The sequence below is a fragment of the Aythya ferina genome (assembly GCF_964211825.1).
Source record: "Aythya ferina genome assembly, chromosome: 2".
NCBI classification, from domain to species: domain Eukaryota; kingdom Metazoa; phylum Chordata; class Aves; order Anseriformes; family Anatidae; genus Aythya; species Aythya ferina.
In genome coordinates, this window is record NC_140297.1 from 119,762,743 (window position 1) to 119,887,124 (window position 124,382).

Consider the following 124,382-nt stretch of genomic DNA (forward strand, 5'->3'; position numbering starts at 1 on the left):
GAATATCACTCATTACTGGTCTCCGCCTGGACATTGTGCCATTGACTGCAATTCTTTGAGCGTGACCATCCAGCCAATTCCTTACCCACCAAGTGGTCCATCCATCAAACCCATGTCTTCCCAATTTAGAGACGAGGATATCATAGCAGATAGTGTCAAATGCTTTGCACAAGTCCAAGTAAATGATGTCAGTTGCTCCTCCCCTATTCATCAGTGCTATAACCCCACCATAGAAGGTTGACAGATTTAAAAAAGGAAAGGCCTGAATGGACTTATATCTACTATTGCTATGTGAGTAGGAAACAGTGAGTTGTGGAAGACACCATGTGTCTGGCTGCTTTCACACCTCTCTAACAGTACAGAACATACACAGCAGAAGCATCCAGCTATACCCTCAGTGATCTCCCAATTTCTTTGAGACCAGAGGACAGGTAGCAGATCTCTGGGGCAGGGGAAGAGGAGGAACCAACAAGATATTCCTCCTGTGGAAAGTGCAAGAGTTTTAAACTATCAAAGACATTTAATATGTAATTGCTTTGTTCTTCAATGTGTACGTGATGCTTTTTTTCTTCCTCCAGCATTTTCAAATGCTCACAGCAACTTATTCTGTAGGTATAACTCCATTGTTCCTCTCTCTTGGTTTTCCAAGCTTGAAATGGATCCTGCTGATCTAAATTATCATTTAAAAGAAACACCATTGCATATTTTTCCTTTAAAAAGGATTTGGTTTAGGCTTGTCATGTCACAGCCTGGTCCATAGTTTATCTTTACTGAAAAGCAGGCCTGAATAGGTGTCATCAATCTCTTTGGTAACAAAAACTGATATGAAGAAGTCTCACATGACAGAAAGCATTTATCCCGTGGTGGTACCATTTTCCAGCAGGCTTATTGCATACCAGTTACTGCAGAAGCACATTTGGTTATTTTTTGTTCACCTCTGGCTTCATGCTCTTCAATTTTTCCCTTCATTTTTCCTTGTGTTGTTCAGGGACTAGAGTGCTACAGTGCTGTAATCTCAAACTCAGGCTTACATTTCCCAAAAGGGCTCTTCTTTAACAACATAGTTGAGAATCAGTACGTTGGCTTTACTGTGACCCCTCCTGTAAAGTTGTTAAGTTTAACTGCATTTTTAAAATTAACATCTAATAGCTAGAGTGGAGTTTATGAGCTGCAGTAAGTACTTCAAAAGCCCCTGTATCTGCAGCTAGCAGAGTTTCTAGTTCATGATTTTTACAGCAATAACATCAAATGCACATAGTTTATGATGAGATCTTTTCCCTTGTAGTGATTTCTTTTGTATCATCAAAAGCAGAAAGATTACTCTTTAATACCTAAGATAAATCTCAGTTGTTGTACAGTAAAGCAGGACACAATAACTCCAGAGTTCCCAATTGCTATTCACTTTCAAGCCATCCCTCACCCACTCATCTCCACGCTTGGAACACCTATGGAGCAGTTTAAGACAATTTTAAACTCTGCTAGCAATTTTTTAAGAAATCTTTCTAAGGCTGGCTGAGACGTTTTCAAAAGAAAAACCGTTTACAAGCAAGCTTTCTAGACAGGCAGCCAACATAACAGCCAGACATCAAGCAGAATTGTCTCTTAAAAAGGGGATAAACAAGGAATAATGAGATCTGCTGGCTAGCTATCAGAGATCTGCAGAGCTTTCCAGTCATTTAATTTTGATTAACTAGCCCGGCAGCAGAATAGCAAAATTACTTTGTATTTCTAATTCCTCTCAGAATGCTAACAGAAAAAAACAATAAAAGCCTACTGAAATATTAGCTAATGGCAAGTTTCCTCAAAAGATGTCCATGTATATGTAAGAGATGGTCACAAGTATAACTCCCTGTGGCTATGACACTGCTGAACCCTGGACATTTCATTTAATGTCTGAAAAGATTTCTTCTGTTCAGTTTCAAAATAAAGATTGAGAAAGCCATTTAGCTGGGCTTCCTTTAACTCAGATTTATTTATTTTTTTTAGAATTACCTTTTAAATTATATTTCTTTATCTATAAAAATATTATCTTTCCAATGTAATATTTTATGAAAGTTGATCATAATCCAGAACATGAAGAGCTATTATTGGATTATTCAGATATGATATTGTTGCAATATTCATTATTCTCATTTCATTTGTAAAGCGATTAAAGGCACATATTTCATGTAAAGTGGCACCTTGTCTTTTCTAAATTACGGCTTCTCTCTCTGCATTGCCACGCAACATTTCCAGGATGAAAATGATCCTCTCTCTAAAGCCGTTTTGCAGAAGCAGTCACCTTGGAATTGGCAGGTTTACATTCACATCCTCTTTGCAGTGGGTGGTACAGTTCCAGAAGAAGAGACATAGAGACTAATCATGGAGTATTCACGAGTTTTGAAGCTGGCTCATTTCCCTAGGATGCAGATCTGATCTCAGTTCCTTGCTCAAAATCAAGCAGAGTGGAAAAAGATTTTCCTTCAGCCTAAGAAGCACCTTATCCACAGTTTTCAGGGATCTGATAGACACACACAAACAACCTTGTGATCCCAGAAAGTATGTGCTAGGATCACTTTTTATAAGGGGAAAAGAATATTTCCTCTTGCACCAGATAGGGCTCCACAAGCAAGGTCGCTCTGGTTTAACCATCATGTCAGCTTTCATTCAGCTGAGGTCTGCCCAACAGGCGTAATACAAATGCAATAGCGGTGTCCAAACGTTGGCATCAGCCCCAGCTATTAAAATTACATCCATCCTCCTCTTCGACTTCAACAAGGTTCACTAACAAGGTGTGTGAAGACAAATATATATATATATATGCATTAGTGCTGTAAAACAAAGTCCCAAACCTTTTCTCAGTTCCATAATGACTCCCTAAATAATTTAGACAGATAACAAAGTAACATAGCAAGTAGGGTCCAGTCCTGGCAAATTAACATTCTGAGCTTGTTAGAGAGGAGCTGTCATATAAACTGTGTTACTGATGCCTTTTGACTGCTCCTCCATTTGCAGGGAAGATCCCCTGTTGAGGAAAGGAGTCTCTCCCACATACTGTGTTGGGACATGCTAGAAGTGAAGTAGGGCCTGTGGGTGATACCATGGCAATAGTATCTACTACCTAAACTGGACGGTGCATTGCTTGAAATCTGCTGTTCCAAAACTTATCCTAGAAATATGTGAAGTTAAGTAGCATTTGTCATCAAGAAAGGTTTTATAGCTCTCAAGCAGCACATCCAGCTGCAGAACAGCAGCCTACTCACTTCCTGCAAAGAAGGCCCTCATGAAGAGAGCATTAGCCAGGGCTGTGAGAAATAGTCTTACATATCTGATCTAAAAGAAGTCTTTTAATCAGAAGACTTATGTCCCAGGTGATCTCTGGATTACTGGCTTCATCTTCTTCCTAAAGGGGAGGGTTCAGCCCTGAGAAGAATAAAAAAAAACTATTCAATTTTTTAAAAGTAGAGAAACTTTTCATGTAGCAAGAAAAACAGTGAGGTGGAATGGTGCATACTGGTGTGCGTGGTGGGGAATAGTTGTAACAGTAAACAGAACATAGCAAGTATTTTAAATTATGGACACTGGAAACAATCTATGATGTGTAATAAAATTTAATATTTATGTAAATAGATTAAGATGATCCCAGTTGTGATTATAAACAGATACCTAGCTTATGAGATTCAGGAGAACAAGATAGTCTTAAAATTAGCCTGAAACTCTACTTAATACACAATTAATTGTTTACCTCTAAACAAATTATCTTCTAAATCATTAAAGACTATTTTAAAAGCCTTTAAATAGTTTTAGAGTGTAATTACTGCCGATTTCCAAAAAAAGTCACATTTCCAATACCTGAGCTGTTACAAAAGTATGTCATCCCGATTCATAAAACACCCAAGCTTTTTTGAAAACAACCTGTTTATCATAGCTAAAGTGTGTGCAATTAAGCGGATTGTGCTATTTGACTTTTCTTGTTCCAGAGCTGTCGCAATGTGAAGGGAAAATAGTCATGTTTCTATACAATGCATAGGCATTGCTGCTTCTTCTGGTAACAAAATAATGTTTATTTTGACAGAAGCTGCTGGGAAACTCGTGAATACGCTGATCTCACTGCCTACCCATTTGTCTGCTAAAGGGCTCAGTAAGTCTGACAGCCCCCAGAACATCGAGATGTTCTTAAAGCTCAGCAAAACCCTTTCCCCTCTGTTTATCCTGCTGTGTATCTATTTCTCCTCCCCCTGAAGAAGAGACTGGAGGGGTGTGTGTGCATTTTAGGCAAAGGCTTCTTTGGGGATGGGATGTTAAGCAGGCAGCCAGCAAGCTACCTTAAGACAGACTGGTCCCTGCTTCTCTCCACCTAGGTCCTGGGGAACATGGCAGTAACCAAAGCAAGGTCCCCAACTCATACCAACACCCTGACAGCCTGCTGGGGCACAGACGCATGTGGAGCAGCACAAACACATGAGCAAAGCACAGCCAGACCCTGCAGTGCCAAGGTGCACCCCTCTTGGAGGGATAGATTGCAAAGTACAAAGGATTATAGTACATCTCCGGCCACAGAGCCTCAGCCCACCAGGGTGAGAGCCTTCATTCCTTTTTAAGACATGATGCCGAGGATGCAAAATATCATCAAGGGCTACATGAGGCTGTGGCACGTGTGTATGCATCTCCCAAGAATGAAGGGTGTACCGCAGCCTTCATAAAATTTCTAAGTTGCCTGCTGATAATTGTCCAGTCCCATTATTCTCAATTTTTCCACCAGCACTACCCTATCCAATCTCCCCTCCTCTGTGAGCTGGCGCTGCCTCATGAATAAACCACTACAATAAGCCCTTAATATCCTAAAACATCCTGAGCTTCTTGCCTAAATGAGCTGCTCCGGTTTCAGCCATAACAGCTGCGGTTTGCACTACTCAGCCCTTCAGGGTGGTTCAGCTCAGCAAAAGCTGCTCTGAAAATGTGGCAAAAGATGTCTTCCTCACAAAGGATGTGAGTAAATGAGCAGAGGGAGAGCTGGCTGCCCTGCCTTGGAGAAGACTCACATGCTCCCAGCACCTCTCTAATAACTCATACAAATCTTAAGCCAGCAGTAACTGGAACTGAAATATTTTGCCTTCTACATTACACCTCACCCCGCACATTTTTACAGATAGCTGATTTAAAACATCCACTCATTAGTCTGTGGCTGTGATATATGACTACTGAGCACACAAAGATTCAAGGCTCTGCTGCACAGTGCCAATGATTTCAGTTCCTTTACGGTACCCAGAGGAGAGCTGCTAATCCACAGCCAAGCACTGCAAGGTCTGATTTTCTGATGACCTCCCCTTTTTACTGCCAGGAGACAGCAACAGCACAAACTGTGCAGAACTGGGGCTGGGGAAGGCATCTCACATCGTTCATTTTGCTGCCACACCAAACACGAGAGGTGTCAGGAACAAGAGGCTCTGTAACTCCACTCATAACGTTTTGGTGTAGCATTGCACTATTTGAGGCATTCACATTGACTTTATGTAGCCTGAAATTATTGCGTAATGAATTTTGGGGGGTTTTGAGCTCCACTGGACACTCATATGGCCTGGAAGGTTTCACCCAGAAGAAGAAACAAATAAAAATGCAAGGAAAGAGGCAAAACACTGAGACTGTGTTGTTCCCAGGAGTTACATCACAGAAGTACTAATTACAATAACTTGATGTTGCCCAGACAGTGGCATTCTGTCAAGTTAATGAATATTAGCATAGTGACAAATCATTTTGTTTCTAATTAGGCACTACAGTATTCTCCTTTTCAGTTAAATGATTTTAAAGTATTTCACCACGTTTGGTTGCTCTTGTAGTTTTTTCTTCATTTGAAGCATATGAATACTTTGAGAGAACTTTCCCAGATTTTCAGCTATTTAAAAGCACACACAGTTAATTTTTGTTAACCAGTCCTGCTGTTCACAATCATGCCTAAAGCACACAAATTACATCACTTTGTATACGTTTATACATCATCCATAGCACCAGATTGTGCAAAATATTCTTTTAAGAGTCAAGGAGGTACTCAGGCTTGAATGCATCATTTCTGTACTTCCAGAGAGCAAAAGCATGCTGATGAATGAGCAACCTCACAGCTGTAGAAACAAATGGTATTTTTCCTCCCAGTTGCCTCCACTAGCATCCTCACAGATGACTTGGGCACCCTTTCTTCTGAATTACTGAAACACTCTGCCTGTAGAGCCATGTGCATATTGATGTTGTGCTGTTACCAGATGCTTACACTACAGAAATTCTAATTACAGGATTGGACTCTGCGTAGATGATGGTAGTCTGTCAAATTAATAACTATTATAACTCAGTCAGTGCTGGCACCACAAAGCCCTGACGTTTTCTTATTTAAATGTTTTTGATTCAGAGCACAAGGAAGCTAATGACTTCCTCACAGAAACAAAAAGGAATATTACATCAGAAAAAGACTTATGGACAAATTCATAATACATTCAAGGGCTAATAAAAATCATGCTGCTTCTTTTAGGCATCGTTCAAGCGTTTTCTCTTCCATGTTGTGCCTGCTTCAAGGAGAAGTAACCAAAATAAAATAATTCAAGACAGATGACTCTATGCCTCTCAGAACACAGATCCAAATCCTTAATTACAATCAGTTTGATCAAGGTCCATAAGGTGCCGAGTGCTCCCTGTAGCAGGAGTGGAGGACTACTGGAAGACACCCAGCACTTTGCAGGACTAAACTCTGCTGGATGGTTTCCACTCCAAGCAGTGACCATAGTAGAGTCATGAAATCCTGGTGGCAGGATTCAGGGCCTCCCACCAACCTGACCTACACCACGTCCCTTAGTGCCACATCTACACATCTCTCAAGTATCTCCAGGAATGGGGAGTCCACCACTTCCCTGGACAGCCTATTCCAATGCCTAACCACCTTTTCCATGAAGAAATTCTTTCTAATGTCCAATCTAATGTCTATCCACCGTGGAGGGAACTCAAGACCTTAACCTCTGCTGACAGTGAATGATCACAGACCTCTGCTGTCCTTATGAGAAATAAAACTAATACTGTTTAAATCCTAACCTACATGAAGTTCTTCACTTTTGTCTTTATTTTTTAAAGCAAACTTAAACAGTTTGTATGAATCCTACCCCCAACCCCAGGAGCAGGGAGAAGATTAGTGGTTTGTTTGTTTTTTAATTTCACCTGATTTTTCCACTGTAGCTGATGAGTGCTTTTCATTAAAGTTATGAATTAATTACCTTGAAGGAAATAGTTGTATCATCACCTGTGTTTAATATTCGCAATTAAGGAAAAGGAAGAAAAAATATCTAATAATGCACACAGGACGGAAGGACTGGTCTTGTATTTAATGACTGTTAGCTCCTAGCTCATTAATTTTTAAGTCCAAATAAACCCCCCTCAGTTTCTGATATGATGATGATGGATCCATGTACCAGAACTCTAAGGACATTTGAACCTGAGTAAGGAGAAGCAGCTCCAAGCCTGTAGGCATGGGCTAGAGATTGTGACTACCCCATGCTGACAGCCTGAACCGATGGAGCCTGCTCCTCTGAGACCTGAAACTGGTGCAAGCTTTTAAACTTTCTGCTCTGTGCCTGTTACTTGGAGAAACACTTAGGACAATTATCCCTCTGCTGCTACTGATGAATCATTTGGGTGCGTAATTCCTTATCATGAACATACAGCAGAAGAATACAGTATATCCAGAAGCTTCAGTATCAAAGTCCATGCAATTCTACTGGTCCACTATTTTATAAATAAATGAGTGATTAGAACTACTGTAAATATTATAAATATTTACATTTACATATTGTTGATAGCCAGAAGAGACAAATTAAGGTGGGATTTAACACATAACCAGGTGACCTGACACAACCGAAGAGATTATTCCCAATATAACAATATTGTATCTTTGCAGAGAATGCCTGCTTATCTGGCATATGTCTAATGTGCTTTATTGCTGCAGCAGCCAGAGCATTTATTTAGAGCCTCACTGAGCTGCAGTACCACAGCCAGAGAAGTCACTGCACCATTCAGCCCTGGTTGCAGAACTGTACTCCCAGACTTCGGCTTTTATTTAGGCCACTGATGCACCTACCCCAGAAACGCTCCTGGACATCACAGTGATGGAGAAAATAGTGCAAAGGTGGATTACTAAATGCCTTTAGTTTTTCCTAAAACAAGATCATCACTGTTCTTTTGTGGTTTTTGTTGTTGGTTGGTTGGTTGGTTTGTTCTTTTTTGTTAATCACCTATGAAAGGTAGGTGGAAGATGCCAGTCATCATGCTTTTTAATTCCTGTAATACAAAATTAGACTTCTCTCTACATATTTAAGTTGCAGCACTGTCTTATTCTTGAGGATTCCTTTTTTTTATATAAAAAAATAAGCAGTTCAAAAAGGTGTATGCAATATGTGTTTTCCTTCAATGACTATGACCTTTAAAAATATTCAAGCTGGTGTTTGATTTAACATTTCAACAGCAAATATATTTTAATGCACAGAGGACTGTTCTCAAAGTTCACAAAACTGTTTGCATAGATGAAAGGAACAGCTAAAAGACTATACTAGGAAATTATAAATATATATATATGTATGTAGATTCCTTCCAGGTATAGAAAAACCTGAAAACAGCAAGGTTGCTCATATACAGTCTGACACTGCACACTTCTGATCACCTTCAGCTCCAAACCAACATTTATAAGCAGCTCTGCTCAAAGTTCACATACATAACCAGGAAAAGTTTCACTATTTCAGCAGAATTGGATCACATCCTTCCCACTTGTTAGGCATTTTCCTGTAACCGTCTTGCAAAGCAGAAACAGATTTTAGAGGAAGGACAGACCTCTCACAAGGAGAGTGTGTGGAGACCCGAGAACATAGGAGAGGTTACACCATCACCATCTCTGGCTCCTGACCAGGGATCAAACCACAGTTCATTTGTTTAGTGACTGTACATTGCCAAAACGAAAGTGGGAAATGGCACAAGTTGAACAGAGATGGTGCCTGGTGATCTATGTACCCACAGCTGAACATCACGATATTAGACTTATTTTCAGTGCTCATGGATCTTTCATAAAACAATCAGTGCCCTACTTTCTTTGTAATTTAGATAACTTAAATGATCTTTAGAGGGGTTAACAAATTAATTTCAAACGTGGACCCAGTTACTTGTCCTTATGCAATCTAAATTGCGTGTTCTGGCTTTTCTCAAGTGTTTGGGCTCACATTTTTCAAAGTTTCAGGATTTGTAAAAATCCTGAAATCAGTAATTCCAGTAGCTACTGAAGTTTGTTTAGACATTACATGCCCCCAAAGGAGGGGGTGGGGGTGTGCGAAGGTCACTTATTTCAGCAGAAGCATCTGCTGCTCTTGTGCACATGCCTTACAGATATTTTAGCTTCTTTCACTGTTGCTTAGCAAGCATCTCCCATGTGCTGAACTCTGGCTTGACTCAGCCAGCCAAATCTCAGCACCTGGTGCCACCCAAGATGCCTTGGGGACTCCTACGCCCCAGCACTGGCTGACTTGTATGACTGGTACTCTCTATGGCATCTCAAATTGCTCTAGATACCCCTGTTCAGATAAATAACTAACATCTGTTGTGCTAGAGACCGTCCCCCTTACCTCCCCAGTGCATTTGTAACCATATGGTTCAGCCTTGCCTTGTTTCCTCAGCACCTGATCCTCAGCTTCTACTCTTACACCAGGGCATTTGGCAAGGCTCTCAGCCAAATGTGGCCATGGAGACAACATGGTGAAAGAGGGCAGCTCTTGGAGGCCAGATCTTCTCTCCCCTGGGGCTGAAGACACAAAGTCCATACCTATCCCTATGAGCTCAGCATCCCTCACCCGTAACAGGAAGCAATGACAGCACCAAGCTCTTGCTGGCAGTGCCAAGTCCAGCCACTGGGAAACTAGAGGGTGGGGAGGTGTGCCAGTTGAGGCATTTCTCCTCCCTCCCTGTGGGAGGCTCTGAATTTACACACTTGGTTTCTCTAAAATGGCATATTCCTCCTAGCCAGAGCTAGGCAGAATGGGCTTCCTTCCTTTTTTGAAAAGCAGCATTTTCAAGCCCGTAATGTTCAGCAGGCATATAAATAGTCATTGAATATGGATTATGATTTAGAGGATTTTTCTTGCCTTTTTTTTTTGTTGTTAATTTTTCAAGGGGGTGTTTGTATTTAAATTCCCAGATCATGATTATCTTTCTGTAGAATGCATAGGTGACTATTAATACAGACTACTTTAGAAATGCACCCAGTTCAAAGTGCTTTTTTCTGTTTCATTTTGTGTCTGTCCCATATTCCCCAACACACACACCCTAGCCACAACCCCCCACCAATCTGAGGGGCTCTTGCTGGTACAAGCACTCATTTACTGTGCTGGTGGGCAAAACTCACAGCTGAAGCCATCAACTTAATCTTTAGAAATAAAATCAGTGCTTGCAAGATGTTCATACAGTGCAAAATCTTCTTAATGTGGAATTTGTTGGGTTTGTTTGTTGGACTCTGCCAAGCCTGTGGACACTCATTCCCATCACTCCACATCTCGCAGTCAGTTCAAGCTCAGGCAGAGCCCGGGAGCTGCTTGCTAATCTACATGCTATATGCCAACACTGCCCACATCTGTACCTCGAATGTCAGAAGGCTGCTCCTGCATCTTTGGTGCTGCCAGAGCTGGGATCAGTTCAGAAAGCTTCCTGCAGACCCAGAGCTGATGATCTCCTTCTGGTCTGTCAGCAGCAGAAACCAAACGGAGGCTCCTTCAATTAGGAAAAAAAAAAAAAAAAAGAGTTATGAAGAGAACAGTCTCTACTAAATAGTCTGTTTGGGGATTTGTTTTTCCCTTTGCCTAGAATAATGCATATATATTATTGAAAGAGCATGAGACCCGTCCTGTTCAACTCTACTTCTGAGAGAAAAAGTTTGCCTTTTTCTCTAGGTCTAGTGTCATAACACTGCCTTAATCTCTCCAGCTGGGCAACTGCTGTTTTTTTATGGATGATGTTTATCTTTTTCTGCTGTTGCATTATTTAAACATTCTGTCACAGACAGTGGCACTCAGGCTAAATATTTTAAAAATCAGTGAAACAAAAGCCTTTCAAAATATTACTCATGGGGGGACATTTTATCAGGACTGTACCGGGTGTCAGTTTTATAGCGGTCAACCTTGCTAATACTCCGCTTGTGCTCAACCTTACTAATACTCCATTTGTGCTTACAGACATTCACAGATAAGAGTGAGCTTCAGGAAAAAATGCTAATGAAATATTGGCAGTTACAGCGCAAACTATTCACTGAAGCAGATTTCTAATCTGCTTTGAAAATATTGTCTGGAAAATTCAGAAGCAACAACACAGCATGCAAGGGAAACGAGACAGAATCCAGCTCATCCTTGGACTGATGCTCCTTGATCCTGCTCTTTAAGACAGCAGACAGCTCAAGACCAGTTTTCACTGAAGGATCCAAAAAATCTTTCCTTTACTTCTGTATATGAAACACTGTCTTTACTATTTGGGATTTCAACCACTGGTATCTCCCAAGACCTGAAAACCAAAGAACGTATGTGATTTTAAATGCATTTGTGGTTCTTCACAAGAACTGAGTCTACGATCCACTCAGCTGTGTTTCTACTCATTCCAGGAAGAAGATTTCACAGCTAGAAAGGAAAACACCTTTGAGTCTTTGCTTTCATCTTCACAAAAGGGCAGCAAGAGCAAGTGTGCAATTTCTTTCCAACTAAATGCTAACAGATCAAAGAGCAAAAATTGCTAGCTTGAATGCCTGTAGTGTTTTAAACTCCAGGAAATCATTTTGTCTCCCAGCCATACTCTGGGCTGTGTGGAGGCTCCATGTTGCTGTCTGTCCATACAGCATTGCTAACAGAAAGATGGCTCCAGGAGGGAAGCTAAAGGTCCGTGCTTACAGATCGCTGACAGTTCTGGAGAGAAACAAACCCAAACCCCCACACTGGCAATTTCTTCATGCAAGAGGTGGCTAGGCTGCAGGACTCGGTCACAGGACACCATAAATGTGAAGAGTTGAGCTCAAAAAGGGTGCTGGAAAATTTGTGCAAAACAAATTAAGCCTCAAGATTACTTGAGAAAGATTTTGGTGCAAACAAACAACCTCTCTCAGGTTCCAGAAGCTCCTGAACTTTACTGGATGCCAGCAAAACACTTCAGGGGATTACAAAGCCTATCCTGCCCTCCCACTGCATCTGCTATGCTGGGGCTGCCCACTCTCCTGTGCCAAACAAACTTCTGGCCTCAGCAAGTACAGACCTGCTCCCTGTGTCATATACAACCTCCCTGTGCTCCCTAGTACTGCACTGGGAAGGCTACCTGATACAGAAATAGCGTTATGGGAATAAAATGAGACACTAAGGGAGCCATAAAACCCTTTAAAACACTTTATGCCATACCTTCTCCAAGCAGGTGAGCCTTACAACGGATCAAACTTCACTGACAAAAAGCTTCGTTTCCCAGAGAACACAAAATGACATCTCTTGCAACATATTTTTCCAAGGTCTACTTCTGCCAGGAGCCCTTAGTTAAATAACACCCCGAATCATTCATAGCACACTCATCTTCCCACACCTACTTCTCCAAAGAAGGGGCTCAAAATATCCACAGAGCTATTCAGTGCTTTAGTAGTGAGTTACAAATATTTATTGATTTAGCTTTCCAAGAGGCTCAAGTGTTCAGCCTGTTATCTAGCTTGAAGGTATATATCCCCTTCTTAAGCCTTGCCAGAGAAGTAAAGGATTTCTGCCAAGCTAGTTTATTGTCCTTCTCTTTCCCCCATGGCTATCAATACCAGAGTCCTGTATGTCAGCCTTCTGCTCAGGAATTGATTTTAGCCTCTAGTCTGCCACAAACATGGTGAGATTGGCTGGTGCCTTTCTGATGGAGATGCTTTTCCTCTGGGTTAATGCTAAGGAAGAAGTGCCCTGTTCACCCTAATCCAACTAAATTTATATAACCAATATTCTTCCTGCAAACTGCATACTTACTGTTTAAGTGCCAGAAGCAAGCATTATATAGGGAAGTACAATCCAGCGATGCCACCAGATCATTTCCCATACTATTCACTTACAAGTTTCTGCTGAATTCCTCCTGTGTTTGGTGCCAGAAGGCCCAGTAAGAAGAGACCATGAGAGCAAGCTTCATGAACACCTGCTCTACATGGCAAAAGCCAGACCTGAAGAGATCTCAATGGCACTTTTTCTTTCCCTGTGTAAAAACAGGTCCAAGAAGAACAGATGAAACAGAAACAGGAAAACCTCTTTTGAAATGATTACAAACTCCCCAATATGATTTCAACATGCTTACAGTCCAATGCACTCCAGCAGACACTACACAGTGCGTACATATAAAGCTATTATCAGTCAGAAGGTTTACAACCCCTCAAGTTTTGCCCATATACATTTAACATAATGCTCATTGTCTGTGCCATAGGATTAGGGTTTTTAAATGATTCCAAAGAGCCCATAACTAAATCAGTCCAAGAAATTGCTATCGTTTTAGGTTTCATTCATCATACACGTGATTTTGGTGCTGTTATCCACAAAAAGACCCTGAAGATGCTTTGCTTGCTATTTAAGTAAAAGAACGGTGATCCGATCGTTACCGTATTTATTTCACCTTGCAGAGGTTTAACAACCACTGATGATGGATTATTGAACAGAGAAAGATAAAATCTCTTTAAATCTCCGTATTTTTTTAAATGTCAGTTTTATTAATATGCCTTTTCATCTTTTAAACAATTGGCAGCTGCTCGATCACAAACACACCTTTCATCATTTAAAAAGCCCACAAGTGCTTTTGTGCTACCTCTTTCCTACCACAGAGATGAAGAGCAGCCCAGCAGGCATTTGTTAAACCTCTCCTTTGAAGTACGGTTGTTCTGATGTCAGGGACGTTTCTTCTAGCCTGACCTTATGAAAGAGATGATTCACTTTTCACTCTCTCTATTGCACGTAATTTAGAGTCCATGTAAAGCAAGGAAATGAGAAATTATGCTTTTGTAAACTTTGAAAAACACAGGGTTGGATTGTTGTCCCGCCTGTGACACCAGCTCCCCGCAGCTGCTCCTTGATCACAGCCCTCTGGGATGCGGGAGCTCAGTCTCCGAGCAGAGAAAAGCCAGTGACTGCAGCTGCTCAGAGGGGATCTTACTTTATTGAAGCAGAGGCACTGATCCAGAGCCACAGGAAGGCATGGGCAGCACAAAGTCATCTCGTACGCCAGTGCCTGGCCCCAAGAATTTACTTTGCTTTAAATGAGAGAAAACCCCCATGCACGTTGTGTGTCTGAGGGCAGATGGGCACACACAGTGGTGCCAGGTGAACCTCCTGGAGAAGCCCCACAACCTCTTGTTCCCCTTTGGTGAGCTGTTGCTCAAACTGGTGAGGATGTGCTTGGCAAACGCTGTCACCACACCTTCCGTGCCAGTTCACAGTCAGCAAGGCTTTATCTGAGAGTTCCTGTCAGGCTCACTCTTGGCCATGGCTCAAGGTATAAAGCACCAACACACAACCAGACACTGTTTTCTGCTTACACCATATCCAGAGCTTCTCCTAGGCATTTCTACCACAACACCACAAATTGGTTACAGATTGTTAAAGTATCTTGCCTCTATTCTTAATATATATTTTTATTTTTTGCTATGTCTTCATTATTATAGCCTTTATTACAATGTCTCCTTTAACTAGTTTTATATCAACAAAATAATTCTGTTCAATCTACTTCAGCCTCCGTGTTTTTTGCTCAACTGTACGTATGAAGAACACGTGCCTTTTTTTACATAACAGTCCATAGCTAGTGAGTGCAAAATGTATTCTCTCAAGTATTAGGAGTGGAAAAATTATATTGAGGGAACATTAGAGAGCTATGCTTTGGGGAACTGTAGCTTGAAGGTGTGTTTGAAGACAGAAATTAAAATATAGCAAAGGAGTTGTAACCTGCGTTATTGCTTTATGTAAGATTTAAATCACATTGGCAAAGTATTGCACAAAGAGTGTAGAAAAATATTTTGCACAATAGTGTTTATGCAGATAACACAGTCCTTTCCATGAAGTTGAAGCTCATGGTGGTGTTCATATGCTAACCTACTTCATTCTAAATTCAGACTGCAAATCATTTTTCAAAGTTTGTATGGAGTATCTTTAATTTTTCCATTAAACATTTTTTTGTTTTCTTTTCTATTTAAAGGTAGAAAAAGAGGGGAACGGGAAAAATAGATGGAGAAATAACTTGTTTGGTTAAACCAATGCTTCAAAATTTCAGGTGGCTTATTCATCATTCTTAATTTAATCAAGACGGGGATAAGGGGAAAAAGTCCTATATTTTATTCTTTCATCCCACTAAACAAATGCTTGTGAGCTGACCAAGTAGGAGCATGTGACAGCACCCTTTTCTGTCTGTATTTGAAGATGAGTACCGAAGTAGGAGTGTTTCAAATCTCTACCACCTAGTATTTCCAGAGCATCTTTGAGATCTAAATGCTTTAGGCTGTTACTAGTTTTTACTTTAACTAATTCCATAGGAAAACCAGGCTTAAAAGGAAAAAAAGTTTCATGAAAGAAAATTATGAAGCCTATTGCATTGGAAGGGATTGACGTTCTTCCGTCAATTAATCAGCTCTTTTCTTCTTATTTCAGCCAACCTTTACAGAAAAAGAGCCATAAGCTTTAGGATAACTATAACAACAAATGATCTAAAAATATGAATACACATTTCAAAAGCGCTGGAAACCCAACAAATAATAAATCTCTTGAAATAAATATTGCCCTGTAATACAGATCATAGGGGAAAAAAACACTTCAGTGAAGAGCTATAGGGAGCTTGTATTTATTTTTTTTTTTAATAAAAACCTAGGTTTAAAAAAATAATAATAATGAAAAACAGTCCCTCAGTAACTAGCAGACTTACAGTTCATTATACATGGGGGGGAGATGCAAATGAAGCCATCGCTAAAGATACATGCATAGGATTCAGTTCTCCTTTTGACCCGGGCTCTTGCATGCAATTACCTGCCTTTTTTCAGATAGTTGTTTCTCAGCTGGTGAAAAACACCTGCTGTTTCCATAGTTGTTAATCTTTCTGTGGACTAACGGGAGCTCTGTTCCAACAGCTCTTGCAGAAAATCTGAGGATTTAAGATGCTGTAAGACACCCATTTTCTTGGGCAGCCAGAGCCTATTGCCTTTCCAAAGCCTAGTGCAGATATACCCCCAGAAGGATGGGATAAGCCAGGCATGGCAAAGCCTGCAGAACACTGACAAAATTTTTTTCCCCCTATCTATGCAACTCGGGTGATAAAATGATACAAATTCTTGAACCAAAAATGCAACTGAGAAGCTGAGATAACATAACCTGCAGAGTCAGTGTAAGGGCCCAAGGTGTCCCCCTTGATAGAGAAGCAGCATTTGGCAGCTGTGCCCTCTTCCATCTTCCCTGTTGGGTTTGCCAAGATTCCCAGCAAGACTCAGGAGTTAAGCACTCCGATCCTTCTGTTCAGGTCTGAATCACAGTCAGCCATAGATAGCACAGGGGAGAAGTTGCTGTTTCTCAGCCTGAAAGGTGAAAATATCTTGCAGAATTGCAATAACTTATATGAAAGATTTCTACTTACGGGTTATCATCAACTTGTAACCAGAAGGGCTGCAAAGCTGATGATTCTTCCCAAACGGGCCCAGCTGACAGCTATTCACAGGGAAAAGTATGCATCAACTAAAAGTTATCAGAACAGTAATTTTTCCCTGAGATCCCCTACCAATTCCACGTTTGTCACTGTCCATAACTTCTGGCAATTCTGTTTATGCTATAGTGTATGTACCTAAAAGAGGCTGTGTAACAAATTACTGTCTTGAATGTAATCACATTTCTTTTGTCTGCTTCCCAGAACAAGAAAACAATATTGCATATACACAAGATATAATTATAAGTCAAAATGCTCAGCATTTAAACTACCAAGGCTCTGCAGCTAGTACAGCACATATGGGATGATGGGCCCTATTTCAGGCAAACAAGCAAGATGCTGTTAGAGTACACACTGCAGAGCGAAAAGGGCAACAGCCCCCATTGGGGTTGGGAGAAACTACTGTAATATAAATAATTTGCAAAAGGAGATCTCATTTAACATCCAAACTCAGAAGAGAAATAAAGATAGGCCATTGTGTTTAGGGCTGACATTTCAGATACTGTTTAGGTCAAGAGAAGTTTCCTGATCCTCTCCATTTACGGCTGTTCCCCAAGAGTCAAATGCTTCACCCCATCCCCTCCAGTTCTTCTCCTAATTATAAAGCTGTTTTAGTCCAGTCAAGATATATAAGTGATAGACTGTGACTTACGTAATTACAGCAGCTCATCAAGCTCAAATTTAACATCAGTTAATTACATAACTGCTACTAACAATAACACAGAAAGTAGCAAAACATAGTTCTGAAGAGAAAGTTAAGTCAAATTAAAGAATAAAAAAAGCACTGATGGAATCACAGCCTGCTCATAGGCATTTCTATGTACAAACTTCATCTCAAATCCAATAACTTCTGTAGCAATCCACTCAATACCACTTCTATCCAAGTGAATGAAATTTTACAGCAAAGTTAAGAGAGAAACAATAAAGCACCACATTAAAAATCAAGACAATATTATATTAGCTCTTCTGTGTGCACAGGAGATATCTCCTATCCAGGTGTTAAGTGGATTAACTTCTATTGCCCTGTAAGACGAAATCAGGTTTGCCTGGCTGGATTTAATTTCTGTTCTACTTATTACACTTCAGAGTTCCCATTAACTCCAAAGCATTTAAGCTATTTAGGAACTTAGGTCAAAACAGAAAAATCAGCAAGCCTCAAAACAGCGGTTAGACTAATCACGTTGTGAATGCTACTGTTCAAATACCTCATCTGCCTAATTTCAGTTTGAAACCAGTTCTCTCTCCAGAAGGAAGCTGGGAGCACCAGCCTGGACTTCCTTAGACACTTCTCCATCTGCTTTGCTGCAACAGCTTCATTTCATATATCTGATTCACTGAGATAGGTACAAATCTCTGCCTTCTGTGCCCAAAGCAGGTGCTCAGACTCCTCTGTCCCAGTATTTCATGCTCTGTATAAAGTAAAGAGTAATGCATCAGTACACGTCCAGTTCCCAGCATCAGCTCCACTGTCCCCTTGGAGCTGGACACGGGCTAGAGGCCTCCAAAGATGGTGACTACAATTTCAGACTGGGAACACCAGGTGATTCTCTTGGGGAGTCTCATGTTAGCATCATTAGTTCAACAGTTACTAATTATCTGCTTTTAAGGTAAACCTACTGGAGAATTGGTATCATACTCAGAGTAGTTACCAATACCATAATACTTAAGCAATTTTGTTAAGATAAAATCACCAACAACTTGTGATCCAAACATGTTTTTCTAAAAAGACAATTTTATGCTACATTAACAATCAGCCCATTAAACTCTGGAAATATTTCAGTGCAGTTCAGCTCAGGAAAAGGACTGCAAAACCTCTTAATCAGATCTTGCTATGCAACCACATGCATGCAGTAAAAATCCTGCATTTCAGGACAACACATTAACATACTGTTAAGTCTTGTGAACAGAAGCAGGAGTTAACCTCTTCTTAGCTCCAGAACTAGGAGAAGAGTTCTTCATCTGCTCTGCTAGCAAAATTAGCAACACAAAAAAATAAATCCTACCCTTATATTCAATAACCTTGCGAAGCCTGACTATTTTTTGCAGGATTATACTAGTCTCTTTCACGAAGAGCACGGGTGGTTCTCATTGCAATAGCAAGTCAAAAACTGAGTTATAGAAGCCTGGGTTTTGTCCTATCAGCCCATGTAGACTGAACAGAATGGACAACTGAACTGGGGGAGGATGGACAGACAGGACCTAAAATACTGTTGCACAGCACTAATATTTACATGAAACGGGTCAGCACGGGAAGGGCACTGACATCAAGGACCGATGATTAATAAGTAAGGTAGCACCCAAATTATCTCAAATTTAAGGCTTATTTAATGCTACATATCTTCATCTTCCCTTCACATATTCAATTTCATATACATCAAATAAATTAAGAGACCACTGGGAAGACAATGATGAAACAAGCATAGCTGTGTGATGTTAACAGAATATAGTAGCAGTTACATCAGAAAAACAGAAACTATTCAAAGGAAAACAGCTTCCCGGGGAAAAAACAACTCAGAGACAACAGAATTGACTTTTCTCTTCAAGAAGAAAACATTAGCATAGAAATGGAGTAATGCATTTCTAAATTATTCCTATGTCACTTAGGTAAGAAGGAAGTGAAGACTGACATATTTGGCCACATAATTCTTTGGATGCAAGAGAAAAACAAATTCAGGTAACAAAATCAGGGAAGAGTATCGTTATACTGCAGGGTGGTTCATTCTGTGTGGAAAAACAAGTCCAAACAGCAGACTCAGTCACAAGATAATTGTGAAGTATCACATTTACAAGAGCTGTTTTGCTCCTCTACAGAACAATAACAATGAAAATAAATAAATAAAATAAAAGCCACATGTATAAACATCTTAATTAAAGCTTCTTTTTTTTTTTTTTTTTAATTTAGATACAATACCAGTCTTCCCCAGAAAGCCACAAATCTGACCCAATGACAACAAATAGCATATCAGTTCAGTAATTAAATCTCTAGTTATCCACCAGCTCATTAGTTATGTGCGTGTTACTCAAGCACAAGATTTTTTTGTGTGTGAGAAGGTATTAATGCCATTACAGATAACACCCGTACAGCCTATGTTTTACAAACGAGTTCCCTCTAGCACAGACTGAAGTTCACATCAGAACTTCCTAGCACCTCTAATACATCTGGTCTGCGGTGCACTTAATTGTGTGGGGTTTTGTTTGCTTTGCATTCTGACTCAAGGAAGAAAACAGACTTTGTGGTAAAATTAAGTCCCATTAGAGACAGAGGTTACCAGTGTTTCTCCCTAAATGGCTGTGGTTTCTCCCTAAATGACCTAGGGAGGTGCCTGGGGGAAGTTACTGCCACAGGAGTGTAAGTAGCTGTAGGAAAATATTTGCAAGAGTAAATGACAATATCCTTGCCATAGCTTCAGTGAACCTGGAAGAAAGGTTTAGGGCCAGAGGAGTGGGTTTCTGGTCCAATCTTCCAGCAGGAAGAATAAGAGCAAGAATCAGCTGATACGAGGATAAAGACACTTAATGCTGCAGCCTCTGAGAGCTGGCGACCAGAACCATGTCAGACCTTTGCTGATCTTTCCTGAACCTTTCCTCCAGTCACAAGACAACTCTGTTTCCACAAATTCAAAGTTTCAAGCCTTTCATGGAACCTGGTTAAGCCCCCGGAAAAAATACAGGGGGAAAACTGTTTTATTTCTTTTCCCTGTTGTAACATCTTCGTGGGCACAAACGGGCAGTAGTCTGACTCCTGCAGCTCAGGAGAGCTTGCTGCAAGGATCTGCCGTTGGAAACCAGATCATGGAATCAGCCTTTAAAAGGGATGAAATCAAGAGTAATTCTTATGGTGTGAGCAACCTAGAGGTACAGCACAGCAGCACCAGTCCCTCACGGGGCCCCTGTGCACGTTGGCCTAACGCTCTGGTGAGCCTGGGGTTACCAGGCCGTGCCACGCACTGCTCCTGGCACCTCTTCCAAAAGCTGGGCCCTTCCCATCAAAGCCTTGCTGTTCTGTATAAAACAGGGTCTCACGATGCTGCAGCCCAGAAGGGGGCTGTGCAGCCAGTTAACTGGGGAACCTGCTCTCTCCACATGGCATAACAACTATTTTCGTAACAAATTACATCAGAACACAAATTGGTTTTGGCCTCTTCGGCTTTTTATAAACCCTGTGCTGCTATTTAATCACCACTGTTGCATTTCCAAGCACTGGTTTAATTGTCTTGCTAGACAAGAGCTCCTGATAATACTGTAACCTTTATTTTTCCCTCCTTCACTGCAAAGTTGTGCTGAAAAAAGCAGCATCTGCCTTCTACTCTGATCACTCCCTTACTAGTTACCAGACGCTCATTTTCCATTTTGCCACCTCAAAGATGTTGGGAAAATGGCATGTGTTTTTGAAAAAAGTAATGTTTACAGCAAGCAAATTCCCAGACATTTAGAGAGGCTCTATGGTGACCCATCTGTAAAAGCCTAAAGCTTTCTGTGGCAGTTACTGCATCCAAAATACCGTAGCAAGGAGGTACCTCAAGTGAAGAGATGAGTTGCTACTGTCTGACAGTAGAGTTTCCAAAGGCTCAGAATGGTCAGCAAAAACATTTAGTGTTTGACTTTTGGTCACCAGTGAGGAACCCCTTTAAAAGTAAACGAGAAGTTGTTATACATAGTATTTTATGTATACAAGGAATCAGTTTAATTAAAGATGAATACCAGGGGCCCAGAAAGGATATTTTTACTAACACATCCCAACGAGCACATGCTGCCCCACATACAGGTAGTTGATGCCCTCTCTGATCTGACACATGCTTCAGCCTACAGGTAGAAAGCCAGGACACTATTATCAAGTCCTGAGCAAGTCTCAGAAGTACCACTTTATGATGTATGGCTCTATTTCACTCCTGCCCCAGGCGCTTCAGATTGGAAATAGCTTGCCTGCCACTCCATAAAATGAGAAGTTTTATCTGCAATTTCTAACAGCTTCATATAATAGGAAAAATATAATCAAGATAAAAACAGCTCTAAAGGAACAACAAACAACATTCACCCCTGGAAAAGCTGCATGGAGCTCCTTAGCCATAACTACAGCAGGAGGAAACATCACCTCTCCTGGCTTGCCTGCTGTTTATGCCTCAGGATGGGGAGCAGGTTTTCCTGTGGTCATACTGGAAGAAAGAAAAAATGAAGCTGTACATCCAAGTACAGATAGAAGCAAATTGACAGCAATGAGGTATATTCAGAACAGGCTATGCAACCCCCTCTGCTTCTTCGCCAGCCTCCCAGAAAGCCCAAAGGTTAAGTGAAAATAGCAAACAATTCTTCACCATCTTGGGAGTCTGCATTTGTATCAAGACATAGCATGGAAGTATGGTAAGGTGCATTTAGGAGAACAGCAAAACTACTACTACACAGATGCTATAGTAGTGCCTCAGCATATATTCTCAAGGGGTTTGGTTTGTTGTGTTTTTCCAAAGGTAAGCAAGATGCAATTTTGCCCATAGAAAGAAAAAAGCCATTGATATAAATTCTTTTTGCTTCTGTGAGACAGATCTAGAAGCTGCCTCATGTTTGGTAAGGGCCCCACTGCTGACCAGACCCGAGCCAATAAGCGATGTTGGTTTGTGCCTCTGTGAGAGCAGATTTAAGACAGGGAAAAAAACGCTGCGCCACACAGCAGCTGGGAGAGTGAGAGGAGTGAGGAACGGCCTTGCGGGTGCCAAGGTCAGTGTAGAAGGAGGGGGAGAGGTGCTCCAGGCGCTGGAGCAGAAGTCCCCTGCGGCCTGTGGTGAGGACCATGGTGAAGCAGGATGTCCCCCTGCAGCCCATGGAGTACCACGGTGGAGCAGGGCTCCACGCTGCAGCCCGTGGAGGAGACCACGGTGGAGCAGGTGGCCCTGCACCGACGGAGGCTGCCGCCTGTGGAAGACCCCTGCCGGAGCAGATTCCGGGCCGGACCTGTAGCCCGTGGAGAGGAGCCCACGCAGGAGCAGATGACCTGGCAGGAGCTGCTGCCTGTGGGGGAGCCAGGTTGGAGCAGTTTGCTCCTGAGGGATGGACCCCGTGGTATGGAGCCATATCTGAAGCAGTTCTGAAAGAGCTGCTGCCTGTGGGAAGCCTACACCAGATCAGTTCACCAAGGACTGCATCCCATGGGAGGGACCCCACAGCACAGGGGACGAGAGTGACCGAGAAGGAGCGGCAGAGAAGAAGCGTTGTAGACTGACCATAACCCCCATTCCCCCGTTCCCCTGCGCTGCTCAGGGGGAGGAGGTAGAAGAGGATGAATGAGGGGGAAGGTGCTTTTGGTTTCTTTCCTTTGTTTCTCACTTCTCTAGCTTGTTAGTAATAGTAAGATTTATTGTTTATCTCCTTACTCTGAGTCTGTTTTGCCCGTCACGATAATTACTGCACAATCTCCCTGTCCTTATCTCAACCCTTGAGCCCTTTCCATCGTATTTTCTCCCCATTCCTCTTTGAGGAGAAAGAATGAGAAAGCTGTTGTGGTAGAGCTTGGCCACCCACCTGAGTAAAACCACCACAAACACATACTTCAGAATCATTTTCTGACATCTATTTCTCAAGCCATCTTGAAGCAGGAGGCAGAGACAAATATATTTTAAAAAATCATTTCAAGTATCCTGTTTATTGTTTCTGATGATTTAGAACTACTCCATTAGTACAAGCTGGCTTTTTTTAACTCAGGTCATAATTTGTTATATCTGCATACAACACTTAAATAGAAGAGTTAAAATTTAAATTACACCCTCTTGACACTGCAGCCTCACAGCCAGCAAGAGACGTGTTCCCATTGCTGTAGAAAAAGCATCTCCGTCTTTTCAAAATGCACATTTAGAAACCCAACAAGCTTTACTAGATTCTATCAAGTAAACTGCCAATTTAAAACACTTTTTGTTTTCTTGTTAGGTTAACAGAGGTTTTAAAGAGAAAAAGTGCCTCATCCAAGGTGATAATTGAGCAGTCCTCACTCCTCAGAAATAAAGGAAGAGAGAACACTGATGGCAACTGATGAAGCACTGAAGATAGACCCAGTAAAGAGGACCATAAGTAGAAGTTCTAATTAATAATCTCAAACTCAACGGAGATGGTGGGGTGGGTTTTTATTGCATAAAGCATTGGGCAGATGGAAACTGAAGATGCATCTAGAAATGGAGTTCATATGCAATTTTAAGGAGACAGTTAACTGAGCATCTGCAGTTTAAATAAAAATAGCTGAGGACAAAATGGTCTTATAATTATATGACCAAAAAGGCATCAAATAAAGGAGAAAGTAACAGTCCTGTAACACTTCAGAACATGGAAGAAAGGAGCAGAAAGAAAAGACAGAATGGCTAATAGAAATAAGAGAACCCAACAAAGAGGATTATGTAAGCAAAAGGCAAGCCAGAGAAGACCAGAGGTTTGTCCCAGTACAAGAGACGCAGCTATATATGACTAAGGACTTTCTCATGCAATGAACCAGCTGATAGAAAAGTCAGATTGTGTTGAGAGCAGGAACACAGGATGGAAAACAGAGGATGAAAAGGATTCTCAACGGTTTGATGGAATAATCCACTATTTATCCTCCACACTGAGTTGCACCAAAAGTCTCATCCAAAATGGCAGCTACCATCCCTGATTAGGAAACAATAAAAAGGAAGATTCCAGCAAACTTCAGAGTTCCTTCCATCTCCAGAAATGGCACATAGACATAACAGGACTAACAAGTTGTAACAAAGAAGTTAAACCACTTGGTCCCTACAAGGTGAACAAAGCCTTGCCCCCAGCTCAGCTTTGACCCAAGCTACTTGATATCTACATTTAATGCCCATAAGTGGGAAAAGGGGGAATTGATCTTGACATAAACAGGCTCTTAACATGATCCTGAGTCTTTCTTTTGGGAACAGTATCTTATAGAATTTGAGCTGGAACGTGTAAGGAAAAATAAATAAGATCCAAGACAGAGGATCCAAAAATATTTCTGTCTTACCAGCAAGAGATAATTTTTTCTAAAACATTTCAATTTTTCTAGGTCTCATCCATCATCTGCTTGACACAATATCATGATGTAATTAAATTGGGAAATATCACCAATTCTAAGAAGAATTAGGATATAATACAGAAAAAAATGGATGGCGCTATGAACTAGAATACTAACAGAGAAGTGACATTCCACAATACTACAAGATGTACAATTTTTTGCACTTCATAATAAGAATCTTCTCTATAAAATAAATTCATCTATTTAAGACACCTAAGATGTACCTGTATTTCAGTATCTTAATTATTAACTGATGATGATTATGCAAAGCTTTGTGAACACACATCCTATCACTCCTCAAACTTAAATAGGCTTAAATAGCCTTACTCGAAACAACTACGACAATTTTTTTTTGTAGATTTAAAATATTGAAGAAAACTTTAGAAATGTAAATTACCAAATGTGTTAATCTGTTCTGTAATTCTCCATCAAGTGTTAAAACTACAGTTTTAAAAAAAAAAGTGGTCTCATACCTATGTATCTGGATAGGACAGAAGTAGCTCAATTCAACTGCACTTGGCTGGGGAAGCCAAATACAAAGTGATTCTTTCAGATTAATATTCCTTATGATCTCTTAACAAGAAAATAAAAAAAAAAAAAAAGTTGCAACACTGAAAAGGCTTAAAAGAAAAAAAAAAAAAACATTTCTAAGAACTATTTTTCTACATGGTATTTATGTCATTTTTTTTCACCTTTTTGATGACTGATGTATTTGTACGCATCTACAATCCAACTATTAGCTGTGATCCCCACAGTGGCAGGCTCATTATCTGAAGCTGTATTTTAGCCAACTGAACATGATAGAATAGGCTTGTTTTGCACCACTTTCTTTTCATTTAAATTATCTAAAGAACAATGACCTTCAAGTCTGCAACTTGATTACATTCTCCTACCACAAAAGGATCTGATACCATGGTAGTTCTGGAATTTCTGAATCAATAGGTTATAACTGTCATTGCCACAATCAGCTACCTGTTTTTTTGCCCATTTTATGGCTGGGCCAGATGTAAAGTAGCTTATGACTGCATTCAAAAAGATATTTAATTTTTAAGCTTTGTCTCTACATAGAATCCAGACAAGGCATACTAACTGAAGAGCCTTGAAAACAAAAAAAGTCATATCATGAATATGCACAGAAAGACACCGAGATGACTCATGAAAATGTAATTGTTCTTTGCTGCAGATTTAGTTTTCTTACAGACACAAATTGTACACTTCTGGGAAAATCTGTGATATTATCAGACTGAAAAAGAAAAAATATGTTCCTACTGCCAACATTTATATAAAGGGCTTTTAAAAAAGGAGTTGTTTCCTCCAATAAAAATTAGGTTCTTAAGGCACAGAAATTTTCTTGGGTAAAACCAAAGAACAGAAACAGAAAGAAGGCACAGCACAACAGTTAGACATTATTCCTTTTCTGTTATTATGCTCCTTACTGTACAGTAACCTAGCTTTAAAGTAGCAGTAAGGCCCAGGGGCAGGTCATGAAAAATATTCTTACATACGTTAACTGCTTTTAGCATGTTTTTCATGTTCAGCTGCTCCTTCAGCAGAAATTAAAGCTTTTGGATAGAGATGAGTCAAGAGAACAACTTCAGACCCTTTGTAATTTACTGGGCTAAAACTTGCATGGAAAATTCACTGAAAAAGAGTATTTTCCCAGCAGGTCCAAGTAGTACAAACTGAAAAACTTAATTTGTTCATGCACAAAGATATTTTTACCATTCTGATAAGCTATTAAAGAGGTTCAGTGCAGCAGGGTCCATCTAGGGCCCAGGCAGTCCACCTCCTGCTCAGCCCTTGTTTGGTTCAGTGTGGGAAAGCAGCGCACACTGGCCACAACCAAGACCTGGTTTCCTCTTCATCCAACTGCAGGCTTGTAAGAACCGTAAAAATGTACTAAGCATATCATTAAAGCATTTTCTTAGCTTACTTCCAGAAGGCAGTACTGTTCTTCCTCATGCTTCCTTTCTATCTCTTCTGCTTTGATTTATGACAGGTTTAAATTCCTTTTATGATTGCTGTGTACTGCAAATTCACTCATTTATTTCCACTTAAGATTTCAGACCCGGAGTCCAAAAGTTTAGAGAAAATCATTTAAGCAAATGTATCATGAAAAGCAAAAGAAACCTCAAATAAAGAAAATTTAAAGTCTGCTTATAAAGATTTCAGAGGTGCAGTTACTTTCATTATAGGAAAATTAAACTCCTGGAATCAAAGTGAGAGAGCAAACAAATTTAGGAAAAAAGAGTATTCATAAACAGATGTATTACCCTAATTTAGAGGAAGGTAATTTTAACTCTTTGCTTTATGAGCAAGGTAGTCACCTGGTCTGTGACAGATGACTTCCAGTAATCTCTAAGCCTTCAAGTCACCAGAGCAATAGAAGGAAGCTGCTGGCACACACTTCTCTTCCCAACACCAAGCTCTACCCATGCTGTCATCACAGGGCCCTGAAGTGTTCAATCTGCCACCATGGCATCTGCCCATATTCCACATGCCAGATTTTGGGAGAATGTGACTGAGCAACTTAAGTGAGCAAACAGGTGAGCAGTAAAAAGTATTAAGAGCTACAGCTAATCAGAACTTTTCAGACTAAAAACTGACATAGCAGAAAGTTTTATGAATTAATTGAGATTCAGTGAATGTTTTTGGTCAAGTCCCCCAATTTCCACATTTAAAAGCTACAGGACAGCTCCACCACAACCGCTCTCTCACTCCCACTCCTCAGAGGGAAAGAGGGAAAGGGGGAGAAAATACGATGGAAAGGGCTCAAGGGTTGAGATTAGGGCAGGGAGATCACTCAGCAATTATCATCACAGGCAAAATGATTTACCATAGGGAGATTAATGTAATTTATTGCCTATCATTAGCAGACTAGAGCAGTGAGGAAACTAAAAGCAAAGTAGAGCCCTCCTGCGTGGGCTCCTCTCCACGGGCTGCAGCTCCGGCCCAGGGCCTGCTCCTGCGGGGGCTCTCCATGGGCCGCAGCCTCCTCCAGGCCACATCCACCTGCTCCACCACCCATGGGGGGGCTGCAGCATGGAGATCTGCTCCGTGTGGGACCCATGGGCTGCAGGGGGACAGCCTGCTCCACCAGGGGCCTCTCCACAGGCCACAGGGGAACTGCTGCTGTGTGCCTGGAGCACCTCCTGTCCTCCTGCTGCACTGACCTTGGGGGCTGCAGGGCTGCTTCACACTCCTCTCTCTCCCAGCTGGCATGGCACAGCAGTCTTCCCTCCCCTTCCTTAAACCTGCTCTCCCCAAGGCCCAAACAGCATCTCTCCCTGGTTCAGCTCTGGCTAGCAGCAGATAACTTTTGGAGCTAGCTCTGCTCTGACACAGGGCAGCTGCTCTGCTTAGAGGTCACTCCTGCGGGCCCCTACTATCAAACCCTTGCTATGTATACTCAGTACAACAGTAGACAAGCATAACGTTTGGACGTTTGTGGACAATCCCACTGAAACCCAAGTTTCCTACCAAACAGTTCTTCTGTATTCTCTTTAGACAAGAAAACACCAAAGACTTCTGGTTTTGCAGACCTGGATATACCTCCCCCTTAGTGCTCCATCACCCTGGGCCCAACATTACAGCTGTAAGCATAGGACCAACCTTTTACAGCATCTTCAAAGTTTGTCTTGGGCTATACTTACACCAACAAGCAGGGTGACCCAAGAGTCTCATTTGTAAAGCAGTGCCAATTGCCTTAAGCCAGTCTTGACTCTGCATGCATTTCAAAGGGCTTTATTTCAAACAAATTCTTACCTGGTTCAGCGGACTGAACTCTTGCCAAGTAACCAAGGTACGTGATGTGCATCCTGCAGCTGAATCAAAGAATTTGTGTACCAACAGTAATGTGTGGTGCAAATCCAAGTGTGAAATCAGGGAGGACTGATTTACTTTGAGACCACTCAACTGACCCAAGACACAAATGGCTGTCTGTATGCATGTATCCAGACTCTGCCAACAGCTTCCCAGGTCACCAGCATCTCTCATGACTACAGGAACATTCACCATCAAGTTAAGATCCACCTAGATAACCCTCACTCTTACTCAAATCAATTCATATCCATTCAAGCCTTATTATTCTATTTTTATGATAACCACAATATCAATGCCTACTTCATACGTGCGTAAGCAAGCAGTCATGAATTTACATAATCCAATTTTAATCCATGAAATTGGAAATTGTCATCCATAAGCCCACTCTCTCTCCTTTGCAACAGTGGTCAAACTTTAGTTGCGTACAATGAAAACCCAAAAAGCCAAAGAAGTTCCCCCAGTTTGTTTTTTGCTTGACAAAATATCCTAAGCTTTCTCGGAGACTTGCACCACACATGAAATTAAGTCACATTCTCTCATCACTTTCCCTTCTAAAAAGTGAAGCACAAGAATATGCTTGGTGTTGCAAGCACCTGTAGCCATGCTCATGTGTGTGCAACAAAGCTTTTCATATGCAAAATCCTATATAATCCTTAATCCATTGATGTTTACAGGTGATATCAGGTGCTATAAAATACAGAAAAACGTGATAGCCAAGTAACTTGAGTTAATGTAAATGGAATACAATGGATTTTAGAATGACACCAAAACCACAGCATTTACAAGTATCTTTAATAATCAACAGAAACACTCCATCAAATTCTGAGTTCACCTATTACTGCACTTTTGTTATTAAAATGAAAAATCATTTAATCTTTGATCTGCAATTTTAACACTGCTATTATTCAGCTCCACTAATAACCTTAAGTATCACTTCTCATTAGAGGAGTCTTCTCCCTGCCCTCCCACCTTGTCCCCTTCTTGTGTACCAGTTTTAAAATATAGTCTCAAAAGAGAGAAGTCTACCCAAAACTGCTCCCATACATTTCTTTTATTTACAGTATTAACATTGTTTTGAGAGTTGGTATGTATTCCAGTACTGATAGTCAACAGTTCTCAGGCATTGCCTACAGAACACCAAGTCAAAGCTTTATTAATTTCTCTGGAGACACACAAGTGGATTTATCTTTGCTTTTCCTGTTAAGTGACAAGACTGATAACCCACTAAGAAAACAGAACATTTTTTCTAGGTTGTGACATGGAATGAAAATCCTTTAGTAGCATTCTTTATTATTAGAATAAATACATAAAACAAATCCAATATATTAGCCACATTTTTTTCAGATACATTCAGAATATAACAGGAAGAGATAATAGGCATATTTGTCAGAACTAGCTGAACAAATTTTTACTAAGCCAAAAAACACTGAAGGAAAGTTGGAAAGCTTATGCACTAGCAGCAGGCAAAGACAATGAGATTTGTTTCCTTGGACAATTAATTTAACAATTAAAAGACAAACATATTCTAGTTAGAAGCAGGAACTGCAATGCACTGATGGAAGTGTTTAGCTCCGTGCAGTGGCCGTTTGAGGTTGTTCTGACTGCAATTGCTTTCCAAGGTATTCCCTGAAATACAAAAAAAATAAGTTGAGAAACATTCTGGAGAACGGGGAGGTGGATGGTAGTGGGAATTAGAAAGAGGGAAAAGATTTTTACATTTAGAGCTGTTCTTTCAAATAGAGTCTACTATCATTTGACAGTCACTGGAGCTACTATGACAGTACCCAAGCTTTAGGTATCCAACATCTAATCTTATGAAAATAAGGTATGAATTGAACATCAGCAAAACTCTCTGGAAAAAAAAAAAAAAAAGCCCTCCTGTAACATTCACGAGTCCTGCTAACTGGTACAGAACACCCATGAAGTCCACAGATTTTTCTTGCTGAATATACTTTTTAAATAATTTGCCACAGTCTCTAATGTGTATCTCCTTCATGTGTTCACACAGACGTTTTACAAGTAATACTTTGTCAGTTTAACCCATATGCTAGCAAAGTCTTCCTATAGCTAAAGAGGCACTTAGGAAATTTAATTTCACGTTGGAAGAAATAAAAGGTATTAAAAATCAACACTGCTGTATATGAACAGGTCCTTTGAATTTTTTTCCCCACCTGTTCTGAAGTCTACCTAGGCAGGTATTTTGTATCTGTCCTCTCAACAATTGAATAAACACCAAAGTTTCTTAGCATTTGCCTCAGCAACAATATCAAAATTCTACAGAAAACTGCACAATTCTGAGTCTTCTCATCTTTCGCTGTCTCCAATAAAAGCAGCTCAACACTTCACAGAAGCACAAGGAAGTTAGAAGAGGTCTTTAACAGTAGGTGGGTTGAAATTCATTTTCTATAATAAGCATTAGTAATTGCACTGCTGTACCAGTTGAAAGAGAGGTCTCCAAATCTGTGGAATCTAGGCATTTTTCCACTTGCCAATCACACACTTTGAACCACAGTTTTCCTCACTAAACAGCTGTTTCAACCTATACAAGTTAAGCATTAGAAGCAAAGGAATGATGTTCAGAATTGAGTTTAGAAAATAATTAACTCAGAAGTATGCACTTCTGCTTTAAAAAAATCCTTTTCCTAAAGAAAAAAAATCAGTTCTTATTGCCCATTCCAAAAAATTGCTTTTCAGTTTAGTGTCTTGTTGGTCTGCAATTCCCTATGCATAACAATTTCTATTGCAGAATAAAATTTAGCAACACACCTGTATCACCCAACAGCATTTCTGTTTTAAAGCTAAAAACAGCTAGAAAAGCAAAATTCCTATAAAATACAATACTAGCTTCACACTCTACAAGCAATAATAGTAACATTTGCATGCGGAGCCACACTTGATGTTTTAGCACCTTCCTTCACAGCTTTATCAGGTGTTCCTGCAGAATTGCTGTATTTTAAGGCTAGCACTCAATAGAAATACTTTTGATAGTAATAAATAGGTTATCAGCCTCAAAGCAGAGGCTCCTGATGGCAAAGAAGGAAACAAACTGCTCTCTTATGGTTTGGCAGGACCCAAAATTATACCACCAAAATACATTTGACAGCCATCCAAAACCACAGCCAGCAAGTATGGAATCGCTTCCAAAATCATCAAATCTCCTTCTGCTCCTTCTTTCATTCATGCCTACATGCATGTACCAGTTTTATTTCTTCTCACATCCAAGCCTTGAAAGCAACTAATGCTTGCATGTAGATCTGCTCGCAGCACCACAAGCCTGCCAAGTTATTTATTCTTAAAGCACACATGAACCACTTTGAACATGAATTTCCAAGGTAATTATTTAGAAGTAGGTATTTAGAAGTAGGAAAATCAATCAAGCTAACAATCCTTAGCAGTACAAATTGCAAAGCTTACACCAGTTCAGAAGCATACTCAAGACATAGTAAAATCCAGCCACAGTGCACTGTACTCAGCAAAAATGGCTTTTGAGAAGGCAGAGCAGGAGAATGTTTTATGAGCACTCACTAACATAATCAACCTCCACCTGCTGTTGTTAGAAGTACCAGTTAATCTTCAGTTTATCGCTTCCAAAGTATGTTTTATTGCTTAACCTAGGACCTTTTATCACCTCCCACATACCTTCCACTAAAACTCAAGCTTCAGCAGCCCCCTGTTCTCCCTCCATTAAAATAGATACTGAAATACATGAAGATTTAAGTGTGTGCATGTGTATTTTTTTCCACACATGGGTATTTCATCACATCATGAGATTAAGCATCACTGTAAGCTTCAGTCTTCACACAAGCTGGGCACAAGCGTCCATCATTATGCTCTTACAGATCAAATGTTTAAGATTTGACTTATTCTGCATTTATCCTCAGTTAAATTTTAAAATACAAAATGGGATTTCAGAGCTACTGTTCACACCACAGAATTAAAGTTACCTTTAAGAACACAAGCATTCCAAACACTGCACTGGAAGATCGCATAGAGATGAAAGATGAATAGACCTTGTCAGCAAGGTAACATCACAAAAAATTTAAAGAAGCATCTGACACAGATTAGGGGTGCACACTACAGTGGAAAGTTACAAGGAATTAAAGTGATTTTTGAAATAAGATATACCCATGAATTGGACCACTTCTCCCTATCTTAAACATACTGTTATTCCTTCCTTTCCTTCACAGCTGCAGGAAAAGGCCAATTTTATTTTATTTTTTTTTAAAAAGCATCACAGTCTTTTGCAAGCACATCAAGTTTCTAAGATGGTTATGCTCAGAAGTAAAAAGTATTTGACAGATGAACATGGCAACTACTGGTAGAGGTTTGTGCATGCCTGATCAGCTCATTCTATATACTACCTACATCGTGCTAACATCTGACATAACCAGCTTTTGGGACCCACATACCCATAGTCTTGCATTGCTTGAGTCTTACAAGTTATTGTATGTTTCCCTTCTTATCAGGTCAACCAGATCTTTCTTAAAGAACACACATTGAGTGATTTGCTGAAGATACACAAAATTCAAAGAACAAAGCTGTGGAAAAAAGAGTAAAAACACTGCCAAAATACAAATTCAGTCAATAGTTCTTCCCACTGGAGGGCTGCCTTTTGTCTCAAGTAAGCGCTGCATTATAGCATAAAACACTACACACCTGTCAGAATAGTAAACATTTTCACAATGCACACATGATTTTTCTTTTGAATCATTTAAGGAGATGAAGGGAAATTAAATTCTGCATCCTGGTAATCCAGTAGTACTGAACATGTTTATGTATCACGCTTTATTCCTTAACTGCTGTCCAGAAAGTGAAGGAAAGCTCCTGTGCATTTAATGGTGCTTCAAGTACCTGGAAAATTCTGCCCTTTTCCACATGAAGCCGACTTACCAGTAAGCACATCACTTCAGTACACTCCCCACGCTGGGGCTGCCGAGTATCTACAGAGTTCGCTTCTCATGTATTGAGGGTACCTTGCAGCAGTTCCTCTGAACTTACTCTGAATCAGCACTAGAAACCACCCAACAGAACAAGCAGGCAATTCATCCTCCAGCCAGCATTAATAACCAAGATGTAAAATTAATTGAGCAAAAAGGCCCAAGCACCTCAGAGATTTAAATTTGCAAGTTTAGCACTTTGGAACAACAAGTTCTACTCTTTTTTAGTTTTCATCACACTGGAGCAGAAAGACCTTTATAAAGCATACGAAGCCAATCTAGACAACCTTGCAGTTACAGATAACTGCATTCAAACATGAAACAATCAATTCAACTTCCAAGAGCACAAAATATTACCTCTGCACTGTAGAAGCGTGTCCAAACATGCAAGTTAAGTATATCACTTTGTAGTGACTCAAAAGTCCTCAATAACCCAACTAAAGCTCAGACCAACAAAACTTGAAACTCCACATTTACCCCTCCTTGAAGTGAGGTGTAAATTATATTCCATATGAATCCTTTAATTCACACTAGAGAACCAAGTCCTTATACATTAGCAATTTCCCCTTTTTCAGACCTCATCTTTAAACACAGGTTTTCTAAGGTATCCTAAATGCTTTTTCCAACATGAGAAGGAAAACAGGAGTATACAAGAATTTCTTGCATCTCAAACACTTGTTCTCATTTGTTTCTTAATTCAGTTATGCTCATTTAATTGGTTCTGTTTGCATACAAGAGACACGAACACACTGGAGCCGAGATATACTTAAACATTACAGCAATTGCAACAAATGCTGAAAGGTCATTTGGGAGAAGGCACAAGGAACTGAGCCAACTAGTAAACCAGCAAATCCACCAAGTATGGGGTAAGGAGATAACCACAAACAGGCACGAGAACCAGGCACAAGACTCTGAGAATTTTATACTAATTCTCAGATTCAGCAAAATCATTGTCAACAACAAATAATTTATGATAGGAAATTTTTAAGACACAGACCAGATTTCCAGAGGTCACATGCCAAAAGGAACAAGCTTTGCAGTTTAAGTAGTATTCCTTCTAGGGTTATATTCCAATTTCCAGTCCAGTTTAGTCTTTAAAGGAACACTAATCAGAAACAAAACCACCAGAAAATTACTTTTTTGGTGACATCTTTCCCTATTATTCAGCATAGCACATGAAATTATTTCTTTGAAAAATAAAAAGCAAACTGAGCAGGATGGTCGATATTTGCAAAATATTTTCAGAGTTTCTACTGATGTGGAACAAATATCAAAGTGTGTTTTATAAATGGTGCAAATCTCATGAGAGGAGATATAATCATAAACTGCAAGGTCCTGGAGAGCACATGCACAATACAAACCAGTCTCTAACTATACTGAATGAACCTTTACAAAGACACATTTACATCCAAATGAAAAGATGGAGCACTCATGCTAAATATCAAGTATGCCTATAATTAATTGGATTTTTGCTTAATTTGTCTCACTCTACCTGGCAACCATGCTCTTCAAAAATTATTAATCTTTAATCAGAGAATCTTCTCAATAATAGTTAACTACCTGAAAAGTTTGAGAAGAAATACCATTGATAATGAAGGCCACAGAAGATAAATATGTTTTGGATTTAAGTCTACTGTGTTAAGCATTACATGTCTGAGTGCTTGGAGAAACAAGGGGCAAACTTCATGGCCGCCAGTTAACTATCATCACATCTGCACTTGCTACCAGGAGCAAGTAAGGTACAGAGGCTATCTCAGGGGTTGCATTGGCTTTGGAGAACAAAATTTATGCCTAAGAGAAGAATAATGACATGCTGCGTGTTCAGCGCAGGCTCCAGAACAACAGCTTCTAAATATACCATACTGCAAATTCTAGGCAGTTTCAGATTTATTTTTTTTTTATTACTGTCTCTCTGCACACCTAGTCATTTTAAAAGATGTGAAGCAAGTAATTTTGTCTGGGATGTGCACTCTGAAAATAGCACATGAATCTGTTGCATATTCAAAGCTTACCTGAATGTGTTGCTTCCTTCAGTACGCCATTTGTTAATTTTATTCCCAATACCATACTTGATTGTGCAGAGTATGAGAACAGAGGATGCTGAACAATGGGAGTTCAGATGTGTCACTGATGCACATTGATGCCTATTCATTGAATCACATTTTATTTGAAAAGCCTTTTCATTTGAAAGAGGTTTCTAGCTCAGAGCCCACGCAGGTAAAAGGTCCCTGGGTAGACCAGGCATCACACCTGAGCCCAGAGATGCAATCCCTCACTAGCAGCAGCTCACTACTAAGGCAGGAGTAGAAAGGTGCAGCACAGTTCAGTGCTTTATTCAACGGGAGCGATCGCCGAAGATGCTACCAGTTCAGCCATTACCTTGACTCAGCCAGAGGAAAAACAAGCTTGCAGCCAGATTCACCGTGATTTTAGCACTTGTATGAAAAGTGAAGAAAATTTCACCTATAGGGGTTAAGCTACCACATTTTACTTCAAACTTGCATGAACAAAGAGCACAAGTGGCACTTCTCAGCTCACTGACAATAGGCCAGTTCCTCCCTTGTCATAACAAGTACACCCAGGCAACCTCCACTTGTCAGCCCTCCACCCTCCTTTCTACAGCAGTAGAGCACTCATCTTAGCACACAATCTGTAAAGTTGGGAAAATAAGTCACCTAGGTTGGAAGGGACCTTCAGGATCATCCAGTCCAACCGTTCAAGTGTTATGCTGTGAGGGACATGGTTCGTACGTAGGGATATATGTAAGTCCTGTCACTTTAGAACTTAATTTGGTACTTTTTTATTCTGCATCATAAAAATATCACTCCAGCAATAGGTTCCACAAACCAGTTCCTATCACTAAAATGGTCAAGTTGGGCATTGCCTCTGAACACCATCAAAAACAAAGATGCTCCTCACACACAGAGAAGGCATAAATGGAACAGGACAGCAGAAAAACCCACACTGTTATTCCCACTCCAAACTCCCTCATCTGCCGATAACAGGCTTTCATCAGCAGCAGTGTCAGGACTACGCACACAGTTAAGTGAAATTAAAGCACAGAACAAGTTATCATTTAAAAATATTTAGCAACACTAAAAGAAACCTTCACTACCTGCTTCCTCAAATGCATGACCATTTAACATGCAAACGTAACCAGAATATTTCACCTGAATTTACCTCATCAGGAAAACTGACAGCAGTTGCTGCCTTTGCCAAGGAAGTTTTGCCATTAAACAGAATGCCTGACAGGCTGATTTCTTCCCCATTTATCCCTGACTTAAAATCCCCTAAGGAAAAGCCAGCTGAGCAGCCTGTAATGAACTATTCAAATTACTTAGAAGTTAATTGTCTCCAAGTTGAGGTATTAGCAGCCTAATGACACAGCTGTGTTCTAAGCAGGATGCCACTTCAGCTGCTTCATGACACTCCCACACTCAGGTACAAGAAGTTTGAGGCTTGGTGCAAGCCTTTATTTTCTTGTCCTTCTCTATTAGGCTCCAGATCTAGGAAGAACCACACTGCTGCTGTCATGCACGCATCACAAACAGTAATGCAGGGCTGTACTGCAGAAATTAAATTCAAGGAAAAACAATTGCCTCAAGTGAAATAACTGGAACTCCAAAACATATGGAAGCAAGGTGAAAAACGCTTGTTTCCCCACCTCTGAAGAGCAAGGTAAGCAAAAAATTGACACTGCTAGTTAATCCATATTATGCCAAAACGAAGCTAAACAAGCAGGCACTCCAACTGCACTATGCAGCATTTAAACACTCCAGAACTAAGTTCTCTCTCCTCCCCAAACAAGCTATGAAACTGAAGAGCTCCCATTTCATATCAAAAGCCAAACCTATACCAAGACAAATTTATCTTCCTACTTCCAAACAATGCGTCATTTCTCTAGCACAAACTAATATAATTGCCAAAGTGTTCTCCTTATAATGGATGAGCCAAGGACAAATCACTCCCAGAGACTCTTTCCAACAAGCATTAAAAAATTCCCTTGAGAGGTGACAATACAAATCTGAAAATGGCGCTAACAAATTTTCTATTGACACCTCTGGAGATCTGAAATGAGATTTAACTGCAATCCCTCATTCTCAAGTCTAAAGGTTCACAAGCTGGGAAAGAAAATCAAGGGAGGGATGTATTCACACCATAAAAAGAGCCAAGACTAATCCAGAATAGCAGATTTTATATATTCAAAATTAGTACACGAGTTGAATTAGAGAAAAGCCAGGCTAAGCATCCAGGAAAACTTCCATTGTCAATGAGATACATGCTGGAGAAAGACCAAAGATTAATATTTTTATTACCAGATTTTCAAGGCATCAGAGCACACAGCAATTAAGACCCTGTAGAAGACAAGTTCAGTAACCAGCCCTTCCATGTTGTGATCTCTATATAGCAGTGGAGAATTTATGATACTAGGAATGTTTCAAATATGTCAAAGCAGCATGAAGTAAGAAAAAAAATACTGCTAAAAACAGCCACGCATGGTAGAGTGCAATACATTGCACTGACCCCAGATTAGGTTGTACAACACCACACCTCATCCCCATCTCCACACACTTGGAAATTGAATGTTATTTACCAAAGTCATGCTTACAGGCAGAGAACATTCACTCTGGATTTGTTGTAGTACATGATTTAAATGTTTAAGTGTTTCTCTGTTACAGGAGGCTGCCCATAGTATGAAAGGAAGAAGCAGGACAACATGAATTTTATAATATGCATGAGTTAGAAAACCAAATACTTCAAAAAATGGAGGAAACTAGCACTGTTTTATAGAAGATATTTTTCAGGCAAAGGGGTCAGGAGGCTTCTGTCATCCTTGATAGCCTGTCTTCTACAGAAAGTAGGTCACAATGAACCTTACAGAACATACTTGGGAAAATTCCTGCCCCTTACCACTTTGACACTGTGTTATCATCACTAATCAGCATTTAAAAAAAAAACACAAGAACATCCAATAGAATTTATAGGTAATTCCAACAACCAGTCTTTTAGAATTAAAATGGTTAAGTTCAAAATTAAAATGGATGTTTCTATCTTCACATCTGTGTTCTAATGTATGCTGCACTTCACATCTGTGTTCTAATTCTTCCACACAGAACAGGACCTTTATAGGTGAGGCACTTGAGAGGCGGTGTGACCCACCAGCAAGTTCTGTGGCAGAACACTCCAAGACTTGAAGATTTGTGGAGCTTTATTAGGAAACTAGTTGACAAACAATGAAATGAAAAGCCTCACTTCAAATGCTATTCTAGGCAAATGATGAAAGAGAAACTGCTGAGTGGTTTTCAACTTCAACTAACCAGCCAGCCCAAAAGCCTTTGTATGCCATGGGCTCAAGAAAAACTGCACTTACGTCCCTTAAAATGGAAACAGAAAAATACCAGTGTAAAGAGGCAGAAGAGATCAGAGCAAAGAACAACAGTGCAGGAGAACAGTCAAGCAAGTACTTCGCAAAACAACTGTTACTTAAATATTTGAAATAACAATTCTTATAACAGCCAAGACTAGTAAGTTTGTCAGGATGCCTATGGACATTCTTATCATTTTCAAGACTTTATAGTTTTGCAAGCCTGAATTGCAGCTCATATTAAGCATTAAGCAGTTCAACTAAGTCCAGAATTTCACTAAACCAAATTACTTATTACTTCGGTCCCATAAGGTCAAGCTACAACATTCAATGGCAGTAAAAACATATGGAGAATGTAGCTAAGATCCTACACATCAGCATCACAGACAAGGATTATTGAGTCTGACTCCATATAGGACCACCCAAAAATCAAACCAGATGTCATGGAGTGTTGTCTAAATGCTTCCTGAACTTCAGCAGGCTTGGTGCCTTGACCACTTCCCTGGGGAGCCTGTTCCAGTGCCCAACCACCCTTCTTGGTGAAGAACCTTTTCCTAACTATTCACATCACTCTATCATTTAACAAGTGTAGTTTCATCATATTGAAGTGTTATTCCCACTCACCACCCTTAAAGAAATTGGTTTTCATTTCTCTTTATAGCCCAACATCTGTTAGCAGTATATTAAACAAGCCTCACATACCAGTTGTGAACCATCAGCTTCTGCACAGCCAGTAGCGCATTGTAACGAACTTGTTGGTCCTCGTGATGCATGTGGTTCATTACTAGCTGTTTACCACCAAGTTGTTCAATCACTCTGAAAGACAGAAGAGCAAGTTTTTTCACATTACTTCAGCTTCTGGGTAGCAATGCTATCCAACATTTTCATGTTCAGGGCATTAAAACTTGAAGTAACATACTATTATTTTATTACAAGTATTTACTTCCTAACATACACATCTTATTTGACATGTTACCAATGCAGATCTCTCATACTACCTACTGAAAATTTTTTTTTTTTTTTTTTTTTGGAGAATCCACATCAGAACAGGAGTTTGCTACCCACTACCATAAATTTTGGAATAAAGCAATCATCAAGCAGGGAGCCCTTTTCACAGGAAGGGTGAAAACTTTACGCAGCTTGCTAAAGAACTCAGTATTGCCTTGAGAAGGTTGGCAGGGTACAGCACTATCGCGTATTATTTAGGCGGAGGTAGCAACCTCTATTAATTGATGACATCCAGGTGACCCCCTTTGATTAATAATAAATCTCTAATCCAGTCCAGCACTGCTTACTGTGCTAGGTATATCAATACCTAAAGATCAAGCCTAATCTTCATGGCAGTTATCAACAAACTGGTACTGCTCACAGGGCTTTTTGCCACTCAAGCTATACTGTATCGAGCCACAGTAATTCTTGTACAAAATGCTGAACTGGCTACTAACAGTTACAATTTCCAAGAAAAAAACAGTTTAAGCTGCATCTCTTACCACAGATTTCATAGTAGTCAGCCAGACCTTAATATCTATGCCAAATCCCATACAAAAAGCTGATGAAGCCTTGCGTCATGTCACGAATAAATTGCTTCATAAATAAGTTGGATGGCAACATACTTAATCCTATAAAAGGTTGCATCCAGATGATATTACACGCAGAATTCTAGTCTTTCATAATAGTTTGGAGAAAATTTGCAAGGAATGTGTAAAATGATTACTCACCAAGTTGTACAGTGTTGTTTTGTTTTGTTTAAAAAAAATTGGTTCTCCTACTTATCACTGAGTAGTTAAATATGATTTCTCTGTTAAGAGGCTATCAACAGCATTACTCAACTCAATGCTACCCTGATATTCTAATCTTGCATTAGCTGCCTATTTTTTTTTATTTTTTATTTTTGCAAATTAACACATTACTACTGCATAACACACCATGTTTTTGTAAACTACAAACAAGTATAAAGACAAAGCAGAGATGAAAAAAAACTTATTTCATAACTCAGACAAAAACCATCCTGGAAACCCCAGGGAATATTATTTCCCAAAAGCATTAAAACAAGGGTGTTTCATACAAAAGGCACAGATTGAGAAAAGTGCAGTTGCTTTAAGCCAGAAAATCCTCACCAAGAATTCTCTAAGTTATTAGTAACAAGATGAATTCATCAAACCTTTACTCCTAACTTTGGGTTTCTCACATTTCTATCAAGTTAAACCTAAAACCACTGTACACAAATACAAGACTATGAAATAAAATGAAGACCCTTTTCCTCATTACAAGACTGACTTGAACACTGAATTTCCAGAAAGTTAAAGAAGGTAAAAGGGGCACAAAACTCAAAGCCTTCCTTTTGCAAGGAGCATGCAAGAATCAAATGGAAAGGTCAAATTTGACCTACAATCAAATTGAAGTATTTTAGATGACAGGACAACCCCTGACTTTATGGCTGAGAACATGAAGAGCCCAAGAATGGTGTCACTGCCCTTACACAACACTTCCTAATTGTACAAATCACTTCCCAGCTACATGTTTTAGTCTGAAAGGTAAGCAACTAATGAGGAAGGTTCATAGTAAAGCTTATTGCTTCAATTGCTTCAAGTTCCAAAGCTGCTTAACACTTTTTTTTTTTACCTGCTCAAAAACTTTAAGTTCTTTTCCCTCCCCTCAATTTCTAGCCATTTTTAAGTAAAATACAGCTCAGTTGGCCAGTTACAATCTTTGTACATCTTCTGCAGACTCTTCCCAATAACAACAGTGCAGTACAACAAGACAGGGGCAATTCAAACAAGTTTTCTGGATGCTGAAGAGAGATTTTAATATAGCATATTAAAGGGGGAAGGGGAAAAAAAGATAATGAGAACAGATTAGACTATTAAAACAAAATATATTAATTTGAAACATACAGTACATATCTAAAAGCAGACTAAAGTGAAAAATGGAAAGCAACCAACCTGTCCCTGAACCACGAGCTAAGGAATTGAAAAGCTTGGAGGTGACAATCTTAGACATGAAAAGAAATTTCGGAGTTGAGGTGATTGTAAATAAGCCATATGCAAACTGTAGAGGAGACTGATGTTTGATCTGTGCTTATTTTAATGACAAACACTAATTACATACTTTATTTCTGCTGTTATATTCTCAGCAAATGCATATTACTGACTTATCAGAAGCCCCCAGTGCTTAGTGGCCTTAAGAGTCTGCACTATGATGAACAATTTTAAAGGCAAGTTAAAATTATGTAAGCTGACATCATTAGAGAACAGTCATACAAAAAATGTAGCATTTGACTTAAAAGATATTTTCTTTTGTCAGACAAAGAGGAAGGTTGGTGACCTTTTAACTCCTGAGTCTCTGCTGCACGTAGCTGGTAAACTCAGAAAGTTTCAGGATTTAATCAACCACTTCAACATTCAAAGGCTTAAAGAGGATCCATTTAGAAGACAAGGATAAACACTTAGAAGAAAAATTTACTTAAGATATTTGAATTCTCTCTTCTAAACCATTGAAAAGCATCCATTCTCCCAGTGAGTCACAGAATAAAAGTGTGAAATGTCAACCAAGCACGGGAGCAGTAAATAGCTATATACCGAATACCACTGTGCTAAGGAATGGACTTTTCAATAAGAACTGACACACAGTCCTTTGGTATTTTAAGCTTTTAGCCCTAAAACTGTTTAACTGGAACTCGTTGGATTCCGATGGAATTCCTTAAAAGAAACAGGCATTTTAGTTTGCCCTTCAGAACACAAACCTAAATAATCCAGGTCTGCATGTAGAAAACAGTTGAAGTATTAGAAAATGATAAAAGAACATGGGTTAGAATGGTAGTAAGGACACTTGTCATTTCAAGTGTTCACTCCTTTTGAAGGAGGATACAGTTGTGAATAGGTTTACCAGCCTGGGAGGAAGGTAGCATAGCAGCTGAGCAGAGCTGAGGTCCCACCAGAAGTACATTTTCCCAACCAGAAGCAGAGAAATACAGGTCCTGTTCATCCACTCATTTGACTTCATAGCTTCAGTCCAGCAACTGTACAGCTGTACTAGACCAAGCATTACACTACACTTGAGTATGCATGCAAGCTGCTTAAGGATTATGCAGCTATCTAATAAAATTATTTCAGACAAAGGACAGCTTGAAACAGGAATATTCAGTACTAATCCTTCAGCTTTGCCTCCTTGCAGGCAGCAATATGTTTCCACCTTAGAAAATATATTGCCTCCACTCCAACATCACTTGTCATAAATCTCTTCTGGAAGACACAGGAGCTAATCAGCAAATACACAGCACTTCTCAGTGTAAGTGGAATACTGAACACCTGATTTTTTTCTTAGTAGACACAGTTAACTTGTTCCAATAATCTAAAAATACCTTCAGTTCAAATTGCTTATACAAAGGCTGTGAGTACTTGAGCAAGTCTTTCTAGCATATGGCATCAAGTTGCAGTCTGGTGTTCATGATGCTGCTAATGTCAAGATAGCAGTCTACACAAGAAACGTTCACGCCATTTCCAACAAGCCCAGAAAACCATGCCATCCTCCCTGTTAAACCCTATGCAGAAACCAAAACCTGACGGCTTCATTGCTAGAGAAATTAAGTCACATGTCACCTTGGTGACTGATGAGCATGATTTCTGCAAAACTGAAAGGCCCCTTTCTGTTTCAGCAGTCTCTCTTCATTAGAGATGCAATTATTCAGCAAGTAATTTCTTAGCTCAGAGTTAAGCAAAGCAAATACAGTAGTGTCTGTATATTTTGACTAGAATTCAGGTTTACAATAAATTAACATTTTCAATTAAAATTTATACTTATATAGCCACAAGATGACACAGTAAAAATAACGCAAAAACTGAGTCTGTGCTAACGCCACTGAAGTTACAATGCCAATTGTTTGTGACAAAAATCTTCTTGATGGTTTTAAGTCACAAAATAGACTTAATCCTTGTGGAAATAACCCATCACTATTCTAAGTCCAATATGTATAGTCCAATAGTTACTGAGGGCAAAGGCAACAAGGTAATTAAATAGCTGTTCTAATTTCTTCCCATGCACATCTGCTGCTTTAGTCTGAAAAACTTACTCAAGATTGCTTTAGACATAGGAAAACGCAGACTAGGTCTTTGACTTCATATATTCTAGCATCCCTTAACAGTGGAGAAAACTTATCTGTAAACACCTTCCCAATGAATTACCTTAGTCATCACCTGCAATCCCTATGTAACATTTTAATATAAATTAGAAAAAAATCAGGTGAAGTGTAATAGTAGCCAAGTGTTAAGCATATTGGCCTTTTTCTTACCGTTTCCCACGGGGATAGTGTCGTACATATTCTCCCACATCATGAGCAGCTACAGCCAGCACTTGTGGATCATCCGAAACTTCCAGAAGTTTTGTCAGGATTCTAGGAAAAACAAGTCCCATGAACTTTTTTCAAATGTGTCATCGCATTTAAAACAATAGAGACCTGGCTTTCATTAACAGATAAAAAGTATTTACTAAATTCCAAACAAGTCCAGCATCACTTGCTTAAGAAGTCAGTCATAGCTGAAGGCAGAAAGAACAGTGAGTTTGACAGTAAGTTGAAGTATATTAGAGTTAGAAAAAGAGTAAGATGGTAGATAAAGGAAAATAAAGTGACGGGGCTTGAAGCGAAAAGAGAATTGTTTGTCAAATGCCTTACAACATAAGAGAAATTCTTAGATAAAAGAATCTCTCCACATTTTTGTTTTTGCTGTTGTGTTGTTTTTTTTTGAAGGAACTATTGTAGATCACTGTCTTTGTGTTAGTACAAGTACAATACATCTAGCTAAACTATCCCAAAATCTGGAGAGAAGAACAGAGCAAAGTATTTCCTGTAGTAACTACAATACTAAATCTCAACATTATATTCATGTTGCAGTTGGCAGCAGCTCTTTTTTTTTTTTGTCTGCAATACTGAATATTTAAGAACATGCCCTCAACGTGACTTATCAGACTGGGCTTCATGAAGTCTCAGTGCGGACTAAAATGCACCTAAATTTCAGAATCAGTACATTCACTGTCTTCCAATATCATGCATATTTCACTTGACCTCCTGCCTGCTGTTAGGTCTTGCACTCATTAGTGAACACCAAACAGAAAGATGGCCACATACTATCAGTTAATGACAACAAAATTAGACAACTAACAGCTCCCACAGAAGTTTAAAACCCAGACACCTTTTGAGTACATGCTTCCAGAAGTCAGCAAATAAGTCCTTGACCACAATAAGAATAAACTTAAGCTTCAGCTTCACTTCATCTAACAAACTTACACCAAACTGTGTCCCAAGTAAAAACAGACTATATATCTCAGTAACACTGATTTTCCATGAAATAGTACCACTACTTTCGACTCCCAACTACTCAAGAGAAAAGCTGATTGCTCATATCAATGACAAGACAAAACACAATTACAATTAGCATAATTAAAAATGTTTTTAACATGTCTATTATTATAGCTGTTTTTCAAGTGCAGGCATTAAAAGATTCAACTGTACACATCTGCAGCTGGGTTAAGCTAGAGATATTCCCTCTATCATCAATACATTTTGACCAGTAGAAGCAAATAACTAATTCAGCTTTTGAAAAAAATTAGAAAAAGTACTAAGGACCATCCGTTCTAACAACAGAAAGATGCTCTGACTTGCATCTCATTCTACACAATCACACAAATAAAGCATTAAATACAGGCTCAGTTCAATATTGAAAATATTAAAGAATGATATAATTCAAGACTTGAAAACCTACTTGAGTAGTTCATAGTTCTTCTCATTTAATCTTACAGCGTTCTCCCGCCAAAACTTTTCAGACTTGTGCACAGGACTCCACTCCAGCCTTCCCGACTTGAGCTCGGAACTGTACTCATCGAAGGAGCTGCAGAACAAAAGACCTGAATGAAATACTGGCTATGTTGCCACAAATAGAGTCTGAACCATACACCGAAGCCTGTGCCTAGCAAGACAGAGCTGGAGCACAATTTGTTATGATACATTTAACACAATTGGAAGACTGCTGTCATCAGCGCATGAGAACTGCTCCCTGTCTCAGAGTTCAGCTGAAAAATACAAAAAGGCATGAAAGGTAAGAGAAAAATGCCCTCCATCCACTCCAAAACAGGAATCCTGAAGAAAAAACACGTAACACTACACTTTTGGGAATCTGTCGTCTGTTTTGCATGGTTTCTGTTTTAACTTCCCTAATCAAGGATCCTGGTCCTTATCTTTCATAGAATCAAACTTTTGATAGCAACTACAACACAGTTCAATTTACACACAAGAGCAAGAATTAGGTAAGCACTAGCAAAAATTTGAGTTAACCTGGACAGCAAGATGTATGCTAATTAGTTTTTAGCTTAGATTAGAACTCCTATAAACCCCTTCTGAAGTTGTTTTCACATAATTATCAGTTAAGAAGATTATATATCCAGAAGTGAAAATTTATTTTCTATTCAGCCAGCATATACTCATTTCGAATAGGAAACTTTTATAGATAGAGAATGTACGAAGATTCTGGTTATCAGCTATCATTTAAGTATCATAATTCCATATATTATACAGCTTTAAAGAAAGAAGTTTTTTTGTTTGTTTGTTTTTACAAACACTCATATAATTACACTTTTTGAGAAGTTCCTACTTAAAACATACCTAAGGTCTTGCACGCTCTCACCAAGCTTGTCCAGTAGAAACTTGATATCTTCACTTATGTCTTCATCATCATATTTCTGCTGATCCAAATTCTCTAGCTGCTTTAAGACTTTACACTGAATCATGGCAAGAGCATACTCTTGGCGAGTTTCTCTCTCAGTCGATTTCTCCAGCAAATTCTAGAAAAACAAAAGGTTGTTTTTTGTTTTTAAGGACAGACTGTTTTGACCGACTAGTACCATTGAGAAATTCTTATTGGAACAATTTATTTTAATAAGTGACCATTAGGCAGAATTGAGCAATTCCTGAAATAATGTCTCCAAAGAAGTACGACTTTACCAAACAATAGCTGCTTTACACCTACATTTAGCGGTGTCACCTAGGGCAGACATTGCTACACAGGAGTATTCACGTGTGTCACTCTAGCAGACCAAGAGGAATTTTAAACAAAAAAAAAATAGGCTCTAGCTTGCAAGAGCAAAGTAATGCAACCATGCAAGATGAAAAGCACAAGTACCACTGCATTCAAGTTTGGGTTACTCAGACTCTTTTCTTCCTAGATGGTATGCTACCTTAAATATAAGAAAGTATTAATTACCTGTTTTTTTTTTTTCCATTTTCCATGTTAAATTGGGCTGACTAGAAAGACTATTCAAAGAAAAAGGACACACTTAAATACCCCAAATCCCAGAAACTCTACCATGAACAATTGGTTTTATCTGGAATTATCGTTTTAGCTTTGGGTGCAACATCGGTACAGAGCATGAAAGCCTTTTTAAGAAAAAAAAAGGAGTCATCTTTCTATCTAAAAAGCTAGCATCTGGATTAGATCAGCTTCTTTTGAAATTGGGAACATTCTATGTATTTTTATTCAAAGAGATGCTTATTGGTAAGACTGGAATTAGAAGCACAGAATGTAATAGTCAAGTTCCAATGTCATTTATTCATTACGTTTCTACTCAATCAGCTTCAAATTACATTGTTCAGAGCTAGCCACCTACATTTTCCACAAGATAAATTCCATGTAAAAGATGCTGTCCTTAGCAAACAGAAGGTATGTCCATATAAATAAGCCTTAACACCTACCAGAAATAAGCTATGCAACCACACAGAAGAAATTAGCCTGCATCACTAGTTATATCACAGAACCCCTATACTTAAGTTATTAGTAAGGTAGAACACTGAAAAGAACTACTAAAATTTGCCTATTGAAAGTAAGTCGTATTACTGCTTTTAAAGTTAATTGTATGTGGCCATTAATGTGTGGAAAAAGATGCATTTCTATTTCAGCAAAAGAAGGTAATTTACACAAAGTAATGCAAAATTACCTACTTAGAGTTGTAAGTGCTAACAAAAGAACAAATCATGGACCTTGAACTTAAATTTTGTCTTTTAAGGAGCAGGTATATAAAGTTTCCAAAGAGATACATAGACAGCTACTCCAAATACTATTACATAACTCATACCAAAGAGCAGTATTCAAGCTTTTTATAGTGAAAGGATGTATTAGGAAAATACAAACATATGACTAAGTAGAATGGATCACTGAACTATTCACTGATAAGTTTCACAGTACAAAATGAGTCACAGCTACGAGAGGGGCATAAAACGCAATGAAATCAAAGAAATACAGAAAACAAGGAAAAAAAATTAATAGGTAAACAGAGAAACTAAATGATATAACATAGACAGTTGCTTTACAGATAAAAATATAATTACATACTTCATATAACTAACTTACCAAAGAGGTAAACCAGAACAAATTAGAAGTCAGACAGTAAAGAAAATGTACTCAAGTCGTTAAGCCTCATGGCAAGCCTTTGGCAGGACAGCAGGCATGATTTGGAGAATTCTCAAGCCTACTTCTTTATACAGATCACACCCACGACCCCCAAAACTAATACTGCAACCTCTCACACAGAAAAAGGTCTATTTTGCCTCCACTACCTATTTTAACTTTGCTTCAGAATTCACAGTTCTAACATCTAATTTCTAATCTGTATTTCCTGGCAGCCAGTTTAAAACCTCATGCTCATGCTACCACTTACCTTCAGTGTTGGGAAAAAGAAAACAGCCAATTTTCCCTGAAGCCTGTAACAGAACCATCTTATTCTTTCTCAGCCTTTATTTATTAAAAAAGCTTCTCTTGATTTTTGTCTTGTCTTGCAAAACACACCAACCCTAAGAACTAGAAGTTTTTTCTCCTGTTTATAACTTCAAGAATTGGAAGAAGTTGAAAATGAACTGCTGAGCCCCTCAATTTTTTTTTTTTATTTTTTTTTTAGAAGTTGTCTTGCTGTAGCTCCCTGCCTAATCCTAGCGTCAAGGCCCTAAAGCACACTAGAACATCTAAAGAGATGGATACAGTAAGAATAGTCCAACTGGATACCTCACATCACTGACCTCCTTTAATAGGATAAAAATCATGTTCCTATAATCTGCCTCATCCAGTTTTTCAAGTGACAGATGCTTTTGGTTAGAGAGACCATTTAAGTCATAGATTGAGCACCTTCACACAGCTAGTTACAGCTGATCAGCAAGTCAGTAAGCAACAACTACCCTCTCCTCGTCCAAATTTGTCTTCAACAAATCCTCATTCATCTTGACAGAGTAACCAAGACAAGGGTTTTGGACTAGGAGATAGAATTCAAGTCAAAGAGCTACATGATTAAAATATATTAAAATATATTAATTTTAATTCCTTCATAAGGCAGAAATGTATCAGATATTAATGAACTCCAGTCTTTTAGACTAGGACCAGCAGAAAAAAGTATCTTGAACTCAAGCAGCCTGCACTAAGAAAATTTTTATCGATCTCATTTTAAGAGACTGAACAATAGTCATTACCCACAGCAGCATGTCTACTACCAAAACTCAGCTCACACAAAAAGGGACAATTAAGCTTTCATTCCAGGATACCTAATGCCTAACAGAAACAGCTGTGCATCAGCAGCATCTAACATCTGCTCACCTGAGAGAAGATTGCAGTCCAAAGACACTTACCCGAAATGCTGCAAGGATGATTCTAGTCACTTTCTCTTTGACTGACTCCTGAAGAATATCCGACAGCACTGGAACAATATTATACCGGCGGAGATATTCACACATTTGAGGGCTAAACGCCAACAGCCACACGCAGAAAATCATCTGATACTGGAGCTGGAAGCCACATTTGTTGCTCAAGACTCCCATGATACTGAAAAATTAACAGAAGTGTAATTTGATTTTAAATTAACTGCATACATTGTATTGTTCTGCACAGAAACATGAAAATAAATGTCTAACAGGAACTTATTGGAAAGCGCTGCTGAGATGAGTATGCAACCCACTTCACAGTATCCTGCACCAGTATTTATCATTGCATGAGCAGCTTGTTCAGAAAGCCATCTTTAAAAAATATGCTTATTTCCTCCTCAGCCATAAAGAAGCTTTTCCAATTTGAACTACGGTGGTAGCGTATCCACCTTCAAGTTTACTTTTTCCAGTGCGAAGTTTAGAGCATTATATGTCATTCCAGGAGAAACAGAGCTGCTTTTTCAGTTGAGAAAGAAGAGTAAAAAGGCAGAACAAAATCTACAAGGATTGAATTTGTTCCTGTAATTGTATTTCTCCATCTAACATCTGAATTGAGCTGAAGTAATCACTAGTTAACATGTGAGTTTTCAGGAAAAAAAGGTTATAGGTGTAACAGGACAAACATACAGAGTATAACCAGAGAAGAAATGGTATCACAAGACCTCTGAGGAAAAGAATTATACAGAAGCTTTGTTCAGCTCAACTTTTGAAAATTTAAAAAGCAATTTACAAGTGCATTCCAAATAAACGCTAACCCAATTAAAAATTACTTTCAAAACTTCTCAAAAGTGAAACAAGGTTGAAATGTAGACTTACTGTAACACTTCAATAGTTTATTGTATCAGCTTCCTTAGTGAAAAATTTTGTTTCAGTAGCATCATCTTGACACATCTTTTGACCTTTCATTTTAAAATTAGAATAGTTCAGTTGAAAGGGACCTACAAAAATCATCTAGTGCATCTGCCTGACCTCTTCAGACATAACCAAAAGTTAAAGCATATCATTAAGGGCAGTAACCAAATGCCTCTTGAACACTGACAAGCACAGGGCATCAACCTCCTCACCAGGAAGCCTGTTCCAGTGTTTGACCACCCTCATGATAAAGCCATTTTTTCCTAACATCCAGTCTGACCCTCCCCTGGCGCAGCTCTGTGCCATTCCCAATCATCCTGTCTTCAGTTCCCAGGGAGCAGAGGCCAGCACCTCCCTCTGCTTCCCCTCCTCAGGAAGCTGCAGGGAGCAGTGGGGTGACCTCTAGTCCTCCTTTTCTCTGGACAGGACAATCCAAGCATCCCCAGCCTCTCCACACAGGACGTGCCCTTTACCATCCTTTTTACCAGCTTTGTTGCCCACCTCTGGATGCTTCAAGTACCTGAACATCCCTTTATATTCTGGAGCCCAGAACTGCACAGAATATTCAAGGCGAGGCCATATCAACACTAAACTAAAGTGGGAGAACCACTTTTTTGGACCAGATTGCTATTCTTAATGCATCCCAAAGTAAGGTTTGTCTTCTCAGCTGCCAAAGCATGCTGCTGGCTCACATTGAGCCTGCTGTTGACCAGCACCCCAGGTCCCTCTCCACAGGGCCACTCCCCAGTCACATTTCCCATCCTGCAGCTGTGTCAGGCATCACAAGTGCAGAACCCAGCTTTTAACCCTCGCCAAATTTCATACCACCAATGACTGCCCAAAATAATTTTACTGAACACTTTGACTTTTCTCCAGCTCAGAGAACAGTGCCATTTTTTCTTAAAATGAAAACTGTATAGCCACTGTCCCCAACAGACATACATGATAGAAAAGTTATTTACAACTTTTAAAGATGAGTGATACCATCCTAGCCTCATGCAAAACTAATTGTGAAGTAAATTTGAACTAAGGTCTATTTGAAGCCATATATAAAATAAAAAAGACATGGGATCTTAGCTCTAGAACATATTTCTTAGTTTCTCCTTTAAATAATTCCAGTATATTAGTGAATTTCAAACTGAAAGACAATGATGATAATTAACAGAAAATTATTTCTTCGGTTTTTGTTGTAACAAGTAAAAAAAAAAAAAATCAAAGCATCTTCAGCTGAAGGCAGTCAGCAGGTCTATTACCCTTCAAATATTTATGTATACTCCATGAAGAGTAAAGCAGCATTAAGGCCTCACATTGGTACCCACATCTGCAGTTTGTCTGGCTGTATGAATTTTTTAACACAAATACGTTTTGTACTCCAACAAAGAAGCTGTCTTTTGCAAGAGAATTCTATTCCGAAAGAAGTCATTGGGGAAAATGCTATTGTAAGGTCAAGTATATCCAAATAAAGTTAAAAAAAAAAAAAAAAAAAGCTCACCAGTTTACCCCATCTGCTTCTACCCATGCAAAGCGATATTCGTTGACCCTTAGCATCAGCTGCAGGCATCCAGCAACGCACTGCACGTACTGGGAGCTCTGGGTGGAAAGAAGAACACATCACTTCTTACAAGAAGAGTTAGGTGGCGAAGGCTAAAGCTCAGTTTCCAAGCTAGGCTCTACTGGCATATTTCAGTACACTTTTCTTCAGCAACACTTGTGAGTTAAAAAAGGCTCACCCATATAATGCTTTCCAAGCCCCTATTTAAATTTAAAAAAAAAAAGGACAAGAAAAGGAAAGGTGGGAAGCAAAATACAAACAGAAGCATTTTGAATAGGAAAGAAGTGTTATGCAAGCAATGCCATTTTACCATGCCAGCAGTAGATTATGGATAGCTCATTTGAACGTGCCTTCTTTTAGCACATATGAAGGCTACCTTCTGTTTGATTATAGTGCCAGAGCCATTTGATCAACTGAATCAATTACTACTCTATAGAGCATAGCAGAAAATAAATCAGCCAACTTTTACAGAGCCTGGTTAAGTCTGCTGGAGGCCTTTGTAGTCAAAGGAACTGAGCTCAGTTTCTTCCCATTTCCATTCTTGACTCAGAGCAGCAGCGATGCCATTACAGCTTTATGTTTTCCTATGCATGTGCCACAGAGGACCACGCTCACCATAACGAGATGTGTATTTACACAAAAAAGATAACATTAGGAAGATGAGTACACAAAACCATCCTCAAACTTTAGCCCTGCATTTTAATTTTTTCTGTATTCATTGAAGTCTTAGCACATAACACTGTGCCAAGAAAAGAAAAATGAGTAAAACTTTCACATCAGAAAAATGCTGTGAGATGCATCGCTGAATTCCATTTTCATCCAAATTCCTTTATGAACTGTCACAGACTTAATCATTAAACAGCTTTCTAACTCTAAATGTACATATTTTTCATGTAGTAACAAGATCAGCTGAAATTCAAAAATGCTTTTTTGGTCATTAAAAAGAAAGATCAAGGTATTACAGAAGTGGCATTTTATTCTCCCTTCGTGCTCAGATTCTGGTATTATCTTCGCTAACACTCAGACACCCTGCAGATAAAATATTTTTTCCTATAAGCCTTTTTCTTTATTAAGTGTCTTAAAAGTCTCATGGTAGATCAGTCACATAACTCAAGGTCAAACCTTTCAAACATTTACTGGAAGAAATAAATCAGGCCAGCCCATAGGAAAATAAGATAAAATAAACAGAACAGTATCTGATGAGGGTCACAGAATGAATTTATCCTTATTTTTAAGACCTTTTTGTAAAAAGTGATTCCAAACACCTAGATCCAAATCAAATAACATTTATTTCACTGGATAGCTATTTGCTCTCACATTTTCATGCAAATTATATAGTATAAACACAAACACTTCTGCCCCAAGTAATGTATTAACTTATCTGCATCACCAACCTGTGTACTACTGAACTTCTTAAGGCATTCTCTTACAACCCTATTACAATTGAAATTTCTGAGGTCCCAGACATCACTTCCAATCTAAAATTTTACAATTGCATCACCAGTTTACTCTGATATAAATTAGTTAGGACCTGCTTGGAAACGTAACCCAAGCAAGATCTGAAATCAGAAACAAAATCAACAGCAAACTTGCCCAACTTAATTATCCTGGAACATATTTGTACCATCAGTTCTGCTGCTTTGGGACCCTGCAGTGGTACATCCATGCAGTGCTAAAGCACAATGAACACATTTCTAACCAAACTGGAACTGCTAAACAGCTCTGCAGCAAGTGGTATGGCGTGCAATAGAACTATTTACTGTCATATGGCCATATGACAGAGCCTAACACAACCTAACAGTATGGGACATTGAACTACACACAACCTACTGAAATACTTCAGCTACCACTCTTAGGTTGTAATTTCCCCCCTACCTATGGCCATATATAGCAGTCTTTCATCTTTACTATTTTAAATCCCGGTCAGGTGGTAATTTAAGAGGCTTTTCTCTACAGGAAGCTAATGCTTTAAAGCTATGACTGCTTTTAGAAAGGAAACAAATTCCAGGCTCATATTTAAGTCTTCTGAAAGACTACAAACACTTTCAGGTTACAAGAGGAACAAAACCCACACAATCCCGCTCCACATTCAAAAGGCAAAATAAACTGCCTCGCTGCACCACAACAAAGATGAAAATCAAGTGTTATCATCACTTGCATTTGCTATATTGCCTAAATTCATCTTGGAGCCTAATACCCATTATAGCCACAAGAAATTTAATGTAAATGAATACTGATGAGAAAAGAACAATCCACTTTCCCCTGAATTCAGGCTATTCAAATATGAACAGTTTATAGCTTCAAAAGCACTCTTGCAATTTCATGCTACAGAAGTTTCTGGGGCAATGTTTGCTTTAACAGTTGATGTGCTGTAAGTTCTGCACATTACAAGACCCAGAAACTTCATACCTTGTCTCATATTAGTCAGACAGTTTGGTGCTAAACAGCATCGTTCAAATATTAGATGAATTTGCCCACCATTCCTTCAAGTTTTATCAATAAGGATACCAGATACATCTACAGTTTTCACAACCCAATCCAACTTTGGAAATACATACTTCCACTGCCAGCATTTTCTGTGAAACCGGTGATTTTAAAAATACTTTTGTTTCTTGGCGCCATCACCTGGCACTCTGTTGTTGTACAGTTCCATTTGAAGCATTTTCTTTATTATGGATATCAGAACACCTCTGCACCTTAATCCAAGGAGTGGTTATCACCTGCCTTATACAGCAGATTGACAAGCTCGAAAGAAACACTCACATCACTTGTGGAGACTGCTCCTGCTTCCACAGAACCACGTAACTTCTAGGGAAAAAAAAAAAAGTGTAAAATCAGAGCTGTCCTTCACACATACAGAAAGGCTGTTCCCAACACTGCTTCAATTTTCCCATCCCTCTAGTCATAAGATGTTAAGAATTTATTAGATATTTTTTCTGGTTAATATATTATGATAATATATTGTATTTCTTTCACACACACCATCATGTCTAGAGGAATATGCTTATCGTGGCATGCCACAATTTCATTTTTTTTCCTTTTTAGCTTAAGCATAGATTTAAGACTTTTATCCACCATTATCTTTGGATTCAAAAGCTCTTTTGAATCTTTCTGTAAGAAATTCTAAGATTCTTTCAGAGAAAAACAGAATTCTTAATAAAACTACAATTAGGAAACCTATGCAAAAATACACTGTTACTAAACATACTGAATTATGTTTCTCTGTTCTCTGTAATCTACTTCTGTTTTGGCACTACCTTAGAGAATGATGAATCACTAGGTTTTGATAAGGACTGAGGTGAAGAAACAGGTAAACCTCAAAACAGGAGGCAAAGGAGGAAGATTCATATCTGAAGGACATGCCAGCAGGAAGCAGGAGGTAATGCCATACAAGTTCTGTCCAAATAAATCAGGATTTATTTAGTTTCAACTGGCAACTACAAAAAGACTTATAGTAAACTGGAAAAAAGTTTCCACATTCAATTCCTGTTGCCATGGGATTTTTCCTTCCTAGAAACAAGCTAGGAGAAGCAAAACAATGCAGTGAGACAGAAAACCGTCATGGTTCCTTACTGCCCAGTAGACAACGTACAGTAACCAACAGAAAAATCAAGTCTTATTTTTTAATTTTAATTCAAACTTTTAAATGTAGAGTCACTGTAAAGCTTAAACAGAAGTAGCTTTTTACCTGTGAACTTAGCTGAGTTTTAATCCAGTTGAAATAGTAATTCAAGTCACTGCCCTCCATAAGTTCTCTCCCCCAAGCAGCCAGTTTGGCAATAATTCTTGCAGCCTGAAAGAGAATGGAATTAACAGATTCTCAAATCCAATAGTTTCAGTATTCAATGTCAGAGAACAGTCCTACCAGCTCCAGAAATCAAGTTTAGGTAAAGGATGGCCCCTTACATGGAAAACAGGTTTCTATCTCTGTGCCTAGCAACTTCACCTTTCTTTTGCTTCTACTTCCTAGTAACTGGTGCAATTTCACAAGGTTATCAGATAGCCATAGCTGCTGAAGTTCACAAAGATCCAAAGAACTCAGAATGGGCCTATCAGTGGGCTATGCCTGCAGGATTCTACTACAGTCAGAAATCCACCAGCAGTAAGACACTTAATGATCTAAGACATACATGAGCAAGCTTACTTTAAGCAAATGTCAACACAAATTTAATAGTTGGCAACCATGTATTTTGTACTTAAGTTCAAGCAAGTCATTTTCAAGATGGAAGAAGGTTCCAACCTACAGAAAGAAAAACAGAACCAGAAGGAAAGCTGGAACTTAAGAATGAAGTTGAGACATAAAAATGGTGCCAGACTAAGAGTTTTCATTAAGTCTACAGCATAAGACTACACACAATGAATCAGAGGAGTGCATTTCTATGCCAGCCTTCTCAAATTATTTTAAAGTAACTATGTGCTACAGCCTGCAGCATATAAGCAGAAATATCTGAGCTAACTTATACATAAAGAAACAGTCTAAAAAAATTACTGAAGCAGGTGTTAGTTTACCTGCATACAGCTCCATGATGCAGCGGGAAGTCTATTGCAGGGCCCTTGCCACTGTACTGCAATGGACCTAATTTTCTTCATAGCAGCCCACATGGTGCCATGTTTTAGGCTGGTGACCAAAACAGCTGCTAACACACCAGTGTTGTAGATATTGCCAAACGGTGCTTGCACAACACCAAGGCTGCCTCTGTTTCTCACTTGGCGTTCGCAGCAAGTAGGCTGGACAGAGGGGCAAGAGACACAGCAAGGACATCTGACCTGAACTCAAACAGCTATGTTCTGAGTTAAGTGTTCAAGGCCAGGCTGGATGGGGCTTTCAGCAACCTGGGCTAGTGGAAGGTGTCCCTGCCTGTGACAGGGGTTGGAACTGGGTGATCTTTAAGGTCCCTTCCAACCCAAACCATTTTGTCATTCTATATAACATCACACTCAGTAAGAAAGCTGGTAGGGAAGCTTCCAAAGCAGCTCAGTGACTGGCTGAACATCAGTCTGCTGGTGGTGAGGGACTGCTTTTCCATCATTTGTTGTTCTGTTTTTTGGGGCCTTTTTGCCCCATTTCTGTTTGTTGCCATCCCACCACCACCACTCCCAAGCCTCCTTCACTTACTAAACTGCTTACTCTCAAATCATGAGTTTTCTCACTTTCACCATTCCAATACTCTCCCATCCCACTGTGGGGGACCGGACAAGCAACAGGGTGGGGCCTTTTTTCCAGCCATCCAGGGCAAACCCACTACAACAGCAGCTGCTGTTTCCTCCCTAGAATGCTTACAAACCATTTTGAGCAGACTTCAAGCAGCATTATAATAATTTGACAGAGTAAAGTTCAGCAAGATTTCTTGTCACAGGATTAGAACTTAAGTTCTAATGTTCATACAGGATGATATATATGTTCATATAGGAGCATTGACTGGCACTTGTTACAAAAGTTACTTTTCTAGTTATGCCTTACTGTGCCTAATTCTAAAATCCTTTCTTTTCTGAATCCTTAAAATCTACTCTAGTCTCCCCGAAAACCCAAACATCAGCAAACAATACAGCTTTTCCTTCTAAAGAGTGGTTAAGTCCAGCTTATATTAAGAATGACTCCAACTAGAAAACTTTGAAGTCCAGGCAGTAGATTAAGTTTCAAACTCCAAAAGGAAAATAAAGCCAGCATTCTTCTTCATCTTCAGAGGTGGATTCATTTGAAGCTTACCATATGCACAGTGAAAAGATCTTGTCGATTCAACATCGGCAGGAAGTAGGACCATGCAGTGTTTTTACCACGTTTTGCATAATCGAAGAAGATACAAACACGCTGATGATTTTCCTGTAAAAATAAGGAGAGGGCAGAAGATCATAGACTTGTAAGAGCATTCAACAAGAGACAGGTACTTCTGCTCATCATTATATGTTAATACACTTTATCAGAGCGTATCCAGGATTGTAATAGTGCCTGGAAATTTTTCAGTTCGACAGTTACTTGCAGATACAGTCCTTTTCAGCACACTAATATTGAAGTTGGAGATTTGAGAAAAGTGGAATTAAGCTTTGAAACCCTAATTGTATCTCAGTGTTCCAACACCTGTTACAGTAAAAATTGATATATCCTCCTGATCAACCACAACGAGAGACTAGTTAAGTGATGCCATTTGTCATTATGCTTGAATAAAATCCAGGAAGTCTTTCACATACTGTCACTTCCACACTACTCCCCTTTGTTGAGTCTGGCCGTGTATTCTATGAACAAAACCATAAGCACAAGCTAGCCCTGCTTCTCAACTCCCCTCAGTGGGAAGCAAGCTCTTCCAAAGCTGCAGCTAGTTCACCTTGGGCAGCCTGAGCACCAAGAGGACAGAACCACCACAAGTCTGTTCTGCAGAGCTGCTACACTGAGCCCCAGGATATCACAAGTGCCTGAACTCAGGCATTCTGCACAGCTGCTTCTAGCATTTAATGTAATAACCAGTGCGCAAAGCAGCTTTAACCTTAAAGCAGAGCAGAAAAGAAGCCACACAAACCTGAAGAAGAAAGAGCAGCTCTAAGTGCCTGAAATATATTCTTAGAGAAAATAAAGTACATGAAGTTGTGTTTTTCCTCAGCACTTCCACATATTATCTTGTCTGGTGGATAGTAAGCTTTTATTATAAAGAGATGTCTTCCCTTTGAAGTCAAGCTACTTCAAACAAATACACAGTTTCTATCAAGGAAGACAAAACTGTTCAAGACACTGTAATTAGGAAACTTGCACAATAACAGTATCTCAGCCTCCACTATTGCACGAATTTTTCAAACTCCACTAACCAAAGAGCTTTCCACCACTCATACAGCACACGATTAACAATATGTGGATGAAAAAAGTCAGCTGGGCAAGTCCACTTATTGGAGTACCTTCCATTAAACACAAAATCTGAACATATCCAAGATCCAAATACTGGCATTTTACCAAGTATCAGAGTTGCAGCCAACCCTTTCTTTACAGTTTCAAAGTTATTGCACCAACTGGGCTGCAAATTTCTGCCCTGCCTCCTTCCTAGGGAGGATCAGATGTCGCTAATTATCTGATCCTCATAACTCTTCCAGAGATTCACCATTCAAGCATTTAATACTCTGAGACATATCAAAAAGCTCAAAAACTCAATTTCTGTTGTTCAAACTATGGAATGAAAAAAAAAAAAAAAAGACTTAAGATCTCAGAAACACCATGTCTTCACAGAGAGCCTCAGCTCTGTGATAACTAGTTTAAGGAAAAATGATAGCTTGATCAAATAAAGTCACTGTTAGCATCTATACTTGTGCTACACAAAGCCTAGCTAAAAAGAGCAAAAATAAGGTCAATGAATACAGTTTGCAGCATAGCTACAAAGGAGACGGGTCTGGAAGCAGGAAAGCTGAAATAACTTCAACATGCTGTCAATCAGAAAATCAGTCTGGTGTTTGCTGTTAAGGTGAGGCACAATGACAGGAGAAAGGACTGGAGAACAGCTGATGGCCCTGAAATATGTAGTGCTGCACCTTTCTAGGCAGCTGACTAGATCAATAAAGAGGAAATCCTAAACATCCAGATCAACAGTTGATTAATTATCCTTTTTCAGAAATGCCAGATGTTAAATGAATCTCACTTGGGTGGTACTGCTCCCTCCACTAACTACTCTGCAGGTTCTTAAAGATTTCACAATTAACAGACTGCGAAGTGCGATGGGGTCACTAATTCAGAGAAATTGTTCCAAGCATTTAGCACATGATTAGAGAAATGAATGCTTTCTTGGGGATCCAGTAGGCAAACACTCTCCATAAACAGAATGGTGATGTTCTCAGAAGGCAATTTCCACATCAGCCTCTGAAAGAAGTCTTCCTTAGAAGGACAACCAAACCCCTAAGTAGAACTGCTGGAACGATCCTAGACAGCCAGCTGGGCTTCTAGCACACTCAAAGCACAGTTGACATGATTTTTACAACCTCACAAAAAAAGTATTGAAAGAAAATAGACACAGATTGTCATTATCACAGAGAAAAGCTGGATGTTATTAATTATTATAGCTTCTAGAAGTTTCAGCTATCAAAGATAGCTTTCAATTATTGTTCCTTCATCTCATGAACACACAGCAGGCATCCTTGTTCAAAACAATTTCACTGGGAGAATCAGTGGCACCATGAACAACTTGTTGCTTAAAATCTTGGATGTACTGAATTAAGCCCACTAAGGCAAAAAAAGGAGACATTTCCACTATTGTGGATTCTTCCATGCTTGCCAGTTGCAGAGCCCTGCACTAAATTCAGCCACAGAATTAGTGGCCAATAAATATCCTGCTCTCCAACAAGAACCTTGCACCTTGGAAGTGCGCAACAGAAGGTCCATAAGGTATCATTGTCAGCATTTTTACCATCTGAACAAGATCAAAACAAAGTAGAAGCCCTGTTTCAGCTTTGTCTAGCAGAAGCATGAAGGGCTAGGCAGCTCTGGGGGGATGTGATGCAGATACCTGCACACAAAACCTCTCTGCCAGCAGCAAGATATCTCTGAATAATGAAGTGTCACAGAGCATTACAAAAGCCAGCACAGCCTTTCAGAAACTGAAGCAGAATTTCTGAAATGAAAAAGACATCCCAATTCAAACAAAAGCAAATATACATAGAGAAACTTGCACTGACACTTCTTTTCTGCTCTATCACCATAAAGCCTGAACAACTTTAAATCATTTAACTTTAAGAAGTTCACACTGCTGTAACATGGTAAGGCCCTGAATACAGAAACATCAGTGCATGACCATAAAGTCGAGAAAGCATCTGCATCTAGTTGAACATGACAGAATCAAGTACATGGTTATTTCCAGCTACTTTCTGTAACCAGCTAGAACTAATGCAGTTGTTTGTGTGGGCCAGAGAGAACCTCTACCTATGGGGTAAAGCACAGCACAGGAGAGGGTATCACTTATTACATGCTGTAGCTACAGGGGATGTACTAACGTCAAGGCCCATAAGCACAAGACCCACTAACATTCACTAGACTTGAACTTGACCAAGTAAACATACCAACATTCCTTTAAAGACTTGAAAATAAGAGAGGTTATTGACCTACTTGCAGCATATCATCAACCATAGTCAGAATGTACTGAACCGTCTGCTCCTTCGAGATGTGAGTCATCAAGTTTATAAATGTTTTAGCACACTAGAAAATAAAAGACATTAAAATTAATATTAACAAGTGTGTTCATTCCTTTTGATAATACAAAACAGAACCTCATTAATTCGCAGTTAAGTCTTACACATTAAGCATCCCAACATTTTATTCAATTGCAGAAAGAGATGAATACATTTGGCATTCTACAACAAAGAAAAGTTTTCTGTCATTGATTATTACCCTTTACAAATTGTTTTATGGCTTTCAAACGAGATAAATACTCCCCAGCAAAAGTCAGCAAGCTGCTTTCTTGAAAGACTGATTAGGAAAATCTCCATCCTATATTTAGCAAAAAGTAATTTTTTATACAAGCTTTATACTTCTTCCACAGCATCTTAACTGTATCATCAATATTAAAATAAAGTTGGTATGAAAATTTCCTTCCATTCTCCCTCCCTGAAAAGGTATCATTAAAAAGAAAGGAAAATTACTTGGTTGCCTTCAGTTTGCAACAGCTCTTGTTTCTCTTCTGGATTTCTTTTCTGTTCAAATCTTTGAATAAATTCACAGTCTTCACCTGAAATCATCTGCCCTCTGAAAAGCAAAGTGTGAAACCATTAGCAACACACAAACAATAAATTATTAAAAACCTTACTTTCTTCAACCTGGTATCTCAGCACAATCATTTTCACCAATCCTATATCCCACAGCAGAACATAAAGGGCTCCTTTTTGCAGATAGTCTCATGTGCAGAATTTAAAACTAATAACAGAACAATCGCTCTGAATCCTTCCCTGTGCAGTGCTTCTGTTCAACAGCATTCTCTAAATCATTCTTAAGCTTCCAGAGGCTGAACATGATGGAAGTAGTTGAAAGAACTGAAATACATACAGCTATCACTTTATGCCATAATTATGAGTAATAGTCTAATCCAACCTGAAATAAGTGGTGAAAAATAACATTGTTATTTTAAGTTTCCCATAAGCATTGAAGAGAATTTTCAGAAGTACGTAGAGGTTGATTCCTAATATATTTTTAGCTTTCATAAATTAACATTTCAGCTTCTTCTGATAATTTAAAAGCTGATATGCCCATGAGCCCATCCATATACATAGCAAGAGGACTTGAGACAGTAAACTGCTGCAGGACAATTACAAGCTAACAGATCTCCATTTGGTCTTTTCCTTAACTAAAACAAATAGCAATATTCAAGGGGTTACTGCCACCAGAAAGCTGTTGACTCAGCTGAGGAGCTGGCAGAATATCCTTGGGGTTTGTTTATTTTTGTTACAGTGCAAAACTTACCATCACACCAAACAATGAACAAGTCAAAATAGCATAAGTCAGGTAGTCTTAGGATAAGAAAACTAATTTTAAATCAGGTAGTCCTGAAAATCCAAGACCAATAGGTGACCAGCTTTACTAGTTAATATCAGGAATGCTGCAGGAAAGAAGAAAATCGTGCACATCATCAAAATCAAATCACAGAGGATTAAAATATTAGACAGGAGGCTGAGGGGAGACCTCATCACAGTCTACAACTTCCTCGTAAGGGGGTGTCGAGAGGCAGGAGACCTTTTCTCCATTAACACCAGTGACAGGACCCGCAGGAATGGGGTTAAGCTGAGGCAGGGGAAATTTAGGCTTGACGTCAGGAGGGGGTTCTTCACAGAGAGGGTGGTTGCACACTGGAACAGGCTCCCCAGGGAAGTGGTCACTGCACCGAGCCTGTCTGAATTTAAGAAGAGATTGGACTGTGAACTTAGTCACATGGTCTGAACTTTTGGGTAGACCTGTGCGGTGTCAAGAGTTGGACTTGACGATCCTTGAGGGTCCCTTCCAACTCAGGATATTCTATGATTCTATGATCTCCTCTTAATATTTCCACTGAGTCAACTGCCTCCTCCACTTTTCAAAGCTATGTAGCATGATTCTTTTGACCCATCTTTTCCATGTCCTGGGTCAGTTTCTGGATGTTCTGTGAATAAAGGTTCCATTAAAATCCTTGTAAACCCAAGTAAAAGCGCAAGTTTTCTGTGATTGTCTCACTCAAACTCATGAACTACAGAAACATAAGATGTACAACATGTTCTCATTTCTATTCTTCCTTAAACAGTTATATCTCAGGAAAGCCTCATTAGAGGCATCTTTTTTCACACTTACTTTTCAAGCAAAAACATAAGCAATCCGTGCATTGTGCACCATTCTTGTATTCTAGCTGTTTGTTTTTTTAAGAAATATCTTCATATGTGCTGAGAAAAGGCAATTAAGACTGACTACACAGAAGATTCATGCAGCCTGTGGTAGTCTTTGACAGTAGTTTCTACTAAAATTGAATTATAGAGAAAAAATAATTAGCCAACAGTGACCATGCTGCCACCGCATGCCTTTTAGATTAAGTAGTCTTCTTTCTCACCTATTAAAAACAGAGTTTGAGTAGTTGATGAAAAAAGAGGACAATTCATTTGCTAACAATATTGGCCACAATGATGCATGACTAGCAGCCACTCTTTTTTCAGTCAATGCTGGCCAAGTCAGGAACACCTGGATGACAGCAATAAACAAGTGTTTATAAGAATACTGCCACTTCGGAAGCACTTCAAAGATGACTTAAGGTGAACCCTTAATTTTCAGCTTTAATGGTAGAAAAACGCCTCAGCCCAAGAAGTGCAATGCTTGTTTACAGGCAGGCTGTTAGAAAACATATGCTGATTTTCAAGGAAAAGTGGAATTTCCCAACCCCTTTAAGCAAACAAGGTAACCAAAGCTTCCCTCTATCCCTATTCTTAACAATCGATTTCATTCGATTTCATTGCTTTTATTTTCCAGGACATGTCTACACAGTCTTTTGTCAATATGTAACATTCTGACTGAGCTTCAGCTGTCTGGATATAATCAGGTTCAGACCAAGGGTTCTGTAACCCTGTTATCAAAGCTCTGTGTTTGAAACAAAGTCCTGCCTTTGAGGGCACTAGCTACAGGACCGTAAACTGATTTTTAAAAGCATGAATGCGAGATCACCACTTTTTAAACCTCTTGGTCTCTCACAATGATTCAGAAACTTGTGATTTATTTTTGTTATTATACATTTTCTCCAACTGCTGTTCCTCCTTTTCTTTGTCTGAATGACTTAATTAAAATTATGGACTTCCCTCCCCTTAAAAAAAAAAAAAAAACTAAGTACCATCTGCTACAAGTGTGAAGCTTGCATTCAGGGCTACCTACCATGATGTCAAGGCATGATTTCTTTTAAGCAATTATCTATAATACTTTACAAAAAAAAAAAAAAAGTTAAAACCTACAAGTTAGGAAACTTCTCTAAGACAAGATTTGCTTTTGAAGTCTGAGGTAACACTTGAACTGCTTTAGAAAGTTCCCACCCCCAGGAAAACTAAAACAAGTATTTTAAAATCAGAATTCGCAACCATTTGTGAATTACTTGAAGACACATGGGAAGCTAAATACAAGTCAGCCACCAGGCACCTCAGTTGATTAAACAGGGAGTACTGTCAAATGCTGTATACCTAGAAAACATGCAGTGCAGTAAGATGTAATCTCTGAAACAAGTTCACTTCTCCAAAAAATCACTTACTACCTTTAGGAAACAAAAGGAGGTTTCCTTCCTTTGGGATAAGGTACCCTACAAAGGCATTCTGACACCTTGAGGCAAATGCTGACAGCAACCCCACAGAACAAAACAGCAGCATATCATATTTTCCACTAACAGCAAGCACCAACATCTCCAAATTACTAGGAGTTTCAAGATCCAAAGGCAGGAAAGTCTGTACAGAATTAATGGCCTCAACGACATTTAGTTTCCAAAAGATAACAAGATCCCCTACAGTTTTAAGGTTTGCTAGTTTTTTCTCCCCCAGAAACATCTGTTCTGTGTTGAATTCTAGCTGTAAGTTTCACTATCAAAGAAACAAGGTTTCCACAGCCTAATTTTGGAATGGTGAACACTGGAAAACGCAGGTGACATGTCCAGTTGTCGTACCTAAATATTTCACTTTTTTATGCCAATAACACACATAGAAAATAAAGTCATCAGCTGAGTTAGTTTGACGTTTAGTTTACAGTTACAACCTTCAGAGATGAAATAAACAATATGCCAGTTAATCTTTAGCTTGAGTTAACTCTACTGAAGTCAGGCTGCTGCAGCCTGACCAACTGCTTGTAAGCTATTTTATTTTTCCACTGAGGAGCAGAGAGAGCAGAAAGGAACTTCAGAAGTCCTTCCTCTGTGACCCAGACCCCTACAGTGCTGTGAATGGTGCAGTCTTTAAACCATCTTAATACAACTGTCACAGCCAGATTAAAAAAAAAATAAATTAAAATCAAGATTTCTTGGGAAGTTGTTTTTTGTTTTTTTTTTTAACTCTAAGTACAGAAATGCTACCTAATCCTTAAGGAACACAAGTTATGTCACGCCTGAGTTGGAATGTTAATTTAAGAAAACCAGACAAAATTCCTTCCTCTAATGTAAAGATTTCTGAAGACTTCAGTAAGTCTCCATCCATGGTGAAGGCTTTACATGGAAGTTCACCTCACAAACTGCAGACTGCCAGAACAGCAGCTCAGAAGAGAACAAAGAAGTGTCCTTCAAAATCATCAGTACACCAGCTTCCTTCTACTCTATAGGACAGAACAAACCACTCTGACCTGCCCCGAACAGGTCACCAGAAGCCAGCAGTTTCCAGTCAGTAATACAGCATGCCTCATTCTAGAAATGCCAGTCAATATAGCTGCACTAGCTGACTTTTCAACAAATCCCTTAAAGCACTAGCCTCAAAGACATTATCATGACCAAATTTGGCTGTTGTAGAAAGGACACGTTCAAAAAACAGAAATAATCTTTTCCTCTTTAGAAATCCCAGACATTCTGCTAATATTTTCCAGTAAGTAATGATAAGCAAGCTCGTCAGCCAAGGAGACACAGTTCACAATGCTCTGCGATCCCTCTGGCACCACTCGAGTTCATCCTTGGAGCCACCTTAGTCAGACAGCCTGTTATCAGTAAATACAAAACACAGGGATTATGTTTATTTCAGAGCAATAATAAACAGGACACACTGTCATTGACATACAGAGGGCACCCAGAACTGAGCAGTCTCACAGTATGGTGACAAACATTAGTCAGATGCACTACAATAGCCTCCAAAACCTGACTAACCCAAAGAGAGGAAATAACTGACACATTCTCCTTTCACAGACTGCATATCAGAACAAAGTTAGATCCAAGGACCTGAATAAGAACCATCAAGTCCGCCTGCTGGTCAGAAGTTATATGGGAAGTTGGTGACAAAAACAAAGCTGCCCAATCTTCATCAATCACCACAGAGAGAGAACCCCAAGAATGAAGGTGAGTTATAAATGGTAGACCACATGAAACACATTCAAGTAATTACTACTACGTTATATATTCAAAATATAGTCTTCTGCCAAACAGAACCATCCCCTACAACAGTAACAGCTCACCCTTACCAGCCCAGCAGCCTGAACCACTAGAAACTCAGAGAAGACTTCTGCATACTCAACAGATCAGCAGTGAACAGCTGTACTTCCACCATCTGGTTACTGCTAATTGCCAACTAGAACAGCACTAAAACAGCCACACAGGCTTCCCCAGAACACATTTCCTATCAGGTGGATAACAATGCATACAGTAACAGCAAAAGCCACGCAGAGACATATCAAACTCTTGGTAGCTGCCACTCTCAAGTTACCACACCAACCTTGCTCTTTTGCACTGCCACTGTAATGCCATCACACTACTAACTGAACCAGGAATCACCCGAAAAATAACCCAGAAAAAGGATGTTTCTTCAACAATCAGTTCTTTAATCCAGTTTACCATGAAGAGAGGGAAAAATAATTACAACTGAACAAATGGAATAAGCAGGACTGAGCTCCATAGCACAGTGCACTTCTGCTGTGAATGCATTTCTCAGCTTCCATGTGTACAGTTTTGCAATCTTTTTTATTTTACTGTCTAGCAAATATTTACATATATATCACAGCCATCTGGAAGAACAATCACCTTTTGTGAAGTGGTGCAATGATAAACACAAAGCATTATCAGCATGGTTTGTACCTCTATAATCATCAAGATATCTACCACTTCAGTTACAGAGCAACTAAAACTGAAGTAATTTGCTGCCACAGGGGGACAATCAAGAGACAATACCAGTTCACACTTTGCTGGTATTCTTCATAGGTACTGGTCAGGAGTGCAGGGATCCAAGTGTTCCACATTTTACTTCAGATTAGAGTGAAGAAAAGTAGCAAAGGCCTGTTATTTTCCTTTTTCCCTACCTCATACACAAATTTATTTTCCTCAGCTTGTCCCTGTATCCTCTTTAGACGATATTTCTCCCACCAATTTCTGTGCTATCACTTTCTGCTCTTACCTAACAACGCAGCTCTCCCCAGACCAAAAGTATCAGCTACATTAATAAGAAGCATTTACCTGCTTCAGCTGCTGTCCAGGACAATTTGTCCTTTATTTAAGGCACACTTTGTTTTCCCAGACCAGTTTTGCTAGCACAACTTGTGTTTACACAAAAGACACTTTACCAGTAGAGAAACTCTACCTACACCTAAAACAACTCTTACTGTAAATCAGATTTATTTCAGTACCTGTCTGATAAAGCTAAAATTGAGAAAGGTTTTTCACTGGTAAGGAGAAAAGCAGACTCTTTAACCATGCATTAACACAAAGTTACATTTGTTATTACTGTCTTCAGTTCACGTAAGTAGAGTTCCTTCTTGTAATAAGAAAAAATTCCCCAACTACTTGCATTTAATATAAACTTTTTCCAACCCTTCACATGACACCGAGACAGATTGTTCCACATTGTAACAATATTCCAGTGCAACCCAAAACTCCAAGAAGTCTAAAAAGAAAACAAAAAAGATTTGTGGCGATATTTTACTTACTGGAGATAAGACTGCCAATTTACTTTGTTTGCCCGAACTTCAGCAGCTTTGGCAGCAATGATATTCGTTGGGACAGCAGCATCTACAGCACCTCGGATATCCATCTTCACTGATATTTAAAATGCACCTGGAAATACAAGTCAGATTTGAAACCTTTTGTTAAAGTACTAAAGAGCAGAATATTTGCCAATAATTTAGAAAAAAAAAACTTCTTTTCAGTAGTCCCAATCCCAAAAACCATTTTAGTACTTTCTGAGAAATTACAGTTTTATAAAGCATCTAAAGTGTGAGTTCCCTACAGCAGACAAGGGCATGCTATACTTGCACATTAAACTCTAAGCAGTCATAAGTTTCCTAAAATAGGAGATATAAACCTGTATTAAATAACTTCCCATCTTATCAGTTCTCAATTAATCAAGTTAAATTATTTCAATGGACACTACACTTCTAGAATGTTCAAGGAGCCCTACAGACAGTAGAAACCGTTTTCCTTCCAAATCAGGACTGATGATAAGACTTCAAATCCCGTGCACACATGCAGCTGTCTCCTAACTATACTTCATGACTGATTCAGTCATTTGTCTATTAACATAGAGGATAAATAAAAGAAGCCTACAAACACATGAACTACAGTTTCAGAAAGAAAAAAAAAAAAAAACACCAGTCATGTAGATGAAGAGCCACGCTACACAGACCAGGAGAGTGACCTTCACCACTTCTGCTTTCTCCTTCCCTTATGATTTAATCCCCAGCTGACTGATGCCCCAACAAGGCGTTGCTGGCCGGGCCGGCCGCAGCAGCAGTTCCCGACGCCCTGAACCGGCTGCAGCCTCCTGGCCCGGCCTGCTTCTGGCCCCTCCCGGCTCCCCTTTACAACAGGGACCCGGAGCAAACCGGCACCCGCTGCCCCACCCCCTGCAGACACAGCTCCCTCGCGTTACTGACCAAAAACACGACTTTAACCAAAATAGAAATAAATGAAGGGAAAAAAAACACTGAAAACGACCTCCCCTTGAGCCCCCACGACCGGCAGACACCCACCCCGCGCCCCGGAGCCCCCCCCCAGCTCCCTCACCCGTCGGGAGGGCGGCCGGGGGCCGAGGCCCGTGAAGGCGGCGGGAGGCCGGGCAGCCCCGTCCCGCCCCGCTCCGCTCCCCGCCGGCCGCAGCTCCCCCGCGCCGCTGCCGCCGCCACCGCCGCCGCCGCCGCTCGACTGGCGCCGCCGTCACGTGACGCTGCCGTCACGTGAGCCGCGACGGCGGCCGCCGAGGCCCAAGCCGCGCAGGAAGCGGGGCGCCCCGGGGAGGGCTGGGGGCGGGGCCGGAGGGGCTGAGGTGCAGCCTTTAGGGGGTGCCCGGGTGGGGGGGAGCCATGAGTGTAACTCGCGGAGTCGTCAGGGTTGGAAAAGCCCTCCAAAATCACCTGGTGCAGCCACCCCCTACCACCACTGTCACCCACAAACCGTGTTACCAAGCACCACATCCAGCCCTTCCCTGAACACCCCCAGGGACAGTGACACCACCACCTCCCTGAGCAACCCGTCCCAGTGCCTGACTGCTCTTTCTGAGCAGAAATGCCTCCTAACTTCTAACCTAAACCTCCCCTGGCACAACTTGAGGCCATTCCCTCTAATCCTATCACTAGTTATCTGTGAGAAGAGGCCATCCCCCAGCTCCCCACAGCTCCCTTTCAGGGGATGTGCAATGCCCCCTTGGGCTTGCAGTGAAGCAGCAGGAGTCATCTCCTTGACCCAACATCCATCCCACTCACTGAATATGAAGTCACTGCAGCCGTTTATTTTCTTTTTTTTTATTTTAATACCCATCATTTTCTCACTTTCTAACCCAGACACTGCAATAAGGCAAGCTTACTCTTTCTTCCAGCTGGAAATTTGGCAGCTGGGCCTCAATCTCCACTTCTGGTTGAGAGGGCGGAGAGACAGAATTAGGCCTTACTTCAACCAGTTCCTGTTATATGAGTATTTGTCACTTCTGCCTCGTGGCATTCTGCATTTCCTTCTTCTCTGTAATACACAATAAATGTTTGTTCATTGTCTTTTGTATTATAAAACAAGGAGTTCCGTTTGAGGAGCAGGAGTTGCAAAAGCTCCCTGCTGAAGTAAGATGTATAATACTTGGCTAGACACTATGAAAATTCTTTTGCTTAATGTAACAAAAAAGAGAACCCCCTCCCCTTCTCTCCTTCTGCATCTCAGTTGCCTCTTTTGTTCAAAGACACTGCTGCAAAGTTCATGTAACCATCTCCTGATAAGTTGCTAAACTAGTGTATCAACATCCTGCATTCCTGTCTCACGCTGGGCCAACATGACCAAATAAAAAAAAAGAAGTTGAACCACAACGTGGAGGAAGACTACGGCCTTCATCTTCACGACCACCAGAGGGACAGAGACGACCCCCTAGCAACAGTGCGCGCAGTCGCAGAATATACCAGGATGTGCTGCGTAATCCCAGAATTACCAAGATATAAAAAGGGACCCTGGCGGGGGTGAGGTGCGCGCCGTTGGTGGAGCCGAGACTCCCCGGCCGCCCAGCGCTGTTTTGCTTGCTGTTGCTTACTCAATAAATTCCTTTCTATTATTAATGCAATGCTCTCTGAAAATTAATTAAGGGGGCAACTTATAACATTCTCCACTGCCTTTTTATGCTGTGTTTAATTCTGCTCTTCTTTCTGGTTCCAGCATCAGGCACCCGGAATGAACGTACTCACCTTTTCCACAGTCATTTCAAGTCCCATTACCAGTGATGATAAATATGGCTCTGCTCATTTTATAAACAAAAAAGCCAAAGCACAAAGGATTTACAAGACAATCTGAGCAAGCCTTGAGGCTTTTAAAATGGGACTTGTAGAATGAAGGCATCGAAGACCTATATGGTGACCCTACAGGCTACCATTCAGCCCTCATCTAACCTGGAGGCACTTCAGGCTTTCCTTCCTTGAAAATTCCTCAGTCATCCGAAATAATATTTCTGTTCAAACCCCAGATTTCCCAGCACCTCCTGAGCACACTTCTGGCTTAACCCATATACAGTAACCAAGTACTCTGGTTGAACTGAAGTACAAGTATACATAGGACTGATTCTTAGTTCTAGTCCCTAATAACAATATTGCTTTGTAATATACAGTGTTCATGTAAAAAAAAAAAAAAAATCAATTTGGTGCTCAATTTGATATCTTATTTGGACAGTACATTAGGTCATCATTGGTCCTTTTCGGAGCAGACAATTTTTCTATTAATTGCACCATCTACAAGAATCTAGCGCTATCCAATCAGTCTGGCTAAAAGAAGAGAATTTGCTATTTGCAGTCAAAGTTTTGATATTATAGGAACAGGGTCATTTTCCTACAGAAAAGCACTTTGAAAGGATATGATTTGTCATGTTGATTTTTGAATGGCAGATTCTAGCTTTATAGCTTTTCTCTAACCTTGGAGAAAGGTGTAATGGCTGGAAGTATGTATCTACTGAATTATCAGAAAGAGAAATACAAAGAGAGGAGAAGTAATTGTAATAGTAATTAATCACATTAATGTTGTTACAGGTGTTCCAGGGGACATTTACAGAAATAACAAACAGCAAACAAGACATTTATACCAGGCAAGTTGAACACAATACACCCTATTGGAAAATGAAAGCAATATATGGCTCTTCAATATGCCAGTATAATAGTACACTTACGTAACATATTTTTCTACACCATGTAAAGGAATAAAAGCAAAATGTTAACAGAAAACCACCGCAGTTCTGTAAGGGACAGTTATGTCCCACATCTCTGCTGGAGTTCTTTGTGAGTGTGGAGAAGGTTGGTGCAGTAGACTCCACCTGGCTGATACAATCCACTTGGATTTCCAATAAGTGTTCTATGAGATGCATATGCACATGCTTTAAAAACAATCAACCAAGCAACAGCAACAAAAACAAAACAAGGGGAGAATTATATTAGACATCAGGAAGAAATTCTTTACTATGAGAGCAGTGAGGCACTGGCACAGGTTGCCCAGAGAAGCTGTGGATGCCCCATCCCTGGAGGTGCTCAAGGCCAGGCTGGATGGGGCTTTGGGCAACCTGGTCTGGTGGGAGGTGTCTCTGCCCATGGCAGGGGGGTTGGCCCTAGGGGATCTTTAAGGTCTCTTCCAACCCAAACCATTCTGTGGTTCTATACAGCAGAGGGTAGAAATAAATGAACAATCCCATCGTATGTCATGCAGATGAGTCATCCTCAGAGGAAGACTACACACAGCTGGATCATGAGAGTATTTTCCTGTTCCCCTTTTATTTCTTGTAATAAGGACTATGTATCATTGTCTCTCACATACTCTGCAAATTACAGCAGTGTTTTGCACACTTGCTGTTTAACCTTTAGGTATTTACTACATCAATTGGCTGTCTCTTGCATGTCTACACAACTTTTTAGCACATATAGAAGTAGCTTAGGAGGCTTATCCAACTGAAACATAAGAGTGAATACATTTCTTTAATCCATAAAATACTCTTGACAAATAATAAGAAAAAATGACAAAAATTGTAAAGAAGGACATTTTCAAAGTGGTACCTGTACACTAGAAAAGGACAGAGAATAGCCTCACCTTTAAAGAGTTTCATTCCTAAAACAAGCACCTCATTTTACCTTAGGATGATTCATCCAGGGCTTCAGACCATGTCTTCTGAGTGCTCACGCTTCCATTTTTCCAAGGCTTAAAACTCATCCTTGCAGGGCAAAGTGGAAAGGAACAGCAGATACACCGCTTGACAAGGGAGGGAGGAGAGCCATAAGCATGGGCTTCTTTCAGCATGATAGGATAAATAGAACCAATTATTTTAAAATTTTAAATAATATCTAGATAATATGCTTTATGTTTTCATGTATTTATTTGTAATTTTAAATGTGTTATAGGTATAAATTTCAGCTACAGATTAGTCAAAGACCAAGTCACTTTGTGCTTTCAAATGGACTTGACTTCTACAATTCTGGTTTGTCCCTATTTACATCTCATGGTTTTCCCACTCAATCCATCTCTCCCGGCAGATTTTGTGTTTGCCTCACGTTAAGATGCCATTGTCACAGGCATCAGGGAGGACCTTGGGGATAGGGGATTTTAATTTGTTGGTTATTTTCTTTTCTCTCTCTTTTTTTTTTTTTTTTTTTTTTTTTTTTATTTATTATTATCTCACTTTCTTATTATCTCATTTTCCTTTCTCTTCTGTCTAAAAGAGGAGCGTTGTCACAGAAGAATCTTCCCTTTCACAGGCACAGAAGCGATTTTTCAGTGTGAGGTGCTTCACTGAGCCTTTCTCCTGAGTAATTACAGAAAGATTGGCTCACACGTTTGTTTGTTTTACTGCTTCAGCTGTCTTGGTCTTCTCCTCTTATTTTATCTCACTTTAGTGTCTGTGTCATTATGGGAGATCATTATTCTGTGAACACTTTTTAAACAAGAGTAAACCCTGCTTCCTGAAATCAATGCAGAATGCTCTGGCTTCAATGTCGTAGAACTTGGATCATTTCTATTTTTAATTAATCAGATCCTGGCCTAAGGGATCCGGTAAAGCTAATACACCACAATTTAGCAAATTTCTTACCAGGCAGTCTTCTGTTTGTTCCACTACCTCTTTGAAATTATTTTTTGCATTCTCATTTAGGGTGCCACACATATCTTACCCTCAGTAAGAACTACATTTTCCAAAGAAAAATAAACTACAATTGTGTTGTAATGAATACATCTTCAATCTCCCCCCTCCCCCTAGTAGAATGGAATAATGCTAAATTGCCCAGAAATTGAAAGTGAGGTACTGGGCAGAAACAGGGATAGAAAGGCCAGAGCAAAACTAACTATTTTCAGTCCTGAGAAATAAATGCACGTAAATAAAGTGACAAAAATAACATAGACAGCTACGTTATTTTAGAGAGTGGGGAGATGTGTCTCTCAGTCTCATGAACATGCAATTCTGTGTTGAAAGCTTGAGGATCTCAGACTCTTCAGCCCCTCTTTACAGACTACAGCATCTCTCCTCAGTCTCCACTGCAGCCTTATCTGCTTCATGCTGGTGGCACTTGTCTGCACAAGCAGTTGGCTCCTGAAAGTGTAGAAGGAGCACACTTCTCTAGGAATTTGCTGCAGCACCAGGTGAAATGAAGCCCACCTCTGGGGTAAAAGGATAATAAAATAAAATAAAATAAAATAAAATAAAATTAAAATAAAATAAAATAAAATAAAATAAAATAAAATTAAATAAAATTAAATTAAATTAAATTAAATTAAATTAAATTAAATTAAATTAAATTAAAAAAAAAATAGATCTTCTAACTTCATCCTCTCTCACAGAAAAGGCTAGATCAGAGCAGTACCTTCTTGGGGGAAGAAGGAAATGCTGAGCTGCCCAGTGCTGTTGATGATAAGTCTGGCCAGAGGGCAGAAATGAAGGTGGTTACCTAAACCTCAGCAGTAACTCTGCCAAAGTCGGACTTATTACCAGGGCTTATACAACAGCTTTCTTACTGTGCAGTGATTTCTGGTGCAATTCAGCTTGTTAAGCCAAATGTTGGGAACAGTGTTCTCTCGTTGTTCTGTATTTTTCTCCTCAGCACTTACTGGATTTTTCTGAAGAAAGGCAGAAGTGTGAACGAGCCACTTGTCACAAGAGGCACTATAATGGCAGGTGGCATTATACCCACCTTATAGATCTAGTGCTGAATTGTCAAAACTTTTGACTCTTGGCAGAAAAAAAAAAAAAAAGTTTCGTTAGACATTTTTCAACTTGAAAAGGATGTAAGCTTTCAAAATAGATGGAATATCCCATCTTACCCTTTCAAAATAGAAACTCTTTGGGTTCATCATTTATAGTAAATTATCATTTTGAATAGTTTCAGCTAATTTTAATAACAACACTAATATAAAATATAAAATTATTGACACGACATATTTTCAAATGGTGAACAAACTAAAAGACTGATGATTTTCAGTGCACACTAACATGTATGATTTTTACTTTCTTCTCTCTCCAGGAAAATATATATTTTTTTAAGGATCCTGAATATTTTGCCACAGAAGAAACACTTTAACTTGCTCAACTCTCATTAAAGCAGATTTGTAAGCAGTGTTGCAATTAATATTTGAACGATAAGTTCACCATAGCTCAATATTCCTCTTACTTTTTCTATGTTTCTCCCATCTCTATTTCAAATACTGAGCGAATGTTGACAAACAGGAGTCAGTCCTCTACAAGGCTAAGAGAAATAAACTATTAATAATCTACCTGGAGTCTGAGCCTTTATATTTAGTTTGTCTCTATCCGCAGACGTGGCTGCTGCTAATGTGGTGTTTTCCTCCGGGCTGGAAGGATTACCACTAGGCCATCTGTTCGGTCGCTTAGAAAAAACGTGATTGACAAGTGCCACTGACCTAAGGCAGACGTCTCCATTTGGTGCTGTCTGCAGAGTATAACTATGCAGTGGGTTGCGACTTGCTTTCTTATAGGAAGTGTTTCATGGTTGATACTGCCTATTTCTCTTACATATATTCCACAACTGTACACCCTTCTTCCTCCTTTTCAACTAGCTAAAACCTACAAAGCAGTAAATCTAATCTTTAAGCTGGCATGATGCTCAGGGGATGAGGCACCACAGACATCTGAGGGCAGATAATCCTGTTTGTCTCCAGAACGGTGGAGACCACAGGAGGATCTGGCAAGCTGTAAGAGGCCCTGACATTTGCCCATCGGCAGAAGGACAAGCGACCTCTATGTTGTTGTCATTCAGCCCAATGTCTGGGATTTGGTTTTGTTTCATTGTTAAATAAAACCTGGGCTTTTACAAGAAAGGTCACTGCAAGATTGGATTCAGGAAGAGCCTTTTATTTCCCGATGTGGAGGCAATTTTTGCTGTACTTCAGGACTCACAGCTACCGTGCAGACAACTCTCAAGAAAAGGACACCCTGCAAAGTGAAAATGAAGAGGATATTAAAACAGTACAGCCGCTTTTCAAGGTAAGGCCTTTCTCAAGGTTACATCTAAGGGAGGGCAACAAAGGTGGTAAAAGGGCTAGTAGGCAAGTCCTGTGAGGAGAGCCTGAGGACACTTGGGTTAATTTGGAGAGAAGGAGGCTGAGAGGAGACCTCACTGCTCCCTGAAGCTCCCTGAGGAGGGGAAGCAGAGGGAGGTGCCATCCTCTGCTCCCTGGGAACTGATGATAAGACACATAGGAATGGCAAAAAGTTATGCTGGGGAAGGGTCAGACTGGGCATGAGGAAAAATGGCTTTATCATTGTCGTGGTTCCGCTCAACTGGGCAGCCGAGCTCCACCACAGCTGCTCTCTCACTCCCCCTCCTCAGAGAGGAACGGGGAGAAAATACCATGAAAAGGGCTCAAAGGTTGAGATAAGGACAAGAAGATCATGCAGTAATTATTTTAACAGGCAAAACAGACTCAGCATAGGGAGATAGTAAGATTTATTGCTTATTACTAACAAGCTAGAGAAGTGAGAAACAAAGGAAAGAAACCAAAAGCACCTCCCCCCCCCAGCCACCTTCTTCCACCTCCTCCCCCCCGAGCGGCGCAGGGGAACGGGGGAATGGGGGTTATGGTCAGTCTACAGCACTTCTTCTCTGCCGCTCCTTCTCAGTCACTCTTGTCCCCTGTGCTGTGGGGTCCCACCCACGGGATGCAGTCCTTGATGAACTGATCCGGCGTGGGCTTCCCACAGGCAGCAGCTCTTCCAGAGCTGCTCCAGATATGGGTCCGTACCACGGGGTCCATCCCTCAGGAGAAAACTGCTCCAACCTGGCTCCCCCACGGGCAGCAGCTCCTGCCAGGTCACCTGCTCCTGCGTGGTCTCCTCTCCATGTGCTACAGGTCCAGCCCAGAATCTGCTCCGGCAGGGGTCTTCCACAGGTGGCAGCCTCTGTCAGTGCAGGGCCACCTGCTCCACCGTGGTCTCCTCCACGGGCTGCAGCGTGGAGCCCTGCTCCACCGTGGTACTCCATGGGCTGCAGGGGGACATCCTGCTTCACCATGGTCCTCACCACAGGCCGCAGGGGACTTCTGCTCTGGCGCCTGGAGCACCTCTCCCCCTCCTTCTGCACTGACCTTGACGCCTGCAAGGCCGTTCCTCACTCCTCTCACTCTCCCAGCTGCTGTGTGGCGCAGCGTTTTTTTCCCTGTCTTAAATCTGCTCTCACAGAGGCACAAAACAACATCACTTATTGGCTTGGCTCTGGTCAGCAGTGGGGCCCTTACCAAACCTGGGCCAGCTTCTAGATGCTTCTCACAGAAACCACCCCTATGGCCCCCTGCTACCAAAACCTTGCCACGTAAACCCACTACAGCAGCCCATGTATGGGGCCTTTCTGGGCTGTTTGTGCTAGAAAATGCTACTGATTATGCACAGCTCCTGTCTTTGATATAAGTTCATTTATTTACAAAGCATGTGAGTATGTATGCTTCTGTTTCCCTGAACACAAGAGAGAAAAATGAGGTTTCCTCCCTCAAAGTTTTCATGTGATCCTTCCAGGGGCAAGGAGATGCTGGAAGGAAGCAGGGAGAAGGAGAGGAGGGAACACTTACTGATCTCACTTGGGGAAGCTTCATCAGTAAGATAGCAAACTATGACCACTCATAACCTGGTGCAACACTGTCAGCTCCCCAGATGATAGCTTAAAACTCAAGGCAGACAGTGCTTTTCCATACTGTGCATCATTTTGCATGTGTGATAAAGCGTTGCCAGCCAAGTGCGTCCAGATGGGCATTGCTCCTTTGAAGAAATCATTAAAACATGTCAATTTGTGGGAATCTAGGCTAGAATGTGCTCTCACATGGAGCATTGGTGCAGGGCAGAAAGCTGAAAAAATTCTCCATGCTTGTAACTGAAGGGAGGGAGGAAGCTTTGCAAAAGATTGTATAATCATTTAAGTTGCTACTTCATGGAACTCGAATATAAGGCACTTAAAACACTGTGAGAACAAGGAGTGTTGTGGTCTTGCACCCAATACTCTAGTGTTGATATACAAAATACTTCCCTGACATATCTGAGTTCTCCTTTCAGCTGACTTTAGAGGGAGGATTTTGGAACAAATGTTCTATCTCATGTTATATGCCTGTAATTTCCAGGCTAGCTTATGGCAGGTTTATAAACACTCGTGTTTTTTTTTTTTGTTTGTTTTGTTTTTTGCATTCCCTTTAGAGAGTTCTGCAAATGTTTGATAAATCTGGATGACTGGTGCAGGTTTTAGGGAATATGTAATTTGGCATGTGGAAGGTGCTGGTCACTACCTCTGCTCATAGAGGGGATGGCAGATTTCCTAAATGCAGCTAGCTAAAATGATGTCTGACAGGCTGTTCTGGGCTGTGTGAAAGGGTCGCTCATCTCCTTGGGTTCCTGTAAATCACTGGAGTTCCAGATCAGGGTAAAATTTTCAAAGTTGACAAAAGTACCTTAACGCTGCTGACTTCTTAATTTTAAAAGCAATTTAGGTAGGGGCTTACACTGTTGAAAACTATAACTGCCTTTGCAATGCCTTTCTAGTTGGTCTTCCTTGAAAGAATATAAAGCTATTTACCGAGGAAAAATTAAAAAGGCTAACTTTGTCTATTTCTGCTTGCAACCTCATTGAAATGTTATCTATGAGGAGTAAAATTTGGAAGTGAATTACTGAACTGAGAAGATTGTCAGGGATAGTAATGCGTAAATGTTTTGACCTTCATTGTATAAATGATTACGTTCAAAACAAGTGCTTTTTTCCTCCATGCTTTGTCTTAGGAAAGAAACAATGAAGCCTGAGTTATTTTTCCTTCTCCAGAATCCATGTCAGGAAGGGGAATTTCCTCAAGCAGCTCCATCACAACAGATGAGAGTTTTCCATTAAATATTATTGCCCAGGCTGCAACCAGACCTCATTGCTTGTGCCCTTATTGACTAGGGTGGCCCTCAAAGATTAATTGAAACCTGAAAAGATTTACCCCACTTCTTCCCCTCCTTTGCAACAGAGGGCTCTGTCTGGGCAGCAGGAGGGAGATGTGATCTATGAAACCACGGCGGTTTTATTTTCAAGTTTATGTCGTTTGTTGTCTCCAGTGGCTGGGGGTCACACTTTCCTTCAGGATGTCTCCGAAGTGTCCTGACGGCCCCACAAGGACGGTGCTTTGTGCCTGAGAGTGCAGGTACCAAGCATGCCCCAGGCAAGCTGGTGCTCTATACAGACAGCCACTGCAGGAGCTTGCAGTGACACAAGGACTGAGCTGCAAGGAAGCGAGCGTGCCTTGTAAGCAAGCTCCTTTCACTGGAGTAATGAGCAGTGCTGCTGCTCCTCTGACAGCAGCAGTCCCACCAGCACGGTGGGACAGAAGGAAATTCAGTCTAAGCACTGTAGAGCCCCTGTCAGAGTGTTTTGTGGTCAAAGAAGGAACAGATTGCTGAAAGAGGGAGCAAACTGGTTTCCAGACCCACGCCTGCAGACTCTGGTCTCAGATTAGGACACTTAATCTCCTTTGAAATTCTCTTGGTGCCAGCACCTGAAGAAGCGGAGGCTGGTGCACTCGCTTCTTCTGCAAAAGGCAGAGCCCCCCGAGGTTTCCCCAAGAAGGGCAGGAAAAAGCAGCCAATGAGGTTGTGAATCAGAGGCTTTATTTGAGCAAGGTTTGAGAGACATGGGGTGGGGTGGGGTGGCGCGGAGGCATGCTGAGCTCTCTTCGTCCATAGCTGCGGGGCCTGTTGGTGTGTTTGTAGGACCATGGCTGGGTAGGGACGGGATTCTTGTGTGCTTCCTGCTCCTTTGGTGGCTGTGGTTGTAGAACACTGCCTCCGCCTTCAGGTCAGTGGCAAAGGAGGGTCTGTCAGTGGCAGATGTTCGTGTGCTCGGGGCTCTGTGATGGGGTGAGAAAGGAAAATGATCAAAAAGAGCAGCCCCAGCCTGTTGCCAGGGTCAGCCCATGTGTCCCTGAGAGAGGCTCTGTGAGCCTGACAGCAAGGCTGTCCATCCCGGGTCTCCCTCATGGGCAAGACTCAGCCGTGTTGGGCCAGGCCTTCCCGCAGGCAGTGAGACCGTGGTGGGAAAAGGGCTGGGGCGATCTTATCTGTCCTGGAGAGCGGGGAGAGTTCTCCATCGGGGTGCTGGAAGAGAGAGTCCAGGAGTGTGCCATGGCTTCATTCCCTCACTGTCAGTGTGTCCAGCTGTAATAGAGGAGGTGACAAACAGAGCAGCCAGCCCTGGCAGCGCTGGAAGCCATCCCTTGCTCCCTGTGCGAGGCTCTCCCAGCCTCACAACAGTGCCGTCCATCCCATATCTGTGACAGCCAGGAGATGTCGATCATAGCCCAGCCATTTTGTGTTGGGGGTCGCTTATCTGGCTTATCTGTCCTGTAGAGCGTTGGCAGCTCTCCCTTCAAGCTGAGTGATCGAGGGCAGTGAGGCCAGGTTGTGCCGTTGTCTGGTCCCATCGCTGTGTGTGTTTCCAGCTGTAAGAGAGAAAGCCAAAGGGCAGCAGCCTTCCCCTGTGGCCAGGAGCAGCGCCTGCCTCCCAGCCTAAGGCTCTCCCAGCCTCACAACAGTGCCGTCCATCCAGTTTCTCCCTGTGGGCCAAGAATTATCCACGTTTTACCAACTCCACAGGCCCTGAGACCATGGTGGGGAATAGGTTGGGGGTAGCTTATCTGTCCTGTAGGGCGTTGACTCATTTTCCAGCTGAGGTCTGAAGGGGAGAGAGGCCAGGAGAGTGCCATGGTCTGGTCCCAAGCTGTGTGTGTCTGGCTTTAATAAGATACGGAACAACAGAGCAGCATCCCCCTGTGACCAGGGCAGCACCTGCCTCTGTGCCCGAGGGTTTTGAGCATCTCACCACGTCCGTCTGTCTCCTGTCATCCTGATGGAGTGGTCACTGCTGTCCTGGCCCGAGCGTGTCACTGTCCTGCTTGCTGTGATACTGCGGTGGGGTGTGGGTTGGGGTGATCTTACCTGTCCTGTAGGGCACGGAGAATTGTCTGGCCCAGTGCTGGAAAGGAGCGGCCAGGAGCGTGCCATGGTTTAGTTCGGTCAGTGTCCTGCAGGGTGCTGAGAGCCATTTTTAGGTGAGAGCCTGAAGAGAGAGGCAAGAGGAGCTGAGTTCCTCTGGCGGAGTTTTGTGTCCACCAGAGCTGAAGCTGAAGCAGGAGCAGGCAGCCGAGCAGCCTCCCCGTCAGCACGGGCAGCCATGGCAGGGCTGCGTGGCCGCTGGGGCCAGCATTCTGGGTTCTGGGGCCGTCCCCAGCCCTTTGTGACATGGGGCACCCCCTGCCTGCTGTGACATGGGCGCTGCTCCGGGGGGGTGGCAGCAGGTGATGCGGAGCCCAGGAGTTTCAGTGCATGGGGCATTTCTGGATGCGCCTCCTACAAGAGTCGGGAGCGTGACGGTGCAAAAGGAGCGCCGTCCCCTGGGCTTTTGTTTTGAATCAGTTTGTTTCTGGCAGTCGGGTTTGTAAGCAGGAGGTGGCCAAGCTGACTAGGAAGAAGCTGGCCTAAAGTGAGCTGTGATGGCCAGCCATGGCAAGGCTGGTACATGTGAGAAATGTGCAGGAAAGCTATGAGAGGCACTTAATCCCAAAAGGTAGAAAGCATGGTTCTCTTTGATTTCCAGCAGTGGGGCAGCCCCCACAGCAGCTCCACCTTGGGTCCAGCCCTCAGGTGTTATCCAAAGGCCTGGCTTTTGGGCCTGAGGTGTTTGTAGCAGCCTACGCTCTTCCCGGACAGTGACAACACTTTTATTTGGCTTTAAAAAAAGGGGCAGCTTCTGAGTATGGGGAGGGTTTGCCATGTGTTTTTTTTCCTGCAAAAAATTCAAAGGGAATTTTCTTGGTTTAGAAAGAAGGAAGTTGACTCTCTTGATTGAAGAGTGACAAATAATAGCATACAGAGGAAAAACAAGATGAGAATATATCACAATGAGCAACTGAGAAACATATATTCAAATCCAATTTTACTGCTTGTATACACATTTTCATGTGAACTTCTGAGTTCTTGTTCCAGTTCTTGTATGCTCCAGAAGTTGGTGTGTCACAGAACTGAGCGATGTTAAGGCATAAGCTGCCTCTAACAGGCTGTTGGCTGGTCTCGGCTCCAGTTCACTGAAAGCGGAGCACATACTCAAGTATTTTGCTGAGCTGCAGTATTTATGATTTAGAAGTGCAACAGCTATTCTGGTATTTCCAGTAAGAAGGGTCCAAGAATATCTGGTCAGCCTGAATAACCCCGAGCAATTACCAGCTGTTGCATTTGTTTGTGGAATCGCTTCACACCATTCATTAAGCATCTTCTAATGTCATGCATGAGATTTGCTGTGTTTTAGGCTTTGTCCTCAGAATTTGGGCTGTATTTTGTCCTCTGGCTCCCCTGGAAACATTGTCAGCTGATGGGAACCCAAGCAGGAACTGGCTGAGAAGACAAATTCCCTTTGTCATAACACTGTACAGTGCAATTTCTTGGTAAAAGAGATCACCATTTGTCCTACCAGCTCCCTGGCAGTAGCAGTTTACTTCTCCACCTTGAAGTATCTGATTTTGTCCTCTTACACCTATTTTATACCAGTGTAGTTTATAAGAGCCTTAGCAGACTTGTGATTTAGGCACAAACACAGCAGTGTGGTTAAACTCACCTTGATTTTAATCAGAACGAAGCCTGTACTTAAAGCTAATTTTGTACTTAGATATGCACCTGAAGATTACTTCTTCATTGATTTATGCAAGGGGGAAATTGAGCCCACAAATATGTATGGAATAAGGCAGGTATCTGTTTTTTGAGATTCTATTTCTAGTTTCCTCCTCTTTTTCCCATTTTTCTGTACTAAAATACTATCTTTTTTGGATTTCCAAAGACTTGATGATGGTGTTTTCTGTAGCTAAACTGGCGTCTCCAGACTTATGCCAACAAATTTAATCCACGTGCTTTCCCTCTTTCCTTAGCAGTCTCACTAGACCTACAGTAGCTGTTAAAGCAGTTCTGCTGCTAAAATTCTGTTTAGCTTTGCCTTTTTTTTGATATCTCTTTTGGAAAGATTGATGTCTGCAGATACTTTTCAGCTTTAAATCTTTGAGTTTCTTCAGGACTCATAATTAGAGATGATGGGGCGGTTACCTCTGTCACAGAGCCTCTGCAGGATGCCCCAGGTGTGTGCAGCCACCTCTGCTCTGTAGATGGGGTAAGAAGGGGAGCCCAAAGCCTTTCATGGCTCGCTGGTGTAGGAGCATTTTACCTGCTTTATTTCTTTGCCACAGCTCCAGTGTTTTCCAAGGTGACCAGGAGATATGCTGACGGGTGTCAATGTAAATGGTACTTTCAGCCGACTACTGCTAGGATAGCTGTCCCAGCGTCCCCTTGCTGCTAGCAAAAGAGGCCCTCTTGCTGGCAGTTGCAGTAGAGCAGCCAAGACTTGAACAAACCCAGGAATCACAAAATCACAGAATTTCTAGGTTGGAAGAGACCTCTAGGTCATCGAGTCCAACTTCTGACCTAACACTAACAAGTCCTCCACTAAAACATATCCCTAAGCTCTACATCTAAACGTCTTTTAAAGACCTCCAGGGATGGTGACTCCACCACTTCCCTGGGCAGCCCATTCCAATGCCTCACAACCCTTTCGGTAAAGAAGTTCTTCCTAACGTCCAACCTAAAACTCCCCTGGCACAACTTTAGCCCATTCCCCCTCGTCCTGTCACCAGGCATGTGGGAAAACAGACCAACCCCCACCTCACTACAGCCTCCTTTAAGGTACCTGTAGAGAGCAATAAGGTCACCCCTGAGCCTCCTTTTCTCCAGGCTGAACAAGCCCAGCTCCCTCAGCCGCTCCTCGTAGGATTTGTTCTCCAGACCCCTCACCAGCTTCGTCACCCTTTTCTGGACAGCAGTTTTTCAGTTCCTTTCCAGGGCTGGTGCTTTGCTGAGGATTTCGCTTTGTGGCTTCTCCATGCTGGTAATAAAGCCTTACTGCAGGAGGTGGGGAGTCCTTCACTGAGCCAGGTCAGCCTGCAGTCCCTCACAATCAATACCTGTGTAGAAAATAAAGATAACCTTGCCCAGCAGTCACTGGATTTAGGTAATCAGGACACTTCATTAACCTCTTCTCTTGAAGCGTATAAAAAACACGCTGCATTTCCTGTTGAGCAGTGATAGCAGGTGGCAAATATTAACCCAAAAGGTGTAACTCCGTAACAGTCCCCCTGGCACAGCACACAGTCAGTCACGCTGAGCACCCTTGTAATTCTACCCCAAAGTCTCAGTGCTTTGTACCATGCCCTTGAGCTATATGATCATATCTCTGCAAAGAGCTCCTAAAATATGAGCAGAATACGCATCGACAGCCTAACGCCCTGTGCCAGTGGCACACACTTCACCGGGTCCAGAGTGAGCAGAGGCAGCTCAGTCTGTTCCCTGCCCAAGGTCAGCGTATCGCTTATTGGCTCGGCTCTGGTCAGCAGTGGGGCCCTTACCAAACATGGGGCAGCTTCTAGATCCTTCTCACAGAAACCACCCCTATGGCCCCCTGCTACCAAAACCTTGCCACGAAAACCCACTGCAATCGTGAGGGTGGTCAAACACTGGGCAGGCTTCCTGGAGAGGTGGTTGATGCCCCGTGCCTGTCAGTGTTCACAAAAGAAGATATCCCACATAAATCAAACACAGTCTAATGCTAAAACCTATTAGGGTGTTACAGAAAATCTTCTCTAGTAAATCTGTAGAGCTGAAACATTTTCCCTAATTAAAACCAGCTGTCATCTATCCTCTAGATTTCATCAAAAGCCTGAAAGCTGTGTGAGGGCTGAACCAAAATAATTTGTGGTGAGCAGCATGCTCCTGTGCAGCTCAGTGGAGCAAGAGAGACAGGCGTAAGACGCTATCTTATTAAAACTTTGATGCAAAAATAGTACACCCTTGTGTTTGCTAGGGAAGAAGATGTAATAGCAAACTCAGACACTCTTGGAATAACAAAGCTTGGGGGAGGGGGGTCAGACTAACAGCACCAGAGTGGAGAGAAACTAATCAAAGAAACTAATCTCTTTGGTAAAAGGCAAGACGGGGGAAGAAGCCATTCCCTATTCCTTAACAGCCCTAGAGCCATTCAAGTTAAAACAAGAAATGGCTTAAAACAAATGGTTAAAACAAGAAATGGCTTCTCCATCCCATCTTCTTCCCCAGTGCATGTCTGTTTCCCGGTGGCCATTTTGTTTGAATTACACACAGGAATACACTCATCAGAAATCCTAAATGACTTTCAGAGGTTTTGCTGAGAGGAAATATTCAGCCTGCTTTGCCACTCTTAGGACCCCGTTCTTAATAATCAACAAAGTACTTCTCTTTCAAAATTTCATGTCATTCTGCCTAGTTATCTGTCCATTTAGCCTTCTTGGCCTTCTTGAAAGCAATAGGAGTTCTCTCACAGGCTCAGTGGCTTCTGAATTTAACCCTCCTTAGTCACAGCTCCTGGAACCCATACACTGAGTTCTCCTCGGCTCGGGTACCAGGTTGTACACCATGTCTCTTGCCTGAAACTGTGTTTTGTTGATGTGTCTCTGAGAACATGGCGGACAGGACTGACTTAGGGACATAACAGAGCATGACCTATTATTTCACTGCTCTGTAAAGGAGTTTTTCTCCAGAGGGACCTAAATGATACTGCAAGGTTCAGGGTCTCTCACTGTCCACAGTTATTTAAACAGCACTGCCAGCTTCCTGGCTTCCACTGGCTGTCTGTCCCATTTACTTTGATTTGTGCTTATATTTCTAAATGCTGCAGCTCCACTGGTGTGGCTCTGACCTCTGGTAGCTTGGACGCCCCAGGAGGTGCTCTGTAACCACTTCATGAGCTCAGCTGTGGTGAAATTCCTATCACGTGGAAGCTCTTGAATAAGGCTGCATGCTCTGGGGGAACATGGCTCCACAACTTCATAAATCATATCAGCAAATGGTTCAATATGCAACATGAGTAATGTTACTAGCAGATAACAACTGTCCAAAAGGGCTGTGTTAGAAATTACAAAACTTACCCATCTAGAAATATGTGCAGCCCTAAGGCTGAGGAAATATAACTGGCAAGCCTTGCTTCATCTCGGAAAGCAATAGTTTTATTTTTTACTGATAGGGGGCCAAGGCACAGAGGGTTGACATGATTTCCCAGGTCTCAGGAAATAAGCTTGAAGTTTGTGAAGTTTAAGACCAGTTTGTCACTTACAGTCCCAGAACAGACAAGATCATATTAGAACTTTTTTTCTTGGTGACACTGAAGCCTTCAGAAAGTTCAGATTCTTTCTGGTATAGTGTTTCTATATGTGACATTGATCACTATGGACAAATGGTATCACTAGACCCATACATTTGCTTGACTGACAGGGACTTTGATCAGACTGATTGCACAGTCCTCATTAATTCTGGTGTTCCCATCAGCCTTAGAGGAGGTTTTGAATTTGATGCTTCTGAATCTGAGCAGGGGCTGCTTCGGAGAGCAACTTGCACAGTAATCCAACATGCCAAGTAGTAAAAATCATTGAAATATTAAATAAATTGAGTTGTGTGGGTTTTTTTGTTTTTGTTTTTGTTTTTGTTTTTTTAATATTTTAACAGAACACTTGAATTAGACTTTTTTATTCTTGAACACGCTTTCAAAGAGAAACTGAAGAGAAATGTTTTTGGAAAATGGTAGGCAGAGTTTAAAGGCCTTTTAAATTATCTTCATGACATTTAAATCAACCCAGTGAGTTGTTTATTTCTCAACTCCATTTGCATTGCTGAAAACGCCTTTCCCTCTGACATGTTTACAGCTTGTTTTATAAAAGTGTTAAAAAGCAAAAGTGAATAAACTTTTTTTTACCAGTCTCAATGCACCTATGCAGAGACTGATTTAACCCAAAGCTAACAGGGACACATTCTCATGTACTCACAGTGTACTTTTTGCCAGTAACAACTCCCAAGAAACATTACACTGAGGAGGAAGATAGTGAGAGGGTGCAAATAGGTCACTTAATATTTTCCTAATGACATTTGTCTAAACTCCTGTTACACAGAGCTCAGTGTCATCACTTCCTCAGAAGAGAATAAGCCTGTTTGCAAAGATGCCACATTTTAGTTCATGCCCAGATTACATCTGAGTAGGACCCATTTCACTCATGTCATGTAAATATGACTTTTTAAGCATGCTGGCCACAGATTCAATTGGTTTTACTGAATAATACACCTACGGACAATATGTAACTGGGGGAGTGCAGATAGGATGACAGTGTCAGGTCCCTAAGGGCACTAATAAGCCTTAATGGCCCTGACCAGCCTCACCTCGGGCTTCCACCCACATGCATAGGACCAGCAGTGCTATTTAAGCTCAACCCCGAGGGCTTATTTCTTGCTTGAGCTGTGTAGGAGGAGTGTTGGCCTCCAGCCAAGCTCCAGCCACGTTCAGTGTGGTAATGAAGCCACCTGGTTGAGCCCATAAGCCCTGGGCTGACTTCCTGGCTTGCCCTTGGCTATCCCTGGTCCATATGTCCTTGCCTGATGTTTGTGGGACCTGATCTTAACCCTGATCTGGGGAATAACTTCTGTCCTGCCATGATATTGAGATATTGCCTCATGGTCTGTACTCGTGGTTGGGCCTGGCCACCGTCTCCATGCCCCTCCTGTTTGCCTTGCTCAGGTACTGTGGGATGGGCTGTGGCAGGTGAGGCATTTGTCCCGCTGGCTGTGGGATCCCTGTGGCTCCTAGCTGAACTTGCCTAGGGAGCAGCCCTGCTGTTCTTGCTGCTCCCTGACAAGCAACATCCTTTCCAGCTTCTGCTAAAATTGTCTTACCTGTAAGTGCTTTCTTTGCGCTGTTCCCAAGGTGTGGAGCAGAGAAGTGAAGAAAATCAGAGTGTGAAATGAGGTGTGTAGCAGAGAGAAAATTTTAAGCTTCCTTAAATGTTAACCTTTAGGCTGAGACCATCAACCTCAGGCTGAGCACCCAGATGCGACCTCAGTTACACCATCACTGCCTTTCTGCTTCCCAAGTCCCACCTGCCTGAGTTGTGTGCAATTCCAGGCAGAACCTGAAATGGCCACAAGCACACTGGAGGAGCAACCACAGGGAAATACAACATCCTTTTTCCTTCACATTGCTGATCTCAGCTCTGCAGAAATCCTTTGGGTTTCTGGATATCAAATGTTATTCCATGAACTGCACAACATGGAAATCGCTCGTGACCATGCATAGTTCATCTAGATTAGTCAGCAATTGCTGTGAATCATGATTTGTTTGATGAAATATGGATCCATTCACAAACAACTCCAGAAAGGTCAGAAATCATAAAAGACATTATTTGTGAAGGACAGCATGCCAGTTGTGGGATTACAATGTTCTGCAAAGCACTGTAGTGTCTTCAGGTGATAGTTATTAATTACTGTTAGCAGTCCTGCTGAAGTCAGATATTTTTGTTATCTTTCATAAGAATAGGAAGATTTCTGATATTAGTAAGTATACTCACCCTCTTCAGTCAATGTAATCTCTCCCAAGTAGATCTCCATGGCAGTAGTGTTTATTTGGTGAATTCAATTTTTCACACTTAGTCACAGTAGCATTTGTATGTCTTAAAGCTTGTGATTGTGTCACAGGATGTTAGAAGCAAGCCAAACTAATGTATACCAAGAACACATTCTTGCTGTTCTTTTTAACAGGTGTCGTGCCTAGCTAAATAGGCGGAAACATAGTTTAATAGTCACATTTTATTTAATTCTTCTGTTTGAGATGGGCAGGGGATGCTAACTGTAGGCTGTGGATTGAATCACTTGGCAGCTAGCACTCTTCATCTTTGCCAAAACATTTTTTCTTACATAGCAGCCCTTACATTTGAGATATGTTTGATGCTCTGTTTTATTAATGGGCAACATTGCTTCAACCAAAGCCAGACTTCTGGGAGAGAAATAGGAGTATTACAGGGTATGGACATCAACAGATTATGAGTGTCTAGTCTTACTGAAAACTTCTCTGAGGATACAGTATATTTGTAGGTAGGAAAAAGGGTGCCTATTTTGCTGAATAGCTAGAGATTAGAATAAGACAGAGAAATAAAATAAAGTATCATTGGTTTTAAAGTTAAAAAAAAAAGATTCTCCAGATAGTACAAACCAGAGAATGTTATTTCTCTGTAGTTTTCTGTGCTGTTTAATTTTATTTTCCTGACATGTATCCTATATAAGAAGGATGTATTTTGTTCCTGATATGTTTTTACTAGTTAAGAAAGTGCTACTCCTGCACACTTTTAGAGTATCAATCTTTTTGAGAGCTGCAGTGTCCCACTAAATATCGGGGTTCATCTCTTAAGCAGATCTATTAGCAGGATTAAGGCCCATCAGACCCCATCCTAAATAGGGTCAGGTGGAAACTGGTAGTGGTTTCTTGTTTGCGTGAGAATTCCTCCAAAGGAAAACCTGTTGCATTAATTGCCACCTGCAGAGCTCAGGAAGCACTCTGGCAGTATTTCAGGGTTACTCATACCCCAGCCTATAGCACGTATTAGGGTCAGGTCATATATGTTGTGAGAAAGACTGTAGTAGTCATTTAGGGGTGAGAGTCCTGCCTCTCAAGATATTAATCTGAAGAGGGATGTCTTCTAGCTTAACTATAGTATATGTAACTGTGGTAAAGACATTTTGTTTTTGAAGGATTTCCTTTAATCAGGGCCAATTTCCTTTACTCTGCAGGTCAGGTGAAGCTCCTACAGTTTTCTGTATTGTGTGAGGGAAGTAAAACAAATAGCTTGAAATTAAAAGGTACAGGACTGAAATCCTGCTGCATGTAGGTGCATTGGTGTCCACTAGAGCCCAAGTTCCAAGTTAGGGACCAGCTACCTGTGTAATGTGTGAACAAAACTGAATACACAGTAAGAGGATTCAAAAAGCCACTCTTCTGGAGAAGCAGCCATCAGCAGAAACACCAAATGACATGGAGATGTGCCTGTCTTCATTTATGAATCACGGACTCAGACACTCTCCTGAAATTAGGCCTCAAAGAGGGCAAAGAAGTGCTTTCTCATTTGATAGCCCAGCACTTACTGCTGTCACCCAAATTATGGGAAGTCCAGGTTTAAAATCTTCCTCTGAAGTGACTTGAAACCCGTGGAGGTTTTACTCATGTGGGCAGCTGAGCTCCACCTCAGCCACTCTCTCACTACTACTCAAAGGGACGGGGGAGAAAATACAATGCAAAAGGCTCAAGGATTGAGATTGGGACAGGGAGATTGCTCAACAATTATCGTCACAGGCAAAACAGACTAAGGGTAGGGAGATAGTAAGATTTATTGCCTATTACTAACAAGCTGGAGAAGTGAGAAACAAAGGAAAGAAAACAAAAATGCCTTCCTCCAACACACCCTCTTCCACCTCCTCCCCTTGAGCGGCGCAGGGGAACGGGCAATGGGAGCTGCGGTCAGACCCTGACGCTTCATCTCTGCCGCTCCTTCACGGTCCCTCTCTGCCCCTACTCCCTGTGGGGTCCCTCCCACAGGATGCCATCCCTCCTGAACTGAGCCTGCGGGGGCTGCCCACAGGCAGCAGCTCTTCAAGAACTGCTCCCACACGGCTCTGTACCACGGGGTTTATCTGTCACAAGCAAACTGCTCCAAAATGGGTCCTCCACAGGCTGTAGCTCCAGCCCGGGGCCTGCTCCATCAGGGGCTCTTCCACGGGCTGCAGCGTGGAGATCTGCTCCATGTGGGACCCATGGGCTGCAGGGGGACAGCCTGCTGCACCAGGGGCCTCTCCACAGGCTGCAGGGGCACTGCTGCTGCCTGCCTGGAGCACCTGCTGTCTTCCTTGGGGCCTGCAGGGCTGGTTCTCACTCTTTGCTCTCACAGCTACTGCTATGCAGCAGTTTTTTTCCTTTCTTAAATCTGCTCTCACAGAGGTGCAAACAGCATCGCTGATGACTGGGTTACGGCCAGCAGCAGAGCTCTTATCTAACATGGGGCAGCTTCTGGATTCTTCTCGCAGAAGCCACCTCTATCACCCCCCAGCTACCAAAACCTTGCCATGTAAACTCACTACAAAACCACACAGTCTGGAAGAGTAACCTAACTGCTTACTGCAGTGTATCTGTGAGAAGGATGGCAGGTGTCCCTTCCTTTCTTATTGTTGAAATTATTCCTTGCTGAATCATAATTAAATATTCCTTGTAGGATAGAGTGGGTGGTGATGCTTTACTGTGTTTAAGGCATTTACCAAGCAAAGATCTGAGATTCACTGAGAAATACTTCCACTTTCCTTTTCATTTTTATCAGGGATTCAGTGAGGCCCAGAATGAAATCCATAGGGGATTCCCTTGCAGCCAGATTGGAAAATCATCCCCCTTGCCCTCCACCTGTTAGTCAAGTCCAGGCACTTCTGGAAGCAGAGGCTGGTGTAGAAAGCCTCCAGCAGCTAGACCACCAGTCTGGGAGATCAGCCCATAAAAATTCACAATGAAAGAAGGATCTGGACCTGTATCACTAATAAATATGTTAACAACAGCATGGAGGCCTGTGACAGTGACTAAGGAGGTATCAGTGATGCATATACAGTGCCAAATCAGTCCCATTGTTTCCTTTGAAATATGCAATACAAATGCTTGTTCTTGTGTTTGGGAGTTCCCTCTGCCCCCATGGGGCAGCTCCCTGTTCGGTGTGTTTGGGTTTTTTGGACAGCGTGTTTGGATACCCAGCTCCGTCCATGGTGGAGAAGGGAGAAGGCCCTGCTGCCAAACAAAGGCCTGTGAGTCCTGCTGGGTGCTGCAAAGGGTATGCCCTGAAATACCAGCATATGAGACTCATTTCACCACCTGCTTGCTATCCCTGTGCGACCATGCAGATCTCTTTACTGTTTGGTTTGGGGTTTCCTTCTCCCTATGTCTCCTCTGAATGCCCTTGGCATACCAGTGTGCTCCAGGCAGCTCAAACCATTACATGTAACTCCCTTGAAAAATAATAATATGCTTTAATTTTTAGCATCATATGTGAATGTAAGAACCGATGAATGTGGTTTATGGATAAATTATTCTATTAGGCAGAAAACATTGTTTGTTAACTACTGGGAGAGTGGTTGAGCAGTGGCACAGGTTGCCCAGGGAGGTTCTGGAGCTTCCATCCCAGAGGTATTCAGACCCTGCTTGGTACTGTCCTGAGAAGCCTGCTCTGGGTGACAGGGGCTGGACTAGACGATCTCCAGAGGCCCCTTCCAACTTCAACTATTCTGTGAAACAAAGAGCTCATCACAAGGTCCTTTTTAAACTGTTCCATAATTGCTAAGTCTAAATGGCATAATAATAGCTTTTTACTTTATAAAAGATTTTTCTTTTGCATCCATAAACAGCGTTTTGGGAATAGATAATTTGTATTGTTCCGTGTTGTCTGTGAGCCAATAATAGCTGTGCAGACAAAAATCAGAGGGCATTCTTTTGTAAAAGTTGTCAAAATAATAATGTACTACACAGTAATGGGAGGAAAACTTGCATATTAATGATTTGTGAATTTTCTAGGCCTCTGAGATAATTTGTACTAATTAGCAATCATGTGTTTTTCCAATTTAGTGATTTACATATTTTACCTTTGAAATAACTCTAAAACTTCTTTTTAGCTGTGCGTCTTTGAAACGGAAAATGCAGAAGCCTGGGCTGATTAGGACATTACTGTCAGAGAAAGTTATGACTACAAAAAACAAGGCAAATTGTTTTTTTGTAGCAGTTCCAGAATTTTTTCAGCAAAGCAATCCCAGATCAGCCTGAATTACAAAGTTTGTTTTTATTAATGTAAGATGACCTTCTTTAAGTGGAACAAAATGTCAGGATGGCTAATAAATTACCTGCTCAACCTAAATCTAAATGAACTAATTCAAGGTATGGCTATGGGTAACTTAGGACTTAAAAATATGCTAATTTAGGATTTCCTTCCATGAGCAAGATTTGATGGTTTAGATAAAGGATCCTGAGATAAAGCAGCAACCCTTTCTCTCTGGAAGACCATACGGGTATCTTCTTTAAAAGGCAGTTATCTTGGGTGTCTGTGAAATGGGAGGGATTAACATTTATTCCATGATACGTCTCACACACAGACTGATGAAAGAAAATGATTTCCAATAAAAAAACAAAACTAAAATGAAGTAGCTTTGTGCATCACTGATCCCAGAATGATAAGATGCAATACAGTTAAGGTTGCTCTAATTTATGCCGTCTAGAGGACATCATGTGATGGAGATCATATGAGCACCATGTGTTCCTATCACACCTGGTTTTATTTCCACTACACCTTATGCCCATGGTGCCAATGGTGCAGAATAAGAAAGAGGAATTGTTGTGGGTTGCTTTATTTTGTTTTTCAGTTCAAATTTGTGAGAGATTTCTGAGTGGCAGAGGAATCCCTAAGTGCCAGAACAAGCTGTGCCTGGGTTACAGGCATCAGCCAGTCCACTTTAATTAGCAAATCCTTCCAGTGACCAGGAGAATCACCTGGGGTGCAGTATTGTCAAAGGCACTTCTGGGTATGAGCTTGAAAGCATCTTCTGACCCTTGCTGCTATGATCAACTACCCCTGAGCCCTTCCTGGCACAGGTTTACTTCACTTGCTTGTTAAAATCTCACTAACACAGATGCCACAGTCTAGGCAGCCTGCTCCCGTGCTTCACACTGCTACCATTAAAAACCCATTTTTCACCTAAATATGCCTGCCTGCAATTTAAATCCATTATTCATTGTATTACATGTAGCGAGCATGGAGAGGAATTTATTACTTCCCCTTCCCTGCCTGCATACAACGCACACTGCCTGGCATGTGTTTCTCATGAGTGAAGCAAAAAAAAAAAAACACAGAAAATTCATGAATCACAAACGTTTTTTCACAGCCGTTTCTTTACACAAAAATAAAAAATAAAAATATCAGAGACTCCAGGGGAAGAGAAATGTTTCTTTCAATCCATTTAAAGCTTACCCAGTCCTACATTTAGCTGACGCTTTCCCCGCAATAGCAGGAGAGCTTTTTAACTCACATTTAGTTACATGTCTTTATAAATCATCTTTACCCAGTTAAAAGAAAGATGCAAAAAGAGACGATAAAATCCTGCCACAGAGACCCTGCTCTCAAAGCCCAGCTCCAGGTTGCTAGGTGAGAGCTGGGTGCGTCCTGCTCAGAGCAGGACAAAGTCCCCCAGGTTTGCAGGGGGGAGACCTTCACACTTCTCCCAGAGTCCACACAGGGAACAAAAATGCTGTGTTGATGTACAATATGAGGGACTCTCTGTTTCATCATAAGCATTAAGACAACTCTGAGGCAGGCTGAGTGTTATTTTTCTACCAGCCACGTCCAAAAGATGTGCTGAATGGTAATGCTTGTGAAATGGAAGGGATCTGTGAGCATGTGAAGTGGTGAAGCCTGGCTCCCAGGGCATCTGCAGCTGCCTACTGACCGATTACAATGTCTGAGAAGCCAGTGCCTCTCCCACAGCCCACCTCCGTGCTGGGCACTGCTTCTAATGAGACTTTGGGGAACTTGGAGTTCTCTGCAGGATTCAGTACATGAGAAGATGGTTCTTACTGGTTCTTACAGCTTAAGCATTTCCACTGGGGGTTATCAGGATAATGAGCAAAAACAGGGGATCAGACTTTGAGATAAAATAACGAAGGGTCTGGAGGGCAAGACACACGAGGAGTGGCTGGGGTCCCTTGGTTTGTTCAGCCCAGAGGCTGAGGGGAGGCCTCATGGCGGCCTGCAGCTCCCTCATGAGGAGGGGCAGGCGCTGAGCTCTGCTCTCTGGGGACAGCGACAGGACCCAAGGGAACGGCATGGAGCTGGGACAGGGGAGGGTCAGGCTGGGGGTTAGGGAAAGGTTCTGCACCCAGAGGGTGGTCAGGCACTGGGACGGGCTCCCAGGGAAGCAGTCATGGCACTGAGCCTGTTGGAGCTCAAGAAGTGTTTGGACAACGCTCTCAGATGCATGATCTGAGTTTTGGGTGGTCCTGTGTGGAGCCAGGAGTTGGCCTTAATGATTTTTCTAGGTCCCTTCCAACTCAGGTTATTCTATGATTCTAATGTATTTGTTCTTGAATCTTGTTCTGAATAACAATCAGCATTTATTTTAAGTGGTAGAGGGATTATAATATTTTAAAATATTGTTTTGTTTTTGATTTTTTATTTTTTTTTTGCATCACAACACTTGATTTTGATAAAAACATGATCTTTGAATTTTATTGCCAAACTTCCTGGTTTAAACACCAGCATTCTCCTGTGGTGGATGTCTCTGGGGAAAGGAATGTCGTTTTAGGGCCTCCTTACCAATCCTGGAGTTGGGAATCCCAAATAAGCTTTGGCACCCACGCTCTTTGTAGCTTTTGGTACTTGGAACTTGTATTCAGGGTCACACAAGTGCTCAGAAGTTGCTAAACAAGAGTTTTAAGGGGTGTTTCTCGGTTTACCACATCTTCTGGATGGTTTGCCATGAAATTGCTGGCTAGCTCTCTGTCAAAGACTGATGCATTTAGTCACAGCCTTAAATGCCAAGGACATTTCTTCAAAATGGAATTTCTTAATGTTCACTGAAATATTTTATTCCAAAAGATAGCTGCTGTTCTTATGACAGACCCCACATGACAGACCTTCCTCACTGCACTCTCTATTGTGGGGACACAGGCCCTGTGCAGATGAATGAATGTGCTTCATTTAAGTACAAGAAAAGCATCTGCTTGAATGATTTACCTGATCAAGAGTCTCATGCTTAGACTACAAAATTGCTTCAGACTCATAAAAATCTGTGCTCTCTTGAGTATCTTACTGTGTTGTAAGCAGACACACGTTACACAGAAAGAAAAGCCAACCTGCAGCCATTCCAAATCACCAGGAGAAATAAGTTAAAGGTGTTACAGATCAGAGAAAAAGTACAGGCTGTTGCAGACAGAACACTTTCAGGTCCACTTTGTCATCTCTGTGTTTGGGCAGGTGGTAGGTTTGAAATGAACGGCAGAAAGGAGGTTGGGAGGGACGTTTTGTCCCAGGAGGAGGACGTGGTCTCTAGAAACAGCAGGGTAACAGAGCAACTGCCACGAGTCTGGTCTGCTAATGAGTTGGTTTGAGCGACAACGCATAAAGGGGGGATGTAAAAATGGGTTTGTACCAGTTTCTACCCATCTGGACTTCTGTACTCCCTCTTTAAGACACTTCTGGAATCTGCAGCAAAGTACGTTGGGTTTTCAATGACAGAGAAACGTGGCAGACACCCCTGGTGCGGCCAGGGAAGAAGGACCAGCCTGCAGTGCAGGTTTCTCTTGGCATCAGATGGAAGAAATGTGGTTTCACAGGATGAAGAAAAAATCAAATACTTTCCCCAGAAGCTCAGAGCAGGTCCTTTGCATCTACAGCCTGTAACTCACTACCTTAGGTATCAAAGGAGACCTGGGAACTGTTACCATTTGTAAGTCTGCTCCTAAGCCTAAAGCAAGCATGACATTTAGCCAGCAATTTGTGCTGTCTGCAGTCACGGTCTGTGTAATCCAGGCATGCACACCTACTGCGAGATCGCACAGGGCATCTCTGAAAAAGATTCGTAAGAGATTCTGCAGGGAAGCCCCCAGCCTTTCTTCTTGCTGCCACAGGAGTATAAACACAACAGGGATAATCTGGCCTCTCCAAATTAGTACTCGTTAACTACCATTGATAATCTAGTACACTGGGGAAAATATCACCTGGAGCATTCCCATTTCCCAGCTGCTCACAGCTGCTCCTCACCATCATTCTTATCAGGTCTGCTCCTCTTCCTCACATCATTGTGGGATTACAGTGTCATTACATTACACTGTACTTATAAAAGGAATTGCAGTGTGTTTCAGCCATGGTGCCTTTTCGTGCTCTCAGCCACATCCTGTAAGTGGATTGTATTTTCTGCCATCAGCCTTTTAACATGGCTGCATAATTCCTCCAGATTTTCTAAGGTCCAAAATGTGATCAAAAGTCAGTGGCACAAGTCCCGTTGGCTTCCTCAGGAATCTTGTCAAGCTGCAACATTACCGTGCAGCCACTTTGGGCAATCAGGTTCCCAAACTCACGTTGAACTATCCCCAAAAGTCAAGCTGTTCAGGAACATTGGTTCCAACTCACTCCGTTGATCTTCCTTAATGAGTCAGCTCTGGAAGAAGACAAACTACTTCTGTAGCTTGATAGACCTTGAAGTTGCAGTCATGTCAGTTTGGGGTTTTTCTTTAATTTAACTATAGTTATTTACCAGGGCCTCTGTAGTAAGGAGTCTGCAAAACAATTAGATTAACAATTAGATTAACAATTCATAACGATTCTGTATGCCACAGAATATCAGGGGTATTTCTGCGTGTCATGGTTGATATGCATCTCTTGAGTGATGTCGATACTGTGAAGATCGTTTTTGCTTTGCTAGTCATGAAAAGAGGAAAATATTTTTGTCTCCAGATCTAGTTCTGTTGATTTCCATTATAGGCAGAGAGGGGCACCCCTAATAGGAACAGAGCTTTGGCACATAACGTTATCAGTCCTCAATTGATGAGGTTCTCCATTCAAACTGTGGGTGCACAGTGACACCTTCTGGAGGCCTGTAATGAGAGATACTTGAGCAGCTTCCCTCATTCCTAAACACAAATTTTACATGTAGAAGCTAATCCTTTTCTGGTCAACATTTTGCACAGCTTTTTGGCACGAGATCTGTAATGTCATCGGGACATATAGTAGCAGAACATTGTCCTGATGGGAGAATTTTCTTCAAAAATCAACCCAAAAGTGTAGGGTTTTTTAATGATCACAAAAAATTCAAATGTTTACGCAAGAAACAAATGAAAAAAAAAAATAGAGGATAGATTTAGTGATGTATGTTAACTGTGTGATAAAAAAAAATGGTATTACATTCTTAACTCTTTATTGATACAGATAAGGAAAGAGAGTCAGACAAAATATAGGGTAGGGGGACAGCAATTTGCGAACAGGAAATGAAATGAATGGCGTAGATTCTTGCTGCAATCTTGCTTCAGCAAAGATTTCATTTTAATGTGTGTTATATTGCAGTTTCTAACTAGACACTCTTTGCCCAGGCTGCTGACTTCCTGGGTAGTCTGCCTGCCAGTCTGCCAGGATCTCTGAGTCACGGAGGATTTTAAGCCCGTGAGTTGTGCCACAGACCTCGGTCTGAGGGCTCGCAAACCCCACAGTGCCTGCATGCATCAGCTGGACAGGGGCCAGAATGGGAAGCGGAGCATCACTGAGCCGACTGTGATGCTCCTATGCCTGGCATTCGGTCCCATTACTGGAAAATAACTCCTTATTTCTAATATTTTATTCCAGCTCAAAGATTACTTCTCCTTAAGCTTCCTGTTGCTTAGAAGCAACAAAGATGTGATATGTAGGAGTGGAAAAGGAACAGGGCTGTGTTTGGAGACAGCAGAGGCTGATTTCCAGCCTTCCCGAGACAACACAGTAGGTGCTAACTGATATGGATACTCGGAGACCCACTGAACCCAAATAGGCTTGTGATTCACACCCGCTGTGGGCTGACTCTTTGGTTTCCAAAGAGAGTTCCCCTGATGTATCTGGAGAAATCTGTTTTGCCACTATCTAAAACGACACAGTCTTTACAGATTCAGAAGTAAACTGCATAGAGAGCCACGTCTTCCCACAGTGGTCTGCACTTTTGGCAAAAGAGTAGCACTATGTAAAAGTAATCATTGTGTAGCAGAAAGAAATAAAGGCTGACAGTTCTGGCAGGACATCCATCTAGGCCCAGCCAACCCTGGGAAAATACATTGCCCTAGAAAAGTACCTTATGGAGCTGTAATCATTAGCAAAGTGTTAAGCAGAGCCATCAATAGCAAGCAGTTCTGGATGCACCGAGATCTAAGCCAAGTCCAACCATTACAATGGCTTTTCAAGCATGAGTTAATGCAATTGCCTAACCTAATGCAATCCCAGGTTTTAGCACAAGACCTCGAGGAAAATTCATCCTCCGGCAAAAGCCTAAGAGAAACCCTATGATTTACATATCTCCTACTGAGCGTTACACTCTAACAGTGTAAATGAAATAGCCTTGGGAGAAACTTCTCCCCAGTGTGAGTTTCACACGTGGACTCACACCAAATCAGTTCTGCTGGAGAATTAATGCATTGCTGTTAATGTTTATAACACATCAAGTACTAACGTGCAGTGCCTGCACGTAAGATGGTTCCTTTAAGGACTGCTCCGTGCAGCTCTATAGTTTGTTATACATGTTTGAAGACCCTGGTTTATTTTTGCCTCTAGTCAGCCTTGAACCTAAATCTTCTCTTTCAAGTTATCTACTAACACATCCATTAGCAGATCCATGCTTACACCTGTCAGTGACTAATGTTGAAAGAATGCAAATATTAAAAAGTTAAAGAACGAATATCACTAGGAATACATTCACCACAAAATATGTTTACTTCAAATGATCTTTTTAAATTACATATATATATATTTACATTTTTGTTTTCATTAAGGAACAAAATAAAGCAAATACTAGAACATTGCTGATATTTAAAATAAATAAATAAATAAATACTAAGTGGAGAGTTCAACTAAAGTCCCTGGAAAGTCATTTTACTTCTGAAAATATCTCCTCTCCCCAAAAAGCCTATTGGTTCTCAAAGTGATTTGCAGCAAGAGCACTTTCATGTTGATGAAAACAGACAAAAATGGCTCCTCGCTTGCTGTTTGAATCGCTCACTAATTCACTATGAATTGGCTCTACTCTACAGTCCAGAAACTCCCTATTTCACAATCTAAGTGAGCAGGAAGCAGTAAAATAGATTAGCACTCATAAAGCCACCAGGCTACCTGCTCCTTCACGTAAAAATGTGGAAACCCTCTCCTTGGGCAAGGAGCAGAAGCTGAAGTGCGAGGCCCAGCAATCTGTCTGAACACCTTAAAGCAAAGCAAGACAAAAAAAAAAAAAAAAAAAAAAAAAAAAGGTTTTTGACATTATGTCACCCATTGAACTGTGATTGCCAGAATGTTGAAATACAATAATGTTATTAAAAAATAGATGTGTTCTATTTTGCCTTTATCGTAACCCATTCTTAACATTTTCAATGGAAACAAATTTCTTTAAAAAGTTACTGTTTAGGTTTGTGGTAACTGAGGTTTCTTCATTCCCACAAATACTCAGAAAAGTCTAATATATATATATATATAACTTAATGCCTTACATAGTAGCTAATATCAATATTGAAATCAAATTGTGATTTGCTATTTACCTTGCATATTACAAAAAGAGGTGCCACGATGTGGGATTAGGAGGTACTTTCATTAAACCCACAGTTCGTGTGTCAACCAAGAATTGTCCATAGGATATTTTTTGTAACAAAATCAAGGCCCAGTTGGGGCCAGTGCTCCCAGCTGGGTTGACAGGGTGTCCGCGTTTCCCTTCTTCTCTGTCCTGGTGAAGGTGAATGAACCTGTGCAAAGTGGGGCAGCAGCGGGGACTCGGAGTACAGCTTCAGATGCTCATGCAGAGCAAGCAACTCCGATGGCTGGGGGAATTTTCTTCCCCTATGCATGTGAGAAATTCACACTAGGGAGAAGGGGCGCTATCTTTTTACACAAAGCCATGTGCTGTCACTATGCACTATTCCTGTTGAAGTAACACCTTTAATATGGTGTTAGGTGACCATGACCCTCCTAAGAGATACGTGAAGGATGGGGCAAGACCATGCCTCCCAAAGGGTCACGCTGTGCCAGCACTTGCTGAAACACTCCTGATAGTGCTTTGAAAGCCACCTGAGACCAGAGCCTAGGGCGGTGACCGCCCTTCGCAGCCGAATGGCTCAGAGCTGGGTTCAGACACCAGTGGTGTAGCAGGTGATTTGCTCTGGATCCCAGGACACAGGAGGAACCACCATGGCACACCTGCTGCGTCTCTCTTCCCTTTTCCCCGCCAAGGAGCGAGGCAGGATCTTGCAATCCCAACCAGCAGGCCTGGCTCGGCTGGGGACGGTGCCATCACCGTGGGAAGGAAGGGCTGTCTTTACACCGGGCAGGCGATGCCAGGAGAAGGGCTGTGGGCCAGGAACAGGGAAGATATTCTGGGACGGGCTGAAACGGAGCCCAGCGTCGGGAAAGGCAGAAATCGCTGCCAGGGAACAGGGCAAAGCCTGAGCCTGGCACGGCTCCGCCGGGCTGGGGGGGAGCGCGGCCTGCAGGACCCTGGAGAGCGGCAGGGCCCGGCTGCGGCTGGCGGGGACCTCCTGGTCTTGTTTTTTGTATTTGACTTTATTATTTATTTTACTTTATTATTTAATTTTATTTTACTTTTTTCCCTTCCCTTCCCTTCCCTTCCCTTCCCTTCCCTTCCCTTCCCTTCCCTTCCCTTCCCTTCCCTTCCCTTCCCTTCCCTTCCCTTCCCTTCCCTTCCCTTCCCTTCCCTTCCCCCTTTCACTTCCTTTTCCCTTTCTTTTCCCTTTCCCTTTCCCTTCCCCTTCCCCTTCCCCTTTCCTTTCCCTTTCTTTTCCCTTCCCCTTTCTTTTCCCTTTCCCTTTCCCTTTTCTTTCCCTTTCTTTTCCTTTTTCCTTTCCTTTCCCTTCCTTTTCCTTTTCCCTTTCCTTTCCCTTTCCTTTCCCTTTTTTTCCCCTTTTCCTTTCCCTTTCCCTTCCTTTTCCCTTTTCCTTTTCCTTTCCCTTTCCTCTCCCTTCTTTTTCCCTTCCCTTTCCCTTTCCCTTCCCCTTCCCCTTCATCTTCCCTTTCCCTTTCCTTTCCCTTCCTTTCCCCTTCCCTTCCCCTTCCCCTTCCCCTTCCCCTTCCCATTCCCTTCCCTTTATTTTCATTTCATCCTCCCGGGGCTCCCCGTCCTCCCACCACCCCTCAGACCCGCACCACGCCAGAGGGTCTCCCTTAGACACCAGGCTGCACAGGACACCCACCTACCCCCAAAAAACCCCCCCAATCCCACACTATCCCCTCTCCCCCCCTCCCCTCATCCCCCTCACCCCTCCCCACCCCTTCCCCCTTCCCCCTGAGCCTGGGGGCGGGGAGGGGAGGATGGGGGGGGGGGGGGGGGGCGTGTGGCGGGCGGGGAGCCGCAGCCCTGCGGTGCCTTAAAACACGGCGGCGGCGCCGGGGCCGCTTTTTGGAAACGGCGGCGGCGGCGGTGGGGGTGTGGGGGGGGGAAGATCCCAGCCCCGGGGCCGGCCCCATGGTGGCTCCCCCCGCGCCCCCTCCCCGCGCTGGGCGCCGCTGAAGCCCCAGCGGGACCCGCCCCGGCCGCATGCGCGGGGCCGCGGAGCCGCCGCCGGCAGCGGGCGCGGAGCCCGGAGCCGCCGCCGCTGCCACCGCCAGCACCGGAGGGGAAGGGGCCAAGGCCGCCCCGCGGGGCCCCGCCGGCAGCGACCCCGTGAGTAGCGAGCGGGGCGCGGAGCCCCCGCACACCCCACACACCCCACACACCCCGACCCCTCCCCGCCATGGGGCGCTGCCCCCGGCCCCGCGCAGCGACCCCTGGCGGCTGGGGGCGGCACTGCACGGCCGGGAGGAGGAGGAGGAGGAGGAGGAGGAGGAGGAGGTGGGGGAGGAAGGAGAGAGGGGAGGGGGGTTTGGGGTGGGTGCTGCTGGTACCGGGCGTCCTTCCCCTGGGGGTGTTAGGCTGGATGTGGTGCTCAGGGATGGGGTTCAGGGGAGGAAAAGGGGTAGGGGGTGGTTGGATGTGGTGGTCCTGCAGGGGTTTCCCAGCCCTAATGGGGCTGTGGTGCTGTGGAAGCCGGGTTAGGGTATCCCTGTGTCTGGCAGCAGGGCTGGTTGGCAGCCTGGTGGTTAACTCGCTGTAATCACCCCGATGTAGCCTTTTGGGGTGCACGGGGCACAGCCCTGGTTGTGTCCCGGCTAGCCGGGAGCATGCTGAGACCAAGTGGGTGGTGGTGGCACCGTGGTGACAGACCGCTTCCAGGACCATAGGGTGGTTACTTCGGATCTCCGGGAATTTCTGCTCTGCCCACACGGGTCAGAGCCCGTTTGGATACCTTCCCTTTGGGGCTCCAGCTGGCTGACGTGGAGGGACCATGCTCACTGTTACCGCCAGCCCATCCTCTTGAAAAAGCAGCTCGTGTTTTTCGTCTTGGGGTGAAGTGCTGAACCTGGACAGCTCAGGGCACTGAGGCTCCTCTCTGCCTCTCCTGGGTCCCAGGTGGCAGCTGATGAACCATCAGCCAGGCTGGTGCCAGTACCCAGCCACTTCTGCGAAGTGACCCCGTCTTTTTCCCACCGAGCTGTCCCAAGGAGGCAGCAGGCATGGGGAATATTGCAGAGACCTCCTAGCATTCGGAGCAACAGGATATTAGCTAGAGGCTCCCGACCCTTAACTCTCAGTGAGCAGGCATGTTTCAGATGCTTTCACAGCCAGCTGATGCCAAGAAGTCCATGGGTTGTTGCGGCTGAAGGGTGCTGAGCTGGTCCTGACCTTACCTCAGCCTTAAATGGGGTTGGTAAGGCTTCCCAGGCTCCATCATCCATGGGGCCAGCGGTGGGCAGGGGCACGGTGAAGGCACCTGCCCGCCCGGCGCGGCCGGATTCCAGCATAGTACAACCTGAAGTGAATCGCGACAACCAGGATCAATAGGGACCGGCTTGTGAATCACTATTTAATGCACTCCGGCGTGAGTCATCCTGACTGAAAGCAGCTTTCAGCCCAGGACAATGTCAGTCAGCTCCTACCAGGTTGGGAATGAGTCAGATCTCAGCCCGAGTACAACGCGGCGTGAGTCACCGGCTGCTCCATGTGACTCCAGAACCCAGCGCGAGCTGCCGGAGCCGCTGCGTGCTCTGAGTCACTTCGTAGTACAGGGAAATGGGCTTTCTGGAGACCATTCATAATGAAGCACGATGCAACCAAGCGCTCGGCTGGAGACGCTCTGCTCGCTCCCATCAATCTGCTCTGCGCACCGGCTCCACTGCGCGCATAGTAAGGAGGTTTGTAAGATGCTAGGCTGAATGAACTCCGTGTGTGCGTGCTTGGTTTACAGCGAGCTGCATAAAAATAACCAGAAGCAGAGGCTTCCTCTGACTTTAAAGGCAGCCCAGGCAGGGCTGAAGCGGCAGTACAACTGCTGGCACTGGAGCTACCCCCTGGTCCTCTGAGGCTGTCTCCAGCAGCCACAAAAGACGAGGCAAGGGATGCCGAGAGTTGGTGCCCTACAGAGGATATGGGCTTGGTGCTGACTTAACTTAATTCCTGTTTACAATGACTTGGGTTGTGAAGGGACAGAGTTGTGTACGTACTTGCTTGCATGCTGCTCGACAGTCTCAGCACTCACGTAAATGGCTAGACCGGAGCGACAGGTTGCTTTTGTTGCTTTTTCTGGCTAAAAGGCTTAAAATTCTCTCATGTCCTTTGCATATCACAGGAGAAAAAGTGACAGAGAATGACCCTGCTGGCTGCATTTTGGAGTAACTTTTTCAGTGAAGTCTTAACATGTTGCAGTCCAAATCAAAGACATACTTTGCTCTGCAATAGCACCATCAGGGAAACAGAAACAGGGCAACACTCTTAAACACACCCCCTCCACCCCGTAACTGTTTCTGGCCAAGAAAGCCAGACTTTACTCAGAAAGAGGCTCTAGTGCAGGTGGTGTTTGGCAGAGAGCAGGCTGATCTTGCAGCCAAACGTGCAGCACCGAATACTGAAGAAGGAGCAGAGCACATGTAAGCCCTCGGTAGAAAAAGATGTAAGCTACAAGTGGCACGATCTAGGCACTGTTACCTGTTACTGTGTGGGAGTGATACATTTTCAGCTATTCCTTTTGAAATGTAAAGCAAGGCGTTCATCTGGAGAGATGAACCAAGCTCCTCGGAGCTGCTGCTCCTCTGGAAAAAGATAAATGAAATAGAACAGGTAAAGGCCCTTGGTTTCTGGGCATCTTATCTAAAAGCAGCCCAGAGCTGGTGCTTACACTCAGGGAAGGGTACTGCCTTCTCCTGTCTCTCATCCATGCACTGAAGCCTTTGACAGACTTGGGTGCAACCCATCTGAAGCTGCATTACGTGGCGTGGCTCCCGGTATCCGCTCTATGAACGCCCATCTTGCCATCTTAAATCCTCCCATTTCTATTACAAGAGATCAAATCTCCAGTGATATCAGATCTCCACAGAGCTCTTACTATTAAGTGGGCAGTCCGATAACTATGCATAAAGTGTGTGCATACGTGTGGGTGAGTTCATTGACACAAATGACAGCTCTTTATTTAAAATAGCACGCTGCTCAGTGCAGAAAGCACGTGTCAGATTTGTCAATGAAGAGGAAGAGGCACGAGTGTCAGCCTTCCTGTTCATATTTCAGCTGACAACATTGCCAGTGAAAGCACGTTGTGGCCCCAGCTACTTCTGAATTAATAAAATGCAGCTTCAGACTTACCTGCAAGCCTCGTCTGACATCAGTGGACAAGGACATCTCTTTCTTCTAACTCTGGCTGCCATTACTGGCCTGAAGAAAGAGCAGCAATTGCAATATTTATGTAGCCTCACCTAAAGCTCACTGAAACCCGTGAGTGTTCTTCGTGGTTTCGGTGGAGTTTGGATGAAGCCCAAAGTGTCTACTGAAAAAAGGCTGGACTACAGCCATCCAAACCGGGCACTCCCACTGGCTGCCAGCTATTTTCATAGCACGTGGCTTCACACGCTGTGCACTCACTGCAAAGTCTTCAGGCTGTGGCTGTGCAAATCAGGCCCTGGCACAAGCTAGGGCTTGCACACCTGCTTACCTGTAGCGTGTGTAGGGAGGGAAGGTGCTTTATGTTTAACAGAATCTTTGCTCTTCGCTAAGCTAAGAAAACTTTATTGTGCTTTAGCATAAAGCGAGGATAAAAGTGTAAGCATTGTCTACCATCTTTTTGGGGGGAGTGGTATTGTGATTTTTTTTTTTTTAATCTTTGCAATTTATATTTTAAATATTCCTCCTTTGCGAAGGCTGTTTTCTGGGTAGACCACCTTTCTACCCAGAGATGAGCAAATGCTAGAAATGTTACAAGTTGAATACCATTAGAGGTGCTTTTAACCAGGGCAGTAATTTTTCATTCCTGACCTTCATGCTTTGCTGTGTTCATAATGTTACATACAGAAATGCCTCCTAACCCGAATATCAGATAGGCATCCCATGGAGTGGAAAACATATGACAGTCGTACTTATTTCCAGTACTTCAGTGTTGCTCTTAAGGCATACAGGATTGCTTCTCCACGGTTTTCAAAAGTAAAAATACTTGCTGAAGTCCTTGGGAGACTTTGCTGTTGTATTTTTGTTTTCTGAATTACTCATTAGCATTCAGTAATAATGTGTGCTTTTTTTTCATTTTTATGAATCATAGATGCTGTCTAGCTAGATAAGGAGCAAGATTATGGGCCATTATTTTTCTCTATTTTTAGTTCACTGCTTTTTAGGGATATTTTTCTAATGGATTAAGTTTGCTGTTATTAAATAAAGAAGGATCTCGCTCTCCCTGGGAGATCTAGAAACTCCATATCCAGGCATCTGTGTGCATGTTACATTACGCTGACTTACAGCAGTGAACTGACCAGAGACGAGCTGATCTTCTCAACAACTACTGCCCTTCTCAATTAAACACTTGACTAATTGGCACTTCACCATGGGGGGAATCAGACAGTTGTGTGGATTTCTCCAGGCAGATCCTGCTGTCTGCCTTAATCTGGTCCTTCAGGGACTCCAGGGCTGCAAGACTGGTCAAACCTCACATAGGTTGCAAGTAGTCAGGGGAAGCTTGTTCCTCACGTGGAAGCAGTCAGAAGAAACTTCCTGCAGATGCAGAAACGATTACCTATGAAACTGGCCTACGTGACAGGCAGTTAGGACATGCTGTGTGTGTAGCCTAAGGTAATCATTAGGGGTGGATCGGGGATGTGCCAGAGTGGTCCCAAGGAGCACAGGGCAGTTGGATGCAAGAACTGTGCATGGCTCAGGGAGTCTTACCTGGTCTAGTCAGCAATGCTACAAGGGCCTCAGAAGAGTGTTGCCAGCAGGCCAAGGGAGGTGATCCTCCCCCTCTACTCAGCCCTGGTGAGGCCTCGCCTGGAGTATTGTGTCCAGGTCTGGGCTCCCCAGTACAGGAGGGACATGGAGCTACTGGAGCAAGTTCAGAGGAGGGCTACGAAGATGATGAGAGGCCTGGAGCACCTGTTGTACAAGGACAGGCTGAGAAAACTGGGCCCGTTTAGCCTGGGAAAGAGGAGACTGAGGGGAGACCTCATCAACGTGTATAAATATCCAAGGGGAGGGTGTTGAAAGGATGGAGCCCGTCTCTTTTCAGTTGTGCCCAGCAACAGGATGAGAGGCAATGGGCACAAACTGAAGCACAGGAGGTTTGGGCTGAACGTGAGGGGGCACTTCTTTACCGTGAGGGTGACAGAGCACTGGGACAGGTTGCCCAGAGAGGTTGTGGAGTCTCCTTCCATGGAGATATTCAAAACCTGCCTGGATGCCATCCTGCACAACGTGCTCTGGGTGATCCTGCTCGGCAGTGGGTTGGACTAGATGATCTTCAGAGGGCCCTTTCAACCCAAATGCCTATTCTGTGACCTTTGCAACAGAAACTCCTCTTGTCGCCTGGACATTGACCAACTGTCCTGTTCCATAGCCTTGATTCTCTGTGCAAGTGTCAGCTCATGCAGAGAGATTTTTTTAAATTATTATCTTAAGTTGCATGTCAAGACTTTTGAACTTGGTACAGGTGGGCCACACTTCATGCTGGTAAGTTTTGTCATCTGAGACTGATGACAGAGTTTGAGGATGACACCTCTTACCACAGTGAGTTGCTACTAGCAAAATCAGATCCCACTGACTACCCCAGAGGCAGCAGAATAGCACCTTTTATTCCCTCACTATCCCTGTGAGCCAGGCTGTTGTGTTTGTTTTTTTTTTTCTATGAAGTTATGTCCTTCACCAAACAGATACAGGTATCTTTGACAGCACCACAGGCAAACTAATAGAATTAGACGGAGATGCATTTCGTGTTATATACAGCAATTGGCTAAAACTGTATCCAGGCTGGAGTTAAATAACGCTGGAGACAGTAGAGGTTAAAGTCCTTTGGTTAAAGGTATCTCATCTCATTCCATAAAAAAATCTGAAAGTATTTTTCTTTTCTTTTGAAAGATTCCTTTCAAAACATGTACGAGATAGCAGCCCACCTCCAGTTTTTAAGTCTTTCTCCCCTGCCTTTTATTCTCAAACCCATTTTTAACAAGGCACATTTCTGCTCCAGGTGGTGGGGGACAGAGAAGGCAGATGCCGATTCTCAAGTGCGAACAGCACCCAGCACAGAGGATTCTCACACAGTTTGCTCTTGTTCATAACACCTTCCCCGAGGCCTGAAAATCTAAGATAAAGGACGCCCACAACACAGGAAGTTTGGAGCAGTGAAATTTCCATTTTGGTATGAGGACATTACCTATAGGAAGAAAAACAATTCCTGATTGTCTTATTTCTCCCTTCCAAACCAGACTTTAGAGCGCGGATCTCTCATGTGGTACAACAACTTACTAAGAGCATTTAAGGTAATGGGGAATTAAAAAAGAACACGAAACTAGGGAGTAGCTGAGGTTTTTGAAACCCAGGCATATTCTGGAATACATCTCTCACAAACTAGGTTGATGAATTTCTCCATAAACTCTCCTCCTGGACTTTTCTTTTCCTACCTTGAAGACGTGATAGTCTTGCCTGAAACTTAAAAAGGCAAAGCACTAGAGCTCCGTGTGACTATCCAAGTGACTTTTGAAATCAACAGGCCAGTAATTTGGACTTGAACCTGTGAGATTCTGACCTTCATGAAGATTACAAAATTTCTCTGAGGATAAACCTATCCACTGCTCCTTTCCCATTTCAGTGCCATAGTGGCAGAACAACAGTCTGCTGTCTGATTTGAGTGACCTGAAGGCACCAGATACAGGAGGATGTCCGTACACCTTGCTTTCCTCAGGAATGCACCCTCTTGTTCCACAGCCAAGTAACAGCTCTGGGGAACCCCTCACCTTTCAACACACTTATATTTATACATACTTCATCAGTCTGGGTTTCTCAAGCTCCAAAGTCTTCTAGCTGATTGCTGCACCTAATGTTTTCCCTGGCCATCTCTGTACATGTGTTTCTCTTCAAAATCATGCTACTGGTTCAAGAAAACAGAGATCATTATTTCAGCTTACAACAGAATAAGAAAGCAATGCATTATAATCAGGTTGTGAGGATGAATTTAAACCATCTCTTATGCTACCTATGAAAAGCAGCAGCTGGCAGGGGAGCAGTGCACAGGTACCTCTCACCCTGCTTCCTCACTCCACCACCTGTGAGTCTGCGAAGTGTAATCACAGCTGGGAATGGGAAGGAAAAAGATTTAGCTAAACGTAAGCATCAACATATGTCATTCCCTTTAACAACTTTAAAAGTAAGCTATTAGCTCAAAATGCTAATGATGATTGAAATGTTATTAATCACCTACAGTGTTGGTCTGGAACATAAAGTCCTCTTGCAGCATGAGCCGTCACACTTTCATTTTGATTTCAGATAGTTCAGGCCCTTCAGTTGAATACTATGAGATAAACTTGAGGAGATAACAAGTCACTGATACTAGCTACTATAGCAGTAGGATCCACAGGTCAGTAATTCTTCCAATTAACAATGTTGACTGCAAGTCTCTTCACTGATGCAAAGAACACAGACTAGATTTTTTTTTAAGTGGTTTTACACCTACCGCAAGACCCAGTCAGACCATCTGATATCCCAAAATTAGCAACCATAACATTTAATGAACAGAGAACTGTTTACTTGGAGGTCTAAAAAACCCTCTCCTTTTTGCCATTAGCATTTAAAATCTACTGAAGACAAAAGTAATGGCCATCATTCCCATAGATACGCAAGGTAGTCAAGCAATTGTTTAAACTGATGCTTTACATTACAATTGATGTTAGCAACAAGTGGTTTTGTAAATTCCTACCAGTACTAGTCACTGGAGTTGTTGGGAAAGCCACTGCCCATTCAAGCATACAGCACAATTCAAAACAGTAATTCTGGTGACTGACTGGGAGGGCGCATTACGTAGCTGTGGTAGTTGTAGGAAAAAGAAGGAAAGAGTGATGGTGAAATTCTGGATCTAGTATAGTCAGCAGAAAAAGTACTACGGACATGAGTCTTTTCTGTTTGGGTCCTGTCGGTAGCTCACTGCATGACCTCAGAAGAGTTGCAACATCTCTATAACTTTTTTCTACTACACCTTCCAAGATCGTTATAGTTTTATGCATACAAATCCATACCCAGGTGGTTTCAATGCTTTTTAAAGTACTTTTCTTTGAGTGCCTAGATGAATTGCATAATCTCAGCCTTTGTGCCTTTGCCTCTGTTCCCACTACAGAGTGGTTCAGTGGGAAATAGGGAGCTCTTGGTAAACTTCTTATATCACCACACATGGCTGTAAAATTGCAGCATTTTTGTTACTTTTTTTTTTTTATAATCATCTTTTTTACTCCTTGCTCACAAGGAGTAAGTTTACACAGAGGAGTAAATTAGTGTATCTGAACACTATTCCTGCTAATACACCTCAGAAAGTCACATCCTGTTTAGTTTGTGATCCAACCCAAACCTCTATCATATGTGCAGTATGGCTGTCAACAAGCCTGTATTTCCTGTGGTAGAAAATCATTGAAAAACTCTGTAATAAAAGCTTGGGCTGTCTTTAAGCCAACAGTCCTCTTACATACGTTACGCTAATCCAGCTCTGCTATCACAAAAACATGCTCTATCTGCTACAAGTATCTTTCAAAACAAGTCTTCACCACATAAGTGACCAAAAACTACTTGCCTATTCAATGAGAAAGTTGGTCTACATCTGCCAAATAAAAACGAAAACGCGTAACTTGATCTGAAAAAAAAAAAAACGTGTTGAATTTGTTTTGCTCAATCCTTCCCTTTCTGTAAGTTGTGCGAGAAGTCATGCAGTGCTGAACATTCATAAAAATGTGTAGTGCCAGAAAACTTCCAAGTTAGGGGAATGATTCGGAAGTAAACCAAAGAGCACAACACGACTGGGCTGTACAGCTACTTCATCAAAGATGTCAAAGGATAATTCTGAAGAAGAACCTGAGATGGCAACAGTGGATCCAGAAAGAGTTTTGTTTAATTAAGTCGTAGTGGGATGAAGTGGGGAGGAAGAGTGGATTCCTCCTATTTCCACCATCTTTTACCTTTCTGCTTGGAAAAAAGCAAACAGGAACCACTGTCAGTTCAATTGTAAAATGGATTAGAGAGATGAATTTATGAACTATCCACATAAAACATCTCAAGAGAAAGAGTGGCTGGATTAGGCTATATAGACAGCATACATTTAATTCCAAATTATGCTTTTCTAATAATTAATAATTGTTTAATGTCCAAGAAAGCCTGAAATGCTGTTAGATATAGTATCATCCCAAAAATGCTTTATAGTTCTTTACTTTCTAACTGAAATACAAAAATGCATTATTTTTTTAAAAAAGATAGGTATCTGGAAAGGAATTAATACTTATTACTTTAATATTATAAAACTCTGAAGGAAAGAAATCTGAATTTACAGATGTCCTCTGCATTTCACATTTATGTTTCCACATTTTGAAATGAAAAATGTCTTGAGTTTTTTGGAAGCTATATCCTTTTTCTGATTTTCTGTTTCTGGTCATTTAGGAATTGCTTGTGAGAACAGGCCTGCGGAGTTACCAAATTGGTTATCATTTCTATCTGCATCGTTCTTATGTTTTATTTCTCCTGCAAAACTGGAGCATCTTCTACTCAGCATGTCATACGTTTTTCCCTTGGGAGAGTGGGTGGTTCTCATAAAAACAAAATAAAAACTATTAAGCTCTATAATAGAAAAACAAATTCAGCAGGAAAAAAAAAAAATCCAGCAGAATTCAGTGCTGCACTCTGCTAAAATAAATCCACTTACTTCTGGCACTTCTGAAGCCTGTGACAATGTCCCCGCATCCTCCCTCCAAGTTACAACACTACTTCCTAAACTTTACTGAACATTTTAGAGAGGAAGGCAAGTTCTAACTGTCTGGTGTTCAGCTCATCAGATTGTGTTGCAAGTGTGATATTAAATTATCAACATACAACTAACATCTGTAGCAACTGATTTTAGTTCCCCTACAATCATCACAGCCTCACAAGGTTCAGCAACCTGAAAAAACCTACCTGCAAAGGGAGATCTTGCTACAGAAGGGTGGCTAGCTATGGATCCAAGAATCAACCTTGCAAGTCAAAAACCTCAGGAAATCCCTTGCAACCACTAGGCTTGTATGCCAGTGCCCTGAGAGCTGTGGCTCTCCAAGAACAGACACACCTGACTTCACCAGCATGCTCCTAGGCTCCCTGTTCTCATTTGTATTCCCATTTGTGTGCAGAACTCATTGGCCCCTTGCCTTCCATCACAGCACTTCAATGAAACGCGTGAATTTTCCACAGGACTCAACACCTCGGAGATTTGATAGCGAATAAGAGGAAGCATTTAGCTTCTTGGTTCTTTTGAAGCTGTGGCTTTCCGTAGTTCTTGGTAAGGTTTTTGTAACAAAAGCAAAATAAAATAAAAACACGTGTCTTACTTTCCCCTTCTCTTTTTGTCTTGCAGCCCATGGGATCGGAGCGGATGGAGATGCGCAAGCGGCAGATGTCCACGACCCAGGAGACCCCGGGCGCTGCACAGGCTCAGCACAGCACGGGCAATCGAGGGTCCAACGCCTGCTGCTTTTGTTGGTGCTGCTGCTGCAGCTGCTCATGGTACTACACGCTCTTATTCAAGCCTCTGGGGAACGGAGTAGCAGGGGAGGGAGGTAACAGGCAGCGTGTAGGACAGCATAAGCTAAACAAAACACCTGGGAAATTCGGCAGGGCTGGGACCGTGAGAGAGATGACTGTGCGCTAGTACTAGACACAGCCTTCTGCTGTAGTGCATTTTTTCCCACTGAAATAATGGATATTTATGTAAAAATTCTGTAAAGTATCATCAGAAGAGATCAGAGTAAGAAAGCATTTTAAAAGATATTTTAGTTCTTGCCTTAGCCTTCCTCTAGGCTTTGCAGGTGCACACCTATACACATGGAAGTGACCCCCTTTTAATGAAGCTCAGCTAACACATTTGACTGAAGTTTTAAGAAAACACCACAACAATGTAGCAGTAAAAAGAGTGTTTTTTCCTATGGTATTAAGGGCTCTGTAAAGTACTCTTACATGCCTCCTTTTAGAAATCCTTATCATCCTCACTCTGCATATTTCTGCTGAAGAGCATCCAACTCTGATTCGATTTCTACCTATATAGCTATTCACCCCTAGACAAAATTGCCATTCTGTTTATCAGGATTTCATACCTAAATAGATACCTTCCTCTAAAGCATTTCTACACAACTCCAGTTATGCAAAAAGGGAGCTATATGGCTAGTATGCCTTTAACACACAGAAATTATATTCTCAGTGCCATTTTATACAGTACCAAAAGCAGCACTTATTATTGAAATCAGATCTATTTTTATTAAAAAAATAAAAATAAAAAGGAGCAAAAAAAATCATGTATTAGGTAAATAGTTATGGTGATGTCCAAAAGCCTGGTTATATCACAGCTCTCCACTTTAAAATGCGTACTCTGCTAATGCTATGGTACCAAATGGCTTGCATCTCAGCCCGTGGCTCCAAAAAGCACTCCCTTTCTGTTGTCCAACTTAAGGTCAGAGCTTGCAACACCTGAACAGCTGAAGGAATAGGACAAGCTTAACCAATCCCTACGTAACTGCGTGTGTGAGGATATATCTTGCTTTTCTAACGTTTTTTGGAAACAGAATGAAAAATCTAACACACAAAAATCTAACACACACACTTTTTTTTTTTTTTTTTTTTTTTTTTTTAATTTCCTGGTATCTGTTTTTTTCTGCTGCTTGTTCTTAGCCTTCTCCTTGAACTGGCAGTTCTTACCTGGTATATCACATTCTAAATGAATACTTCACTGCTTATACTAGTTATAAGAATCATCTGACCACGTTTTTGAATAATACCAGTGATCCTCAGTTACCGCCAGTTTTTAAACCATCTTTCACTTGTTTCTCAACACCTTACGCCTTGAAGTATTACTCTGCCATTACACCTGTTGCCACCACTGTGTACTTCTCAGCCTCGAGCTTCACCTGGGCTCTCAGTAAAAACTGAAAGCAATACCAGAATATGTAATAGTTTTGGATTTAGGATTGGGACTTAGGAGCAGCATAGACTGTATTAAAGGGAGTTAGGAGTAGGTGTAAGAATTCATTAGTCAGGAAACTAATAACCAAGTGTCCATTCCAGCGGATCCGTTGTCATTAATTCGCAGCGTCAACCCATGGCACCTACAATTCATATGAATTTAACCCGTGGGATTAGAGACTTTAAAAACTCTGCATGCATTATTAAATAAGGATGAGGCAGAACACAATTCCAAAGAACTCCCACTGCAAGATGTTGAACAGGAAAATTAATCAAGGAAGCACAGCAAGAGAGGAAAAGGAATCACTTGATTCCTTAAAGTAATGATTTGTTCACTTTCTCTCTCATATCAGCTCCTCCAGATCCAGCTGATTCCATTCAAAATTCAAGTAAAGCTTGCTGCACTCAGTTCTGTTTCTATTTGGGCCCATTATTAATGGCTGAGACCAGAAGTTGCACTGAAATAAAGACAAGTCTTAAACATCCATAGGAGTTCAGCCAAAACACTGACAGCAAGCTGAATGCTTCTTATAAACACACTATCCACCACATAAGCACTTCAGAGCAAGTAAACCTGGCACTGAGGTGAAGGGAAGAAGTCGTAAAACAACCTGCCTGGCCAGACAGGGAATCTATTCACCATTACTTCCCCCTTACACACATGTACCAGCAGTTAGAAGTAAATGCTTTAGAGAAGAACATGAGCAGTAAGGGCAGAGCAGGCTCATCATTCCTCTGCTGTTGGTACTCAGCTTATCAGAAGTTATACAGACCCAACTCTGCCTTAATGCAAACAGTGAATATCTTGTAGGGTCAAAAAGCTTCGTTTTTTGCAAGATGTCAAGTACTCTGGCTCTGATTCTACAAAGCTTTTCAGCAGGTGCATAGAGGTGAACTAAGGTAACGTTTAGAGAGAGGTAATTACTGTGCCTGGTCAGGATTGGAGTTTGTTACCTCGCAGAGTGGTACCTATGTTAAAGCCTCGCTATACAAATACCAGTGTCATCTGAACAACTGTCCAGTGCCATCTCAAGTGGCTCAGGCTGGAGCTGCATGTTACACATACAAACATCTTTCCATAAAAGAAAAAAAAAAAAATCTGTCAAATCAGAGTACATAAAAATTGCATTCCATCTTTTAAATTGTTGCTAAACTGCTTTTTTTAATGTCTTACCTGATATTCTTGAGAATGCTCATTATCTGTGCATCCCACTATTCAAACAATTCAGAGAAAGCAATTTACTCAGAGTGTGTTAAATTACCCAAATTTCACGATGCTTAAAATTCCTATTTGCATTTCAGAATCATCTGGGAAACCAATACAAGCTCCAAAACAGAGCAGCTTGTTTTAGCTTTAAAAATAATTTATGATTTCTTGTAGAACAATTGTTTTCTAGTAGCAAGAAATGCAAAACAAACCGTAATTAAGCTATTTTTATTTCCTATTCATAAAGCCTTTCCTCAAAATAGCTCAAGTGCTTTGAGCAGAAAAATTATGAATAGGAGCAAAAATAACAGTCTGCATGAGTCATGCAGCTGAGTTGCAGAACATCCAATATTCAGCATACTCCTAATAGTAGACTTAGAAAGAAGAAATGGTGAAACAAGTCTCTCAGCCAGATTCTCACAGCCTGTGTTCGCACTACAGTTAAAACTCAAGCCTGCAGTCCGTCACTCTTCCAAAACCTGAGAAGATGCAGCATTGCACGTTTAGTCTCTTTGCTATGTTTACCTGTACATTTCTGGGAAGTCGGCCAGCCTGCACGGGTACTTTGTGAGACATGGCGTGTTCTCTTAAGGAAACTTCATTTCATCTTTCTACCCTTCTGCGCATTATCCTATGAAGACTGAAATCCTTTCCATCGGATCTGATGGCTCCTTCAGATTAATAACTCTGACAAGCACATAAATTCTTGTGTATGTGTGTGAGGAATGCATAATATACCACTTTTCATATTAAAAAGGCCAGCACTACTGGTACTTAGTAAAAGTCTGAATCCCACAGTCCCAAAGAGAACAGAGCACTAACATTCTTTAACTACTTGTTTTCTTTTCTGAAAAAGCGAAATCAAATAGTTCATTGGTTTGAATGTATGGTTCAGATGTTGCAGAAAAATGTGTTTGCAGTAGGCACCATGCCTGCTCTCAAACTTCACAACAGGAAAGTTTTCCTACCTCTTCAATGCACGCCTTGGCAAACAGAAATAACACCTCTCTCCCCTATTGTCAAGCCTCCAGCCACTCTTCTCAAACCTTAAAATGTTACAATTCTCCATCCTCCATAATTATGGAGATTACGGACTACCACTGGAGAGAGCAAGAGAAGGAGTAAGCAGTAAATAGTAAGGCTGCAAATAAGACAGAGCCATGAGCTTAAAAGGAAAAATGGAAATAAGAATCAGCTGGTTTAACAAAAAGCCTTGCTAGGGGTAAATGAGATTCTTAGGGATTAAGACATCAAAACTGTTACAACATTTACATTAAAGTAAAATACAAATGAAGGAACGGAGTTTGTTATTTTCCTAGAATTTGTAACAACTGTACTGCTTTATTTCAGCTGAGGGATTTGTTTCATATAAGGTACTGGCTGTAATTCACTGGGACTTTGCTTCTTGACAAACTCCAAGCAGTTTTACAGATTATATGAACGTATGTGTGCGCACCTGTATTTCTCACTAAACTATGGTAATCTAGAGTACAGTCCCCATGTGCTAAAAGGAAACATTCATATGCTGAAATTCAGTATCAAAAGAACTCTAAAAGGATTTTTTTTTTTAAACAACTACTTACTTATATTGACCTTTGAGAAAAGCAGCTGGAGTTGACACCTACCCTTCCAAGGGTCATTAAAAATTCTCAGTGATCACTAGTGACTGCAGCACATTTTTTTTCCTTTTAATGCTACAAACAAGCTGATACTCATTTCCAGTCAAACATAGTCAAAACGATATTTAGCAATGATCTGCTGTTTGTCTACAGGCCTCAAATTTGGATGCATATACTAGCATTTACTTAATGCTGCAGTTCATAACCACACAACGTGGCTGTGTCTACATGTGATCTCTGAAGGATGCTTGCTCTTTCAACAAGGCGTACAGAAGGATCTACCTTGCTTAGAGCTTCAGCTCCAGCTCCTGAATTCAGGCTTTCTTGAGTGACGCAGTGTCACCACTCTAAACCAGAGTCTTGGCATTCATCATGCCCTATGGATATAAAAAATAGCCAGGGTGCAAAAAGAAAAACAAACAAACAAGCAAGCTTGAAGTTTAGCTTGCATAAAACCACTGCATCAAGTGTATGTCCTGTGAGAACACTGCATCAAGCACACAATCAACACAGCATAATAAACCTCAATGGAGTACAGAGAGATTTTGTAGCTATTAAAGGCTCCTTGTGTGTACATACACTTTCTATACAGTGATATATATATATGATATTGAACAGTTCTGCTCTACGTTTGCAGGTTTACACAACAGCAGAGCTAGCATCAGAGTATAACTATGAGTACTGTGGCTACAGTTAGCTTCTGTTCTTTTAGCTGATTTTTTATTATTATTTTTTTTTTTTTTAAGTATTAGAGGAGAAGCATCTGCTGTATATTCAGTCTTTCCTTTTACGAAACTGACAAATTAATTGCTACCTTGCAGTCTTACTGTTAGAAATCAAGAGGAGGAGAGAACAAGGAGAACATCCCATGAACTCCAAGCAGAGGGTATTCCAAACTGCGAGGAAAGGTATGGTCTTTCTGAAGTGTTCTGTCAAACTGAAAATGAAACAAACCCAAACCACGCTAAATCAAGTGAATCCCCTGACATGTGCAACTAACTACTATTATCCATTTGTCATTTGAGCTGAATTTGCAAGTCATCCGTCTCTTGCCCCCTAAAGAACCAGAGGTCTGATCTATAATTTTTTACCTTATTTATATGCAGTATATAAACAAATCCCAACTCTCACAGTACAACAATAAAAAAGCATAGTAATTACAGACTCCTCTTTTTTTTTTCGCCCAAAAATATTTTTAAATACATCCTTTTCCCAACCAGCAAATACATACCAAAGCTAACTACTAGCTCTCAGCCTTAAAAAAGGAATAAATACAAAGGAGAGCTCAGATCCTCTTGAGAATCAGTTAATTGTCTCTTACGAGTTAGGCAAACAGACAGGAGCCCCTGTGAAGTTGTAACAGACCGTGTCTTTTATGGTATTTGGATTGTTACTTCTTTTTAAATATTTTCATTGAATTTTTAACAATGATTCCACAAGAACTATTAGGAATTTTAAAAAAAGCTTAATTGTTGCTGAGGCACTTTTTTACTGCAATTACTTAGAGCAGTAAAGTGCAATTTCTGCAAAGTACAGGTGATCATCTGCATCTGAGCTTTTGAGAGAAAAAAGCATGTTATAAATATATTTACTGGAGTTTACACCTAGGTAGCTGCAGTGCAGAATTCAGAGGCACGTGAGCCTTGCATTTTTGTTCCATCGTGATGGCAGATGCCTCCTGCCAGATGAAAAGCGTTGAAGTAACAATCACACATTTCTCTCTTCTTGCCCTCCTCTCCTCCTTCCTCCAGCCCTGCTCCTACTCTTGAAGAAGTAAATGCCTGGGCTCAGTCATTTGACAAGCTGATGTTTACGCCAGCCGGCCGAAATGCTTTCCGTGAATTTCTACGAACAGAATTCAGTGAAGAAAACATGCTTTTCTGGATGGCCTGTGAGGAACTGAAACAGGAGTCCAACAAAAGTGTCATTGAAGAAAAAGCAAGGCTAATTTATGAAGATTACATTTCTATCCTTTCTCCAAAAGAGGTATATTACTTTCCCTAACACATTCTTTGATGCCATTTTGCAATTAATTGTAACATGTTTAAAGCCACAAAAATACCCAGGGATAACTTTTCTTTCCCTGTGCTCCCACATTTCACTGCTAACAAGGAGAGATCTAGGGCTAAAAGGCAAACCTTGAGGTGAGAGTCAGTACTACTTTCAGTACTACTTTCTTTTTGGCTAGAAGAACACACTTCCTGTGCTCCCTTGATGTGCTGATGTGAAGGATTTAGTTTGAGGCATAACTAATGTACAGATGAAGATTTTATCCTTAAGTTTTATCTGTTGGACAAATCAGCATGGATTTTGTTTGGTGTGTGTCTGTGTGTGTGGAGATTGGGTCTCCAAAAGCAAAGGAACCACAAAGAAAGTGTTGCTTGCACAGCACAAACTGCTCTTGTGTAATATGTGCAACTTGCATGATTGCAAAGCACAAAGAGCAGCTGACAAAGTACAGCACAGAACAAAGCCTCCAGCTTCTTGAAATTTCAAACCTACTTGTCTCCTTGCTGCTAACAAGCACGTCAAATTTCAAAGACATCTCAGTTCATGGTTTGAATATAATCCTAGAAGTATGCTGGAATTTTAAACCCTTCTATTTTCCTAAAAAATTCATACACTCCATTACTTGTGGTGCAAACTGTACGTATAAAAATAATGTTTAAATCTAGACGGTGCTTTCCAGTAATGTTAGCATCTTTCTACCTTCTAGTACTTGCAGGAAAAAAAAAATAGCATAAAAGTGATGCTTGGAATCATTATGTAACCATACTTTCAGTCCACATCAATTCATTCTGCTTTTTAACATAGGAATTTGATTAAGCGACGGCTTCCCAGGTTACAGCTTCCGTCTGCGTCATCCTGCTTACTCCAAATTCAGTCTCTTTCCAAAAGCGCTACTTCCCGAGGAAACAAACTGTCACAAAACATTACAGAGCCTCTCTACTACGGAGCAGGATGCTGGGCTGGGAATAGCCTACCAGTCTCTCAGGTTTTAGTAACAACGGGATTGCAGGCAGTGCTATTCAAAGTAAGGTTGCTCCAGTGAGAAAGTTTCTCTAACCACATACTCAGCAGGTTACTACTGCCAAATTTGAGCAGTCATTTTTACTGTAAGTATATTTAACAGTCCTTAGACTCTGGAAGGACACCACCTGAAGCTATTCAAAATACTTGCTTTTTCAAGCCAATAGAACAACACAAAGAAAAAGAAAAATCAGCTACTGTACACCACTATTATTTACATGACTTTTTATTTTAATATGCAGGTCAGTCTGGACTCCAGAGTAAGGGAAGTTATTAACCGAAATATGCTGGAACCCTCACAACACACCTTCGATGACGCACAGCTTCAAATTTATACCTTAATGCACAGAGACTCCTACCCACGGTTTATGAACTCTGCTATTTATAAGGACTTGCTTCGGTCCTTATCTGAAAAATCCATCGAAGCATAGGATTTTTTTCTTAAATGTATTTATTTTAAAACAATGGGACTCTGGGCTATACCAATCAACAGGGAATTTAGTATTGATCGGATATTTACCTGAAAATAACTCAGGCAAGTTTTACTACAGACTGAATGTTTGAAACCCACACAGGGCTCTGACACAATCAGCTCACTGCAGTTTCTGATCAAATCAAGTATTACTTTGGAAAAGAGAATGAAGAGAAGATGTTAACGTTCAAAAAAAAAAAAGAACCCAGTATTTTTACAATGCAGCATGCAACTCACACACAGATCTCTTATAATGTGTATCTGAAGTACAAATGCCAACTGAGCATGAAAACTAATTTTTAAGTGGAGTGCCAGAATTTTCTTGAAAGCCAAATCAGTTGCCCCCATCCTCACTGTGACCAAAGTAAAAACAGTTGTACTGGCAAAATCTGGGTTACACTAAACTGCATTTCACAACCTCTATGAATTGTGCCTGGCACAGGTACACACCACTTCCCTTGGTATATTTAAGGTGCATACAATGTGATAATGGAAATCAGTATGGCAATCTCAAGTTTATGGAAGCTAATGGTTGAAATAATGATGCCTATAAAACCTTTTGCTGAAAAAAATGTTATTTTATTACTAGAGTCTGATGAAAGCATTTTTAAGTTCATATTGTTCGTGTTTATAAAGTTAAATTATTTAATTAAGAGGAAGAAGAGTCTGGGCATTTAAATTCTCAAATAAAGCACAATTCTCACATATTTATCTTCCTTCTGTAGGGATGTAAAAAGCATTTCACTCTTTGTTCCTGAAAGGATGGTGGTATCAATCATCTTGGTTTTGTACATATTAAATTGTCCTGTTAGCTGACAGAGCTTCTATGGTTTATATAACAGATATTTGTACATTACATTGAGAAAAGAAGGAAGCCGGCACTATCCTGTTCCACAGCACTATTTCAGACTGTCCAAAAGAAAAGCAACATCTCCGTCCACTAATAAACTCCATTCATTACAGTATCCCCAAAGCATTGCACTTGATTTCCAGTCCTATCTCAAAATTAGTAATCACAGGAAGCAGTAGGAAGAAAGTAAGCTGAATCTGCACAATCCGTTTGAAGATCTGTTATTCTCGTAAATTCTTCATTTTAAATTACGTGATCCACTACAATTCCACTGTATTAAACTTTGGGGCTTACAGTGGACTTCCATTAAACTGTAGTTTTACCCACACATTTATTTAAATGAACCAAATTGGGCAAATTCTAGAATTTGGGCAATTTGGTTCTAGAACCAATAAGGCAGAATTTAGGAGATCCATTTGTTTTCTTAATACTCTAGCCAGGAGACATGATCTTCCCTTAGTGCATTTGCAGTATCAAACAAATAGTAAGGAGCTTTCTCATTGCATAGCATCACAGGAGGAGATCTGATACAAGGTAAGTTAACAACAGCTATGAACTGGTTTCTATCATCTTCCAAAAACCAAGACAGTATTCAACACGCCATTTAGAAATATAGAGAAAAATAATACACCCTGAGAGCAACAAAAAAGGTTGAATTCCTTCTGTATACAACTACTGAGGACATGAATCATATCACAGAATCACGGAATGGTTGGAAGGGACCCGAAAGGTCACCTTGCTCACACCCTCCTGCCACTAGACCAGGTTGGACAGGGCCTTGTTATGGTCCAGTTAGGGATTGTGACTGCTTCATGTTTGGACATTGGTCATCTCAGCTGACTTTGTAGTAGACATACCCCCGAAGCACTAACAGTACACTCTTGGTTTATGGAAAATATTACATGGCAGGCAGTAACTTCAACAAAAGATCAAACGAGACCTGTTGGTAAGGCAGCATTCATGGGAGCCTGCAGTCAAACTGAGGATGCCATAGCTGCTCTTTTAATCAGGTCGGGTGAGACTGCTCTAAGCTGACAAAGTAAGTTTAACTAGGTCAAATTCTGCTTGCTGGAAAGATCAGACACACACATCAGAAAAAGTTCAAAGTGTATCATTTCATGAGATGGATGATACAGTTTCTTTTAACTTATCTCTCTTCCCTGCAAAGATACCTCATTAAGAGCTGGAAGACAGACTGAATGCTCATGCTTTACAGCAGACAATATATTCTATTATCCTACAAGAAAAAGATACACTGAAATTAAAGAGGAGACAAAGCTATATTGGCTTGGGCAGTTCTATGGCTAACATCAGACCATTAAAAGTAGTGATTTCTAAACTTACTTTCCATGTGCCATAACACCTAAGCAATACTTTTGCATTACAACATCTGATGTTTAAAATGCCCATCTTTCCTTAAAAATCTTCAACATTTATCCTTTGTTTTAGATTCAAGCTTTCACTCTACACCAGTGGCACAATGCTTGTCCCCAGGTATCCTGAGAAGATCTCAAAAAATACACAACCCCCCCCCCCAATAAACCACATTATTCTGAGGATGTTTAATGTTGGATTTAATTGAAGGGGGAAAAAAAAGCAAAACAAAAACCCACCCGCGTAAGACAGGTTTTTTAACTGCATTTCATTACTTTGTACTTGCTAATTACGCACAAACTTTTCTCAGGGCAAATGTGAATTACACTGAAATGTTACAGTGGAGATGCTGTTCTAGGACTTGGAGGAGAAAACAATGATATTGACGCAAGATATTATTTATAATTCATAAAGTAAAAAAGCACCACAAAGTCGATTTATCCTAGCTTGAAAATAAGCGTGGCTGGCTTGCCTTGGCATTTACCTAACCGCAGGATATCATTAAGCTGTAACAACTTTCCAGTCCACTGCTATTTTCTTCAATGTCTGCTCTTTACAAACCAGTAGCTCCCACTGAACACACATACTGTTAAAGACTGCTCTTTCCATGAGCCTGCTAAGTAGTATTAAAATTGTATGGGCTCCTTCAGCCAGCGTATTGTGCTTTGCACTGACCTTTACATTCCAAAGTAATTAGCACAATACAAATGGGAAAAAAAAGAAAAAAAAAAAAAAAACAGCCCAAAACATTCTACTATATAGATTAAAACTGATCACAAACGTTATGCATTCTTCCTGATTAAAAAGAATAGCTGAAACAGAAAGCGATCAGTGATCATCTATCTCAGTGTCATCTTTAAAAACGTTTGCTCTAAACAGAGCACACACAAGTATTCTGCCTTAAATGGTATCAGTATCATATTAATGACAATAATAAAAGATTTTCTATACTAATCCCACATTTTCTATACTTATCCCAAATCTTTATAAATGATCTTAAAAAAATAAATAAATAAGTCAAGAGCAGTGATGATCTACCACAACAGAAGACACATCAAAAAGATGGTCAGGACAAAATAATTTTAAACCCCAACATTCTCCTGTGCGTGTTAACAGGATTATGTGTGAAGAGATACCTTCCAGCTCAGGATCCAGAAGCCAGAAGTGTTTTCTGAGCAGCAGGAACCTAAAGCCTTTCAAACAAGAACACGAAGATGGCACTTCTTTAATACCTTTTCTCACACCACCTTTAAGAGGAATAAGCCTGGGAGAAGTGAAGAACCTGCTGCACAGATGTGCATCCAAAGCTCACTGCTAAGCATGTTCATTTTTGGACTCCGGTAAACAAAATGAAGCAAGAAGGGATTTTAGGCACCTATGGTTTCTTTTGGATCTAATTCTTGGACTTCACCCTTCTCCTGCAAGAAAGAAATTGTCCTCTTTACTGCAAAGACCAAGAGCGAGGGGTGAAGCTGCTACCATGGCTGTAAGGTAACATCAGGTGAAACAAACATTTTATTTGAACTCCTGCTGGATACACCTACAACAAAGAAAACAATATTGCAGTTCTAGCTCTTTTAATAAAGTCCAGAT

The 124,382-nt window shown here is 41.4% G+C and overlaps 2 protein-coding genes across 5 annotated transcripts; one reads left to right on the plus strand and one right to left on the minus strand.

The window, feature by feature from the left end:
- Positions 1-29,318: 29,318 nt before the first annotated feature.
- Positions 29,319-69,245, minus strand: ATP6V1H (ATPase H+ transporting V1 subunit H). Of its 2 annotated transcripts, none has more exons than XM_084511870.1 (14): positions 69,102-69,245; positions 68,027-68,153; positions 61,579-61,681; positions 61,046-61,135; positions 57,683-57,796; positions 55,664-55,768; positions 54,739-54,783; positions 51,916-52,013; positions 49,500-49,692; positions 46,497-46,675; positions 45,601-45,726; positions 44,133-44,234; positions 39,548-39,661; positions 29,319-30,169 (listed from the first exon to the last, which is right to left on the minus strand). In XM_084511870.1, exons 2-14 carry the CDS (start codon positions 68,128-68,130, stop codon positions 30,109-30,111), a joined length of 1,434 nt encoding a protein of 477 aa, XP_084367996.1. In that variant the 5' UTR covers positions 68,131-68,153; positions 69,102-69,245; the 3' UTR covers positions 29,319-30,108. The 2 variants fall into 2 exon arrangements, with proteins under 2 accessions (XP_084367996.1, XP_084367997.1); XM_084511871.1 differs by having other exon boundaries at positions 69,033-69,170.
- Positions 69,246-75,903: 6,658 nt separating this feature from the next.
- Positions 75,904-121,530, plus strand: RGS20 (regulator of G protein signaling 20; the record flags this gene model as incomplete). Of its 3 annotated transcripts, none has more annotated exons than XM_084511882.1 (5): positions 75,904-76,026; positions 112,640-112,788; positions 117,885-117,971; positions 118,815-119,049; positions 120,336-121,530. In XM_084511882.1, 5 exons carry the CDS (start codon positions 75,904-75,906, stop codon positions 120,522-120,524), a joined length of 783 nt encoding a protein of 260 aa, XP_084368008.1. In that variant the 3' UTR covers positions 120,525-121,530. The 3 variants fall into 3 exon arrangements, with proteins under 3 accessions (XP_084368008.1, XP_084368007.1, XP_084368009.1); XM_084511881.1 differs by lacking the exon at positions 75,904-76,026 and adding an exon at positions 102,116-102,387; XM_084511883.1 differs by lacking the exon at positions 75,904-76,026 and adding an exon at positions 103,270-103,947.
- Positions 121,531-124,382: the final 2,852 nt, after the last annotated feature.

Bases quoted from the DNA above. Each gene is read 5' to 3' on its own strand.
- ATP6V1H (XM_084511870.1), bottom strand. From the start codon at position 68,130: ATGGATATCCGAGGTGCTGTAGATGCTGCTGTCCCAACGAATATCATT. The intron at 55,769-57,682 runs GTAAGCTTCAAA...ATTCTCTTTCAG, and splicing joins ATCTTTTCACTGTGCATATG to GCTGCAAGAATTATTGCCAA. The intron at 44,235-45,600 runs GTAGGTTTTCAA...TGTTTTTCCTAG, and splicing joins AAGAACTATGAACTACTCAA to AATCCTGACAAAACTTCTGG.